This window comes from Eschrichtius robustus, chromosome 2 (assembly GCF_028021215.1).
Source record: "Eschrichtius robustus isolate mEscRob2 chromosome 2, mEscRob2.pri, whole genome shotgun sequence".
Lineage (NCBI taxonomy): Eukaryota > Metazoa > Chordata > Mammalia > Artiodactyla > Eschrichtiidae > Eschrichtius > Eschrichtius robustus.
In genome coordinates, this window is record NC_090825.1 from 110637648 (window position 1) to 110781826 (window position 144179).

At 38.0% G+C, this 144179-nt stretch overlaps 5 protein-coding genes across 10 annotated transcripts in view; 2 read left to right on the plus strand and 3 right to left on the minus strand.

Moving 5' to 3' along the window:
- Nucleotides 1–11415: 11415 nt before the first annotated feature.
- On the minus strand, nucleotides 11416–13934 carry GDF9 (growth differentiation factor 9). The gene is made up of 2 exons (XM_068534420.1): nucleotides 13538–13934; nucleotides 11416–12399 (listed from the first exon to the last, which is right to left on the minus strand). Exons 1-2 carry the CDS (start codon nucleotides 13932–13934, stop codon nucleotides 11438–11440), a joined length of 1359 nt encoding a protein of 452 aa, XP_068390521.1. The 3' UTR covers nucleotides 11416–11437.
- A 2323-nt stretch (nucleotides 13935–16257) lies between these two features.
- UQCRQ (ubiquinol-cytochrome c reductase complex III subunit VII) lies at nucleotides 16258–17500 on the plus strand. 2 transcript variants are annotated; one of them, XM_068534421.1, is made up of 3 exons: nucleotides 16258–16332; nucleotides 16499–16666; nucleotides 17304–17500. In XM_068534421.1, exons 2-3 carry the CDS (start codon nucleotides 16513–16515, stop codon nucleotides 17396–17398), a joined length of 249 nt encoding a protein of 82 aa, XP_068390522.1. In that variant the 5' UTR covers nucleotides 16258–16332; nucleotides 16499–16512; the 3' UTR covers nucleotides 17399–17500. The 2 variants fall into 2 exon arrangements, with proteins under 2 accessions (XP_068390522.1, XP_068390523.1); XM_068534422.1 differs by having other exon boundaries at nucleotides 16263–16341.
- Nucleotides 17501–22549: 5049 nt separating this feature from the next.
- Nucleotides 22550–23628, plus strand: LEAP2 (liver enriched antimicrobial peptide 2). The gene is made up of 3 exons (XM_068535870.1): nucleotides 22550–22697; nucleotides 22907–23046; nucleotides 23357–23628. Exons 1-3 carry the CDS (start codon nucleotides 22641–22643, stop codon nucleotides 23391–23393), a joined length of 234 nt encoding a protein of 77 aa, XP_068391971.1. The 5' UTR covers nucleotides 22550–22640; the 3' UTR covers nucleotides 23394–23628.
- A 623-nt stretch (nucleotides 23629–24251) lies between these two features.
- On the minus strand, nucleotides 24252–120172 carry AFF4 (ALF transcription elongation factor 4). 5 transcript variants are annotated; one of them, XM_068535868.1, is made up of 22 exons: nucleotides 119426–120172; nucleotides 88421–88512; nucleotides 87825–87970; nucleotides 84881–85675; nucleotides 82800–82844; nucleotides 78674–78760; nucleotides 60360–60396; nucleotides 58641–58689; nucleotides 56349–56403; nucleotides 55856–55893; nucleotides 55271–55433; nucleotides 53699–54616; nucleotides 50595–50683; nucleotides 49749–49989; nucleotides 45170–45264; nucleotides 44492–44555; nucleotides 44242–44378; nucleotides 43185–43256; nucleotides 35123–35216; nucleotides 34231–34274; nucleotides 32785–33005; nucleotides 24252–30075 (listed from the first exon to the last, which is right to left on the minus strand). In XM_068535868.1, the coding sequence occupies exons 3-22, from the start codon at nucleotides 87945–87947 to the stop codon at nucleotides 29948–29950; spliced, it is 3495 nt and encodes a 1164-aa protein (XP_068391969.1). In that variant the 5' UTR covers nucleotides 87948–87970; nucleotides 88421–88512; nucleotides 119426–120172; the 3' UTR covers nucleotides 24252–29947. The 5 variants fall into 5 exon arrangements, with proteins under 5 accessions (XP_068391969.1, XP_068391965.1, XP_068391968.1 ...); XM_068535864.1 differs by having other exon boundaries at nucleotides 87825–87951; nucleotides 119426–120171; XM_068535867.1 differs by lacking the exon at nucleotides 119426–120172 and adding an exon at nucleotides 105618–107188 and having other exon boundaries at nucleotides 87825–87951.
- Nucleotides 120173–140652: 20480 nt separating this feature from the next.
- The window catches only part of ZCCHC10 (zinc finger CCHC-type containing 10), a 19064-nt gene continuing 15537 nt past the window's right edge, over nucleotides 140653–144179 (minus strand). Inside the window, exons 3-4 of the mRNA XM_068535871.1 lie at nucleotides 142765–142806; nucleotides 140653–142111 (exon numbers count right to left, since the gene is read on the minus strand). Coding sequence (XP_068391972.1) covers nucleotides 141844–142111; nucleotides 142765–142806 — 310 coding nt within the window. The 3' untranslated portion in view covers nucleotides 140653–141843. The remainder of the gene's footprint in view (nucleotides 142112–142764; nucleotides 142807–144179) is intronic.

A 144179-nucleotide genomic window follows, 5' to 3' on the forward strand; every position in this document is an offset into this window, starting at 1 on the left:
TGTTTTACATTTTTTCATACTAAGTCTTTGAGATCTGGTGTGTATTTTACCTTCACAGCTCACCTCAGTTTTGATAAGCCACATTTTAAATGCTCAATAGCCACACGTAGCAAGGGACTACTGTATTGGACAGCACAGCTTCGGAGCATCTTAGTTATGGTGGTATTAATAAAAGCAGCACTTAGTGAGAATCTATTTGCATGACATTGTTCTAAGCCCTTTAGATGTATTAACTTAGTTAATCCACACGACAACCCTATGAAATAGGTACTATTTTTTCCCTGTTTTACAAGTGAGGAAACTGGGTTCACAGAGGTTAACTCACTTGCCTGAAGTTACAGCCAGGGTGGTTCCAGAACTCATGCTTTTAGTTACTCTGTTCCCTGGGGCGTGCCTACTATCCTCTCTGGAATATGATCTGATGAGTAGTAATAAACCAAGTACTGCTCTCTTGGGGATTCTTTTTACCTCATCTGCCTATAGTTTTGATGGAGAAGGAGCTGGATAAGATGAAGCCATGAATTCCAGGAAGTGCTCAATGTGTGACATCAACTCAGAAAATCCCCCGGATTCCTTAATCTCCACAACCCTGCTTTAGCCCTTTACAAATATTTCACAAACTGGTAATGGTCAAGGGTATGAACACAGCGAAAACTTATGATCCTGATTACTTTCTTCTCCAATCATGCAATGATTTGCAAGGTTTGAAGTACAAATTTTCCTGGCAAATGATGCAATGGAAGCTAGGCACATTCACCTTTATTTCAACTTTAATAAACTCTTAAGCTTGTTTTTCCGTTTTCTACAGGTACAATTGAACTCAGTTTTCCTACATTTAGACAAAACTTCAGATTATTTATTGGCAGGCAGTTAATACTAGTCCTGCTAGTCAATAGTATCTAATGAAGTACTTTTTATGTTAAATATGGTATGCATCCCAAATACTGGATGTTCTCCTGTTTAAGACATACTTCCACTTTCCTTAACCAAAACTGACTAGACCAGGATTAGATGGTGAAGTTTACAGAAACCACCAAATAGAGAACATGTGGAAAGTTCTTTTCAGGTCACAAAGGGATTACAATTTGCAATAGACTTTTTCTTACCCACTTTCTCTAAGCAGAGGTTTGAACAAGGACTTTACATGCTGCTTAAAGATGTACCCATTTTTGATTTGGAGAGCTGAGCACATGCACTGGTCTCTAGTCCCTCCCACTAACATTAGAAGTGATTATCAAATATACCCATAGGGCAAAGAACAGGTAAGGAGAGCACAGCAGGTGTGTGAAAAAAGTTTTGGAATGAAAATTGTCTGGAAGAGTGAGCAGAACTAATTAAAAAAGAAACCTAAACCTGCAGGGGGTGGGGATGTCATTGAGAAGCTAGGTGAGTCACAGCAGAGAATGCTGGGAAGCTCAGGAAATGAAGATGCCATGGGCTATGGAAGGCAGCCGTGCCAGATACAACTAAGTGGGTATTGCCCGAGTCTGTAGATGGAACAGTTGGACCCAGTGTGTACTCCCCCACCCCAAGCAGCTAGGGGATCACCTGCCACCCAGCAGGAGACTAGGGGTTGACTTTGTGGAAGAGTTGAATCAAAGATGCTTCTCCATACAGAAGAGTTGAAGCAAAGAGGCATGGTGGAGGTTGGGGGAAGAGATGCAATATTGGGATAAAAAGGGATTAGGTAAAATCTTATAGCCCTTTGCACTGCTGGGCTCTAAGAAGACCAGCAGCTAAGTGTACATCTTTGCCCCATCTTCCTCCCACAAGAAGACTGGATAATTCTTTTGTGGAAAAACTTAAAGAAACAGAGGAGCCTCAAACTAAAGAGCCCATTAATTAACACACCCCACCCTCTCATACAGAGCTTCCAACAGCTTTCTAAAGCCTTACACTTATAAATGGACAACAAAAGACACTTGAGAAAAGCCTCCAACATGAAAGGCAAAGACTGAACCAAACAGAAACAAAACAAAACTCAAGAAATAATGCAAGAACAAACAGAACAAAGAAAAGCTATAGTTAAGAGGCAGCTCATGTGGATGGGAATGTGAAGCCAGGGAATGGGATAAGTTTTATCCTCTGATTTCACCATAAGAACCTAAGTGTCTTCTCTTAGTAGAAGGTTGCCATCCTACAACCTTAGAGAAATAAGCCAAGTAACAAACGGAGAAGCCACAAAAATAAATTCCAAGTTTCTTCACGTCTCTGCATCCCCATCTCCACTGCCATACTCCAAGGCAGCATAATCTCCCCCCTGGACCATGATAATAGCCCCCTAAAACCCAGAAGTTCTCTCTGCTTCAGACTCATCTCTGCCAAACAGCACTACATAGAACACTGAGATGATATTTAAAAAAATGAACCTAACCATTTCAGATCCCCAATTAAACACTCTCAAGGGCTTCCTATTGAACCTAGCATAAAAATCCAATCCCCTTGTGCTGGCCAACAAGGTCTTGTATCATCTGGTCTGTCTGCTTCTTCAGTCTCATCTCCTCCCACTCCACTTGCCCTTCCACCCATTCTTTCTCCTTTCCCACTTGCAATCACGCGCAGTTCTTCCTGTTCTTTGAACACAAGTTTCTTCTCACATCCATTTGCTCTGCCTAGAGGTTCCTGTATATGGCTACTTGTGTTGTTTGTTTTGTCTGTCTCCTCCCCACTGTAATAGACGCTCCATGAGATCAAGTGCCACGACTATATTGTTTACCACTCTCATATCAGTATCTAGAAGAGTCCCTTACGTGTAGTATATGCCCAATAAATATTGAATAAATAAAATTGTAGTTTAAAATTCTCCAAGTTTCTGATGAATATAGACACAAAAATCTTCAACAAAATATTAGCAAACCAAATCCAGCTATACATTAAAAGGATCAAACATCATGATCAAGTGGGATCTATCCAGGGATGCAAGGATTTTTCAGTACCTGCAAATCAATGTGATACACCACATTAACAAATTGAATAAAAACCATATGATCGATTCTATACATAGAGTATCCTAAAGATGCTACCAGAAAACTACTGGAGCTAATCAATGAATTTGGTAAAGTAGCAGGGTACAAAATTAATACACAGGAATCTCTTGCATTCCTATACACTAATGATGAAAAATCTGAAAGAGAAATTAAGGAAACACTCCCATTTACCATTGCAACAAAAAGAATAAAATACCTAGGAATAAACCTGGCTAAGGAGGCAAAAGACTTGTACTCAGAAAACTATAAAACACTGATGTAAGAAATCAAAGATGACATAAACAGATGCAGGAATATACCATGTTCTTGGATTGGAAGAATCAATATTGTGAAAATGATTATACTACCCAAAGCAATCTACAGATTCAGTGCAGTCCCTATCAAACTACCAATGGCATTCTTCACAGAATTAGAACAAAAAATCTTACAATTCCTATGGAAACACAAAAGACCCTGAATAGCCAAAGCAATCTTGAGAAAGAAAAACGGAGTTGGAGGAATCAAGCTGCCCGACTTCAAACTATACCATAAAGCTACAGTAATCAAGACAGTATGGAACTGGCACAAAAACAGAAGTATAGATCAATGGTACAGGATAGAAAGCCCAGAGATAAACCCATGCACATATGGTCACCTAATTTACGACAAAGGAGGCAAGAACATATAATGGAGAAAAGACAGCCTCTTCAATAAGTGGTGCCGGGAAAACTGGACAGCTACATGTAAAAGAATGAAATTAGAACCCTCCCTAACACCATACACGAAAATAAACTCAAAACGGATTAAAGACCTAAATGTAAGGCCAGACACTATAAAACTCTTAGAGGAAAACATAGGCAAAACACTCTATGACATAAATCACAGCAAGATCTTTTTTGACCCATCTCCTAGAGAAATGGAAATAAAAACACAAATAAACAAATGGGACCTAATGAAACTTAAATACTTTTGCACAGCAAAGGAAACCATAAACAAGATGAAAAGACAACCCTCAGAATGGGAGAAAGTATTTGCAAATGAAGCAACTGACAAAGGATTAATCTTCAAAATTTACAAGCAGCTCATGCAGCTCAATATCAAAAAAACAAACAACCCAATCCAAAAATGGGCAGAAGACCTAAATAGACATTTCTCCAAAGAAGATATACAGACTGCCAACAAACACATGAAAGGATGGCTCAACATCACTAATCATTAGAGAAATGCAAATCAAAACTACAATGAGGTATCACCTCACACCCGTCAGAATGGCCATCATCAAAAAATCTACAAACAAAAAATGCTGGAGAGGGTATGGAGAAAAGGGAACCCTCTTGCACTGTTGGTGGGAATGTAAATTGATACAGCCACTATGGAGAACAGTATGGAGGTTCCTTAAAAAACTGAAAATTGAACTACCATACGGCCCAGCAATCCCACTACTGGGCATATACCCTGAGAGAATCATAATTCAAAAAGAGTCATGTACCACAATGTTCATTGCAGCTCTATTTACAATAGCCAGGACATGGAAGCAACCTAAGTCCATCTACAGATGAATGGATAAAGATGTGGCACATATATACAATGGAAAATTACTCAGCCATTAAAAGAAATGAAATTGAGTTGTCTGTAGTGAGGTGGATGGACCTAGAGTCTGTTATACAGAGTGAAGTAAGTCAGAAAGAGAAAAACAAATACCATATGCTAACACATATATATGGAATCTAAAAAAAAAAAATCGTTCTGAAGAACCTAGGGGCAGGACAGGAATAAAGATGCGGACGTAGAGAATGGACTTGAGGACACGGGGAGTGGGAAGGGTAAGCTGAGACGAAGTGAGAGAGTGGCATTGACATATATACGCTACCAAATGTAAAACAGATAGCTAGTGGGAAGCAGCTGCATAGCACAGGGAGATCAGCTTGGTGCTTTGTGACCACCTAGAAGGGTGGGACAGGGAGGGTGGGAGGGAGATGCAAGAGGTAGGGGATATAGGGATATATGCACGCGTATAGCTGATTCACTTTGTTATACAGCAGAAACTAACATAACAATGTAAAGCAATTATACCTCAATAAAGATGTTAAAAAAAACCCCATATGATCATCTCATTAAATGCAGGAAAAGCTTTTGACAAAACTCAGTATCCATTTATGATAAATAAAAAAAGCTCTCTAGAAAGTAGGTATAGAGAAACATACCTCAAAATATAATAAAGGCCATATATGACAAACCCAAAGCTACCATCATTCTCAACAGTGAAAAGCTGAAAGCATTTCCACTAAGATCAGGAACAAGACAAGGATGTCCAATCTCACCACTCTTATTGAACATAGTTTTGGAAGTCCTAGCCACAGCAATCAGAGAAGAAAAAGAAATAAAAGGAATCCAAATTGGAATGGAAGAAGTAAAACTGTCACTGTTTGCAGATGACATACATAGAAAATATACATACTATACATGGAAAGTAAACATACGATACATAGAAAATCCTAAAGATGCCACCAGAAAACTACTAGAGCTCATCCAAGAATTCAGTAAAGTTGCAGGACACAAAATTAATGCACAGAAATCCCTTGCATTCCTATACACTAACAACGAAAGATCAGAAAAGGAAATTAAGGGAACAATCCCATTTACCATTGCATCAAAAAGAGTAAAATACCTAGGGATAAACTTACCTAAGGAGGTAAAACATCTGTACTCAGAAAACCGTAAGACACAGATGAAAGAAATTGAAGACAACATAAACAGATGGAAATATGTACCATGTTCTTGGATTGGAAGAATTAATATTATTAAGATGACCATACTACCCAAGGCAATCTACAGATTTACTGCAATCCCTATTAAACTACCAATGGCATTTTTCACAGAACTAGAACAAATAATTTAAAAATTTGTGTGGAAACACAAAAGACCATGAATAGCCAATACAACCTTGATAAAGAAGGACAGAGCTGGAGCAATCACACTTCTTGACTTCAAACTATACTACAAAGCTACAGTAATCAAATCTTTGGAACAGAACAGAGAGCCCATAAATGAAACCACGCATGTATAGTCAATTAACCTATGACAAAGGAGGCAAGCATATACAATGGAGAGAAAACAGTCTCCTCAAAAAGTGGTGCTGGGAAAACTGGACAGCTACATGTAAAAGAATGAAATTAGAACATTCTCTAACACCATATACAAAAGTAAACTCAAAATGGATTAAAGACCTAAATGTAAGACCAGATACCATAAAATTCCAAGAGGCAAACATAGGCAGAACACTCTTTGCCATAAATCTTTGCAATATTTTTTTGGATCTGTCTCCTAAAGCAAAGGAAATAAAAGCAAAAATAAACAAATGGGACCTGATTAAACTTAAAAGCTTCTGCAGAGCAAAGGAAATCATTGAGAAAATAAAAAGACAACCTATGGAATGGGAAAAAATAATTGCAAATGATATGGCCAATAAGGAGTTAATATCCAAAACATATAAACAGCTCATACAACTCAAAGAAACAAACTCAATTAAAAAATGGGCAGAAGACTTGACTAGACATTTTTCAAAAGAGGACACACAGATGGCCAACTGGTACATGAAAAGATGCTCAACATCGCTAATCATCAGGGAAATGCAAATTAAAACCAAAATGACGTATCACCTCACACCTGTCAGAATGGCTATCATCAAAAAGAATACAAATAACAAATGTTGAGGATGTGGAGAAAAGAGAACCCTCATACACTGTTGGTGGGAATGTAAACTGGTGCAGCCACTGTGGAAAACAGTATGGAGGTTTTAAAAAAACTAAACATAGACTTACCATATGACCCAATGATTCTGCTCCTGGGTATATATCCACAAGAAACAAAAACACTAATTTGAAAAGATAAATGCACCCCAGTGTTCATAGCAGCATTATTTACAATTGCCAAGAAAGTAAAGTAAGTGCCCATCAACAGATGAGTGGATAAAGAAAATGTGGCATATATATATATATATATATATATATACACATGCATATATATACACACATACACACACAATGGAATACTACTCAGTCATAAAAAAAGAATGAAATTTTGCCATTTGCCATAACATGGATGAGCTTGGAGGGTATTATGCTAAGTGAAATAAGTCAGACAAAGACAAATACTGCATATCATTCACATGTGGAATCAAAAAATGCAACAAACTAGTGAATAAAAAAAAAAAAAAGAAACAGACTCACAGTTATAGAGAATAAACTAGTGGTTACCAGTGGGGAGAGGGAAATGGGGAGGGGCAAGATAGGGGTAGGGGATTAAGAGGTACAAACAAATATGTATAAAATAAGCTACAAGGATGTACTGTACAACACAGAATATAGCCAATATTTTATAGTAACTAGAAATGGAGTATAACTTAAAAACTGTAGCCTACTATATTGTACACCTGTAACTTACATAATATTGTACATCAACTATACTTCAATTAAAAAAAGCTCAAAGTTTCAAAGGTAGATATGAAATGGTGTAAGACAAAAAAATATCGAACCATTATTTCCACCCAGAGATATCAAAACTTTACTGATGTTAGGGTCAACATTTCTCTTGACCAAAGTAGGTTTCAAAGTGTGAAAAATTCTAACCTAGTGTATCAATGTCAATATCCTAGTTGTGACACTATGCTATAGTTTTGCAAGATGTTATTGAGGGATCTGGATAAAGGATACATGTGATCTCTCTATTATTTCTTACAATAACATGTGAATCTATAATTATCTTTAAAAAGTTTAATTAAAAAATTCTAAAGGTAAGATAATTTAGTATTCATTCAGCCTGCTTATGTAGTACCACCCCAAAATGTATTCGTCCACAGAACGTTCTGTGGTGCTGAACGCTCACTGATGGAACTTAGGGTAATAAAGGAAGTCTCCATTTCTGGTAGGTGATATATTTTTCCCGGAGCTGAGGACATCAGACTCTGTTCTTAAGCACACACAGCACCTGCCCATAGTCAGTGTTCAATAAATATTTATTCAGTGAGCTAATTATTTCTGAGAATGCCAAAATGACATCCAGGCACAGGCTATGAACTCCTAACACTGCCTGTCACAGCACTTCAATGTGGAAAGACACCAGCACCACAGACAAGTCTGTAAATGACTCTGAACTGTTCACAAAGCACTTATTCTTAATAAGATGTCCAAAATGTACAGCTGACTCTTATCCACATTTATCTAGTTACTCAATTCTTCCATACAAGTTGTATTACGTAGTAAGGTAGAACGAAGAAATTACTGTCAGGCCATCTATAAAATCCTATTCTTTAAATGGATATTGAAATAGTCCTAGTCTTACTGACAAATCAAGGCCCTTTCCAAAAATTGACTAGTATAAATGGAGTTTGGGAAGGACATCTCCATCAGGAAGTAATTAACCACATGAAGAGAACCTACTTGGCTTGTCAATTCTGGTAAAGGATGAAGTGTCTAAATCTCCAGGTTGTGTTTATTTTTCCATCTATTTAGAGAACAGTTAATGTATAAAATAGCATACTTTTCTACTCTATCATAATCCATTCAGCCAATCTCTATACTTAAGAAATGTTTTGGGGACTTACATCCTCTAAATATTCTAAAGAGTATTTTAAGTGTTTTAATTTCATTTCAATTATCATTTTATAAGTTACAATCTCTCCAAAGTTGCAAATTGAAATCAACTACTTAAAATTGATATAAACCAAGTTCTTCTGAGCATTTTTCTTTTATCACTTACGTAGTCAGGAATACTTCCTCCTTTACCTCGTGAAAGAGCAACTTAATTTTTCCCACAGGCTGTCTAAATTGAGTTCTAAACCAACTCGAGCAGCTGCTGCTCCTGAAGCTGATTAGTAAAACAAAGTATTCAGCGTAACACAGGAGTTGATTTAAACCGATAAAGAGCAGGAAACTCAGAGCTGAAGGAGAGCCCAGCTCCTGACATGGCCCATTGTTCCTTGGTACACTAAGGCACTCATCACGTTAGGTGACCCCGTATCTCATCTGGACTAAATACCAAAGCTGAATGCACCTATTTAAGGCAGATGAAGGCTCATCCTTGAATTTCCAGATCTAAATCACTGTGGTCCTTTCTTATTTATTTTCTAAATCGGCTGCTTTTATAAGAGTAACTGAAGAAACACAGGTTTCGTACGGAGGCGGCAGTTGGGAGACTAGTGTATCCTCCTCGATTGTGTAGAAGAGAATCTTTGAAGTTTAAATTTAGCAGATATAGAAGCCCTGCATATTAACGCTGTCCTCTGAATGAAATTGACTAGATTTACAAATAAAGCCGAAAGGGATGGGGGAAGCCAAGCTTACGGTTTTCAAGCTATCGTTACTCAGCTATAGCATCAAAACACTGTGCAAAAGTGTTTTAAGTCAGTCAATTTTAGAACTTACCTATACGGATGAACTATAATATTTATCTACTCCTAATTTTGGCATTGACCCTAATACTTAACTTCCATCAAAACTACCCCACCATTTTCTTCTTTTCAAAACCTCTGATTGCAGACCATATTCCATACTCAGCCACAGAACTAGGCCATGAAAAAAAAAAAACCACCCCAAAACAATAAAGCAAAACAAATTCCCCTTCTTAAGGGAAAAAAATGTCAGTTTAGGGCATTTGGGGAACTATGAGGAATCCTTAAAGTTGATGTGGATTTCATGTGGTCCATTTGAAAACAGCCATATTTAAGGGAGATTTACCTTTAAATAAGGTCAGTTGTACCTTGCCACCATCACTAGTGCCTTGGCCATTCCAAATATTTTTTTACTCCTAAGAATGACAGAGAATGATAGAAAACCCTGAAACACCATTTATCTCTTATATTTGCAGCTTCATTTCCCCAAGAGTGATGACTCCTTCAAGTTACAAAACAAGATGGCAAAGTTATTTGGAAACTAGGCCACCTAAAACTTTGCAGTCCTATTTTTTGGAAAAAACGTTTTTTAGAGGGAAAAAAATCGTGAGCAGATAAATAGAGCATTTAGGACAGTGTGTGCAGGTTTGTAAGGTGTATGCAAGATAGCACCAGGAAACAATTCAAAAATAAAGCTAAGAAAACAATTTAATTCCCAACAGCATCAAAAGAGAATACTTAGAAATAAATTTAACAATGTAAAGTGCAAAACATACTCGAAAACTACAAAGTATTTTCTAAAGAAATGAAAGATCTAAATAAATGGAAAAACTTCTCACACCTGTGGATTGGAAGACTTAACGTTAGGATGGCGGTACACCCCAAACTAATCTATAGATTCAACACAATCCCTATCAAAATCCCAGCTGACTTCTTTAGACACTAAGCACCAAGCAAAAATCATTGAAAGAATGAGAAGTACTTGCACCTTGGAGTTACTTTTGGTTTGTAGATGAGGGTTTTTACAAACTCTGAAACAAAAAATCACTGCATCAGCCCCGGACTCTGCGCCTCCAGGGCTTTCTCAAGGTAGGTTTACTGAAAACCCCCATAAAAGCCCTCATATGCAAACAAGGCCCGCTCTGTAATATAACCTAGTCACTGCCAGCTTAATTTAGTGCAAACAGTGCTATATCCACCTGGAAAAAAAAACCTGTGCGGGTGGAGTGATAGGAGCTGAGTGAAAGCAGCGTAAAACAAACCAACCAGCCAAGAAAAAACGCTTCTTGACCTCCTTGCAACGGGTCAGAGTTTTAAAATATATAAAGGAGAAAATACATTTTAAAAACCTTGAACTCTGCATTTTCTTGGGAAAATTTGCAAGGCTATTTCCTTTAAATGAATGGGACAAATGCTATTGTTGGACATGAGTCAACCAATCTATATAAGCCATCTAAGGAGCAGAGTTAGTACCAATCACTAATACAACAGAAATGGGTTATATTGCATACTCTCTAGTGTAATGACTCTCACTTCGTCAGGATGTGGAGTAGTCTCTCTCACTCCGAAAAAGGGATAGTAAGTGGAGCTGAGACTATCTTTTAGACCCATTTCCCTCTCCCTCTCAAATGACCATTTAAAAGCAAATCTTTAATTAAAACCACACACAGAAAATTTATGCCACTCACAGGAATTTATTGTTCCATTAAATAAGACTACAGCAATCTGAATTGTCTATTTAGAGCTGCAGTTCCATCCAAGGTTTATGCTAATTAAGCTTTTTTCTCTTACATCAAAAACAAGACTCCTGCAAAAGAAAAAAATAACCACTCAGGGGAAAAAAATTTAAAGCTTTCCAAAAGAAGTACATTTCATTTACATTTGGCAATGAGAAAGGCAGCTGTTATCCCTTTACCGTGACAGAGGCCACAGAATGTGCTCCTCTACCCAGGCTCCTCCTCACACAACACACTGCATTACATTTAGAGACTTGATACATGAAACTTGCTCCCAAAGGCACAGACAGGCGCACGGCGTTTACTTTGGCCAGGAGACTCACGGTTTTACTTGAGAGGAGCCTATGTTAACGACAGGTGCACTTAGTGGCTATCATATCTTCATATTCTTTATAAGCGATTGAGCCATCAGGCTCAATTGCCAAAACACTCAGAGGGCTGTACTTGGCAGGTACACAGGATGGTCTCGGCACTGAGGAGTCGAGCTTCTCATGGATGATGTTCTGCACCATGGTGTGAACCGGAGAGCCATACCGATGTCCGAGCGCCCTGGGACAGTCCCCTTTACAGTATCGAGGGTTGTATTTGCGTGGAGCCACAATCCAGTTGTCCCACTTCAGCTGACTAAAGCTAAGTCTGAAGTCATGGAGCTCACACTCATTTTGGGGAAAAAGAAACTGTTTGAAGTATTCACTCAGATTGAATGAAGCTGGAACCAGAGGCTTCTTCAATTCAGAGCCGACAGTTTCCTGATCTCTCCGGTGACGGGACACACCCTCAGCAGCCTCTTCTCCCATGGGATAGGCAGACAGCTCTCTCTTGTGGTCAGGACCCTGTGAAGGCCTCGTTTTATAGCGGAGGGAATACCACCTGTGATAAGCCTGAGCACTTGTGTCATTCAGATATAAAAGCAGTGAGGGGGCTGCCAGAAGAGTCACGTTAAGTGGACTGTCCTGCACTGAAGGATGCTGCAGCTGGTCTTTCACACACGTGACGCTTACAGACATGTGAATACTCCTCTTGTTGGAGGCCACTAGAGGCTGAAGGAGAGCCGTCACATCAATCTCAATCCATCTGTATTTCTTTCTAAGTTCAAACTGTGAGTGAAAGGTAAATGAGTATGGAACTCTTGGGAGAGTCTTGCTAGAAAACTCTGGCTCTTTTATCACCAGGTTGCACACACATTTAACAGGAGAGGGAAAAGAAACGGAGTTGTTGAAAGTGTATAGCAAGACTGACTTGAGTAAATGTTCAACAGCAGCAACACGATCCAGGTTAAACAGCAGGTCCACTGATGATGGAAGGGTACCTGAGGAGAAAAACAAGCCACCAGTAATGCTCAATACAAATCGAAAGCAACGTAAAGTCAGATCAAGGAATTAGTACCTCAGGATGTGCTTCCACCCTTCTTTTCCCACTTTCTCAAGTCTCAAAACAGAAGTTGGGGTGGGATGCGGGTTATAAAAAAAAAAAAAAAGCAGGTAACCAGTACCATGACTAAGTCCCAGCACTTACAGCTGGATACTTAATCACCAGCAATTCAGAACAGCTCTGGTGGTGAATTAAAACGGGGAATCACTACATTCTGAAGTTTCAGAATCTTAATAACTTGCTTCAAACATAGAGGAAGCTAAGAAGGAGAGCAGTATTTTTCTCTTGAAGAGTCTCTAAGGGGAAAAATATAATAAAGACACTTGCCAGGCTTGTTAAGAAAACATTCAAGTCCTTATGGACAGACTCAATAAAGAAAACATAATTGTCTAAGTTAATTTGGAACACTTGAGACCGACAGCAAATGGAGGCTCTAAACCCACTATAAACAAAACAGGACATCAAGGAAGGAGGAAAGGTTTTAAATAGCCACAAAGGACCTGCTGAGTTAGAAGGGTTTTCTGTAAGTTATGAGCTAGTGAATATAGATTCTGTTAATAGTGCTGCTTCCTTCTCTCACACACACAAGATTGTTGACTAATGCTTTGTTCTTATAAGGATCTACTGTTCCACATAGGTACTTAAGCTTTCCTCTCACAGAAAGCAACAAACATGGGGAAATATCCTGTTTAATAAAACACACCAACAGCTGAAAGAGATTCTTTAGGCACATATCCAGGCCAGAATTGGTAGCATGAGAAGAATATGCAACTGGAAGTCAAAATACCTCTTTTCCAGTCTTGATTTTGTGACCTTGGACAAGACGCTAACTTCCAGCAGCACTTTCCCAGCCTTTAGGGCCATTAAGTCTCTTCTATCATACCAGGCCAGCTTAACCCATGAGGGCATTAGGAAGAAACAGTAAGATCAAGTACCAGATTTGTTTGGAATTTGATATTGAGTATCATGCAAAGTAAAATGTAAGTCAAGGAGCAAGGGCCAGATCCTTTCTGTAACTGAAATGCAGAAGGTCTATCTTCTTCCCTCCACCCATTAACCAGTCTGCTCCTACACACCTGTCACCTGGTCCCCAGAAGCCTGCTTGTGCTGGGCACAGGGGGCGAAGAGCCGAACAGTGTTGTAGAGGTGACTTCTGTTGGATTTCGGGATCCCCTCCTTGGTAGCACAGGCCTTATAGAGCCTCTTCATGTAGTGCAAAGCTCTGTCATCTGGCTGCAGCCTGGGGGCCTCCGTTTGCCCGTCGTACAGAACCTTAAAGAGAGGGGAAAGGAGGCCAGGTCTGTGTCTCCCATCTAGAGGCTGCAGAAAGGACCGAGGCTTAGCCTCAGATTCCAGTGGAGCACTAGCTGCAATCTGAGCTTCTCCCCTAGAAGCCTGAGAACCAAGGCTAATAGGAAAACAGAGCCAGGCAAAGCAGCAAAAACAAAGGAAGAATTTGCTGGGAAGTGCCATGGCTTGGAAGAATTATCAAGAAACACGTTTCCCCATACCAGTCTTCTTCCTAAAAGCCAGGAAGAGCCTCTGTTGGTCTCTTAAATAAATTTTAGGTGTGTGCGTGGGCTAGGTTCACTTCCGTAATCAGACATCAAGGATGCCTAGCTGAAGGTAATTTTTATCAGCTGTATGTCAAACAGCTGATAACACCCTATTTATCCAATTTCTCCTAATTAGATACAGATTTACTTGGTTATGTAGCTTTCCTTTTCCTTTTCCCTGGCATTTATTTAAAATCTCTTAAGTTAATGGACTAGCTATGTAGCTGAAAGGCTAAGAGGAATTGAGGAATGATCTTAAAACAAAACCACCCATTTTTTGAGAGAGATTAGTATTCTTAAAGTGTTCCTTAGGTGCTTGCTGAAACTTCCAAGGGACATGGAAAGGCTAACTAATTATTCATGATGATACGCAGATCTGTTGGTATGCAACTTATGGTATTCAGGTTACTCCCCCTCTCCATCCTCATCACATCTCCCACTTCCAGGTGCTTAGAATATTTATTTACTGCATGTTGATTTGGAGGGTGAGAGAAAGTCACAATTGGCATTGAAATTCCAGAGAGCAGAGAACTATTAAGTTGCCTAGTTCTCTCAGGTAGCTTAGTAAGGATATGTACTTGGAATACTGCAATATGCTTTTAAAAAGGGGGACATCGCCTTTAATCCTGGCTCATTTTTAAATATAATTATCTTGATGCCTTTACTTTGGTCTGCACATTCATCTATACATACTTTAGTTGAAAGGTTTAGAGATGTTTTCAGGTGCTAGAAAATAAACGAAAGTTTTATTTTTTATTAATCACTCAAATGGTGGTAGAATTTGCTAGGATATTTTTGTTCTTAACTGTTGTAAGTATTTATGTTCTTGCCTCTGAGCTAAAATCAGGTTAGAGATGATGTGTTAGAAAAAATGAGACGGGTGCACAATGAAGAGCTGAATATACTCATGGTATAAGATACAGACCAGTCTATGCAGTACCCAGGCTGATAAAACCGAGGTATAGTTGTAAATATTTTTTAAATAAATGTATTTATTTATTGTTTATTTTTGGCTGCATTGGGTCTTCATTGCTGCACGCGAGCTTTCTCTAGTTGCCGCGAGCGGGGGCTGCTTTTCCTTGTGGTGCACTGGCTTCTCTTGTTACAGAGCACGGGCTCTAGGCGTGCTGGCTTCAGTAGTTGTGGCACGTGGGGTCAGTAGTTGTGGCTCGCGGGCTCTAGAGCGCAGGCTCAGTAGTTGTGGCACATGAGCTTAGTTGCTCTGTGGCATGTGGGATCTTCCTGGACCAGGGCTCGAACCCGTGTCCCCTGCATTGGCAGGTGGATTCTTAGCCACTGCGCCACCAGGGAAGTCCCTATTTGTAAATTTTAAGTTCACTGTCGGCCAAGCCTCCCTGGCCCGTGGCTGGTAAGCAGGGTTATAAAACACAGCCAAACTGTTGAACGAGAACTTAGTCCTAGATTACACATGGCCCGCAATTCCATGAACAAAACATTTACAGACGTGCTGCATCAAGTGGAAAAGTCAGTCAGCTGTACAGGACAGCGGCATCCTTAAGCAGACAGCACTTTTCCGAAAATGGAATCGCCTCCCTCCTGGGAAGTGGAGTGAACTGTGGGCAACGTGACATCCCGCCCCAGGCAGAACCCCGTCCGAGGGAAGCCGGCTGCTGTGGAGGTCGCCTCTTTCTTCCCTCCTACCACCACTAACAGCTGCTCATCAGTTGCTGGACTATTACTTGAGGACTCCTGTGGCTAAATTTGAGGAAACATTTTTATTCTCTCTTGGGAAAGTCTACACCCTGCCAGTGGATTCTAATCCGGTGGGTGCCAAGAGAAGTCCCAGATCCGTGTCCCTGATTCGGGGTCTGGGGTCGCTGAGGGCTTGAACATAACCGATTCCTGTTCCAGCTACTGGACAAGACCCTACAAAACCTCGCGTCGGCTGCCGGGCGCCGGCCTCAGGGGCGCTCTCCACCGCGGGAGAACACCCGACCCTAAGCGCGCGGCCAGCGCGGCCCTCGAGGTCGGCGGGCCCCCGGCTCTTCAACTCTTAGTCCGTGCGGCTCCCGGGAAAGGCGGGAACCGAGGAGAAGCCTGAGAGGCTCGCGGGGAAGCCGCCGTGCCCCAACGCCCACTCAGTCGCGCTTGGCCCGACCCCCAAGCAGGCACCGCCCACCTTACGTCACTCGACCGGGGCGCTCCTCCCCGGCCCAGGGGAGGATGGCGCCTTCCCCCGGAGACAGCCGGGAACTGATCCTCCCGGAAGTGACCTCACTGCCTCCTACCGCGGCGTCCGATCCTACCGGAAGTGGCAGACGGAGGCCGGTGGATTCTGCGCTGCGGAGGGCGAGGTGACCTCGGTGCGGGAGTGGGGTCCGGTAGTGCGGTCTCGGTGGCCCCGGGGGGGTGGGGGCGCCGTCTAGGCTGGAAGGAGTGAGGAGCGCCGGGGAGAGCCTCGGGTTGGGGGCGGCATGTACGAGGCCTGAGCCCAGCGCCTTTCCACCCTCCGTCCTGCAGGCGCCGCCGCGACCATGGGCCGCGAGTTTGGGCATCTGATGCGGATGCGGCATGTGATCACCTACAGCTTGTCACCCTTCGAGCAGCGCGCCTTCCCGCACTACTTCAGCAAGGGCATCCCCAACATGCTGCGCCGCACTCGGGCGCGCATCCTTCGCGTCGCGCCGCGTGAGTGCTCTGGCCGGGCGGGGGGCTGGACTCCCATCCACAGTGGGCACTGCGGGTCCCTCACTGAGCACTCCACAGCTCGCCATACACGTTTTCTCATTGAATAGTCCTGAATGCCGTTGAACTGGTCATATCCTCCCCATCTTATAGATGAGGGAGGTGAGTCACAGCTTAAATGACTGGCCCAAGGTCAGTTGTGTGACTCCAGCGTCTCCCTCTGAGGTCATCTTTACCCACTTCTTAGCGATGAACTGTCTTGTGTTAAAGGTGCAGCAGATAGTGATGATAGTTGCACAACATTGTGACTTTGCTAAAACCCACAGAAGTGTACGTTTCAAAATGGTTAAATGATGAAGCTTATGTGAATTTGATCTCAGTTATCTCATTAAAATACTTTAAAATGTGCAACAGGGGAGCAATAGGGAAGAGTTGGTCACAAATTTTCCTGGGTAAACCCCTTTCTTTTACACACCTGTAAAAATGGGTTTGTAATGTAACCTTTCTTGATCGTCTCGTTTAAGAGTGGTTTCTTAAAATCTAGAGACAGGAAGGCAGAATATGTTGAGTCAGAAAAGAGGACTGAGATCCATGTGTCTTGTAAGTGCTCACTGCTTATTTTCATTTATTATTTTTATAGCATTCGTAGTGTTTTATCTTGTCTACACATGGGGAACACAGGAGTTTGAGAAATCCAAGAGGAAGAATCCAGCTGCGTATGAAAATGACAAATGAGCAACTCATCTGGATAATAGTTTCTTGTCTCTGAAAGACCCTTCTCTGGGAGAGGAGTCTACATTTAGTGTCTTGAAGACACAATAAACTTATTATAGGCTGCACTGTTGTGATTTTGCGTTTTGTGTGAGCAGAGTCCTTGGATGTGACTGCTACTTTTCAAGTTCATGAATTCCCCTTCCCAGCATGAGTCCTGAACCGTTTTGGCTAGTTTGAGTTTGGTGAAGGATTGTAGCTCGCTCCTTGTTCTATAACCTACAAGAATGTAGCTGCAGCTACTCCTGTAGTTGAACAGTTGTGGATGGCGTCGACTGTGGGTAATGTTGGCTCCCTGCTTCCATGCTTCCACTGCTTCCATACGGACAATAAAATCTGGTAATTACAGTGTGTCAGGTACTCTTCTTAGCCCTTTACACAAATAAGTTCTTTTAAACCTCACAACTACCTTTGGTTTTTCGGGGTTTTTTCCTTCAAAACTACCTTTGAAGTATCACTATTACACTCATTTTGCAGATGAGGACACAGGCACAGAGAGGTCAAGTAATTTGCCTCAAATTATACAGCTAGTGAGTGGTAGAGCACTAAAGTTTGTGCTCTTAAAGCTGTGCTGTACCACATGATAGGAAGTCAGCTATGAAAGGAAAGAGTGAGATGACCCCTTTGCCTCTAGAGCTGGGGTCAGCAAGCTGGCTGTGTTTGTACCAGGTTGCTAACAGTGCTTTTTAGCCGTGTGTGGCCCATGAAGCCTAAAATATTTACTCTCTGACCCTTTATAGAAAATGTTTACCCCTGTCTTAGAGCCTCTGAATTATCTTTCTAGTGGAAAAGACCCTTTTCCCTTCACCAGGAGATGGTGCAGGTAGGTGTTGGCAGTTTTATGCTTCTGGTTCCCCTGCTCCATTTCTAGAAACTTCCTCTCTTCTAAGGAGATTTCCTGCTGGTCCAGAGCAGCAACTTTCACAGGGCAGCTCAGCATCTGGCCCAGGATGTGTCTTTCCTTCTTATTCTAATGATTGTTCCTGCCTTTCAGGAACCAAAACTACCTTAAAGCAAAACAAAAATCAGTAAGATGGCACTGATTGTGAGGCAGGAGAAGGAGGTACAGCTGAGACTGACAGACTTGGGCCCATATCCTTTAACTCTTGCTTCCTCAATGTGTGATAAAGGCAAGAAACCCTCATTCCTTAGCTGTGAGCTTCACATCCGTAAAATAGATGTATTAAGACAAAGCCATAGGCCTGAGGTAACAGTGAAATGAGTGGCATGTAAGAGTCTGGCAGGGTGGTACAGGCTTAACAAAGGACAGCGGTGTGATGAAAACTCTTGTCTCACCAAACATAGTCTAATTTTCCTGTTTGGCTTTTTGTCCAAGTTTATTCCCAGAGCTTGCTGCCTGATCTGCAACGTATATGGGTTATAGATTCCTTTGAGAATCTGGTGAAAGCTGTGGACCTGAAGAAGGTGTAAATGCATCCTTAACCTTCCATAGTTTGAACAGGTTCACCTGCCAGGGGAGGATCGATCACTGCCTTGACAGGCCATTGATATCTGTTTTTTTTTCCCTCCACTTTTAGCCCCAAGCTTCCTAGGGACTATGGCCACCCTTCCTTGTCCCATATCTTGGCTTCATGTTACCCTTAGACTTTTATTCTGGTTCTTTTGAGTCCTTTGGAGATACCAGCCCGAAATCAAACTGACCCTTTCTTAGCCCAGACCAGGCACTGAGCCTCTTGGTCTGAAACCTTTTATCCCAGGAGTGCTCTACTGAGAAGACTGTCCTATAAGCCCTTGCACGTGCTAAGCTTCTGCTTTTAGATAAAATTGGTAAAGGCTGCTTTAAGCCTGTCCCTCACCAAGGGGCTCCCCTCTCTACGCTTGGAGACCCAGAGCTCTGTGTAGCAGGGTCCTGTGGGGGGGTGGCATGGGGCTGGTGGATGGTGTGGAATGTGAGTTATAGCTCAGTGCTCCTGTACATGATATGGGATCTGGGATCATTTTATGGTTTATCTGTAGAAATCCATAAAGAAAAGGAAAATGGGTGAAGTCTCTTAAGAGGGATCACTGTTGTGGGCCTCTATGCCTATAACCCACCCACCTGGAGCCTCCAGCCAGGGTGTGGCTCCTTCACCTGCTGCTGGGGCACAATCACGTGTTCATTTGGCCCTTCTTTTCCCCGGCAGTGCACCTGCTCCCACAAGGACTTTTATCTCTGGTCTGCAGAATGCAGCAAAGGGGATTCTTCCGTCGGCCAATACAGTCCCAGAGATGCAGGCCCAGAAGTCCGTGCCAGTTCTAGCCAGCGATTGAGCAAATACACTTTGACCCTTCGTTGAAGTTTTACCTGGAAAAGTCTTTCCATTTCAGAGACTTTCATTTTTCATTAGGCATCTCCTGCTCAGGGACGGCAAAAAAGTTTCCAATTACTGTCAAGCCCTTCAAGATCTCCCCTCTACCTGTTTCAAATAGCTGCTCATGTAGCTACACACTCTGTCTCCCATTTCACCCTAGGCACTTACCTCAGAAACAGAAAATCCCTCAGAGTTGTATTCAGAGTTTCCAAGCTGTAAGCTATCAAACATGCTTCAGTCTCACTTTCTTCTTCTAAATTAATTATTTGAACCCCCAAATGTCAGTGCCTGAGGGGCCTCAGAGATATGCTCCCATCTCATTGACAGAACAAGAAACTAAAGCCCAAAGAGGGGCAGGGCTGGCATCTGGTCAGCTACCCTACCTGGGCCCCCGGCTCCTGCCTCCCAACCAAGCATTTCTCCTTATGGCCGCCTAGACCTTTCTGCTGGAGGAAGGAACATGTACTTTGGGTTGACTCATTCAGCAAAATACTTGATTGTAGAGAGCCCCTGGACTTTTACAATTTTTATTTTTTAATGTTAGGAATAGGCCTTCACAGCTACTCAAGGGATGTGGGATGGCTGTGGGCAACTTCTGTCACTTCAGTTTAATGCTGTTTGGATGCTGCTTTGCTTTTAAAAGTTTGATTTTGCTCCATATTTAAACAAAACAACTACAGAGTTTGTAGACACATGAAATACTCTCCCTCACAGTGATTCCTTCCACAGGCAGTAACTAATGGATCTTTTCTTTTGGGAGGAGGGATGGCATACAAGATAGAGGCTTAAGGGACTTCCCGGACGGTCCAGTCGTTGAGACTCTGCGCTTCCACCGCAGGGGGCGCGAGCTCCATCCCTGGTCGAGGAACTAAGATCCTGCAAACCTTGCGGTGAGGCCAAAAAAAAAAAAAAAAAAGAGAGAGAGAGAGAGAGGCTTGAGCTACAAAGGCTTCTGCAGTGTTGTCACACCCATGACGATGAATAGTCCTTCTTCTCCCCATGCACAGAGAGGGCCCAGAGCCTCAGGCCCTTATCCTTGGCTGTGGTATTGGCTTTATAAGTTAATACAAAAGGCTACTTTGATTTTCCTTGAAATACAGGAAGGCAGAAATGGAGGATTAGGAGAAAGTATCCATCTTTGGAATCAGCACTTTCCAAATCCCATTTGGCACATCAGTCTAGGCTCATTAACGGGAGGCTGGCACTCAGTCCACAGACCCAACTGGCTCTAGGATATCATGCTGTTCAGTCTTTCACTTACGTAATCAGATTTGTGTTCTTACCCAGTGTTCACTAGGTCACCACACAGCCTCTTCCCCACCCCACAAAAGTTCTAGTTAAGCCCCTACTTGGGGTCATTCTGTATCAAAGCTCAGGAGTAAAGGCAAGGAACAGCTAACTAGTCTCAAAATTGCAGGATTGCTTAGGTGAGTTTGGCATAGTTCTGCTTCTCCATGTTCCTTAAGTGCAAGCAGTGGTATCTCCCTCCAGGCCTTGCCTGGTCCTGAGAGGACTGGAACCAGGCAGACACATCTGTGGAGTCACACCCCGCCCAATCCCAGCTCTGAGGCCCACCATACCACCCTCTTCTCCCTTGGCAAGAGGATTCGTGACTGTCCTGTCCCACCTTCAGCTGTGCCACACCTCCTCCACTTTTCCTTGGGGAACAGGCAGGCCCTCACCACATATCCAACCTGTGAAGATGAGAAGGGCTTTGGGAAGAGGTATCAGCCAGGTGTTCAGGGAGACACAAGGCAGAAAAAAAAATCTTGTTGCATTTGTCTTCTTGGCTTTTCCTTCCAGGTTATAGGAAAATCTGAAGTCCTATATATCTCCTTACTCAGAATTCACACCTTTCCCCACAAATTTATTAAAATGTCTATGTCATTACGAGTACCCATAACTACTCATGGTTTAGGTACATGCTCTTTCTTGGTCTAGAAACTTGTGTCGGTTCCTACTTAAGGTGACAATGTTTTGGGCTTTGGAGAGATCTCAGCCCTGTGCCTGCTTCCCTGAGGCTGCTGGAAGGATGTGCTCTGTAAAAGGCCCAGTCAGCTACTGGCAAGAAAGCTAGTAATTCAAGGTTGACAATGTTTATCACCACCATCAAGCTCTCTCACTGATTTAGGGGCCCCTGCTATCTCCTCATTCACATTTTAAAAAAGGAAACAAAGTCAACCTATACTTATTCATTCAGTTCACCCATGACTGAAACACCACCAGTCAGTCCTGATCGCCCTTCCCCTGGGAGATGGCAGGTAGGCCAGACTTTGAACTTCCTGCAGCTGGGTTTCCATTCTTTACAGAGATGATGTGGAACAAATAATTAGGGTGATAGTCCATCTATACAAATGGGGATCTGGGGCACTTGTAGACCATGCTTGCTGAAGTATCCTCCCACAGAAGGGAGATAAGGGCCTTATCCAAGTGCCTGTAACAAAATAGATGAGTGCTTCTTTCCTAGACAAGGCTGAAAGGGGTCAACACTATTTCTGAAGACCTCATTATTAGAATTCTGTTTTGACTAGAGTGATCTCACTGAGCTATTTTGGAATCAAAACGTGGCCAGGTGCCTGGTCTCCCTCAATGGCTTCACGTGGCTATTCAAAGGGGAGGAGGTAGTGCTGACTTTTGGCAAAATGGGTGAAAAGGTCCATGCCAGCAACACGATCACTCAAAGTCCAGATGAGGGATCAGTAAATACTACGTGCCTGAAAGGCAGGCCTTGAGCACATTCCTCTCTGGTAGACATTAACTTATTAAATTGACCCTGACTGCAAATATAAACTTTGCCCCCATCTCACTTGGCAACCATAGAAGAGGCAGATCTATCTATAAAAGGAAGTGGGAACTGTCCCCAGCCTTCAGGATCCAATATCCCATCTACTGAGATGTGGCACCTCAAACTCTTTGCAGTACTCCTGGTCTGCCTGTTTCTGTTAGGCCAGGTAAGAAGAGAAGGATACATACGCGGGTAGCTGGGGATGGTAGTGGTGGTGGAAGAACTGTAAGCAGACCTTGAGCGCCAGCCTCAGTCCTGAGGAATGGGCCCTCTGCTCTGAGTCTACAGCATCTGGGGGAGGTGATCATTATTCCAAGTTGTACAGCAAGGTTTCAACTCTTCCGTACCTGAGGTGAATCTGTCTTTGTCCTACAGGTACATGACTCCCCAGTACCAGAACTGAGTTCAGCAAAGAGAAGGCTGAGGAGAATGACCCCATTTTGGAGAGGGGTTTCCCTCAGGCCCATTGGAGCCTCCTGTCGGGATGATTCTGAATGTATCACAAGGCTATGCAGGTACTCCACAAACCTGGGCCCAAGAGGCCTGGGAAGCTGCGCAAAGGAGAGATCAGCACATACACAGACCTGAAAATAAAGTTGGGGTGGAAGAGTGCCTGGGTTGAGGTGGGAGCTCCACGGGGGAGAATCCCTCAAGAGTTAAAAGAGCCAAGAACGGCTCCACACAGGTACCATGAAAAGAGTAGTGCCTTTCCTTTCTTTGCTCTACCCTGAGACTGGATATCAAGCAGAGGAAGGAAATGCAGTAGAGGTGGCTCTGGGCACTGCTAGACCTCTGTCTTAAAAATCACCTTTTCTTTTCCCTTAGAAAAAGACGCTGTTCCCTAAGTGTGGCCCAGGAATGATGTATACACCAGGGGAAAAGAGGACAGCACTTACCTACAACAATGCTCCGTTCTATGGAATATTGATTAACTGCATTTGGTTGGAGGCACTTAAGTGAAGCAATGTTGTGTTTTTAAATGTTTAAAGACAGGTGTATGCTTTAAATTGGTCTCCGTTTCTTCTTGGAATGTTGATATGCAGATAAGCATAACTAAACTTGTCAACTTAAGAGTTTATTTTTCTATGTATACTATTAAATGTCTCAAACTGAGATTCTGGCAGCCTGGAATTCATGCTTTTGAGGGGAAGAAGGATTTATTTTGTATACTATAGAAAACCCAGCATTGCCTAATAATAACGTGTTAACTTCTCAATCCGGAAAGCGCAGTGAGAGTTAACATTTCTTGAAGAAATAACACAATGGCAGGCTAAAGGCAAAAGTTTACTAATAGCTAGTGACTAACCTCGGCAAGTTCATAAACTATGGCCCTGGATCCTAACCCTTCACTCCATGTAAAGAACATTTCAGTGAGGTGTCAAAAGATAGGCGATATTGGCACTCAGTACCTGACGATGTGCCCTAGTTTGTCTATGAACAGAGAACTGGAAGAAAATGAAACGATAAAAGCCCAAGCCACCAAGAATAACAAAAAGGATGTGTATGAGATTTCTGCTGGAGCAGGGTGAATTCTGATCTATGCAGAAGGACCCATGGCCAGCCAGTTCAGAATTTCTATAATCAGAAATTAAGACCTGGACTGATGGGACCAGACTTTTAAAGAAGAGTAGCACTGGACCCTAAAATACGAAACAGAAGTTACACGGAAAGGGCAAAGTAGGAGTTGAAGAAGTGTAGAGAGCAGTGTTTATAAACTTTAATACGGAAAATCTATTTGATATTTATTAAACTTCGTTTCTCCAGCTATGGTTTGGCATTATACAAAGCATCTTAATGACACAGTAGAGTTAAAAAGATCTTTACAAATTGAAATGTGATACCCTTGTCTCCAAATATTTTAATTGCCATAAATTTGTTTAAAAATACACATTAAACGCATGTTTGACACTCTAAACTTTCTATAATCTCAATACCACAAAATACATATAATATACTATACAGATGTGGAAAAATCTAGTTAGTATATAATACTTTGCTCACCATTAACAGCTTTGTTATGTGAAATGCACATACTGACTTAGAAATCCTAGCTTTTGAGCCCCAAAGTACCTCTGAAATTTTATTACAACAAATAAAAATCACAGTATATAACTGAAATTTTGGTTGAAAATGTCAGATGCCTAAACTATTTTGGATAAAAGAAATGTAAAACAAAGATTTGGATCATGTACAAAACAAAGGCATTCTATCAGACACTAACAGTACCTTTCTGCAGAATCAACAAGGCTTTTATCAGCGGCATTACCTCCCCTCCAAAACCCTCCCCAAATATCAAACCATTATTCACCAAATAATTTTAATTTCAAATAAAAGAATTTTCAATAAATATATAAGTATTTCCATCCTCCATATACAAAATTTCCTAAAACCATTCAAAACGGAGGCTAGATAGAAATTTTCATAACTGTGCTTACCAACCCTACATCTGGTCTTCAAGGGTGATGCCTTTTTAGGCACTACCACCTGGGCCAGCTCTGTTGGTGAGCCCCGTCCCGCCCCACCCCGCCCCGACCCCAGTACTGCTGAATGCTCATGTCAATGATTTGCCAGGTGTGTGCATAAAGTTGTAAAATGGGGACACTTCTTGAACAGCAACAACAAACTCAACAGTATGGATAATCATGGCATTGATTTGAAAGGCAGCATTTCCAAATAGATATTTTCCAGAGAGGAACACAGCAGGTAGAAAATTCCAATGGATAAAAGCTGAAAAGAAACCCTATGTGGAAGCAGTAAGAGGTCAAAACTGAATATTACTAGAATTTCTGGGTGAGAGCTTTTTCCCCCATGCTCATTTAGAGAGCTTTTTAGCTGTTTCTTTTTAAAAATGGGAATTTATGCTTAGCTGAGCAATGGTGGCAAGGAGAGGTCCAAGCTGACATTCCTGAAAGTCAACTTCATTATATGACAATTACTTAGGTTGCTATTTTAGGTTGCTTAAAGATTATAAGACTTGGTTTAGACTTAACTCTAATGCCTTATTCTGTGACCAAATTCCATCAAACAGAAGAGACTGAGATATTCTTTCTATTCGCTTTTGTGGAGACTGTAAGTTCTTTTTAATTAACCATATGGTTCGAGTAAATAGAATCTGTATCCGCTTTACCAACTGTTAATAACTTACTTCCTATCACTTGCCGGCTTAGTTACAGGGTCTAGGGGTCTAAAATGAATTTCTCTATTAGTAAATATGTGAAAGATATGCTCACAAACATGAACAATTTGGCCTCTTGTCACTACGTATTCTAAGTCATTCAATACTTTTCTGTTTATTTTACTGAAGAGCAACCTTAGATGTGCAATATTATTTATTATTGGAAAAAAGTCTGCCTCTCCAACACATAGATACATGAAATTGAAATGAAATCTGTGTTCCACATAATTAGGGAATATGAGTTATAGGAATCTATATGGATTTGAAATGTTTTGCTTCCCAATTTATTTAGGAAAAATAAAAAATCATCACAATCTGCCTAAAACATCATTCCCAGTAGATGTTCGTGGGACCCAGAGGCAAACTTCTATAATTCAAAATACATTATGAGGCCCTTTTGTTCAATTAGCAACTGGAAAATTAAAATCCTTCCCACCCTGTAAGAGCCCTACTACACTACGGAAGGGCTCAAATATATTTTAAAAGTTAATTTACTACAAATCATAGTAATTAAGCTTTAACAATCTAAAAGGAATATACATTGCACCCTTGAACATTAATATTCAAGGTGTCAACAAGAAAGTGTCTTAGATCAATTTAATAAATAATGTGGAAATAGTTGCACTAAGCTAAAATACTAAACACACACATTTTTGACAAACTAACTTCATGTTTTCATACATACATACATACATATATATAAAGTGTGTACGTGTACATAATTTTAAAATCCAAAGTTGCATACCCTCACACTTACAAGAGTGCACAGCGTACCTCTCCCCTGCACAACTAGGCATCACTGGCTGGAGCGATCACGGGCTGTGCTGAAACTCCGCAGAGTGCTGCTGGCCTCCAGAGCCAGAAATTTCACTTAGAACAGGTGTGTTTTGCAGGCTCTTGCTTCACAATGCAAGCTTATTCAATAAGGTAATTTCTCGAGGTTACTGTCATTAAATATAAAAATGGTGCTGTCTGATCTAGCTGATTAAACCTTTCTTTAATGAAAAGAAACAAACAACGATTAAACAACAACAACAGCAGCGAACCTAATAAAGCCATAAGTGTGTCGTTCAAAGTGCAACCCAGATGCCTGTGGATCCACCAGCGTGAGAGCCCCACAGAGCACAGGCATGTGTGGGCACGTGCACACGTTACTCTAGACAGCTTTTACACTGGAGAGTTACACTAGTGATGCTCAACCTTCTCTACTCTTCAGCAACTACAGCTGTAAATTTATCTGAAGTACTTGTTGCTTATAAAGTCAATTCTTAACTACTTGCCCAGAAAAAGGTGGCACTGAGGCAAGAAATGGGCTGAATGCTCCCCAGCCAGACTGGACCTGGGCTGGACTGAGGAAGCTTGAATCACCTGGAGGGGAGTGCTCCCCACAGCCCAGCCTAGGCCGGGCAAGACTATACCATGTGACAACTTCATCCACCGTAATATGTTCGTTGGTTGCCTGTAAAGAGTCCAGTGGGGTAGGCTGCTGCCTCCTGGCATACAAGTGTGGTCTTAGAGCAGTCAACAGAGTAATTTTTTAAATAGCTGCTATTTTTATAATTAACTATATTAAATACAAGTCTCAGACTAAGTAAGTTTTTAGCTATTTGTCAAAATCAGTTGTAAATAGTTAGAGAACACTGAAGACACCTACTGAGGAAGAAGGAATGGTCGCCTGTGAAGGAGTGCAAAGTATGTGCTGGAACAGATGAAGACAGACAGAACTTCTGAGGAGATGGACACAGAGGAGAGGGAGTGGTGTTTCCAGAGACTATTACACTGAAAATTCAATTATTTAGAAAAGGATTTTGATCCACTGCCCATTACCACCTGGTGGGAAAAACCCTCAACAATGAAAAGCTTGTAAAAATTCATTTTCCAAGAATTAACACAGTTTTAGAGAGAGAGTACTTTAGCACAGCACCAAAAAACATGCAGGAAATTCTGCTTTAACAAATTATCACTGTGATCTGGGAAGTGCTCCTGCTACCTCTCAGGACCCACAAGAGACTAGAACACACTGGAACTCAGAAGTGCCCCACTGGCTGCTGTTGCTGGAAGTCTAAAAGCTCAGAGGATCCTTTATCCATTTCTAAGAAATCACGGAAAATTAAGGAATCAGAGTCAGAGAAATCAGAGAAGAACAGGACAAACATCTACTTGATTAACTGTGGCAAGTTTCTTACTGAATAACGATCACTGAGAAGCTGTCCTCTTAAGGAAAACTGTTCCTAAAACACACTAAGATTAAGTTAGCAAGGTATCAGAGGCAATTTCTCCAAGGGAAAATTGTTAAATTCAGCATAATTTGGAGATCTGAATCTTCAGTGATATGCAAAAACAACTTGAGGTACAAAACCATTAAGAAGCTCTATATGAGGCCACAGGACAATGAAAGTTCACTAGCTTCATAAATAAGTGTAGACTCAGACACAGAGGAGTCACTATACCACTGGGCTTGGAGATTTTCTATCCCTTCTTTCCCATTTCAAGCCTTAGCAATCATCTATAAATAGCAGGGCAATCCTTTTTTCTGATTGGATGGATTCATTTTTGGAACTGGGAGAAGGACAAACTATTTTTTAAAGCAGCATTACCCAATAGGTTAGACTAAGTCATGTACCAAAGCATTAGCTTTTCTGAAAGAATTAATCTTTATGTGACCCTAAAGGACGATTGAAAAGGAAAGAGAATTTAACATTATTACTACAGAATACCAACCATATGGGTGAGCTGCAACTAGTGTAAAACTTCATCTGTAAACAATCCATAGACTCTTCATTTAAAGGTAAGATTTAAGGCACACCAGACATGATAGGGGCACTAAAAACAAAAGATAGAAGGTATATTTCTCACTTTTGACTCCTATATGCACCTTATAGGGAAAGGTACTTTGATATACAACTCTTACAGAGCTGGCTTCTCAAGCTCTACCCCTGCTTCCCTCCCCTTCCCAAGAGAACTCATACTGAACCAAGTTAGGTACTTTTCTAGTGTGAATTTTCTGATCCCATCAGAAACATACATCATTGATGAGGGCCTTCATAATACAAAGGCAGTAAACACAAGACAGGTTTAAAAGGAGAAACTGATCATCTCTACATCAGGCATTAGAACTCTCAGTTGTATAGCAAGAGCACACACACCAAAGCTCCAGCCCATTCCTACATCAGTCACTGAATGCTCCTATCAGAGCATCACAATCTAGTGTGGGAAAAAAGTTTTAAGTTAGAATTCTGAAGAGAGATTTTACCCTACAAACATCATCAATGCAAGAGATATAGGCAGCAACGCTCAGGAGTTAGATCATCCTTTGTTCAACAGTAACTTATTCTGTTTCAGTTAAGTGTCAAATTATTAGTAACAAAAAACCCCAAAAAACAAAAAACATGGTTTTAATAAAATCCATAAGGTTCAAGATTGTCCTTTTATGAAACCCTTCACATGATATGCTTCTCCTAGAAAGTTTGCCTGCCCTCTTTTGTAATGCATTAAATGCAAGTTATAGTCACCTTGTGATTGCTATAGTGTTATTAACACATGTTCACAGTTCTTGAAATAATGCATACCAAATCAGACACATTTCATTTTACATCCATGTAGAACGCCATCTTCTCATAGTTAAGTGATTTTTCATGTGTAGAAGAATATCCTTAATACTAAGTATAAATTCTGCAATAATAAAATTGTACTTAAGATCTGAAGTAATATCAGGTAGTAGGTGTAGGAAGAACATGTCCACATTCTAGATGAACCAACTCTTACTCTTAGAAGAGTTACCACAAAAAGACATTATTTTTAGGTAACAAAGCTCCCAAAGTATATAAATAAAAATGCCTACATTAAATTTACACAAAATATTCAACAGAGTAAATTTATAGGCAGAAATAACTAAGTTTTAAACTAGCCCCAATCTGGGCACTTAAAAAAATTAAAATAAATAGAATTTCAACTGATTAGTTATGAATTGCAACCGAAACTTCAATCTTATTACAGATCATTGAAACCAGCTTATCAACGTGCTGCAGATTTAAAAGAATTTAAATAATTTTTCATATTGGGAATATTGAAGGGGTCAAACTACATGATGGCTTTGGGTTATAAAAAACAACACATGAACTAGGGAGGAGAAAACCATTCCTCATTCTTAGTGTCGACTAGGTGGTATGTTACGGCAGTTTTCCTTCGTGATGTGACACAGTGTTGTGGAGAAAATCAGAGGCAACAAGAATGTGTTCAGTTCAGGATATCAACTTGGCATCCTGGCGAAGCCAGTGCAGTCCCTGCCGGGTATAACGAACTAGGTCTGTCATGATGCTTGCGTTAAAGATGAGAGGACCCATTACTTTATCCAGTTCAGCAAAGAATTCTAGAAAACCAAAAACACTTATTAAATGATGCACACTCTTTTGAATCAGTGCTTTATAAAGTTTTTAGTCTAGACTGGAAAATACTATTCATATAAAGTAAAAAGCACTCCCTCCTGCACTAAAATAACTCTTCGTGTTTTAAAACAAATCATCCCATAGTCTCTCAAGTTATATTTTTTCCCTAAGTCACAAAACATTTTTAAAAGACCATATGGTCAGGAATTAAGAGTTATACATATAAACAAAATGTCACTGATGGAAATTGCTAGTATGCAGCAAACACTATTAAAATGGAGACCTAATTCTACAATGTACTATTACTCAAAACATTCTCTGTGTACTGTTTTTGTATAAGAAGCAAGTGGTACAAAAAAGGCGGATGTTATCTGCATGTTTCCCCATAAGAGCCACTGTGAGGTTAGACAACCTTTCTGCTATAATCACATGTCATGCAACTTTGATACATTAAATCTCATGTTTTAGACAGTAGTTTAAAAATGTAAGAGACTGAAATGAAAGGATTCTTCCTATGTGAACAAATACAGACTGATGTGCATGTAAGGCAGGGTACAGAGAGGAGGAAGGAATGATAATATCCTGACATTTGAACCCAAAGCAATTTTGGAAGAAGACGGATGTAGGACTCAGTAAGGAGAATTTTTACATGTGCAGTGATGACAAAGACCTCAGTATACTTAAACAAGATAAGAAGTAATCAAACAGTTGAGGAGAAAAGAATCTTCTTTATAGAATTCCAGTTAATAAGTTCCTGATGAATTTTCTGTTTCCTAATGGAATAGCACATGTAGGTGATGACCATCAATGGATGCTAAAAGCCTAAGTTAAAGTTTAATAGGGAATCTTACATCAAACTGAGTCAGGCCGACACCATCTGAATGAATCAATGGTCAAATCTTACTGACACTAAAAAAGGGATAACCATTAACATGCCTCGTAATATGATGTAATAGGAAATACAGAGTAACACCTATGAAAAGTTCTTATCTAAAATAATGAACTTGAATCTAATCAAGTCTCAAGATATAACTATCAGCATGAACGAAATGAGGGGGACAGAAGAGCAAGCTAAATGTACAATGAAGAAGTAATGAGCCAAATCTAGACTATGACACATTCTATGCTGCAGTTTCTCCTTGACATCAATGGCATGCCTGCCCCCCCACCCCCCAAAAAAAAAGAGGAGGAGAGGGAGATACTTGAGGCTGATTAATGAATGTTTGGATCCTGTTTGAAACAAACCCAACTGTTAAAAAAAAAAGGCATATTTGAGACAATAGGGAAATCTGATGGGAGACTATGTCTTAGATGACATAAAGGAGTTACTGTTAATTTTGGTGGCTGTGATAAAGGCATGGCGGTCATGTTTTTGAAAACTCCTTATCACCTAAGGATGCATACCAAAGTATGTTCAGGTGAAACGTCGTTATCTGATACATGCTTTAAAATACACCAGGTAAAGAAAAGTAGGACGAGGGGCGGTGGGGGGCAGTCGGGGGGAAAGATAAAACAGGATTAGCAAAACATGTTGAAGCTGAACTTGAGTAAAAGGTACATGGGGTTCATTATACCATTCTCTTTCCTTTAGTCAATGTTTGCAAACTGCCATACAATAGGTAGGTGGGCAGGCAGGCAGGCAGGCAAGTAAGTGTGTAAGCAAGGAGCTGGGGAGAGAAGAAAGGAAGTGAGGGGGGAAGGGATGGAGGGAGGGAGGGAAAGGAAAGGAAGAATGATGCTAGAAAACTGGCATCAGGGAGAAGAATGTAAAGTAGGGATGACTTAAGAAGAATTCCAGCCTTGTAACCTTTCCTGAGTAGCACTGACAATATTTAAAATTTTAGAAACAAATTAGGTTTTCAAAAACACAACTTTTTATTGCATGTTGGGGTTCCCCTTCTACATTTCTCCCACCATTATCCCTCTTTAGGGATAGGAGTTTTTCATTTTCATCTGATTACCTGTTCATGCTATAAGTATTTAAATATACTCTGTGACAAAAGGACACTTGATTGATTGGCTACTTCAAGTGTCTCTCTACAAAGGAACTGCCTGAATAGATGCTACACACACATATTTACTAAAAAAGCATCTATTAAAATAAGATGGTGTTTATCTTGTACTTTTCCCAAGATCTTAATACTTTCTAATTCTCAGTGTTCTTAGTTTTGGAGATAACAAACAGGGTGCAAGGCCTCAAATGACCTAATATTAAAGAATGCTATAAGTCTATTCATTTTGTAGTCTCTTTTATCATATAAGTTTCTTCCAATATACCTAAAAATCCAATATGAACATGCTTTCTTATATATTAAACATCTCACATGTACAAGATGTCTGGATGTAATCCTATGCCCATAGCCAAATTTACTGTTAACCATCCCAGAGTAGAATATACATTTTATTACTTTTACAGTATAAGCTGTAATTAAATTTGCCTGAACAAAGGCATATTTTGTCTTAGACCAAAAACTATTTTTTGTTTAGTTTGTGTCCCCACTATAGTGCAAGGTATTTTTTGACTGAATTCAGTATATTCACATGATTGATAAGCAATGGCAATCAGCAAACTGATTGTCATTAACTCTAGACTAGATAATAAACTAAATGCATACCAGAGACTTACTTAACTATATCATAAAAGCTCTTTTTAACAATTCCATCATTCAGAGTCTCTTCAGAGACCTCCCTACCTTTTTGCTCTTTGGAAAGCTGTTCAGCTTGGTCCCAAATTTCGGTGGCATAGAGGAAGTTGGATGTAACCTGAACATAGCTGGCTGCCATGTGGTGGATCCTCTGTGGAATGGTCACTGAAGAACCACTTGCTGAAGCACTACTGGCCCCAGAAGAATAATTTCCCGAATTGCCTGGTGACAGCTTTGGAGAAACAGGGGAAGGCATCCCAGCAGCTTTGCTACACACAGAGAAACAGGAAGTTTATTCATATGAATATGGTGAATGTGAGGAAATCGATGTACTACTGGCTCTTCCTACATGAAGACTTTTAAAATTTAAAGATTCTTTTAAACTAGAAGAGTTTCCAGAGAAGTGCAATTTCTTTTAAATAAATACTTAGCTCCCTGAAGACCACTGTGAATTATCATTTTATCTAGACTCTTTCCTTTAACAAACGGGAACAGAACAAAAGATGGGAAAGAAGTGAGGAAGTCATACACCTTAGTAGTAGCGGTTCCAAGACCTAGAAGCTACATCATCTCACTCCCAGCTCAACACACTTTCCACCTATTTGGGCAAATAATTAGGTACTTTCCAACTGTTTCATAGAAAGCTGGGTGTATTAACAATTAACACACAAAATATGTGGTAGTAGATGGAAACATCTTATTTTGAACTCCATAATTTCTGGTACTTTCCTAGTTTAACCAACTTATTCAGAGCTGACAAAGAAGAACAGCTTTCTCAATCAACTGCAATCATCTCAAGCTTCCTGTCAATTAAGCATTTCCTAGAAAACACATGTTGAAATCTGGCAGGTTCATTTCAGCAGTACTAAAATTTCTGAAAAAGCCCAAGACCATAAAAAAAGGAAAATCAAACAGTAGTTGAGGGGAGAAAAGCTATTTGTTAAGAATATTTTTATCTGCACTTTTAGCACTTTAAATGTGCTTAAGAAAATACATAAAGGCAAAAGGCAGACTGTCGATTAGCATAAACACAATAATTGAACAAATAAACTTAGAAAAAAAAAGATTTCATGGTGTTTTTCCTCCTTTTTGTGGGTGGGTGGGCTGGGAGTGATGTGGGAATGGAGGAGAAACCATAATCATGCCACTGTTATTAGATTTGTGTCAAAACATGAGTAAAGATAAGCTCAAGGTGATAAAAACCCAGCTAGCCATAGAAATCAAACTGTAAGAAGGGTTGAGGTGCTGTAAAAAACTTAGACTTCTGCAGGTGAAATGTCCCCTCTTTAATCTAAGATCATGTTCATGATATTTTCAACTTAAAAAAAAAAAACCAGAAAAAAATACTTTAAAAAATACATTATTAGACATGGCCTTAATTTTTTTTTAAAGTTGTCATCTTTCCATTTTTGGAAAGTGGCCAAACCCATTCCACTTTTACATAAAAATAAATAAACTTGTCATATAATATTTTATAGAATAAAATTTACCCACCTTCCCAAGCCTGGTGATGGTGCTTGAGAATTATTATAAGAATTCTGTGGAGAAAAGAGAATGTACTTAATAAAAAACAAAAACAAAAACACCCTACTTATGAAGTACTAAATATATTCAAAAGCATTGGGCTAGTAGTGATCTTAAGAAAGTTTACAAACTTAAGAAACCAAAACGTGTGTGTGTGTGTAAATGTGCAACAGAAGGAAGTTATTTAGATGGGAGCTGGGGTGTTCTGGAAGACTGAAAAGGAGAGACAAAGAAAGAGTAACATTCAGATGGATAAAGAACAGGGGAGAAGGCAAAGAGAGGTAAGTCATACTACGTACAAAGGCTGCAGAAAAGAGAATGTATATGACCCATATAGTTTATCTACCGCAAAGGTTTAGAAAAGGAACGAGAGAACGACACAGAGAGAGAGAGAGAGATCTTGAGGGCCTTGCAGGTCAGGGTAAGAATCTTTGACTTGACTTGACCCTGCAGGGAATGATAAGCTACGAAAGGTTTCCAAGTCATAATCAGGGCAGAATTTTAGGAAGACTTATGTAGTGCTATCATGAAAAAACGTAAGAAGATATTTTAGGAAACTAAGAGAATAGTTTAAGGAAGGATGGTAGTGAAAACAAAAGACCATTTAAAAAGTATAAATTAGGTTTTGTGATAAAAATAGGCTACATCTACTGAAATATTATTAAGAGTTACTGAATATGGCTACATAGGTTCTACAATCAGATAGGGGTGCAGTTTAAACATCAAACTATTTGAAAGTTCCCAAATAGTAGCTTCTCCCCTGCTCTGGTAGGGAAAACACGAGGGCACTTCTGGGGTGGAGATAGGAGACTTTATAAATTTTGTCCCCTGGGAAACAGATACTCCTCTTTTGCACACTTACCTTCAGGTGCTCTGTTAATGTCTTTGAATACTTCAGAGCAGTTTCTTTCTTCAGTTTGAATAGCCTCAGGTACAGCAAAGACTGGCATCGCAGGCTAGCCAATGGAAAAGGGCAGCTTATTTACCACCAGGACAACAGACTCTGGCCACATCTGTATAGACAACCTTTGCGTCGTGCCAGACTACATGACTGGCTCATGGAAGCAGACCATGGCATAAGGACAACACTAACTCTTAGGCAAAACCAAAAGATGTGATCTTCTTATGGTACATATGGTACCCTAGGGAGAGGAAGGAAGGGGAAGAGACCTAGGACTAGCCTCCTATTTGTTGACATTCAAAAATCAAAACCTCACCCACAGGACACCAACATGTTATTATAACATATGGACTAAAAAAATCCCTGCGGGGGAATTGCCTGGCAGCCCAGTGGTTAGGACTCAGTGCTTTCACGGCCACCGTCTGGGTTCAATCCCTGGTCAGGAAACTAAGATCACGCAGGCCACATGGCGTGGCAAAAAAAAAAAAAAAAATCTCTTCAGGGCAGAATCTCTACATCAAATTACAATATAAATAATGTAAAACAGTAAAACTAGGGACTCAACTATGAATATCACAATTCTTTCTTTTTTATACATCTTTATTGGAGTATAATTGCTTCATAATGATGTGTTAGCTTCTGTCGTACAACAAAGTGAATCAGCCATATGCATACATATATTCCCCATGTCCCCTCCCTCTTGAGCCTCCCTCCTACCCTCCCTATCCCACCCCTCTAGGTCCTCACAAAGCATCGAGCTGATCTCCCTGTGCTATGCTGCTGCTTCCCACTAGCTAAATATTTTATTCGGTACTGTATATATGGCAATGCTACTCTCACTTTGCCTCAGCTTCCCCTCTCCCCCGCCCCATGTCCTCAAGTCCATTCTCCTTGTCTGCCTCTTTATTCCTGCCCTGCCACTAGGCTCATCAGTACCATTTTTTTTAGATTCCATATATATGCATTAGCATACAGTGTTTGTTTTTCTCTGACTTACTTCACTCTGTGTGACAGACTCTAGGTCCATCCACCTCACTACAGATAACTCAATTTCATTTATTTTTATGGCGGAGTAATATTCCATTGTATATATGTGCCACATCTTTTTTATCCATTCACCTGTCGATGGACATTTAGGTTCCTTCCATGTCCTGGCTATTGTAAATAGTGCTGCAATGAACATTGGGATACATGTCTCTTTTTGAATTATGCTTTCCTCAGTGTACATGCCCAGTGGTCGGATTGCTGGGTCATATGGTAGTACTATTTTTAGTTTTTAAAGGAACCTCCATACTGTTCTCCATAGTGGCTGTATTAATTTACATTCCCACCACCAGTGCAGGAGGGTTCCCTCTTCGCCACACCCTCTCCAGCATTTACTGCTTCTAGATTTTTTGACAATGGTCATTCTGACCGGTGAGAGGTGATACATCATTGTAGTTTTGATTTACATTTCTCTAATAATTAGTGATGTTGAGCATCTTTTTATGTGCCTCTTGGCCATCCATCTTCTTTGGTAAAATGTCTGTTTGGGTCTTCTGCCCATTTTTTAATTGGGTTGTTTGTTCTTTTAATATTGGGCTACATGAGCTGTTTGTACATTTTGGAGATTAATCCTTTGTCCGTTGTTTTGTTTGCAAATACTTTCTCCCATTCTGAGGGTTGTCTTTTCGTCTTGTTTATGGTTTCCTTTGGTGTGCAAAAGCTTTTAAGTTTAATTAGGTCCCATTTGTTTATTTTTGTTTTTATTTTCATTACTATAGGAGGTGGGTCAAAAAAGATCTGTGGTTTATGTCAAAGAGTGTTTTTCCTGTAAGAGTTTTATAGTGTCTGGTCTTTCATTTAGGTCTTTAATCCATCTGGAGTTTATTTTTGTGTATGGTGTTAGGGAGTGTACTAATTTCATCCTTTTACATGTAGCTGTCCAGTTTTCCCAGCACCACTTATTGAAGAGGCTGTCTTTTCTCCATTATACGTTCTTGCCTCCTTTGTCGTAAATTAGGTGACCATATGTGCGTCGGTTTATCTCTGGGCTTTCTATCCTGTACCATTGATCTATACTTCTGTTTTTGTGCCAGTACCATACTGTCTTGATTACTGTAGCTTTATGGTATAGTTTGAAGTCGGGGAGCCTGATTCCTCCAGCTCCGTTTTTCTTTCTCAAGACTGCTTTGGCTATTCAGGGTCTTTTGTGTTTCCATAGGAATTGTAAGATTTTTTGTTCTAATTCTGTGAAGAATGCCATTGGTAGTTTGATAGGGACTGCACTAAATCGTAGATTGCTTTGGGTAGTATAATCATTTTCACAATATTGATTCTTCCAATCCAAGAACATGGTATATTCCTGCATCTGCTTATGTCATCTTTGATATCTTACATCAGTGTTTTATAGTTTTCTGAGTACAAGTCTTTTGCCTCCTTAGCCAGGTTTATTCCTAGGTATTTTATTCTTTTTGTTGCAATGGTAAATGGGAGTGTTTCCTTAATTTCTCTGATTTTTCGTTGTTGGTGTATAGGAATGCCAGAGATTTCTGTGCATTAATTTTGTATCCTGCAACCTTACCAAAGTCACTGAATAGTTCTAGTAGTTTTCTGGTGGCATCTTTAGGATTTTCTATGTATAGTATCTGCAAACAGTGACAGTTTTACTTCCTTTCCAATTTGTATTCTTTTTATTTCTTTTTCTTCTGATTTCCGTGGCTAGAACTTCCAAAACTATATTGAATAAGAGTGGCGAGAGTGGACACCCTTGTCTTCTTCCTGATCTTAGTGGAAATGCTTTCAGTTTTTCACCATTGAGTATGATGTTTGCTATGGGTTTGTCATATATGGCCTTTATTATGTTGAGGTAGGTTCCCTCTATGCCCACTTTCAGGAGAGTTTTTATCATAAATGGGCGTTGAATTTTGTCAAAAGCTTTTTCTGCATCTATTGAGATGATCATATGGTTTTTATTCTTCAGTTTGTTAATATGGTGTATCACATTGATTGATTTGCGTATATTGAAGAATCCTTGCATTCCTGGGATACATCCCACTTGATCATGGTGTATGATCCTTTTAATATGTTGTTGGATTCTGTTTGCTAGTATTTTGTTCAGGGTTTTTGTATCTATGTTCATCAGTGATATTGGTCTATCATTTTCTTTTCTTGTGATATCTTTTTCTGGTTTTGGTATCAGGGTGATGGTGGCTTCATAGAACGAATTTGGGAGTGTTCCTCCCTCTGCAATTTTTTGGAAGAGTTTGAGAAGGATCGACGTTAGCTCTTCTCTAAATGTTTGATACAACTCGCCTGTGAAGCCATCTGGTCCTGGACTTTTGTTTGTTGGAAGATTTTTAATTTCAGTTTCAATTTCATTACTTGTGATAGGTCTGTTTATATTTTCTAATTCTTCCTAGTTCAGTCTTGGAAAATAGTACCTTTCCAAGAATTTGTCCATTTCTTCGTGGTTGTCCATTTTTATTGGCATATAGTTGTTTGTAGTAGTCTCTTATAATCCTTTGTATTTCTGCAGTGTCAGTTGTGACTTCTTTCTCATTTCTAATTTTATTGATTTGCATCCTCTCCCTTTTTTTCTTGATGAGTCTGGCTAAGGGTTTATCAATTTTGTTTATCTTCTCAAAGAACCAACTTTTAAGTTTTGTTTATTTGTTTATTTATTTATGGGCTGCATTGGGTCTTTGTTGCTGTGTGCAGGCTTTCTTTAGTTGTGGTGAGCGGGGGCTACTCTTCATTGTGGTATGTGGGCTTCTCATCGTGGTGGCTTCTCCTGTTGCGGAGCATGGGCTCTAGGTGCGTGGGCTCTGTAGTTGTAGCTCGCAGGCTCTAGAGCATAGGCTCAGTAGTTGTGGCGCACAGGGCTTAGTTGCTCCACAGCACATGGGATCTTCCTGGATCAGGGATCAAACCCATGTCTCCTGCATTGGCAGGCGGATTCTTAACCACCGCGCCACCAGGGAAGTCCCCAACTTCTAGTTTTACTGATCTTTGCTACTGTTTTCTTCATTTCTATTTCACTTATTTCTGCTCTGATCTTTATGATTTCTTTCCTTCTACTGACTTTGGGTTTTCTTTGTTCTTCTTTCTCCAGTTGCTTTAGGTATAGAGTTAGATTGTTTATTTGAGATTCTTCTTGTTACTTGAGGTGAGACTGAATTGCTATAAACTTCCCTCTTAGAACTGCTTTTGCTGAGTCCCATAGGTTTTGGGTTGTCACGTTTTCATTGTTATTTGTTTCCATGTATTTTTTTATTTCTTATTTGATTTCTTCAGTGATCTCTCGGTTACTGAGTAGCACACTGTTTACCCTCCATGTATTTGTGTTTTTTACAGTTTTTTTTCCTGTAACTGACTTCCAATCTCATAGCATTGTGGTCAGAAAAATGCTTGATATGATTGCAATTTTCTTAAATTTTCCCAGGCTTGATTTGTGACCCAAGATGTGATCTATCCTGGAGAATGTTCCATATCCACTTGAGAAGAAAGTGTATTCTGCCACTTTAGGGTGGAATGTTCTATAAATATCAATCAAACCTATCTGGTCTATTGTGTCATTTAAAGCTTGTGTTTCCTTATTTATTTTGTTTCCTTATTTATTTTCTGTTTGGATGAGCTGTCCATTGATGTAAGTGGGGTGTTAAAGTCCCCTACAATTATTGTGTTACTGTTGATTTCCCCTTTCATGGTTGTTAGCATTTGCCTTATGTATTGAGGTGCTCCTATGTTGGGTACATAAACATTTATAATTGTTGTATCTTCTTCTTGGATTGATCCCTTGATCATCATGTAGTGTCCTTCCTTATCTCTTGTAACAGTCTTTATTTTAAAGTCTATTTTATCTGATATGAGTATTGCTACTCCAGTTTTCTTTTGATTTCCATTTGCATGGAATATCTTTTTCCATCCCTTCACTTTGTCTGTATGTGTCCCTAGGTCTGAAGTGGGTCTCTTGTAGACAGCATACATATGGGTCTTGTTTTTGTATCCATTCAGCCAGTCTGTGTCTTTTGGTTGGAGCATTTAATCCATTTACATTCAAGGTTATTATTGATATGTATGTTCCTATTACCATTTTCTTAATTGTTTTGGGTTTGTTTTTGTGGGTCTTTTTCTTCTCTGTGTTTCCCACTTAGAGAAGTTCCTTTACCATTTGTTGTAAAGCTGGTTTGGTGGTGCTGAATTCTCTTAGCTTTTGCTTGTCTGAAAAGCTTTTGATTTCTCCGTTGAATCTGAATGAGACCCTTGGTAGGTAGAGTAATCTTGGTTGTAAGTTATTCTCTTTCATCACTTAAGTATATCCTGCCACTCCCTTCTGGCCTGCAGAGTTTCTGCTGAAAAATCAGCTGATAACCTTATGGGGATTCCTTTGTATGTTATTTTTTGCTTTTCCATTGCTGTTTTTAGTATTTTTTCTTTGAATTTAATTTTTCTTAGTTTGATTAATATGTGTCTTGGTGTGTTTCTCCTAGGGTCTATCCTGTATGGGACTCTCTGTGCTCCCTGAACTTGGGTTACTATTTCCTTTCCCATGTTAGGGAAGTTTTCCACTATAATCTCTTCAAATATTTTCTCAGACTCTTTCTTTTTCTCTTCTGCTTCTGGGATCCCTATAATTCAAATGTTGGTGCATTTAGTGTTGTCCCAGAGGTCTCTGAGATTGTCTTCAATTCTTTTCATTCTTTTTTCTTTATTCTGCTCCTTGGCAGTTACTTTCACCATTCTGTCTTCCAGCTCACTTATTTGTTCTTCTGCCTCAACTATTCTGTTATTGATTCTGTATTTTTCATTTCAGTTATTGTGGTGTTCATCTCTGTTTGTTTGTTCTTTAGGTCTTCTAGATCTTTGTTGAACATTTCTTGTATTTTCTCAATCTGTGCCTCCATTCTATTTCCGAGATTCTGGATCATCTTTACCATCATTACTCTGAATTCTTTTTCAGGTAGATTGCCTATTTCCTCTTCATTTATTTGGTCTTGTAGGTTTTTACCTTGCTCCTTCATCTGTGACATATTTTTTTTGCTGTCTCTCTCTTTTTTTTTTTTCTTTTGATGGTTGGGATTGTTTTCCTGTCTACTGGTTGTTTGGCCTGAGGCTTCCAGCACTGGAGTTTGTAGGCTGTTGGGTAGATCTGGGTCTTGGTGCTGAGATGAGGACCTTTGGGAGACCTCACTCTGATGAATATTCCCTGGGGTCTGAGGTTCTCTGTTAGTCCAGTGGTTTGGACTCGGAGCTCCCACAGTAGGAGCTTTGGCCCAATCCCCAGCTCGTGAACCAAGATCCTGCAAGCCGTGCAGGGTGGCAAAAAAAGAAAAAGAAAAAGAAAAAGAAAAAGAAAAAGAAAAAAATAGCAGAGCAATAACAAAGAGTGAAAAATAAAATTAGACTAGGAAACTAACAGATATGTTAGAAAGAATATAAAAATAAAAATATAGATGAAACCACAATTGGAAAGTAAAACAGAACCACAATAGTAAAAAAGAGAAGGGGAAAAAAAAAAGGAGAAAAGGCCTTGGCTGTGTGGGTGGGGCTTAGGCAGGGGTGGGGTTTTTAGGCTGTGGGCAGGGCCTATGTTTAGGACCCACAGGGCTGGAAAAGGCCCTGGGGGGCGGGGGTCAGGCCTAGGCTCAACAAAACAGAAGGGGCCCAGGCGTGCCTCTGGTTTGCCCCGAGTGGGCGGGGCAAATGCCCTCCTCACCTCTCCTGCTCCTCAGGTCCTGGAAGGTCCCTCCCACTTGCCTCTCCTGTTCTCCCCCACCCTCCCTCCTACGCCCCCAGGACCAACACAGCCCAGAGCGGGCCTCTGAGGGCATAGGACCTGGCCTGAGAGCTGGGCAGGCTTCCTGGGCCAACTGGGCAGGGGAAACGCTAGGTGCACTCCCCCTTGATCCGAGCCCCCGAGGGTCCCTCCGGGCTTGGGAACCCCTCCCCCATCCCAGCCACCCCTCAGCGGCACAGTCCTGTCCTGCCTCCACTTCTGCTCTCCCCTCAGTCCCCCCACGTCCTACCCGGTCGCTTGGGGGTTCCTCCCGTCTCCTTGGGCGTCAAGGTCTCCCGCCAGCGTCCGGCAGGCGCCCTAGTTGTGGGGAGACGCTAACTCCGCGTCTTCCCATGCCGCCATCTTGACTCCTGGCTCTGAATATTACAATTCTGATGTAACATATATAAACCCAAAGCGGCTTACAAAGGCCCTGCATGATCATCACTGCCTACCTCTCCAGTTACTTTCACTTACTTCTCCCTGTCTTTTAGTTCCTTGACAGAAAGTTTCCAGTTTCTTTCCACTATCCAGCTGTGTACATGTTTCCTCTACCTAAGGATTAAGTATCCCTACATTTTACCCTTATAGTTACATAAACTTTTCCTTCAAAGTACTTAATTCATATACTTGTGTGGTTATTTGATTACTTTCCGTTTTTTCACACTAGACACTAGACTCCATGACAAATAGGACCATGTCAGTTTTTCCCAAGACTGCACTCCCAGTTGTTAAACATGTGCCAGGTAAAGTATATACCCACAACAAATAAACTATCTCTCTGGGAACAAGCAAACCAACCATATTCTTTATCCTGAGCAAGCTAGATGTTTGCTCCCTAAGGTAAGGTATATGTATATGTAAATGGAGAGAGAGGCTACCAAAAGAAGAGCCTGGATTTTTTATAGTGTCCACCTTTACTTCAATACATAACAGAAGTCTGAGAGTAATAAAAATAAACTATAGTTAAATATAAAAAAAACCCCAAAAAACCAGAGCCTGAAAAAGTGACCACTTAAGACAACAGAAAGTTCTAATATCAGTCCCCCTCTACCAAGGCTTTTGCCAAGAGGGCAATGGATCAGACTCACAACAACTTAAATATTTCTGTAGGAATTCTGAGTTATTTTCTACTTTACCCATCAAGAACAGATTTATGACTGAGTTATGGAAGGAAGATTCAAGGATAACTTTCAGAAGAACATAGCACAATTCATTATGAAACTGCTTTGTCATCTAGCAGAGGCTAAAACACACAACACTTACCAAAGTACTGTGAGTCTTTTATCTGCAGCTGTAGCATCTGGTGCCAAGTAATTCTTTAGCTTCATGGTGTATCTGTGAGATAATATAAGAAACAAATGACACAAAATGTAATACTTCATCTGTCTTATGACCTCTTTAGTCCTCTAAACATTAGAATCAAACCTAAATAAAGGCAAAGATACCCACTAAAGCAGAGGTCCCCAACCCCCGGGCCACGGACTGGTACTGATCTGTGGCCTGTTAGGAAATGGGCAGCACAGCAGGAGGTGAGCAGTGGGCGAGCGAGCGAAGCTTCATCTGTATTTACAGCTGCTCCCCATAATTCGCATTACCACCTGAGCTCCTCCTCCTGTCAGATCAGCAGCGGCATTAGATTCTCATAGGATCATGAACCCTACTGTGAACTACGCATATGCGGGATCTAGGTTGTGTGCTCCTTATGAGAATCTAATGCCTAATGATCTGAGGTAGAGCTGAGGCGGTGATGCTAGCGCTGGGGAGTGGCTGGAAATACAGATTTTCATTAGCAGAGAGGTTTGACTGCACAGAGACCATAATAAATCAATTGCTTGCATACTCATATCAAAACCCTATCAGTGAGTGGCAAGTGACAATTAAGCTGTATCTTACAGAGTAGACTGGACATAAGCAACACACTTTGGGTGTCACTGTCTCCCATCACCCCCAGATGGGACCATCTAGTTGCAGGAAAACAAGCTCAGGGCTCCCACTGATTCTGCATTATGATGAGTTCCATAATTATTTCATTATACATTACAATGTAATAATAATAAAGTACACAATAAATGTAATGCGCTTGAATCATCCCAAAACCATCTCCCACCCCCGGTCTGTGGAAAAATTGTCTTCCACAAAACCAGTCCTTGGTGCCAAAAAGGTTGGAGACTGCTGCACTGAAGTGTCTAGTTCTCCTTATCCAAGGACAATAAAGGACTAAGGATCCTCTTTAGCTTTACTGTATATAATTATATTAGTCTTTTCCTAGAAGGACCAGAGAAATATTATCGCCAGTGATGTGGCAAGTCTTCCCACTTACTTGATGAGCTCCACCGTCTCTGAATACATAAGGAATGGGGATTTGGATTCCTGAGCATTTTTCTCTAATGCATTCCCACATTCAATGAAAGATACCACAGCATCAAGATAGTATACAGCTTTCTCAAACCTATCAGACTGAAGAAAGGAGAATAAAGGTAAATGAGAGCCACACTGATGTACTATGAGAACAAATGAAGATTTAAGTTAATTTGATTAAATATACAAATGTGAGAAGAATATTTACATACCAATGCATCTGCATTGTGCTTTAGCTTTTTTGCTTCTTGTAAATAATGGTCTGCTGAATAATTTCTGCAATGTAAATTTTTATTATAAGTAAAATGGTAAATATTTTCATAATACTAGTTCACTTTAGTCTCTAATATTCCTCAGTTTTCATGTCCTCAAGTAAAGAAAATGAACTATTACTAAACATTCAATTCAGTTTTTTCTGATGAATGTTTATATTGGGTTAAGAGCATAAATCATTTTGGCCAACTTGGCAAATTTTCTACTAGGAAAACAGAAATCAAACTCCCTAGTATTAAATGCTAACTTACCCAAGTTGTTTGAAAGATTGAGAGTAAACAAAATGTGGGTATGAAAAATAACCTTTTATCAAAATGGAGGGGAAAAAAACCAACATTGCTCTTACTTATTTAAGAAAGCCCTTATTTTAAACAGTAAAGTCAGCAGCAGTAAGATTCTACTGGAAGGTACATTATTCACATTCCCCGTGAGAATCATGGAGTTAATAAGTTAAAGGAGCAATACTTGGACTACTAGGTGCCTTTCAAATTAAAATCTGAATATTCTGTGATCACAACACAATCAATTCTTCTGGTTACTGACAGAAATTAAAATGAGTTTTTTATATGCTGACTGGAATGATTTCTTGAATGCATAAAAAATCATATTTATCTCACCTGTCGTCAAAGGCAAGCTTCGTTCTCCGAGGCTTAGAAGCATCAGGAGTTGGTGTAGATGGAGGACAGTTAGAAGAGCTATTTGGAGCCTTTTCCTGACCAAAAAAATATATATAACTATGTTGAAAATTGTGAGATTAAAATTAAACTAAAAGTATTTGAGCCAGTGGTTAAAAAGCAAACAAAATTCCATTGTCTTTGGTAATTAATTTCCTTGTTATAAAATATTAAAATTTCAGAATGTAAATGTCCTTTTTATGGAATGAGCCCATTTTATATAACCAAAAATATTCTTTCTAATATCAGGGGTCTACTATGTGCCAGGCACTGACCCTGGCACTTGTAAAAACATAAGGAAGACACAAACCTATTATCAATATAGCAGTACTACTTAAGACAAAATTTACTGGTAATAACTGGTCGATGAAAACAACAATAATATCTAACATCTACTATGCGCCTACTACTTACTAGGCACTCAGTTAACCAAGTACTTAGCACAATCTTTAATCCTTCAACAACCCTATGAAATAGGTACTGCTATTAGGATAGAATAAAAAGTAGTCTCAAGGAGGCTAAGTAACTCGTCCAAGTTCAAACAGCTTTCAAGCAGTATTCCTGGAAATTGGGCTTTAAGTCCAGATCTGTCAGATTTCAAAAGCCTGGACAGGGACTTCCCTGGTGGTCCAGTGGCTAAGACTCCATGCTCCCAATGCAGGGGGCCCGGGTTTGATCCCTGGTCAGGGAACTAAGATCCCACATTCTGCAACTACTGAGCTCGAGTGCTGCGACGAAGACCCAGCGCAGCCAAAAAAAGAGCCTGGACACTTTCTTAAATTTTATTCTGCCTCCTATCAACATGTCCATCCTGTCTCCTATCAACACAGACCTCTATGCAATGGCTATGACCCTGTCCTCCCAACTGCTTCCCCATCCAGCCCTATGACACAGTAATATATATTTTATTACTTCTGCTTAAAATCTATTTTAAAAAAACCATGTAACCACTTTTTTTTTCTTTTCTTGTAAAAGAGTCCTTCAGTTCCACCCATTACAGCTTCCTTCATTGGATGAATGGATAAAGAAGATGTGGCACATATATACAATGGAATATTACTCAGCCATAAAAAGAAATGAAATGGAGGTATTTGTAGTGAGGTGGATGGAGTTAGAGTCTGTCATACAGAGTGAAGTAAGTCAGAAAGAGAAAAACAAATACAGTATGCTAACACATATATATGGAATCTAAGGGAAAATAAAGGTCATGAAGAACCTAGTGGCAAGACGGGAATAAAGACACAGACCTACTAGAGAATGGACTTGAGGATATGGGGAGGGGGAGGGGTAAGATGTGACAGGGTGAGAGAGTGGCATAGACATATATACACTACCAAATGTAAAATAGATAGCTAGTGGGAAGCAGCCGCATAGCACAGGGAGATCAGCTCGGTGCTTTGTGACCACCTAGAGGGGTGGGATAGGGAGGGTGGGAGGGAGGGAGATGCAAGAGGGAAGAGATATGGGAACATATGTATATGTATAACTGATTCACTTTGTTATAAAGCAGAAACTAACACACCATTGTAAAGCAATTCTACTCCAATAAAGATGTTTAAAAAAAAAAAAAAAAAGAATGAAAATAAAAGCCCTGAGATTTGAGAAAATGCTAAGCTCTTTATGCAGTCTGCATGTTTATGAAATGGCTTCCTAAATACTGTTGCAATCTAACATTACTTGGACAGCTTTCCCTCTGTGTTTTATAAACAGATCTACAAGTGCCTAAGTTTAAGTTTTGATGGAAAACTGAAGTTTCTGAAAATAAAAAAAAATTACCACGTGTGGTAAGAGATGCTAACTAGTCTTACTGCGGTGACTGTTTTGCAATATATACATATACGTAATCATCATGTTGTACACCTGAAACTAATATAATGTTATATATCAACTATATCTCAATTTAAAAAAAACTGGAAGAACTTCTCTCAGTGAGCAATAGGACAAACTGACAAAATATCAGTCAGCATACAGAAGGTGTGAAAACATGATTAATCTAACTGAATTATATAGCTCCCTGTCCCCAATTCATGTGGAAGACACGGTCTTTTCAAACAAATATAGAACATTACAAAAATCTACCATATACTATGCTCTTTTATAAAGCAACTCTTAACAAATATCAAAAGATTGCTACACGGAGATCACTTTCCAGCCCCACTGCAACTAAGGTAGAAGTACTAACCAAAAGACAACTAGAAAATCTCTATGTTTGGAAAGTGAGTAACACGTTTAAATAACTCTTGGATCCAAGATGAAATCAGAAAGGAAATTAAAATCACTTTTAAACTGAGTTATAAAAATATTATATACCAAATCTTGAAGATGCAGCTAAAGCAGTATTTAGAGGAAAATATATAGTCTAACTGCTTATATTAAAATATTAGAGAAAAAGGACTTAAAATTAATTTAAAAAAACTTGAGCTAGGTATCAATCTTTAAAAGTTAATAAACAGGGCTTCCCTGGTGGCGCAGTGGTTAAGAATCCGCCTGCCAATGCAGGGGACACAGGTTCGAGCCCTGGTCTGGGAAGATCCCACATGCCGCGGAGCAACTAAGCCCGTGAGCCACAACTACTGAGCTTGCGCGTCTGGAGCCTGTGCTCCGCAACAAAAGAGGCCGCGACAGTGATAGGCCCGCGCACCGCGATGAAGAGTGGCCCCTGCTCGCCGCAACTGGAGAAAGCCCTCACACAGAAACAAAGACCCAACACAGCCAAAAATAAATAAATAAATAAATTTATTTAAAAAAAAAAAAAAAAGTTAATAAACAGAGCAGCAAAACAAAAAGAAATTAAAAGGAAATTATAAAGCGTGTAAGTTAATGAAACAGAAAACAAAAATAAACTACAGAGAATAAAGACAAAGACAGGTTGTTTTTTTGAAAAGACAAGTAAAAGTGATAAGGCTCTAATGAGACTGATCAAGGAAAAGAGAAAGATGGCACAGAAAACTAATACTAAAAATGAAAGAGGATCATAAGTAGCAATATTATAGATATTAAAAACATAAGAGACTATAATGAACAAAATTTATGCCAACATATTTCAAAAATTTGATATCAGCAAACATCTAGAAAAACCGAAAATAAAAATTATATGTAATTTTGGTTTTTCACGTTATCTAATTTTTCTTTAGTTGATATGGGAAAGAGCATATTTTCTAAGTTAGTTATAGAATTTTCTTTAATAAACCCATATATAATTGCCTAAACTGGAACTGCCAAGACTAACATTAACAATTTTAACAACTGCTAAGTGCCACAAGATCTTGAAATCAAAGGGGTCAGGGCCAATACATTTTATATTTTGTTGATAACAACAAAATACCAAATAACTACATCTGATCCAAATGTTTCCTCATTATCCAGTAAGTTAAGCACTGGATAAAACACAAAACAAGTAAGATACAAATCCCTGCTTTCAAGAACCTGACAAACCAATAAGGAGGAGACACAGAGAGTGTTACCTATGAGCTGACAGAAGCCAAATGAGCAGGTGAGCTCACTTAATGAGTGCACTTAAAGAGAGAGAGAGAGAGAGAGACAGAGACAGAGAGAGAGAGAGAGAGAAGAGATTTAAAGAAAGAAGCACACAGGCCTGAAATCCTACAGTTCCAGGATGGGAAATGGAGAAAGAGCCAGTCAGGAGGTGGACAGAGAACTGGGACAGTGAAAGAGGCCAACAGAACAGGTTCCTCGAGGGCACTAGGACTAACTCTCGGGGGTCCAGCAGGAGAAAAAGTCTTCTGTATATCTCAATTGAGATGTTCACAATTTAAATTACCTCAAAATTTAAAAGATTTAATTACCACATTTAATAAGCACAACTAACTGCCTTTAACAGTCAATTTTTTTCAACTCTGAAGTCTTTGTTTATTTAAGTCACAAATAATTCAGTAAATTATATACTTAAAAATCTAGGTATTTTCTTAATTTTGTCAGGTAGTTTGCTCCTGATCAGAACACTTTAGAAAGCAATACAAATAACCTGGTAAACAAATTCAGGGTGAGAGCCTAAAGTATAGCCTTGAAAAAGCTTCTTTGATCTAATTACACACCCACAAACATTAACAGTATTCCCCTACATTATGATCATGCTCTAGAAATAATTCCAGTGGTAGCTCAGCTAAAGAAATATTTTCTTCTTCAAGAAGCCAAATGGTTGCTTTATCACTTTATAAGCAGTATAACTTGCAAAGTCCATTTAAAACCATAGATAAGAACCCAATCAGAACAACTGGAGCTATTTATAAATTTGATCATAATCAATTGTTTTTCCATAACCAACTTTTCCAATTATGGGTTTCTGTCCTAACTAATATGCATCTGGCCAGATGACTTCATTCCATTCATGGTCTCAGATCACTGCACAAGTTTATTAACAAGATTATGACATTTTGAGAGTAAAAATGCACAGGTCTATAAAATTAAGATGTTTACAAAATTTTCAAAGCACAGTGTCACCTTGGAGAAGTCACATGGCAAGGAGATTTTTTTCAAAAGGCTCAAGCCCCCGGTGCCTTACCTTGACCTCCTTAGAGCTACTGGAAGTCTTCCCTTCAGTCCTCTTCTGCTTTGACGTGGAGCAACTGTTTTTGCTGCTGCCGCTATTTTCCTTGTTGCTATTATTACTTGACTTTAAGGAAGAAGACTGACTAATAGTCCTCTTCCGAGAGCCATGCTCTGTTTTTGGATCTTTTGAAGGAACAGGCCCAGCAGGAGAAGGCAACAAATCTTTTTCTTTAGCAGCACTCTGTTTAGATGACCTGCCAAACCAAACAAATGCCCTCATTTCTCCACACGGTCATACAGGAGTGATGGATTTTTTCCACTTGACTTTGCCTGCTTTCAAGACAAATTTGTTTTTCCCTATTTGATTACTAGAACACATGATTTCTGCAAAACAAAATAAAACTGTAAATTTCATGAGGGCAGACATCTTGTCTGGTGTTTCCCCCCATCATGGTTGTATACCCAGTGCCTAAACCTTGGCCTGCCACACAAGTATTCAATAAATAGTGGTTGAATAAATTAACAAAAAGATGAATGGTGAATGATGATATTAATGCTCATAAGCATCCTGCAAGTTATACCTAAGCTTGTCACCGAGCCTGAAAGTGGTAAAGCTTTACTTTCTTATCCTATAAATACCTCCTATTCCACTAAAAACAGGAGAGAGGAAGATGTGACTGAATCTTAATTGCTTTTCATCCCAATTAGCTAAAAGCAAAACCTCCCACTATTTGGTATATGACTGTGTATAGATGTGTATGACATACACTTACTAAAAGGAACATTCTAAGAGCATGTTAGAAAGTACCCAATAGCAAATAACAGATTGACACACATGTAACATGTTTTGCAAACGTACTCTTTGTTGCTGGATGGCTTGTGGCCTGCCGAATTCTTGTCTTCCGTTTTGGGTTTCTTGCTCTCATTGGCTCTGTTATCATCTTCATTCTGCATGAAAAATAGAAAAAAAGCAGCTAGGTTTGATTTCTATTCATCAAATTTCAGTTTCCAGTACTAGTTACCCTCAAACAGTTTATCTCTGATAAACTTCAGAAAGAAGATAAATGTGAAGTGAAAGAATTCATTTAAACGATGCTCAATAAATTAGGTTTTAAGTCTGAGAAGGAGCCTCCTATTTTAGATAAGAAGAGCTGAAATGCTCCAAAAGTCTTTTAGTGGCATCTTGCTAATGATTTGGGGAGGGCTGGGGATGAGATTGTAATTAAGATATAATTCACATACCATAAAATTCCCTTTAAAAGTATACAATTCAATGGCTTTTAGCATATTCACAAAGTTGTACAACCATCACCACAATCAATTTTACGATATTTTCATTATCTCAAAAAGCACCCTGTTCTCCATTGGCAGTCACTCCCCATTCCTTCCACCCCCAGATCTGGCAATCACTAATTTACACATTTTGTCTTTATGGATTTGCCTATTCTACACATTTCATAAAGTGTAATCATACAATATGTGTGGCCTTTGTGTCTGGCTCCCTTCACTTAGCATAATATTTTTAAGGTTCATCTACGTTGTAAGATTTGTCAGTACTTTATTTCTTTTTATGGCTGAATATATGGTGGTATGCATATACCACATTTTATTTATCCATTCATCAACTGAGTTGTTTCTACTTTTCAAGTACAGGTTTTTGTATGGACATGTTTTCACTGTTCTTGGGTATATACCTATGAGTGCAATTGCTGGGTCATAAGGTAATACTACATATTTACTTTGTGAGGAACTGCTAAGCTATGTTCCAAAGTTGCTACATCATTTTACATTCCCACCAGCACTGCAGTTCTCCATATCTTCATCAATACTCGTTACTGTCCATCTTTTCGCTTATAGTCAAGCCTAATGATTTTTGAAAAACTTTTTTGGTGAAACAAAAGCTATGGGCCTGTCTATAATCCCCAAGCTACTTGCTTGATGAATTTAAGATTTCCTATTGACTTAAATATCAGGGCACGAATATTGCAAACTTTCTGCCATAACAAAAGAATTTGTTCCCATACACAAATGATTGAAGTTGGACATGTGAAAACATGAGAAAAAGGAACCCACATTCTTCATTATCCTTGGCTGGGTCTCTTCTCAGTACTATCTGCTTTACCTTCAGGAACTGCCCCTGACACTTAATTTTACCGAAGCAGCAAATCTCAAAAATCATCACTGGGAATTCCCTGGCAGTCTAGTGGTTAGGACTCGGCGCTTTTACTGACGGGGCCCGGGTTCAATCCCTGGTCAGGGAACTAAGATCCCACAAGATGCGGGATCATCACCCAGTTTCCTGGTGATTTACATACATTTTATAAAATCAAAATTTGACTTACAGTTATTAATATAAAAAACCTGTGAGGAATATATGCCAGTGAGATGGGGAGGGAAGGAGATATGGGCCACTTCTTTTAGAGGAAGGGGATTTTTTATTGTAAGTTACATATATTGTAAAATTTTAAACAAAAGAGTAAAAAAGACTCACTTTCTATATTATATTTTAAATGTTTGAAAATTTTACAAGAACATGTAGTGTCTTTTAAAGATAAAAGGACCATTTTTTTTATTCCATAAGAAACACCTTAGTTTTTTAAAGAGCAGAACTATCATATATAAGCTCTTATTCATGTAATTCTATTAATTAAATCCCATAACCAAGTCCAGCAATCTGAGGCTGCGGGCTCTAGAGTCTAGCAGCTCTAAACAGCTTACTAGTTGAATAAAACATCCCTTTACTAAAATAATGGAAGCTCATTAGCTATAGCACTGAAAGTAGTAAGCTTCAGTTTTCTAGAAATTCAAATTTTAAAAAATCTTCAACTTCTGAAGGTGCAAATAAAAAAGAAGTATTATTCTCGTTTGTCCAAATACACATCAGCAGCAGCACACAGTACTGTGGTTTTAAGAAAAAAAGAGAGGACAAACCTCTGGCTCACTTCATTTTAAGAAAATGCTATATTCTTCCTATCCTCCTACATGAGATTCTCAAGGTCAACTGGGATTGGAGTTTTGTTCTGAGTCCACCTGGCACAGCCATTCTGGTATCTATTCTGTCCACCTGCTCATGTTTTCAGTCTTCTACAATCATATTCACACATATATATCAGGGGAAATTATATTATTCTTCAATACAGATTATTAAAATATACTCTCCTGTAAACATGTCTCACTAGAGCTGAAAGATCAAGCTGTTTTTTCCAAAGAATCTCTATCTATATAGGTAAGTTTTTCAGCTCTTTTCATTATGTGTCTATTATCCTCCAATCACAGATATCCATGAGTTTTCACATTTCCTGGGTCTAAAAAAAGCTGACCTTAAAATATATACCAAGCTTTGTCTCTAAACCCAAATTATCTTGGAAGCATTTAGGGATGAGAGCTGGCAATGTGTCAGCAGATGTTTTTAGTTCTGAACTTGCAGAAATGGGCGTTTGAAAGGTAAAAAAGCTACGGCATAGCTATGTACAATGGACTGGTGAAATTCTTAAGGACATGTTAAAATTGGTGAGTCAATTCGCTAGCTGGAATTAGTAATTTAAAAAGTGTGACTTGGTCTGGGTATACGAGAGAAAAAAGTGTTCGGGACTGTGACAACCTGAAGAGTAAATAATCCCAACTAAAGACATTGAAAACCAAAATTTTAAGAATGTTGTGAAGGCCAGTTTGCAATCTCTGCTTCACTCTCACCTCTATACTGGCCAGCACACATCATGAACAGAAGCACTGGCTCATTTCTTATTTGATTAGAAACTATAATTCTTTACTAAAGGAGACAGGAAGAGGCACAGTGGTCTTCAAGAGACTCTTGTGTCTGTAGCTTCTTTGAGGCTTTAGGCTCATCTCTATTTTCCCTCATAGCTGACTCAACTAGCTATTTTTTGGCTTACTGAGATTTCCATTGCATTCTAGATGCTGATGTTCAAAAAACAACAACAACAACAAAAACCCTTTACAAACCTTATGTTTCCTTTTGCCTTTGTTGGAAACTTTTTCTGAGGCTTGTTTCTGAGCCTCTCTTGTGTGCTTTTCTGGAACATTTTTCTTTTCCCCCTTGGGTGTGTCTGTTTCTTTGTAAGGCTTTCCTGGTATTCTAGTCAAGAGATTCAGGTCAATCTTCACAATAAGTGGATACCTGTCATCAGGCTCACTGAGGGGTGAAAGAAGTTCCTTCTCTTCCATAGGAGAGAACATTCGTTGCCGAAAAAAGCTATCTTCTTCCTCCACTGAGGAGGGCTTAACGGGAGTCCTATTACTCTCAGGGTACTTAGGAGTTTGTGAGGAAGGAGGAAGGCTCTCGCTTTCATCTGAGTCTGAGGATGAGGTATCTGTTTCTATGATTTCCCTTGATTTCTGGGAAGATTTACTTGTTGACTTGTATTTCTTTTTCTCTGCTGAAGGTCGAGGGGAAGATTTGGACTCCTTTTTTATATTGGGTTTCCTTGAGCCTTTGGTAGCTGCTTTGTGTCTGCTGGAGGGCATGCTGGTAGCCATGTCTACAGGGGTTTCACTCTCTATCTTCAGGCCTCCGCGGGGCTCTTCAGCAGCTGCCTTCTCAGTCTTTTTGGGTTGTTTTTTGCCTACAGTTCTCCTCTGTGCTGTGCTGTCACTCTGTGCAGGAGACTTCTGCCTCCCACGCCCACTCTCTGATCCCTTTTGGACAGTTTTGGAGTCTCGTCCAGGAGTAGCAGAACTTGTTTCTTTAGGACCACCTGGATCAGTATAGCTATTCCCTGTGCCCTGTTCTCGGCCTTCCTTTTTATAGCCTTGAGACGATGGGATATTACTGTCCACAGAAGAAGCTGGTGACACTTTATGTGGGTTCACTTTATTCAGCCAATTATCAAGTTGCCATTTGTTTGTGGGAGGTGGTTCAGGCTGAAAAACAGAGAAAGAAGTATGCTTTTTCAGTACTGAAACTTTCTCCTTCCTTTAAAATCTCAAGGAAGAGGGAAAAACATAATGCCTAATGCCACAAAGGCATTTGTTTTTCATTGTTCTGACTGAACCAAAGCAAAAGGCTAAAAATATTAATAGCTTTAATCACTTGAATGAGAAGATAAGCTTAATGTTATATATAGCCTTTAATTACTGAATATCCCTGTCAGGAATCCAAATGACCATACAGTACATTTAATTCCAGAAAGTAAACAAATGATGTAGGTACCACAGAGATTTTTAACAACATTTTATCAACCTACAGTGAATTTATACTATTTAAGACTTTTTTTTCACCATAACTAAATAACATGAATTACCAAGTTGAAACAAAAATAAAACCCAAAGTAAATAAATCCAATATTTTAGTGATCTGAAATATGACCGCAAATGTTCCCTAATCTAGACTAAATATGTTCCCATAACAAGGACACTGAAGTATCTAAATTTCCTCCAAGATACACAGTTCAGTTTCTTTTTGTCAGAATATGTAATCTTCTTTTCTTCAGTTTTATATTTGAAACTAGTCTTAACTGGCCATCACCAGGGGCCTTCAGAGGGCCTATGGAAGGCATCCCCTTGCCCCCTTCTCACCTCAGGAGATGCACTCTGGGATGGCTCATTTGCCTCACTGTCACTGGAACTACTTTCACTCTCTGAGTCAGATCCAGAGCTGCTTTCAGATCCACTGTGGCTGCTAGAATCATCCCTGGAGTTATCTGCCCCTTCACTATTATGGTGTGAAGGTTCAGAGTTACTAAAAGAGATAAAACATATAAATGACCAAAAGCTTTTTTTTTTAAGAGGGACAACAGGTAAGCATTCAAATCTGACAATGAACTTTATTTAAAATGTTTACTATTTGTTAAGCTCTTACAATTCTATGAATCTAGAACTTCATTATAAATGAAATAAATACTTCCTTAAAAAATATCTGAAATGCGGCTCAGCCATTAGTACTTACCTTTAAAAACCAGTTTTACTGTGGTGTAAATTACACACCATAAAATTCACCCATTTTAAGTATACAATCCAATGATTTTTAGTTAATTTACAGAGTTGTAAAACCACCATCACAATCGATAATATTTACTTTATAAGGTCAATTACTCTATCACTACACTGTTATCAGATTGACCCTTCCACTCTAAATAAAACAAGAAATAAAAGGATGCCTACCTTCCAGGTGTACTCCTTGGCACTGTCTTATCACAATCCTAAAATTAAAACATGAGAGGAAATCTGTGAATGAATAAATAGTACTCTATCTGCTTGATGTGAACAATATCTGAAATCTTAATAGAAAAACTGGCTTCTCTAATGTATGCATCAATGGTCACTTAACACTTACAAAAATACTGTTTTTTACCTAAAGAATAATTGCCAGGATAAGATTAAAAGCTGTGTTACTAGTTCTTCTTGTCAACAATCTCATGCTTCACGAGTATATTCTGATATATGATAAGTATTAAGAAAAAGCCAGTTTTTTTTAAATAAGAAAAAAATGGAGGTTTAAAAACAAAGCGGAAAACTATAACATTCTAGTGTCAGACAGCAGGAAGGAACTTATTTTAAATAACTGAATCATAAATGTATTATTCAATTATAATTCTTATAAAATACAATGAAAACACTATATGAAACTGGCAAAATTATATAGTAGTAGACATACCTGTTCCCCATCACTGTCTTCACTGCTGCTTAGTTTTAAGTCATCTTTTAACATACTAAAAGGAAAAGGCAGAAAGGATTATTATTTTTGGAACTTCATCATGGCATACCAGAGTATTAAATATCTACCAATAATTCTAGGAATAATCACTGTGGTAGCCAAAGATTTACTTGAAAAATAAAGAAAACAACAAGTAAGTCTTACTCTATCTGGTTTGGTGCACATCTAGAGTAAAAAATTAAGAAAGGTGGAATTTAACAGTTTTGGAAGCTCACTTTTCCATAAGTACAATATTCATCTTTCTTTTCTAATTAAACAAAAGCTACCTTCCACAAACTCTTATACTCACTTCTGTTATCTCTAGCTTTTCTCTAATTGCATACACACAAACTCTTTCATTATTAAAACAAATGACCATACGCATACCCAACAGTCCACTAGAGAAATATAACTCCTAAAAGGAAGGAAGATAAAATGAAAGCATCAGCAATTCTCTTTCAGTGTCCCCAGTGTTTCATGAAGAGATATGTACACTTGGGCGACTGTGAAAACCAGAACACACAGTCAAAGTTCTAGTTCATAAATGCCTTGCTATGAAAGACGACTGATCCTTGCAGATGTAACAATTTTGGGTAAGAACCTTGGTTATACAAGAGAAATAACCATGTATAAATTAAAAATAAACTCCAGTCTCCAAATCTTCCTTGATCAAAAAAACACAAATAAATACTATTAAGTTGATAGTTTCTGGAATTAGTGTTTGAAAGTAAAATTACAGATTTAAATTTTCCTTAAGGCCATAAAATCAAAATCAAAATTAAAAACTGAGTAATGAACCACAAAACACTCCTTGCCTTTTTACAAGAAAGGAAAAATTAATACAAAGCTTAGGAAGAACTACAACTAGAAAATGTTTAATTTCTCATTACCACTAGCTCCATTTACCTTTCTTCTTAAAATTTCACGACAGTCTCCAATCAGTGGAAAGGAAATCTTCTTTCACTCCAACAACTACTTATACTCTCCCTTCAAAGCTTAACCTGAGTTTCTAAATCTGATCCCAAATTCAGAGTATCACATAAAAGATCACCTTGAAACAAAGTAACCACATGATTACACGAAAAGTGTTCTAAGGATGACCAATTAAGTGGGACAGAGAAAAAGAGTTTTTTCTTTTGGAAAAGGGCTTAGTGCATCTTTATGACTGATTTCCTGTAAAGAAATGTACTCACTCTGAATTCTCTCAGCCCTTACGCTTTAATAATGGCAGCTCAATGAACCTGTTTACACATGTGAATATGTCAAAGCTTTTACCAGACCGCTCAAGGTCCTTCATGCTTTTTTTCTGTCAGCAACCAAAGTGATATGCACATACATGGTAAGCTCCCATCAGTTTTCTGCCCATGAATAAATACGATAAATAGGAACTTACATAATTTGAATTCTTCAGCAGTGAGGCTAAACTCCTTGCATTCATATATTTTCATTCTCAGTTCCCACTATGTTTAGCTGAAGAGGCTGAGGTTATCAGTATAGACTGTGGTTATGGTATAAAGCTAGCACTGTGGCCAGTTTCTTTAGAATTTTGTTTTAATCACTGGGTTAACTTGTGGTCTCAGGAATTCAGTAGTTAGTTCATTCTTTAAGCTCGGAATTTATTATCATCCAATATACCACCCTATCATATTTTGATTTATTGGGTTGGCCAAAAAGTTCATTCAGGTTTTTCATAAGATGTTATGGAAAAACCCGAATGAACTTTTTGGCCAACCCAATATATTCCTGGGTCTACCTACAAAATAAAAGTAGGAAAACTTAGACAGTATGAACTATGTTGCTTTCATATTCTACACTTAGTGGTCAAATGGAGGGCTTACTAAGAAGAATCCTATATTTTTTCATGTGTTTTTTTTTTTTTATTAAAAACGAACTATCAACACACACACTTCTGAAAGATGAGAAAAAAGTGTAATTGCAGAGCAGGGGTAGGCAAACTATGGTCCACAAGCGAAATCTAGACCTATTTTGTAAAGAAAGTTTTATTGGAACATAGCCACACCCATAGTCTATGGCTGCTTTCATGCTACAACTGCAGAACTGAGTAGTTGAGACAGAAACCATTTGGCCCCTAAAGCCTAAACTATTTCACTATCTGGCCCTTTACATAAAAGTTTGCCTACCCCGCCTTAAAAGATTAAGTACATATTTCTAAGTGTTGTTCTAAATATCGATACCACAGTTAGACTTTTAGCAAAAAAGACAAACATTAAACTTACTAAGCAATAAACTTACGATTTAGACTGGTGCCCATTGGAAGTTTTAGAAGAAGGATTATATCTTTCTGGAACAAAAAGGAATGCAGAAATCAGCAACTATAGTATGGCTACTTATATTTTAAAATATCTATCAATATAACCTCAAAGAAATATAAATCAAAAAACTGGGATAAAATTCTTCATCCATCAAGTTGGTAACACCTTAAAATGCAATAATATGAAATACTGGTGGAAATAGGCATATTCATATGTTATTTGTAGGGCTATAAACTCATATAATCTTTCTGGAGGGCAATCTGATAATATTATCTTACCAATACTGTAAATGCACATATCCACTGACCTAGCAATTATAAGGAAAGGAATTTACCTTACAGGTGTATCTAGAGGAATACATAAACACACAGACACACACAGTTTATTATAGTATGGTTTGCAACAGCAAAAACTGGAAACCAGTGTCCATCTACAGGGGACTAGATAAACAAATTACGATACTTTCAACAATATAACACAATTTTGTTTTTAAAAATAATGAACTAGAGCTTTATACTGATATAAAAACAGTTCTAAAATAAATTAAGTGAAAAATACAGGTAATAAAGAGTAGGTGCAGCTTATGAGCCCGGTTGCCAATAGGGAGCTTCGGGGAGGGAGAATGGGGGAAGGGGAGAAGTAAGGATGAGACATTCTTAAAAGATTTTAAGAGAAAATGTACACTTTCTGGCCTACAGCTAGCTATTTACTGCATTATCAACTATGTTGGGTCCTTTTTTTCCTGTAACTGCAGCTTTAAGGCAGAACGAAGAAATAGATACATAAAAAGTTTGTTAACCTTAAAATGGATATTCTTCTAGTTTTGTCTCTGCTTTAAGATCACTAAAGACAACTAAGGATTAAAATGCTCCACATATTAATCTCCCAAAATAGCTTATTACCAGAGTAAATCTATCTGAAAAGTTAATGCTCTTGGCAAAAGAACATTTGTTTTGTTAGAGAGCTATATGGTGAAGCCCAGATATTTGCAAGGTTCCTGACCTTACCACTACCAATTCACACAGCCACCAACTCTTTAAATCACACTTGAATTCCCCAAGGCTATCTTCCCCTCAAGTTCTTTTGAGAGGCCAAGAGAGTGGAGGTGGAGGAGAGTTGTGTAGCAGACAGCAGACTTTCTTCCCAGCCAAAAACACCCAGGAAGAATAGATAAATATAGATACAGGAAGAGAAGAGCCATGGTAAGCTACAATGACCCCTTCTTGCCTGGAGTTTTACCATAATAGAACCCAGTATCTTCATGAAGGAGATGGAAAGACAGAAGTATGGCTCTTGGGGTTATGAGGTGCCCATCAAATTGAATTCATGAACTCTGAGCTATTAGTTCAAATACTTAGTAAAAATCGTTAATTTTCATCTCCAATGATCTTTAATTCTTCATCTTTCAAGCCAAGATTCAGTTCAATCCATTACTGATCATCAGATCATAAATATTGGGATACGGGACTTCCCTGGTGGTCCAGTGATTAAGACTCCACGCTCCCACTTCAGGGGATGCAGGTTCAATCACTGGTCGGGGAACTAAGATCCTACATGCCATGCGGTGTGGCCAAAAAAATTTTTTAAATTGAGGTAAGACATACAAAAGAATTATTAAAGAAATACATGATGTGACCATGAGAAATGAATGCGCAACAAACAGCTTAATTTGAAAACCAAGAAGAAAAGAAATACTCACTTTGTTCTCCAGGGCCAAAATTGGACTGCTGAGACTCCTAAGAAAAAGGGACATAAAATTATATAGTGACATTAAGAGAAAAAGGTTCATTAGAGAAAAATGCTTCAAATTAAACTATTCAATTCCAGCTAATTCAATGAAAGATCCTGTTGAGTTCCTAAGAATGCATAAAAGAAAAAAACACCAAAAGAATTTAATGATTCCATCTGATCAGCCTCAGCAATTTTGTGGTCAGTAACAGAGTTTCCCAGAGCTTAATACAAAAAGCATGAAGCTATGTAAGTCTTTCTTTATCATTCACTTCTATTCAGCAGCATCCATGGTACTCATATCCTAATTTAATTCTTGGTCTTAAGAAAATGTTATTTTTAAAAAAGTAATACTAATAACCATATACTAGAGTGAAAATAGCTGTGCAAATTATATAGACTCAAAATATACCACTTTTATGAACTAGCAACTCCTACTATGTTATTCCCATGTCATTTTACTTCCTCTCCCTGCTCCCAATATCTTACAGTTAGCAAACTGAGGAAGAGATTTTCCATACTCGTTTTATATACTTCTTTGTAAGCCCTATACTAGCACAGTGCCTGGCATTCAGGAAGCATCCGTAAAAAGAAAGCCAAAAAGAAAAGAAAAGAAAACCAAAATGTCACTGTCCATGAAAGAAACATGACTTTCCAAACTCAACTTTCAAGATCAGAACAGCTGTTTCACAAGTGCAAATTGTGCATTTTCCTAGGTTAAGTCTGTGGTACACAATGTAGTACTAAGATTACACAAACATCCCTAACATCCTTAACAGCTTACTTAAAAATAAGCACAATCTTCCTTTCATGACAGAATTATCTGTGAAAGAGAAATCCAAACAGTAGCTAAGCTAAAATATAGTTTTGGTGTTAAAAAAAACTGTAAACCTACATCAATTGTCAACTGATTTTCAACAAGGGTGTGAAGACCATCCAACAGGGAAAGAATTCTCTTTTCAACAAAAGGTTCTGGGACAAGTGAACAGCCATATGCAAAAGAATGAAGTCGGATGCTTACCACAGACAATATTAAAAAAAATTAACTTGAAATGGATCAAAGACCTAAATGTAAGAGATAAGAGATAAAACTACAAAACTCTTAGAAGAAAATGTAGTGCCCAAATCTTAATGACCTTGGATTTGGCAAAGAATTCCTACATGACACCAAAAGCACAACACACAAAAGAAACAAACAGGTAAATTGGATTTCATCAATATTAAGAACTTTTGTGCTTCAAAGGACACCATCAAGAAAGTGAAAAGACACTACCATAAAATAATAATAATGCCAATAAAAACAAAAATATTCTAAGAAAAAAAAGTGAAAAGACAACACACAAATTGGGAGAAAATATTTGCAAATCATATATCTGATAAGAGACTGGTATCTACAATATATAAAGAGCTCTTACAACTCAATGATAAAAGTCAAGTAAACCAATGAAAAAGTGGGCAAAGGATCTGACTATACATTTCTCCAAGAAAGATATACAAATGGCCAGAAAGCACATGAAAAGATGTTCAACATCATTTGTCACTGGGGGGAAATACAAATCAAACCCACAATGAGATAACCACTTCACACTCACTAGGATGACTAGAATCAAAAAGACAGATAATCACAAGCGTTGACAAGAATGTGGAGGAATTGAAAGCCTAATGGGAAATACAAAATGGTGCGGCTAGCTGCTTTGGAAAACTTTCTGGCAGTTCCTCAGATGATTAAACATAGAGTTACCATATGACCCAGCAATTCTGCCCCCAGGTGTATAACTAAGTGAGACAAAAACATATGTCCACACAAAAACTTGCGTACAAAGGTTTACAGAAGTATTATTCATAGTAGCCAAAAGCTCAAAACAATCCAAATGTCCATCAGCTGATGAATTCAGAAACAAAATGATATACATCTATACAATGGAATATTATTTGGCCATAAAAAAGAATGAAGGAACTGATACATACTACAACTTGGAAGAACCTTGAACATTATGCCAAGTGAAAGAATCCAGTTGTAAAAGACCATATATGATATGATTCCATTTACATGAAATGTCCAGAAAAGGGAAATCTATAGAGAGAACAGATTAGTGGTTGGGTAGCACTGGGAGGGGAACAGAGGGGAAAAGGTTGATAGCTAAACAGTAGGGAGTTTCCTTTTGAGGTGATTATGTTCTAAAAAATTATTTATTTGTTTGTTTATTTTTGGCTGTGTCATGAAGCTTGTGGGATCTTAGTTCCCCGACCAGGGACTGAACCCAAGCCCTTGGCAGTGAAAGCGCAGAGTCCTAACCACTGGACCACCACGAATTTCCCAAAATGTTCTAAAATTGACTGTTGTAATGGTTGCATATGTCTATAAATATACTCAAAACCATTTAATTGTACACTCTGAATGGATAATTTGCGTGGTATGCGAATTATATCTCAATAAAGCTATTCTAAAAAACTCTTTAAATATAGCAGTGGCCAAGAGGTCACTCCTGTGATTCTTATTAAAAATGAAAAGAATTCTCCACCCCCCCTTGAAAGGCTAATTGTCTTATACTCATTTACCTAGTAAATGGCCTAAAAGTTGAATAGCCCAAGCTTTTAAGTAATCTCTGACTCTGTCCCCTCACCTCTGACAATAGTCAGTCAGCTAGTTACCAATGTGACTGGATTCTGTCTCCAGACCATCTACTACATGCAACACCTTCTCCTCTCCATCTACACTGCAAAGACTTTAGGTCCTCACCTTTCTTCATCTACGATGGCCATCTAATGGATCTTCCTGGCTCTAGTCTCTCTCTCCTTCACTCAGCTATAGCCTCTAGTTGACCTTTCTAAAGCCCAAGTCTTAGTATATGTCATCATTACTCTTATTTTTCACAGAGCCTCCAATGGCTCTTTGTTTTTCCTAGGGATGAAACCCAAACTCCTTGATAAAACATTCATTCACATATCTAAGTACTGGAAAAACAGAATTAAGCAAAAACTGACATGGGCCTTGTCCTCATGGAGCTTAATGTCAATGAATATCTTTGCAACTACTCATGCAAATCAAGGTAAAATAGCAATTGTGTTAAGTACAATGAAGGGCAAATGCTTACACAGCATTATAAAAGAGCTTACAATTGTGTGTGTGTGTGCACGCGAAACAGACACATACAGATACATACATACATGCACAAACACAAACAAACACACACACACACACCCCTGATCGGGAAAATGAACAAAGGCTTCCCTGAGTAGGTACTGTTCAGTATGAAATTTGACGGTTATGTAGGAAGTAAACTGGGAAATGAAGGGAAAGGTAAGTGTTTAGGGTAGAGAGAAAAGCATGTGTAAAGGCAAGAAAGAACAGGAGCACAGCTAGTATAAAGAACTTAAAGGCAGCCCATGGGAGGAAAAAGTACAGAAGGAAGAGGGTTAAGAAATTAGACTCAGGACCAGAGAGGCTAGATCACATAGTTTATAGACCATATTAAAGATTTGTGTGTGTGTGCAATTTACTAAGCAGAAGAATTATAAAAGCACATCTGCATATTGTGATGATTACCTTGGCTATTAAGTAGAGAACAGCTTTGAGAAATCTAGAATGGAAGTAAAGATATTTGTTAGGAGATAACTGCAGTGGTACAAATAGGAGATGACAACAGCTTAAACAAACTGGTCGCCACGCTTTTTTGATCATGTACCCCCCACCACTAAGAAATTTTTGCATTTGTATCTCCCAAATACGTATATTGTATGCATTATTATATAACTAGTATATATTATGTAAAACCAAAATATTGAAATTTTAAAGGGCTCAGATAAAATAATATTCTAGAGTAATTTAAAAATTATATTTATCAATGACAACAACACTTTTCTTACACACACAAAAAAATATATAGTGCTTCAAAGGTCTGACACTAAAACTGGCTTGATATTTGGTTTCATTGGACATCACAAAGACACAGCTATACAAATGGAAGTGCTATACTTACTAAATCATGATACCAAAATTTCAATCTTATACCTTAATTATGCAAAGGTTTCTGTTGAAATTGAGCTAATAGATTTCCAATGTTCAATGATACAAAACAGGTTTTCAAGAAAATAAATTAAAAGGTTGTGGTTTAATATTTTTAGGAAATAGGTTCAAATCCCCCTGAAGTTAGAAAATTCTGTTTCTAAGTCTTTAAAGTTTGCACATATGACAATCATCATAGTTTCTGTCAACAATAAAAAATACATAGTAATGACATTATTTTTAAAATCTTGTTTTCCTAGCTTGAGGCAGTTACTTTTTCATTCATTAAGACATCACTTTTATTCTAAGAAGAGGGTTTAATTTATTATTATTATTTTAAATATGTTATGAAAAGATCTAATGTATTTGGGACTTGTGTGTGAAAGAGAGGGGAGAGGGGAGAGGGAGAAAGGAGTGAGGGAGGGAGGGAGGAAGGAGAGAAGAGGGAGGGAGAGAAAGGAAGGGAAGGAGGTGTCTAATTCATTTTTTTTTAGCTTGAATTATGCATTTATATAATTCAAGATAGAGAGGTACAGATACTACATTTATTTTTGATGTGATTATTTTAAAATACTAACATTGTAGTGGTTTGGGGGACTAGGTCAGAGCCAGATATTCTTCAGAATCATTATGGATTAAGCACTGCCTTTCGATGAATTATTTTCTTTTTTTTTTTTTTATAAGTGAGCTAACTTCTTATGTCATTAAACAAATAATCAGTGAGCTTCTGCGTTAGTATAAAAGGTATATGGGAGTGCCACACAGGTTCTCCATGAAGGAAGGAGGAGGAAAAATTATTTATACTTTAGGATTTAACTTCTGTTATATCTTTCTTTGAGTGGTACACACACAAAAAAATTGCTTTTCAAGTATTTTATAACTGAAAAAGAATCTAACAATATCTTAAACTGATACTACCAGAAGCACCTGCACTTTCATCAATCTATATATAGCTAACTTTGTGCAATGCACGATTTATTCTAATATTTGTTTCCTGAATCTTTAGCTTTGCTTTCTAAGCCTGTTTCAATAGTGTTTCCTGACAAAGGAATGCATTTTAGTATGTTTTCTCTGTGTTCTCTCTGTACTGGATTTCAGTCATTTTCATTGGAGTAAAAAGACCGAGTTTTTAAACAAAGGTTATAGAACACTGGGAGAAACATCAAAAGAAGTTTTTAATAAAATTTTATTAGGCCTGATTTATGTTTAAGGACTGAACTGAATACCACATAATTCAAAATATCACTAAGTATAAATTATGATGCTTTCAGTTTCATCAGTTCCTATCTCAAGGCACTTGCTATATACACTAAAAGCAAGGTTAATGATAAACATGCATGCTCAAACTACTGTTGATAATCTGGACTTTTTTTTTCTTTTTTCTGCTTATGGCATCTTTGTTGCTACTTTCTAGTGGCAGATGAAGAGCTCATAATACGAGAAGGACAATCTCAACTCTGCCATTTTCTTGTTTGGTCAGAAATGCATTTTAGTGTTATTTTCATTCAGTAGTTTCACTGCAGGTATGTCTTTTAAGCCATTTGTGCATTAGTGAAGATTAGTTGAATTAAAACCAGTTAATACAATCTGTAAATCATCTTAACCAAGCACACTTAAAACTGTAATATGACACAGCTAGGAAGAACAAATGAATGAAAACAACTCTATCAATTTTCCATATTGAAAAGACCTAAACTTCTCTTGGGATACCTCACATACCAGACATAAAATGTGACCATCTGCCATTCGGATCAAGAGACAGCAAAATGTACATATTTGATTTTTCTTTTAAAATTAAAAAGCAAATAAATTGGGATTTTTAGAACTAAAAAATAAGAATAAACTTTTCATCCCCCACCCCCCATTCTCCAATGCACACAACACTGGGGTATATGTTCTCCACTCTGGAGACCACTGACTTACCACAGCAGTAACAATAAAGATGGAGAAAAATGAATGAAATTGAAATGCATTAAAGGAATTAAAATCATTAGGACTTGGTGACAGTCTATGAGGTGTGATGAAGAGGAAAGTGCCAAACATAACTCCTATAGGGTTTTCTAGCTTCACTAAGATATGGAACAGTAGAAGAGAACCATGCTTGTTTTTCTCTTTGCTTTTTGATTGGGAGAATCATGACTTCTCCTCATGTTTAACTGTGCATCCAGTTAAACACTAACATGTAATTCTTTTTTCTTTCTTTTGTATTATTTCATTTCTACAACCAAATGTTTGACACCCTGGCAGAACACATTTCTTCTTTTGTATTCTCTTATAGTACTCAACACAATGCCCAGAAAACTTACTTTTAATGGTAGAGGGAGAGATAGAAGAGAAAAATGAGCAACTGAAGAAACAAAGTAAATCTGGATGAGCAGTGTATAGTGGGAGACAAGGAAGAAATAGGTTAAACAACATTCAGTGCTCATGAGAAGCTCAACGAAGATACAAAATGAAAAACATTAATTGGAGTTGCCAAAATGGGCCCCTGGTGATCTTAATGGTTTTGGTGAGACACTGAGAGTGAAAGCAAGATCAGCTTGGACTGAGGATTAAATGGAGGAAAGTATACAGACAGCAAATATGAACCACTCTTGAATAAGATTAACTCTGAAGTGGAGGAGTAGCTGGAGAACGACATGGAACAGACTGGATTTTTTTGTTGTTGTTGTGTTGTTTTTAAATGGGACAGATAAAGAATGGTTAAGCAAATGATAGTGATTCACTAATAAACTAGCTCTCCAAATATGTTCTTAAACTCAACTTCTCACCCATGACTATGAACTGCTCTTTCAGATCTGTTAATGGGTAGGAAATCCTCTCTGTTGTGCTCCTCATCTTCCCACGTGCTTCTGGCACTCCTATACGTCCCCTTCTAATCCCAGTTGTTGTCATCTTCTCTAGGATGCCATCTCCAAACTCCCTGAGTATCAAAACTTTGTCCCTTCTCTGTCCGCTCATTAGACTTAGTCCATATGGTTAGTGCACAAGGAGAATAAATACCTATTAAAGCTTCATATAAAGCTTTAAGCTACATTATACGTGAAGCTGTATTCACTGAAAATTCACAGCATGAGACAAGCTATAAAAAGCAAAACCCTGTAAAAGCAACCCAACCAAAGCAATAATCATTAAGCAGCTAACTGAGCGGTTGCATAAATATCAAAAATCTAAACACAGTTACCTGAGTATATATACCCAAATTCAGTCAATAAACATTTACTGAATAGCTATTATGTGCCAGGAACTATTCTACACATTGACATCATCTAAATGGTTCAGTGCTGTATATACAGCACCTAGAACACTGCCAGGGATTGTTCAGAACATACAGTGAATCTGAGTAAAGGCAGTCAAAAGCTTTAGTTTGCTTGAAACTATCACTGGAAAATCTACCAACCTATCTCTAACTACACCCATTCACTCTGCTTTCCCTCCTGTGAAAAAGAATGACCTAATTGTGCTCTATTCTAAGGCCAATCTTCTCTACTTGGGCATGAACGTCAATCCCTCTTGTGGAGATTTCCTAAGGTTACCTTCTCTCTTTCCCATATATCACTTGTTTTTCCCTTTTTACAAAATCATTTTCATCAGCATATAAATACGATAAAATGTCCTCATCTTATAAAAAATACCCCCCTGGTAATATCACCATACCCTTTTGGCACCACCACATTTCTCTGCTCCCTTTTACAGACAATGCCTCAAAAGAAAATCTCCATTTATATAATCATTGTCTCCAATACTTTTTGAGCCCACTGCAATCATTCTTTTGCCCTCACCATTCTAACTAAAAGTGTCACCAATAAAGAATACATTGTCAGGGACTTGCTGGTGGTCCAGTGGTTAAAAATCTGCCTTCCACTGCAGGGGACGCAGGTTCGATCCCAGGTTGGGGAACTAAGATCCTACATGCCGTGGAGCAACTAAGCCTGCGTGCCACAACTACTGAGCCCTTGCGCTCTAGAGCCCGTGTGCCACAACTAGAGAGAAGCCTGTGTGCCACAACAAAGAGCCCGCACATCACAATGAAAGATTCCACATGCCGCTACGAAGATCCCACGTGCCACAGCTAAGACCCAATGTAGCCAAATAAATAAATAAATATTTTTTAAAAAAGAATACACTGTCAAATATCACTTGTATATGGAATCTAAAATATGACAAAAATGAACTTACCTATGAAACAGAAACAGACTCACAGACATAAAGAACAGCCTTGTGGTTGCCAAGGAGGAGGGGGTGGGAGAGGGATGGATTGGGAGTTTGGGATTAGCAGATGTAAACTATTATATACAGAATGGATAAACAACAAGGTCCTACTGTACAGCACAGGGAACTATATTCAATATCCCATGATAAACCATAATGGAAAAGAATATGAAAAAGAATGTATATGTATGTATAACTGAATCACTGCTATACAGCAGAAATTAACACAACATTGTAAATCAATTATACTTCAATAAAATTAAAAAAAATTTTTTTTAAAGCTGGAAAGAAAGAAAAAGCATTGCAATAAAAAATACATTCTTGGGAATTCCCTGGTCATCCAAGTGGTTAGGACTCCACACTCTCACTGCAGAGGGCTCAGGTTCAGTCCCTGGTCTTGGAAATAAGATCCCACTAGCCCTATGGTGTGACCAAAAAGACTGTAAATAAATAAAAATTTTTTAAAAATACACTGTCAAATTTAGTATCTGAAACATAGTAAGAACTTAGTATCTGTTTGATAAAACACACAAACATATCAGGTTTACAGAGATGAAAACTAAAATATCTGAGATTAAAAATATGTCAAACTGGATTAATAGCAAACTAGACAATGCAGAACAAAAGTTTACTGAACCTGAAGATACAGCAATAGAAACAACTCAAAATGAAACAACAAAAGATAAAAGATTGAGAAAAATGAAGAGCACATTACTACACTGTTGAACAACTTCAAGAGGCCCACTGTACATGTAATTGGAGTCTCTAAAGAAGAGGGAAAAGGAAATAAGTGAGTACAGAAAAATATTTTGAGGTAGTAATAGCAAAATTTTCCCAAATATGATGAAAACTATGAACCCAAAGTTCCAAGAAGCTAAAAACAAACAAACCCAAGCACAAGAAAGATGAAGAGAATCACACCAAGACACATCATAAATGAACAACTTAAAATCAGTTGCAACCAGAATACTCTTAAAAGCAGCCAGAAAAAACAAAAGACACATTATACACAGATGAAGAAAGAGCAACAATAAATTACTTATCAGAAACAATGCAAGCCAGAAGACAATGGATCAACATCTTCAACCTAGAGATCTATATTTAGTGACTGTACCTTAAAAACAAAAAAGAAAAGGTGAAATAAAAATTTATTTCAGACATACAAAAGCTAAAAGCGTTTATCACCAGCAAATAAGCACTATAAAGAAAAGTTAAAGAAGTCCTCCAGGTAGGAGGAAAATGATACCAGAGAGGAATCTGGATTAACACAAAGGAAGAAAGAGCAAATGAAATGGTAACTATATGGGGAAATACAAAAGCCTTTTTTTCCTATTATTTAAATCTCTTTAAAAAATAATAGACTTTTGGGGCTTCCCTGGTGGTGCAGTGGTTGAGAATCCGCCTGCCAATGCAGGGGACACGGGTTCGAGCCCTGGTCTGGGAAGATTCCACATGCCACGGAGCAACTGGGCCCGTGAGCCACAACTACTGAGCCTGCGCGTCTGGAGCCTGTGCTCCGCAACAGGAGAGGCCGTGATAGTGAGAGGCCTGCGCACCACGATGAAGAGTGGCCCCCGCTCGCCACAACTAGAGAAAGCCCTCGCACAGAAACGAAGACCCAACACAGCCAAAAGTAAATTAATTAATTAATTAATTAAAAAAAATAGACTTTTAAAATGATTAACAATTTTGTGGGGTTTATAACTTACATGAAAAGTAAATGTATGCAACAACAGGATACAGAGAAGTGAAAAACGCAAGCATAGTGTTGAGAAATTTTTATATAATAGAAAAGAATGGCTTAGTATTACTTGAGATAGATTTCAGTAAGTTAAAGATACATTCTACAAACCCTGAAGTAAACATTCAATAACCCAAGAATTACAGCTAATAAGCCAAAAATGAAATGTAATAATAAAAAATACTCAATCCAAAAAGAAGGCAAAAAAGACCAGATGGGGCAGGTAGATATCAAAAAGCAAGATGGCAGAGATAAACCCACCCATGTCAATAATCACATTAAATATAAATGGACTAAATACCCCCCAAAAAGAGGAGAGTGTCAGACTGAATACAAAAAAGCTCTAGACAAAATTATGCTACCTGTAAGAAATGCATTTTAAATGTAAGAACACAGGTTAAATGTAAAGGGTGGAAAAAGGTATACAACTTAACATTAATCAAAAGAAAGCTAAGTGGTTATATTAATATCAGGCAAAGTAAATTTTATAGCAAAGAATAATATCAGGATTACAGGGAGGTCATTTCATAACGATAAGGGGCCAATTCATCTAGAGCTAATAACAATCCCAAATGTTCAAGCACCTAAAAGCAGAACTTGAAAAAGTAGGAATGAATAAGTAAGGACAAAGAGACAAATTCAAAGTATAGTTGGAGATTAACTATAAATTAATAATTGGTAGAACGAGAATTAAAAAGAATAAAAACACAGAAAACTTGAATAACACCATAACTAACTTGATCTAATTGACATTTACAGGACACTCCACTTGACAACGGTACACTCTTTTCAAGGGTACACAAAACATTTACCAGAAGAGACAATATTCTGGGCCATAAAATAGTCTTAACAAATGTAAAAGGATTCAAGTCACACAAAATATGTTCTCTGACCACAACAGAATTAAACCACAAATCAATAACAGAAGATATATGAAAAAAATCTCCAAATATTTGGAAACTAAATGACACTTCAGAATAACCCACAGAACAAAGAAGAAATCAAAGAAATCAGAAGTTTATGTTGAGGGAATTCCCTGGCAGTCCAGTGGTTAGGACTCCGTGCTTCCACTGCAGGGGGCACAAGTTGGATCCCTAGTCAGGGAACTAAGATCTGGAATGCCATGCATGATGTGGCCAAAACAAAACAAAACACAACAACAACAACAAAAAAGTTATGTTGAACTGAATAAAAATGAAAACATAAAATATCAAAATCTCTGGGATGTAAACGAAACATTACTTAGAGGGTAATTTATAGCATTAAAATCCTATATTAGAAAGTGAGAAAGATCTCAAATCAACAACCTTAGCTTCCAGTTTAAGAATTTTTTTAAAAGAAGAGCAAAATAAAGCAAAACAAAGTAGAACAAAAAAGTAATAAAGATCAGTGTAGAAATCAATGCAACAAAATTGAAAACAATGGAGAGAGGGAAAAAAATCGTTTTTTTAAAAATAAGATCAATAAAACTTACAAACCTCTAGACAGATGAAAAAGAGAGAGAAGAAACACATTACCAGTAATAGGAATAAGAGAAGTGGCATCACAACAGATTTTTAAAAGTATAATAAAAGAAAATTATCAAAAACTTTACATCAATAGATTTGACAACATTTGATAATGAGTAGGTAAAATGGACAAATCCCTTGAAAGACACAACTGCCAAAGCAGACACAAGGAGAAATAGATAACATGATTATATAAATTCAATTTTTACAAAACTGTCCTACAAAGGAAACTCAATACTCACAGGGCTTCACTGGTTAATTCTAGCAAACATTTAGGAAGAAATAATACCAATTCTACACAAACTATTCTAGAAAATGGAGAAGAAGGAATTATGTGCCAACTCATTCTATGAGGTCAGCATTACTCTGATACCAAAGCCAGACAAAGACAACAAGAAAATTACAGACCAGTATCCCTCAGAATCACAGGTGCAAAAATTCTGAAAAAAAATATTTTTGAAAATCAAATTCAACACTATATAAAGCAGATAATACATAATGACTAAGTGGAGTTTTTACCAGGAAATGTAATGCTGATTTAAAAATTTAAAATTAACCAATGTAGTCACCATTTTACAGACAAAAAAAAGGAAAATCCTCTGACTATATCAATAAATTGAAAGAACACATTCAAAAAATCCAAAATTCATTCCTGATAAGAACTCTCAGGTAAATAAAAATAGAAGGGAACTTCCTCAACTTAATAAATGACAGCAGGTTTCCCTGGTGGCGCAGTGGTTAATGCAGGGGACACGGGTTCGATCCCTGGAATCTGCCTGCCAATGCAGGGGACATGGGTTCGATCCCTGGTCTGGGAAGATCCCACATGCTGCTGAGCAACTAAGCCCGTACACCACAACTACTGAGCCTGCGCTCTAGAGCCCGCGAGCCACAACTACTGAGCCTGCATGCCACAACTACCAGAGCCCACGTGTGTAGAGCCCATGCTCCGCAACAAGAGAAGCCACCGCAATGAGAAGCCTGCGCATCGCAACGAAGAGCAGCTCCCGCTTGCCGCAACCAGAGAAAGCCTGTGTGCGGGAACGAAGACCCAATGCAGCCAAAAAAACAAAAAACAAGAAGATCCAGTCACAAAGGACCACATGTTGCATGACTCTATTTATATGAAATGTCCAGAATAGGCAAATCTACAGAGATATAATGTAAGATCAGTGGTTGCCTAGAGGCTGGGGGGTGGGGAGTGGGGTTGGAGGAAATGGGAAGGTGACTGCTAAAGGGTACAAGGTTTCTTTCTGGGGTGATGAAAATGTTCTAAAATAACTGCGGCGATGGTTACACAACTCTAAATATACTAAAACCCAGTGAATTGTACATTTTAAATGGATGAACTGTATGGTATGTATATTACATCTCAATGAAATAGTTACCAAAAAAAAGGAAAAGTAGCTATTAGCCAGAATTATGAACTTATATCCAAAGTCTTCGGATAAACTCAAGCTTTAACTTACAATTAAAAAAGAGGTATACCTATTAAATAAGAGACAGAATATTAAAAAATAATTATTTAACCCAAAAGGATCTCAAGAAAGGGAACAAAGAAAGAAAGAGCTGATGGGACAAATAGAAAACAAGTAGCAAATGGAACACTTAAACCCTACAACACTAATGATTACATTAAAGGGAAATCTTTTGAATGTGCCAAGATTACACACTACATGGGCAGAGTAAATAAAAAATCAAGACCCAATTATATGCCACCTATAAGAAATTCACTTTAAATATAAAGGCACAAAAAGATTAAAAATAAAAGAATAGAAAATGTTAAACCATGTTAACCATAAATTCTTAAAAAGCTGGAGTGGCTTTTATATGAATATCAGACAAAGGAGAGTTGATTGTCAAACGAAATAGCACAGCAAAAGGAACCATAAACAAAACGAAAAGACAACCTACAGAATGGGAGAAAATATTGCAAACAATGCGACCAACAAGGGCTTAATTTCCAAAATATACAAACAGCTCATATAACTCAATAACAAAAAAAAACAACCCAATCAAAACATGGACAGAAGACCTAAATAGGCATTTCTCCAAAGAAGACATACAGATGGCCAACAGGCACATGAAAAGATGCTCAACATTGCTAATTATTAGAGAAATGCAAATCAAAACTACAATGAGGTACCACCACACCCTGGTCAAAATGGCCATCATTAAAAAGTCTACAAGTAGGGACTTCCCTGGTGGCACAGTGGTTAAGAATCCGCCTGCCAATGCAGGGGACACGGGGTTGAGCCCTGGTCTTGGGAAGATCCCACATGCCGCGGAGCAACTAAGCCCGTGCGCCACAACTACTGAGCCTGTGCTCTAGAGCCCGTGAGCCACATCTACTGAACCCGCATGCCACAACTACTGCAGCCCGTGTGCCTAGAGCCTGTGCTCTGCAACAAAGAGAAGTCACCGCAATGAGAAGCCCGCACACCACAACAAAGAGTAGCCCCCGCTTGCCGCAACCAGAGAAAGCCCATACACAGCAACGAAGACGCAACACAGCCAAAAAATAAATAAATTAATTAATTAATTAATTAATTTTAAAAAAGTCTGCAAATAACAAATGCTGTAGAGGGTGGGGAGAAAAGGGAACCTTCCTATACTGCTGGTGGGAATGTAAGTTGGTACAGCCACTATGAAAAACAGTGTGGAGGTTACTCAGAAAACTAAAAATAGAATTATCATATGATCAAACAAAATAAACTTCAGAACAAGCATTAACACCAGATACATAGAGGGAAATCTTATAATGAAAAAAAAAGAGATCAATTCATCAGAAAGACACAGAAATCCTAAATGTATATGTACCTAAGGACAAAGCTCCAAAATACATGAGCCCAAAATGGACAAAACTGAAAGGAAACATACAGAACCACGAATACAGATGCAGGTGTCAACACTCTCCTTTCAGTAACTGAGAGGACAAGTTGATAGAAAGTCAGTAAAAATATAGATGACTTAAACACTCTCAACCAACCATATCTAATTGACACATATAGAACATATTGTGTCTGGTGCACATGGAAGAGTCACCAAGAGAGATCATTTACTAGGCCTGAAAACATGTGAATAAATTTAAAAGGACTGAAATTCTACAGCATATATTCTCTGACAAGAATATAAATAAATTAGAAATCAGTAACAGAATAATATCTGGAAAATCTTCAAATACTTGAAAATAAAACTACATACTTCTAAATAAAACAAAGAAGTCACACAGGGAATTAGGAAATATTCTACACAGAATGATAATAAAAACACAATATATCACCATTTGTGAGGTACATTTAAAACAGGGCTTAGAGGGAAATTGATAGTTTTATATACTTAAAACAAGAAATGTTTACAATCTATGATCTAAGCTTCCAACTTAAGAAATCAGGAGAAAAGCAAATGAAACCCAAAGTAAGTAGAAAGGGACTTCCCTGGTGGCACAGTGGTTAAGAATCTGCCTGCCAAGGCAGGGGACACGGGTTCGAGCCCTGGTCCGGGAAGATCCCACATGCCGCGGAGCAACTAAGCCCGTGCGCCCCAACTACTGAGCCTGCGCTCTAGAGCCTGCGAGCCACAACTACTGAGCCCATGCACGTACAGCCTGTGCTCCGCAACAAAAGAAGCCACTGCAATTAGAAGCCCACGCACTGCAGTGAAGAGTACCCCCGGTCACTACAACTAGGGAAAGCCCACGTGCAGCAACGAAGACCCAATGCAGCCAAAAATAAATAAATAAATAAAAATTTTAAAAAAAAAGAATCTTCAAAATAAGTAGAAAGAAGAAGATAATCACAGTAAAAGCAAAAATCAAAGAAACAGAAAACTGAAAAAAACTAAAAGATGGTTCTTGGAAATGACCAACAAAACAGATAAACGTCTAGCTAGACAAATCAAGGAAAACAAAAAGAGACTACAAATCACCAATAGCAGGGAAAAAAGGACTTCACTATAGATCTTACAGACATTAAAGAGTAAGTATAGATTATAAATAACTGTGCCAATAAATTTGACTGAAACGAACAAAATTACTAAAACTGACATAAGAAGAAATAGAAAATCTGAATAGCTCTATATTTAATAAAGAAATTTAATTTGTAATTTAAAACCTTCCAATATAGAATACTAGGGGTACAGATAGCTTCACTGATGAATTATATTAAACATACAGGGAAGAATTAATACTAATATTTCACAAACTATTTCAGAAAATAGAGATGAAGGGAACATTTCTTTGCTCCTTTTAAGAAGCTAGCACTATCCTGATATCAAACCAAAGACATTATTAGAAAAAAACAAAACAAAACTACAATCATCACCCACCCAACTCTGGCATCACCACCACCACGACACACACACACGACAAAGGCCAAAGTTTGAACTGATATTTCAAAGAGAAGGCAAAGGCAAATATTTGAACTGATATTTCAAAGAGAAGAATGGCCAATAAGCTCATAAAGAGGTTCAACATCATTAGTCATAAGGGAAATACAAATTAAAATCAATATGAGATACCTCTACATGCCCACTAAAATGGCTAAAACTAAACAGAATGACAATAGAAAATGTAGGCAAGGATGTAGAACAAATGAAACTATCATACACTGCTGGGAAATGGGAGTGGGATAAGGTAGGAGTGTGATACAATCAATTTAACACACACTTAACACATGACCCAGCAATTCTACTTTTTTCCATATGACTCAGTATTTACCCATAAGAAAAGAAAATATAAACACACAAATGACTGTTAGTGAATGTTTATAAATACTTAATTCTTAATAGCCCAAATCTAGAAACAACCCAAATGTTCATCAACAGGTGAATGGATAAATAAATTTTGGTATTTTCATCCAACAGAAATAAAAATGAACTATGAATAAAAAGGAAAAAATTACTGATATATTCAAGAACATGGAAGAATTCCAGAAGTATATACTGAGCAAAAGAATGCAAATATATATGCCAAAAAAGTATACACTGTATGGAGTACATTTATATGAAATTCTAGAAAAAGCAAAACTTACCTATAGTAACATAAAACAGGTCAGCAATTGTGTGGGGCCAGTGGTGGGGGTGAGGGGGACTGGAAAGGAACTTGAGGGAACTTTGTGGGGTGACAGAAATGTTCCAATTCTTGATTAATGTGGTGGTTACACAGGTGCATATGTCTATCAAAACTGAGGCTGTACATTAAATATATGTGCATTTTTAATGTGTAAACAAAGTTGACTTAAAAAAGTAAAAGAGTGGTATGGCACACATATAGGCAGATGTGAGTGATATACCTCACATCACTCACAAAAATAAACTGGGCTAAATATAAACAAAGAAAACAATCACAAAAAACTGCAATCACATTAAACGAAAAATAAGAAGATATGTTTATGATCCTGGAGAAGGAAAAGCTTTCTTTAACAAGACATTAAAAAGCAAAAGCTTTATAGAAGAAAAAGATAAATTTATTCATCAAAATTAAAATCTTCTAGACCATAAAACTTAAAAGGGCTCTAACTGGGAGAAACATTTGCAGTATGTGGAATAAATTACTTGAATCCAGAATTCAAACAACACAAAACAAAAAAAGAAATTCTCTCCTGAAACTTATTCAGTGAAAGATGTAGCCCAAAAGGCAGAGGAAATAGGCCAATTCATCCACATAGAAGTTAAATGGACTAAAGATGATGAACCTTACTAGCAATCTAGGAAATGGAATGCCATTTCCCACTCAAAAGACTGGTACTTAAAATAACAAATAGTGGTGTGCATGTAAGGAATAATAGAGAATACAAGTGGGAGTACTGACTAGTATAATCACTATGGAGGGGATTTGAGAGAATATATTAACTATATACTCTCAATATCCAACAATTATACTTCTTGCTCTTTACACAAAAGAAACTCATATGCACACAAGAAGGCATGAACAAAGTTATCCACTATAGCAATGTTTACAATTTAACTTGGCAACAAGTTAAATACCAACGGGAAATGGCTAAATAAAGTTAAGATATACTTATAAAATGGATGCAGTTAAAAGAACTGAAATACCTCTATATGTAATATATTATCTATATATAATCTCTCTCTATATAGATATATATAAAATAACATGAAAAAGTCTCTAAGATCTATTGCTGACTGATGAAAAATACAGTAGAATGTATCTGTACAGAAATTAAACATATGAGAAAATGCATGTATGTAACAATTACATTACATGTGTATGTAAATGCATATGAAAAGACTTGTAAACGTATGTATGAAGTAGCTCTGGTGAGAGGTAGGAGACAGAATATGGGGAAGACTATTATTAGGGGTCCTGCCCAAACTTTCACAAGGAGAATATATTTTTGCATTATTTGTATAAGTATAAATTGATGTAAAAAAACCAAATCTGCTGATTTTAGACGAGCTTGGAACTGCTGTCTGAGGAACCTTTACCATATGACATAAGTATGGTTGTTGTGTCCTCTGGAAAGGAGTTCCTCATACAAACAGTTTGGGAAGCCCTTATCGTCTGTGGCCTAGACTATCATAATAGTTTGCAACAAACATTGATGACTTCTAAGTCTCTTTCCCATGTTGCCTTCAAAGATTTTCCAAGTATCTCTCAATCCAAGTTAATCTCGATTCTATGTGCTAGTTTTATTTTCTTCATAGTAATATCACTATCCAAACTTACCTATTTATTCACTTATTTATTATCTATCTCCCACTAGAATGGGAATGGCAAGATAATTCTGAATTCACATGATTTTAGTCAAGCCATTTAGAGTTTTCTTACAGTATAAAGACACACTTCATTTACTTACCTTAGTTGGAAAAGGAAATTTGGAAGGTTCGGTTTTGCATGGTGTATGAATAGCCGTTAGAGGGGGAGGCCATGAATGCGTCATCTCCTGAAATGTAATTATTACAGTTTGTTTTCAAGCAGGTCAAGGATAAAAATCACACAGCTAAAAACCAGATTCGTATTATAAATGCTGGTTTCGTGATTGCTCCTCCAAAAGTACACATATTTAATCAATCAATATTAATTAAGCACAGTGTGTGCAAGGCACTATGGGGTAGGTAATAGGAAGATAAATAGTTTACACTCTCTGGCTTCAAGGAGCTTAGAGTTAAGATGGTAAGACCTGTGAACAGTTATAGAAATCAGCCTGTAATCAAATACAAGGCTAGTAAAATGCTACTGAGGAAGAGCTTGCTGTGGGAGTGGGAGGAAGGGAATAACAGTAAGAAAAGCAGCCAGCATTTACTGCGTACCTTTAATGGGCCAGATACTGTTATTTTACATGTTTGTTACTCAACTGGTCGTCATAATGACATTATGAAGTAGATACCGTTATTATCCTGACTCTATGTAGGACAAAACTGAAGCACAGAGATTAAGTTATTTACTCCAGGTCACACACTTAGTAAGTAACGGACACAGAATTTGATCCTAGGTAGTCTGGCTACAGAGCCCATTCACTGATAGGAAATTTTGGTCAGGTGGAGGAAATAAGAAGAGAGCTATCAAAAGCACACAAGGAGGAAGACAGACAAGAAAGGCCATAGGTCTGATTTCATTCAATGCCTTCTGTCTAATCATATGCCAAGTATGTCCAAGTAGAGGTTTGGATACAATCACAATGTATATGTTAGAGAAGCAGGAGAGAGAGAGGTATCAGAATAAGGAGGGAGTGTTTTATCTCTGGCATTTAGTTCAAAGTAAGTCATCAAGTAGTCTGAGAAAATACAATAAATTAAAGGTGATATAACTTTTAGGAATTTACCCTATAGCTATACCCACACAGTTATGTAAAGATACATATTCAAGGGGTTCACGCTTTTAAAAAATGAGAACAACCTAAATATCCAACAACAAAGGATCAGATTACCAGACATTCATACAATGGAACACCAAGCAGACAGAAAAATGAGAAAGTTACCTACTGAAATAAAATGATATCCACAGTTACTGTTAAGTGGCAAATACAAATCATAGTGTATATCCTCGTAAATGCTTATCGGTGAAAAAATCTCTGGAAGACATTTAACAATGGCTACCTCTGGACAACAGAATGACTGAAGGAGGAAGAGACAAGGGCACTTGATGCAGCTTCTCCCACTTGAATCTCCTGAAACAGCCACCTGCACTAAACTTGCTCTTTATCCTCTTACAAGGCTTTATTTTTTAATAGCATTTCACTTTCTGAAGTAATTGTATATAATTGATTATTTCCTACATCCTGCTCGAGAATGTCAGCTCAAAGGGTGCAACACTATCACTATTATCACCATTATGTCCCTAGTGCTTGACACACAGTAGGTACTCAGTTAGCAAGCTTTGAATTAATACATCATTTTTTACAATAAACATATACTACTTTTAGATTAAAAAAACTTTTTTTCCTTTAAGTTCGTGATGGGGTTCCCAGAAACAATATGACTACAAATATCAAGAAAACACGAAGAGGGATTTCCCTGGTGGCACAGTGGTTAAGAATCCACCTGTCAATGCAGGGGACACGGGTTTGATCCCTGGTCTGGGAAGATCCCACATGCCGCGGAGCAACTAAGCCCGTGCACCACAACTACTGAGCCTGCGCTCTAGAGCCCATGCACTCTAGGGCCTGCGTGCTGCAACTACTGAAGCCTGAGCACCTAGAGCCTGTGCTCCGCAACAAGAGAAGCCACCACAATGAAAAGCCCGTGCACCACAACGAAGAGTAGCCCCTGCTCGCCACAACTAGAGAAAGCCTGCGTACAGCAACAAAGACCCAACATAGCCAAAAAAAAAAAGAAGAAAAAAAAAGAAAACACGAAGGGAATGTGAACCTGAACTTCCTTGCACGCTGTACATAGGGAAGGGAAAAGAAACAGAAACTCATATGCCCCAGGTTTTCAATGTTGGCATTTTTACACCTCAAATACCAAAATACTCTCAATAGAAAATCTATTTAACTCCCTACCATCAAATGACTGAGCACCTATTACACCCAAGGCTATGTGCCAAGTCCTGCATATACATAAAATGTAGAATAAATGGTCAGTAACATCAAAGATACAATTAAATATAAGAAAATCTAAGATTTCTTCCAGGTATTAAAGTGCCATGCGTTTCTGAGGATTTAGGAGTAAAGATATATGCTCCCTTAAACTTGTACATGGCAACTGAAAAATGAATGCAATATGAGTTATCACTGTGGTCTGATGTCCTGACACAGGGGGAATAAGGATTTCAGTGGGATTCTAAGAAAAAACAGAATCTATGTATAACTGAAGAGGAAGGAGAAACACATTCCAGTTTGGCAAAAGTGGTCAATCAATAGTGCGAGAGGGTGAAACTGGCCTGTGGACAGCCTAACATTTAAAATGTTAAATTTGCACACTATTCTTTCTAGGGGCCTTAGAGAGCCACTGAAAACTTCTAAGAAGGATATCACTTTATGAAGACAAAGGATTAAAGCAAAGAATCTGGCAGCAATACAGAAGACAGATGAGCAGGGAGACTCTGGAGACAGAAAGGCAGAGTGAGGACTGTATATTACAATTACTGAAGCTCAAAGCGGCAGAAATGGAAATAAAGGAATGAACATTTTCAAGGAATTTTCAAAGTCTACATGAAGTTTTTGTGATTAAATAAAACATGAGAGAAAGAAGTGGAAAAAAACTAGGATTCTACACTTATAAGCAAGGGAGAATGGTGATACTACTAACAGAAGTTAACTCTGATAAATACGGCTTTAGACATGTTGAGTCTGAAGAAGCAGGGAGAAATCCAAATGGAGACCCGGCTAAGAAGCAATTAAGAGACACAAAGCAAAACCCAAAGGAGGCCAAAGCAGGAAAGACTGAATAGTTGTCTAACAGATAAATCCCAAAGGATGGAGGAAAATCACATCAAAGAGGAGAAAGAAAAGAGGAGAGGCTAGACAATGCACCCGTATTTAAGAGATAAGAGAAGACACAAGTGTTGCCAAAGGACAGAGAATGTGACACAAGAAAGGTGTGCGGAAAATAAAAACAGTGAAGCATAACAACAGTCAAGGAAGAAAGAATGATGTTTTCTGAAGAAAAAAATAAAAATTCTTTAAAACAGCAGAAAGAACTCAAATGAAGCCTCTGATGACATGGAAGATAATGACCTTGGAGAAACAAGTTCAGCAGAATGGTAGAAGTAAAAGAGATTTTAGCAGGCTAAAGGAAGGAAGGAGAAAATAAAGTGGAAGGCAGCCAATGCAAGTAGTCTTTCAAAAGTATCCATAGCGAAATACAAGTACAGACACAAAAATTCAAGAGTGTACACAAAAAATACAATTAATATGTGACTGATGGTTTTTGTCTATTGAGCCAAAAGCAGTCGTTGTCACTCACTTCACTGGACTTTCTCTTTTTCCAAAGGACAACGTTTTCTTTTCCCAACAGAAGAATGTACTCTTTGGTCATGTGTCAAGTTTAAACATATTCCATTAAACACTCAAAATGTGTAGTATTCAGAGAAGATCTTTCATCGTAGGATTTGACCAGTATATACAGATGAACTACAAAGCAAGCTATTTTCAACACAATGGTCTGACTGATAACTACTGAGATTTTTAGTACTTCAAATTATTAACCGATAAACCTAAGAAGGTACAGTTTATATTTGGTTTCTTCCTCTTTTCAAAGCAAGCTGTTAAGACTAGAGTTTGTTTTTACTTATAAAACAAAAAAACAAACAAAAAAACCCCAGCTTTTTGAGGGCAAATAGTAAACAAACCAAGTGATTTAGAACTTAAGTATGAACATAAGTAGAACAGAGTCAGTTATTTTTGATGGCCATAATCAGGTTACGCATGTAAGCAATCTGCTGCAGTTTCAGATACTTTGTGAAACACAAGGGGAAGGAGGGTAAGAGGGTAGCAAAGCATCATAATTCAAGAGACTAAAACTATTTTTTAAAAAACTTACTTTAAGAATTTCATCCACACAGCTCACATCACCAGAAGCAGATGCCTAAAGAAAGAGGAAAAGAAACACACATTAGATCTGGAGTCATTTCTTATTAGATTTTTATCATTTGTTGCACGGCTTTAACATTATTAGAAATGAGATTAAAATTAAAGGCATATTTAGTATCCCACTACTATAAGTCAGAACACTAATTGGAATCTTTGGACTAATTTCCTTAAATATAGATTTTCAAGCACTAAAAAAATTTTAATCACCAAGCTGTACATGACTGGAAGAACTTTATATTTAAAAAAATTTTTTTTAATTAATTAATTTATCTTTGGCTGTGTTGGGTCTTCGCTGCTGAGCGCAGGCTTTCTCTAGTTGTGGCGAGCGGGGGCTGCTCTTCATTGCGGTGTGCAGGCTTCTCATTGTCGTGGCTTCTCTTGTTGCAGAGCACGGGCTTGAGGCACGCAGGCTTCAGTAGTTGTGGCAGGTGGGCTCAGTAGCTGTGGCACACGTGCTCTAGAGCGCAGGCTCAATAGTTGTGGCACACGGGCTTAGTTGCTCCGTGGCATGTGGGATCTTCCCAAGACCAGGGCTCGACCCGTGTCCCCTGCATTGGCAGGCGGATTCTTAACCATTGCGCCACCAGGAAAGTCCCAAGATAAGATTTCTTAAAAAAAAATTTTAAGGACTTCCCTGGTGGCGCAGTGGTTAAGAGTCCGCCTGACAATGCAGGGGACATGGGTTCGAGCCCTGGTCCGGGAAGATCCCACATGCCGCAGAGCAACTAAGCCCGTGCGCCACAACTATTGAGCCTGCGCTCTAGAGCCCGTGTGCCACAACTACTGAGTCTACACGCCTAGAGCTCACGCTCCAAAACAAGAGAAGCCACCACAATGAGAAGCCCGTGCACCGCAACGAAGAGTAGTCCCGGCTTGCAGCAACAAAGACCCAACGCAGCCAAAAAAAGAAAAAGAAATCTTATCTTTCATACACTTGGATTAGAAATAATTTTTAAAATGTACTTTTTTCAGGTGAACAATTTGTCAAAAATTTAAAAGTTGGTTTATATACAAAATATACCATTGTACTGAGATCATCATTTTACATAAATAACAAACAGAATAAAACCAGTATTATTGAAAGATTAGTTGTCTAGAACATGCTGGACATTTTACATAGTATTTCTTAAATCTCGAAAGTTAATTTTATTCTGAAGTACAAACAGGAACTGGAGAGCTACAGTGAAGTCTAACTCTAAGGATCATGTTATATAGTTTGAAGAAAGAACAAAGTTACCACTTTACTGTTCCCTTGAGAGGAGTAATTAGACGACAAATGCTACAAACAATGAGTTTCCCAAGGCCACAAGAAAGATTTTAAAATGTCCTTAAGACAGCATTTTACCTGTTCCTGATCCCTTCCCCCACCGTTTTAAGCTATGATTTTCAGCTACTGATATTACTTAAAATATTTTTTATTGCAAAAACTAGATTAAAAGATAAAATTTCAGCTATTTCACAACAAATGCTCACTTCTTTGGTTATTCTGAATAGCATGTTTTGGTACATAGTTATAAATACTGTAAATTTCAAAACACCACTATGCCTGGAGCAGCTGCCTCAAACCTTTAAGTGTAACCAGAGATAAGGATCGTGGCATCCAAACCATAAAACATTACCATCTTCACGTACCCAAAAAAGTTCCAACATTCACCCCAACGAACCATGCCCACATCTCATTGATGAGTATCACAATGAGAACAGAAGTAATTTTTTTAAAACAAAAGAACACAAGATGTATTATTCCATAAAATCAAAACGAGGAAACCTAAGGTATTGATAGACCATGTTTTAATTCTATAACTGACTTGTCATTTTAATATTTGAGAACAATGAATGACATTTTCTCTACTGCTCAAGAGGGGTAGCTAAGAGCTCTATGGATACACCTGGGAGTCAATCACAAGTCTTTCCTTAAACTTTTACATTCCTTACTATTAAGACAAAGAGACAGTTCAACTTCAAACATAATTTCAGGGTGAACTGCTTCATATAGTTACAATGTTAAAAAGCTCTAAATGTGTGACTTACATCCAATGGTTGGGAAGGTATTTTCAGCTTGGTGAGATGAGCTTTGCTGCTGGGCTTTAGTTCAGTCATACTGTTGCCATGAGATTGGCTGCTGTAGTGTTCAGAGGACAGTTTTGGTTCCATGGATTCCTGTCCATCCATAGGCCGCACATAGGCAGTGGGTTTCTGTAACATTGAACTGGACTTTGACATCAATGAAGGTGGGAAAGACTGATTTGAGTGCTGCCCACTTGAAAACGGTACACGGGAAGGAGAATCCCAGTTTGCATCAGGGTCCCGAGGTGATTTGGAACGCTGATGTTCCTTGCTATGGTGATCATTCCCATGAGACCTGGAATGACTGGAGCTTAATGAAGAAACAGCCTGGGGTTTTCCAGGGCTGGAAGAGCGTGATTTGGAGTGTTCTGATCCATGCTGGCCTTTTTTCCGGCTACTGCTCCCACCACTGCTGTATGAGTCACGGTCATGCCTCTGGCCACTGCTATTAGCGCCACTACTGGCACCTGCACTGGCCCGCTGGCTACTGTGTCCACTCTGTAAGCCTGAGGACCGTTTCTGAGACTGAGAAGTGCTGGGTGCAGGTCCTACTGGAGTCCATTTGCTACTCTGATGAGAGCTCCCATGTCTCTGTTCAAAGAAATTTGGGTTAGATTTTTCATCTGCTGTCGGCGGTACTGTAGGCTTGGGAATTGCAACAAGCTTTGGTATAGATCTGTCTCCTATGAAATCCTTCATTTCATCGTAGTTTCCAAGCATACTCTGAATACGACTTGAGAGCTTATCTTCTTTGCTAGTCTACAAAAAAAATTGTAAAATAAAATTATAAAATTAGCAAAACTAGAAATAAAAGATGCTTCTAAACTAACTTTACAAACTTCAAATGAAACGGGACTTTTCAAAAGGAAGTCTCATCTCATAAGGTTAAAATCTCAAAACAAACTCCAAATATATATATTTTTTATAGTGAAAAAAATGAACTGAAAGTGAAAAACCTTCATGTTAAAACACAAATATCCTAGAGGACACTGAGGAATATACACAACAGACTACAGGAGATTTTTTAAAAATCCGAATTTCACCAATAAATATATTGGAACAGTAGTAAAATCTTTTGAAGAGCAGGAAAATTATGCCTTTATGTAATTAAGTTCCAAGTCACAGATTAGTCAATATGCATATTTTGGCAGTCTAGGAAAACATCATATTCCTTATAATTCAATGTTATAGTTAGAGGCAGAAATAAAAACTTAGTTAAACAAGTTATACGCAAATGACTCTTTAGAATTCCTTCTGTTACTGTGACTCAACAAGTTAATAAAAATCAACAACAAATTAAGCATGGAAAATCCAGTAATAAAGTTTTAAATCTTGGCTATTAATTCTGACCATCAAATGCTCCAACTTTTGAAGTCAATAATACATACTTTAAGTTTCAAGAATTATTCTTGAATAATCAGGTCCAAGATGTCTACAAGCTTTAGGACTCTTGTATTCATATACATGAAAGAAAAAAAGTTGACTGATTACATTAAAAGGGAAATCAAGACTTTGAAACAAACAGAAAAGCCTGAACCACCACTATTTATTTTGAGGTGGGCAGGAATCAGTAATGACTTTAGATTATTTGAAAATCAGTCTGAGAGGTAAATCTACAGCAATTTATTGACAACATCAAGATCAGAAATCAAATCCAATTCATTACAATGTAATTACAAAATAAATTGTAGTATGATTCAAAGATTCTGGACCAAACTCGTTATTTTTCAAAATGTCTTTAATCCCAAAGTTTTGTGTTACACTCATAAATGATGTCAGTGTAACTGCCCTTCATTGGACAATCCTTAAAAGCTCTGAATAAATGGTTTTTTATAGAGCTTCCAAACGGTTTCTACAAACACCAAATGTTATAAGGGTAAACCCAGGATATGTCGTTACATTCGTATTTCATCAGAAAAAAGTCTAACACACTCTCAATCTCATACTATAAAGCCAACAATGGTCACTAGTGCTGCAATACATAGTATTACAACTATTATACACAGTACAAGCCTTTAAATTATAATAATACTTCCAAAGAAATCCAAAGCCAAATCAAGTATTAGAGAGACATTTGTGGCCACTACAGTTACAATAGTCATCAGATTCAGTGGTTTATGTAATCCCAAATCAAGTACAATGATAGTTAAAAAAAAAAAAAAAAAAGCAATTAGTTTAATTTATTGAACAGTCCGATAACATGCTTTAATCTAAATTTGATATTGTTAATTAAGCATTAAACATATAGAAAATCAGAGAATTTAGTACATGATAACAGAAAAAGAATCAGATTGATGCTGAGGACACATTTATTCAAACTTACTAATAATCACTGAAACTTAGTAAACTAAGTAAGCAAATGGCAAGAAATAGGGAGAAACAAAAGAATCTATGAAATATTTGTCTTTGATGTTATACCCAAATAGCCAAGGAAACAGCAGACAATGCATAGTGATTCACAAACTTTTAATTTAATTCAAGGCTCAGAAAGGTGAAATGCCTGCTCAGGGTTAGCGGTAGAGCCAGGAATACAGATATGAATGTTTGAGCTACTCCAGACCATATTTCAAGAGTAGAGGGTAGCAATGGGGGTGGGGGGTGGGGGGTTGTGAGGATGACTTTAGGGCACTAGTAATGCTGTAGTTCTTGATTTGGGTACTAATTATGTGAGGTTGCTCATGTGGTGAAAATTCTTTCATTTGTAACACTTACTTTGTGTACTTTTCTATATGTATGTTATACTGCAATGAAAAGTTTACACCAAAAAAGTATATTCTATTATAAGAAAAGGAAAAACTGTTAAAAGATGTAACATAATAACTCTTTCTAATATAAAAACTCAAGTTTAAAAATTTTAAAAGCAAAAAATGTTATGTTACGGGGAAAAAACATTCAACGGACAACTTACAACTTTGTATGGCTCAGCAAAGAGAGGAGAGCTAGGTGGGAAGGCGTCGTCCCCCTGCTGAATTTCTTGATTCCGCCTTTCCCGTTCTTTCATACGCAGCACATTCCGGTCTTCACGGTTCATGTTGCTATGAAGAGAAACACAACCTTTACATCACAAAAAGAAAAGGAAAAATTAAATGTTCTGTACTCATTTTGTCAGTTTAACGCTTCAATCGGAGATTCCCTTTCAACTTTCAAGTAACAACAGGCATTAGTACTGAAGTTGGGTTTTGGCAACGGTTTTATCAACTAAACCGACAGTGTCTTCCACAACTATCCAGACAGGAAACACTAGCCCAGAATATTAGGATCCACCCCACTGAAATACTTAACCTTATGAATTTTTAAGTGTTCTGCTAGCTAAAAGTCAACTGAAACTTCTATATTCAGAGGGAAAGTAGTACTTAAACCCATAATTCTTAATATTTCCTATAAGCATTCTGTGGTTTCCTCTTCAGAAATCTAGCTATTCTTTGCCATTAGAGGCATACAACCCACTCCCACCTACCACCCTCTCCCCCCAGGGTCCAGTGCTTTTCTCTACTTTGCATCTACCTTATCTTGATTTCTTTTTGTCCCAAACACAGCTTCCTTGGTGTCCATCCTTATGGCAGTTTGACCTCAGCTTTGCTGTTGCTCTAGATTCCCTAAAAAACGACATTTCTGCTCTAAATACATTAATATTTCAATTAGCACCTCAATAAATGGCAAAACTGAGGCTTTCAGCAATAGAATCTAAAATTAACTTGGGTTAGTAACAGTAGTCGAAATTGTATGGAAAAAGAAAAAGTCTTTTGGGAGAAAGGGTAAATGAGGGTGTCATTTCTATAATCATGACAGTATGTTGTCATACTGTTGTCACTAAGAACAAACCAAGGAAAATAGTTTATTTATAGCAGCGGGAATTTTGGTTAAATAGATAATGAAAAATCTTGTCAACACACTCTTCCCAGGAGATAGATTTAATCATCTGTCCTGGTTATATTTTGTTTTGTTTTGAAAGTCCTGTTGGAGGCCAAAGGGAAAAACCAGGTTATACTGTAGAGTATTTCCAGCCTTATGATTCATAAATCAAATCAAATCAGAAAATTAAAGTCAATCAAGACTGGGGGAAACTATAATCATAAAATGAGAATGGACAGCAAAACCAATATATTCTTGAGGACTTTTATAAGTACAAATAAACATTCAAAGATAAAACATCCTGATTTGCACAGTTTAATATCATACAAATAAAGCAATTTAGTGTTTAAAAAAATGTTCTAAGTGTCCAAATGTGTATTCAAGTTCTTTCTTATATGCACAATTTTCTAATAAATTTATAAAAGAATATAAACTATTTTGAGGTTATGGAAATAGTGTGTGCTTGCTTTGGTCTCCCATCAGAACCACAAAAAGTATTTGATTCTTTCTTTAATAAATACCATAAAACATCTACACTTTGGTACTCAAAAATAAAAACAAAGAACATTTATTATCCTCCAGCACACCTGAACCAACTAATAACTGTATATCACCAACAATCAAGTTTCAAATAGACCTCTAGAGCTATGGTGCTGCAACATACAAACTTATCTGTATCTGTTAGGGTCTATGTTAATGACCAATTTCCTTATGTTTCCCTAAATTTAATTCTTGAAAGATCAGAAAACAACAGAAATGCCTTATTTAAACTACGATTTAATTTTATGTATTCAACAGCACTAAAATAATCATGCAAGAAACACGTGAACATTTACTTCAAAAACGGATGATTCCCACAATAAAATTCCTCCTATAATTCAGTGATAAAAAATCTTTTCTTAAACAATAAGTCATCACACTGAATATTTCCTCTTTTAAACAAGGCTGCCAAGAAGCTTATAATGAAATTAAATGATTGCTTATAAGAACTAATATTCCAGTTGTAGCTCTTATTCTCTAATTTTTTTCTGATTTGACTTATTTTCACATCTAATACGTCAGTTCTATTTTTTTCTCCTGTGTCTTTCAACATCAGTATCTCTGCCTAAAATAAAGTTTTCCCCAAAGCAGTAATTCCAGTAATTCCACTTGAGCTGCCCTAAAATTATTATGAAATTTAAGTATGACTCAATTTGAAGTATATCTCTGTTTGTAGAGGCAAAACTATATTCCTCAGGACAACTGCAACTGTACTGAAACAGGACTCAGTAAAAACTAACAAATTGCTGTATCACAACAAAATCTGACTACTAGATAAAATAATTTCTAAAAGAAAATTAGCAAGTAGAAAGGAGGCTCTCCATCTAAGATTTTTAATTACTTAAGGTAAATTGTTTAAGTACCCATCCGGTACTTATTTTAAGTTGATATATTAATAACAAATTTTTTCTTCCAGTTTTACTGAGATATAATTAATACACAGCACTGTACAAGTTTAAGGTGTACAGTATAATAATTTGATACGTCATGAAGTGATCATAACAGTAAGTCTAGTGAACATCCATCATCTCATATAGATACAGAATTAAAGAAATAGAAAAAAATTATTTTTCTTGTGATAACTAATGATTTACTCTCAACTTTCATATAAAACATACAGCACTGTTAATTTTATTAATAATGTTGTACAGTACCTCCCTAGTACTTATTTATAACTGGAAGTTTGTACCTTTTGACTGCCTTCATCCAATTCCCCGGACCCCGACCCCAACCCCCCCAATCTCTGGTAACCACAAATCAGATCTCTTTTTCTGAGTTTGTTTTTGAAGTATAATTGACCTACAACACTATGCTAGTTCCTGTTACACAACATAGTGATTTGATATTTCTATACATTTGAAACTGATCACCACAATGAATCTAAGATATGTCACCATACAAAGATATTACATAGTTATGATCATATTCTCCACACTGTATATTTCAAACCCTTGACTCATTTACTTTGCAGCTGGAGTTTGTACCTCTTAATCTCCCTCACCTGTTTCTTTCCTTCCCCCCCAATCCCTTCCCTCTGGCAACCACCTGTTTGTTCTCCGTATCTAAAACTCTGTTTCTGTTTTGTTGTTTGTTTAAGATTCCACATATAAGTGAAATCATACAGTATTTGTCTTTCTCTAATTTATTTCACTTAGCATAATACCTTCTAGGTCCATCCATATTGTTGCAAATGGCACAATTTCATTCTTTGTTATGGCTGAGTAATTTTCCACTATAAATATTTATAGATCACATCTTCTTTATCCATTCATCTACTGATGGGAACTTCAGTTGCTTCCATATCTTGGCTATTGTAAATAATGCTGCAATGAACATAAGGGTGCACATATCTCAAGTGTTTTTATTTTCTTCAGGTAAATACCCAGGAGTGGAATTGCTGGATCATATGGTAGTTCTATTTTTAATTTTTTGAGGAATCTCCATATTGTTTTCCTTAGTGGCTGCACCAATTTACAATGCCACCAACAGTGCACAAGGGTTCTCTTTCCTCTACATCCTCCCCAACACTTTTTATTTGTTGTCTTTTGATAATGGCTATTATGTGTGAGGTGACATCTCATTGTGGTTTTGATGTGCATTTCCCCGATGATTTAACGATGCTGAGCATCTCTCCTGTGCCTCTTGGCCATCTATATGTCTTCCTTGGAAAAATGTCTACAGATCCTCTGGCCATTTTTCAATTGGGCTGTTTGTGTTTTTATGTTGAGCTGTATGAGTTCTTTTACATTTTGGATATTTGGATATTTATTAATAATGTTGTACAGTACCTCCCTAGTACTTATTTATAATTGGAAGTTTGTACCTTTTGACTGCCTTCACTTATCTGACAGAGCATTTGGAAATATCTTCTCCCACTCAGTAGGCGGCCTTTTCATTTTGTTGATCATTTCCTTCACTGTGCAAAAGCTTTCTAGTTTGACACAGTCCCATTCATTTATTTTTGCTTTTGTTTCCCTTGCCTGAGGGAATATATCAAAAAATATTACTAAGACCAATGTCAAAGAGCATACTATGGGGCTTCCCTGGTGGCGCAGTGGTTGAGAATCTGCCTGCTAATGCAGGGGACACAGGTTCGAGCCCTGGTCTGGGAAGATCCCACGTGCTGCGGAGCAACTGGGCCCGTGAGCCACAACTACTGAGCCTGTGCGTCTGGAGCCTGTGCTCCGCAACAAGAGAGGCCGCGATAGTGAGAGGCCCGCGCACCGCGATGAAGAGTGGTCCCCGCTTGCCGCAACTAGAGGAAGTCCTCGCACAGAAACGAAGACCCAACACAGCCAAAATAAATAAATAAATAATAATTTAAAAAAAAAAAAAAAAGAGCATACTATGTTTTCTTCTAGGAGTTTTATGGTTTCAGGTCTTACATTTAAGTCTTTAATTCATTTTGAATTTATTTTTGTACATGGTGTTAGAGAGTAGTACAGTTTGACTCTTTTGCATATAGCTGTCCAGTTTTCTCAACACCATTTACTGAAGAGGCTGTATTTCCCTCATTGTATATTCTTGTCTCCTTTGTCATAGATTAATTGCTCATGTACGTATGAGTTCATTTCTGAGCTCTCTGTTCTGTTCCACTGATCTACGTGTCTGTTTTTGTGCCAGTACCATACTGTTTTGATAGCTGTAGATTTGCAGTATGGTTTGAAATCGGGGGACATGATACCTACAGCTTTGTTCTTCTTTCTCAAGACTGTTTTGGCCATTCAAGGTCTTTTCTATTTCCATACAAATTTTAAAATTATTTGTTCTAGTTCTGTGAAAAGTGCCACTTGTATTTTGATAGAGATTGCATTGAATCTGTACATTGCCTTGGGTGGTATGGTCATTTTAATAACATTAATTCTTTTAATTCATGAACACGTTATCTCTTTCCATCTATTTGTATCATCTTCAATTTCTTTCATCAGTGTCTTATAGTTTTCCAAATACAGATCCTTTACCTCCTTAGTTTACACCTAGGTATTTTATTCTTTTCGATGCAATTGTAAATAGGATTATTTTCATAGTTCATTGTTAGTGTATAGAAATGCAACAGATTTCTGTATAATAATTTTTTATCCTGCACCTTTACCGAATTCACTGATGAGCTCTAGTAGTTTTTTGGTGATGTCTTTAGAATTTTCTATTTATAGTATCATGTCACCTGCAAACAGTGACAGTTTTTACTTCTTCTTTTCCAATTTGGATTCATTTCTTTTTCTTACCTGTTTGCTGTGGCTAGAACTTCCAATACTATGATGAATAAAAATGGCAAAAGTAGACATCCTTATCTTGTTCCTGATCTTAGAGGAAATGCTTTCAGCTTTTCACCATTATGTTGTTAGCTGCAGGCTTATCATATACGGCCTTTATTATGTTGAGGTATGTTCCCTCTAAACCCACTTTGTGGAGAGCTTTTTATCATAAATGGACATTGAATTCTGTCTGAGGCTTTTTCTACATCTATTGAAATGATCATATAATTTTTATTCTTCAATTTGTTAATGTGTATAACATTGATTGATTTGCAGATGTGGAACCACCCCCTTGAACCTCTGATATAAATCCCACTTGATCATGGTGTATTATTCTTTTAATGTATTATTGAATTCAGTTTGCTAACATTTTGTTGAAGATTTTTGTATCTACATTCATCAGTGATACTGGTCTGTAATTTTCTTTTTTTGTGTTGTCTGTGTCTGTATCAAGGTAATGCTGGCCTCAAAGAATGAGTTTAGAAATACTCCTTCCTTTGCAATCTTTTGGAAAGGTTTGAGAATGATAGGTGTTAACTCTTCTCTAAATGTTTGGTAGGATTCTCCTGTGAAGCCATTTGGTCCTACACTTTTGTTCGTTGGGACTTTTTAAATTATTGATACAACTTCATTACTGGTAATTGGTCTGCTCATATTTTCTATTTCTTCCCAATTCAGTAAAATTCAAAACAGTTTTAAATGAAATCCTAGGGACAAAAAGAAATGCAAAGAAATATCTGCAACTTTAGTTAGGCTGGTTGCTGGTAAAGATAATGGTGTAGCAATTTTATTGCTACAAGACTGAACAAATAAGTAAATGTAAACATCCTGAAACTTTTAGGGAACCAAGGACCTTACTATGAGAAAACAGATACAAATATAGAGTGGAATAAGGAGAAAAAGAAACTTTGGGGATTAGGAAGTAGTACTATGAACTCATACTTATATTAAAAATAAAATAAATTATATCTAAGTATACATACACACATATACATATATACACACACACACACATATGGTGTCTCTAGTTCCATCCACTGTAAGAGTCTAGAAGCAGTGACAATCTGGTAGAAAGAAGCACCCTCAGCAACCAAATTTTGTTTTCTAATATCATTCCCTGCTAAAATGGAACAGGACTTCTTGGGGAAATAGCTAATTCCACAGCTATAGCAAGGAAGGTAAAAAGTTAGCCTAAAATATCTTGTTGTAACAGTAAGAAAATGCTCAAAAACAGATGGAGATATATCAAAAGGACACGAGAACCAGCTTGAAGGGGCTCTCACTGGTCAAATTTTAAAACATGAGCTTCACAATGAACAAGCAATGGAATATAACAAATTGAATAAAAAAAGAATCCCTGAGAACTATACCCAATATCTTGTAAAAACCTATAATGGAATATAATCCTCAAAAAAGCCAGAATCACTATGCTGTACACCTGAAACTAACACAATATTGTAAATCAACTATACTTAAAAACAAAAGAAAAATCCCTGAATCCGCAGCAATAATAGCAAAGAATAAAATTAAAAGACAAATAAATCAGGGAGCAAATGTACTTCTTCATAGAAGAATGCCAACTAATAAATGTAGAAGAAATGAAAGAATTAAAAAATCGCTTTTCTGCAGCCACTAAAGTAATAATTGAGGCAAAAAACATCAATGGATGCTAAAACCATTGGGTAAAAATTTGGGAGGCAATGGAATATTCAGTATCACCCCCACAGAATATCAAGTATAAAGAAAAAAATCTTTGAAGTAGAGAAGTAAACACTACCCATAATCAAGTGATCAGACTTAACATATCAATAATGGGGCAAACTGACATCATGTGCCTTCCAATGTGATGCCCGAAAGACATATCACCACCTCAGTATTCCACCTGCTAAAAATATTTAACCTGAATCTAATCACAAGTAAGCATACAAACCTAAACTGAGATACATTCTTCAAAACTGGCCTGGACTCTTCAAACAATGTCAGAGAACAAAAGGAGAGACGAACAGACAGGGGCAGGCACTGGAGATTATGTCTATATTCTACATTCAAGATGACACAACAGGACTTCCCTGGTGGCACAGTGCTTAAGAATCCGCCTGCCAATGCAGGGACACGGGTTCAATTCCTGGTCCAGGAAGATCCCACATGCCGTGGAGCAACTAAGCCCATGAGCCACAACTACTGAGCCCACGTGCCACAACTACTGAAGCCTGTGCACCTAGAGCCCGTGCTCTGCAACAAGAGAAGCCACCACAATGAGAAGCCTACACACTGCAACAAAGAGTAGCCCCCGCTCACCACAACTAGAGAAAGCCCGCACGCAGCAACGAAGACCCAACGCAGCCATAAATAAATAAGAAAGAAAGAAAGAGGACACAACTAAATGCAATGCATGATCCTTCATACCCCAGACCCTGGATCTGAGGAGGAAAAAACGGTTGTGAAGGTCATTAATGGGAAACTTGGGAAAATTTCCACATGAATGGTATTTCAGATAATCATAGCAATGTGATAACTGTATTTGTTTATGCAGGAGAAAATCTTTGATTCTTACTTAGGACATACACAACACACAGGCGAAATGTCATCATATTTGCCAACTCTCAAATGGTTCAATGACCACTGGAATATATATTTATTATGTATAGATAGCACGTATATAGATAGTATGTGTGCGGAGGGTGGGAGAGACAGAGAGAGAGAGAGGGATGGATAAAGGAAGGAGGGAAAGACAGAGGGTGAGGGAGGGAAAAAGTCAGGAAGAGGAGAAGGAAGAGTAGCAGCAGCAGCAATTAAATGTTCGCAGTAAAAATATTAACAATCTAGGTGAAGGATATACAGATGTATATTATACTTTTCTTATAGGTGTGAGATTTTTCAAAATAAAAGATGGAAGGATTGGGACTTCCCTGGTGGCACAGTGGTTAAGAATCCGCCTGCCAATGCAGGGGACACGGGTTTGAGCCCTGGTCTGGGAAGATCCCATATGCCATGGTGCAACTAAGTCTGTGTGCCACAACTACTGAGCCTGTGCTCTACAGCCCGCAAGCCACAACTACTGAGCCTGCGTGCCACAACTACTGAAGCCCACGTGTCTAGAGCCCGTGCTCCCCAACAAGAGAAGCCACCGCAATGAGAAGCCTGCGCACTGCAACGAAGAGCAGCCCCCGCTCGCCACAACTAGAGAAAGCCTGTGTGCAGCAATGAAGACCCAATGCAGCCAAAAATAAATAAATAAATTAATTAAAAAAAAAATTGACCAAACTGTTGTATACCAAATATACAGAACATTGCACTCAACAACTACACACAGAACATTTACCAAAATTGACCTATGCTGAGCTATAAAGAATTTCAACAAATTTCAAATGAATTAAATCCTACAGAATACGGTTTATGACCATAACAGTATTAAACTATTAATTAAAAGCTTAAAAAAAAAAGAGATAAAAATAGAAAATTTAAAAAAAAAAAGATGGAAGGATAAGAGTGATAAAATTTACACATTAGAGCACTATGGGCACTTTCCAACATTTTTCAGCCTTGGGATTTACCATCAAACTGTCTCTCCTCTAGGGCTTAAAGTATTTCTCTCATGACTAAGGTGCACCCCTGTCTCCAAATTCACTCCGATATCCAATTTTCCTCAACTCCTCCTCTGTGTCACAATTTATTACATGTCAGAAAGAAATTACATTTATTACACTGCTAGGAGGGGACAACATCCACATGCCAAGCTCAGCTCCCTAAAGTAAATGGGCATCCAAACTTTATCTAAAGCAAGATTTAATGATTATTATTAAGTGTACTATTAACTTAATATGCAACAAGCATCTATTAAGTATTTAGCATTGGGGAGAGAACAAGAAGAATTGGCCACACTAGATTAAAACTTACTATAAGCCATCACCATTATCAAAATAGCACGGTAGTGCACAGAAATGAACAAACTGATCAGTAAAACAGAGGGACGAAATAAACCCAAAGATATATGGGATTTTAATAGTTAACAAACCCAATTCAGTAATAAAATGTTTTGGGACTTCCCTGGTGGTCCAGTGGGTAAGACTCCTCGCTCCCAATGCAGGGGGTCAGGGTTCAATCCCTGGTCAGAGAACTAGATCCCACATAAATGCCGCAACTAAGAGCCAGCATGCTGCAACTAAAAGATCCTGCATGCCACAACTAAGACCCGGCCCAGCCTAAATAAATAAATAAATAAATAATTTTAAATAAATAAATAAATAAAAATTTTAAATAAATGTTTTATTTAATAACAACAGTTAAAAACCACGTACTTTTCTAAGATGACAGTTATAAAATGGTGAAGACATTTCAAACTCAGCCAGAAAAAAGACAAATCCTTCAGCCCAGTAACCTCACTCGTGGGACTACATTCCACAGAATTAAAAGCACAGCCATAAGCTATGAAGATGTTTACTGCAGCACTGTTTTTATTGGTAAAACAATTTAAAATAACTGAATGCCCAAGAACAAAGAAATGCTTAAATAAACCATTGTTTATTAAAACAAATGAGGTAGATCACTGCCAGTTACCTTGGAGGAATTTCCATAAATGCTGTTTTGTGAGGAAAAGTAGATGCAACACAATGTATGCCATATGACTGATGACCTCATTATTTCTTTAGGGTAAACTCAGAAGTAGAATTGTTAGGTGTTGAGTATACAGAAAGAATGAGATACAACTAACTCAACTAATAGCAAAATATGCCAACTACTATTCTCATAAGCTAAACACAAGAAAACTGAAATCTGAATATCCAGTTTTCACACATAATATGAAGGATGTCTCTCTATTTAGGTAAATCTTCTTTCTTGTCCCTAGTAAATATTTTGGCTGTTCCTGTAAATGTTAATAAGGAACAGTCTTCCTCTCCTTTTGTATTTTCCAACAGAGATAAACCTTTCTAAAAAAATTTTTTATTGAAATATAGTTATTTACAACATTGTGTTAGTTTCAGGTATACAGCAAAGGGATTCAGTTATACACATATATATGTATATATTCAGATTCCTTTCCATTATGGGTTACTACAAGATACTGAGTATACTTCCCTGTGCTATACAGTGGGTCCTTGCTGGTTACCTATTTTATATTATAGTAGTGTGTATATTTTAAACCCAAACTCCTAATTTATCCCTCCCCCCTTTCCCCTCTGGTAACCACAAGTTTGTTTCTATGTCTGTGAGTCTATTTCTGTTTTGTAAATAAATTCATTTGCATCATTTTTTTTTTTAATTTATTTATTTTTGGCTGTGTTGGGTCTTCGTTTCTGTGTGAGGGCTTTCTCTAGTTGCGGCGAGCGGGGGCCACTCTTCATTGCGGTGCGCGGGCCTCTCACTATCGCAGCCTCTCTTGTTGCAGAGCACAGGCTCCAGACGCGCAGGCTCAGTAGTTGTGGCTCACGGGCCTAGTTGCTCCGCGGCATGTGGGATCTTCCCAGACCAGGGCTCGAACCCGTGTCCCCTGCTTTGGCAGGCAGATTCTCAACCACTGCGCCACCAGGGAAGCCCTGCATCATTTTTTTAGATTCCACATATAAGCAATATCATATGGTATTTGTCTTTCTCTGATGACTTACTTTACTTAGTATGATAATCTCTAGGTCCATCCATGTTGCTGCAAATGGCATTATTTCATTCTTTCTGATGGCTGAGTAATAATTTCATTGTGTATATATACCACATCATCTTTATCCATTCATCTGTTGATGGACACTTAGGTTGCTTTCATGTCCTGGCTATTGTAAATAGCGCTGCTATGAACACTGGGGTGTATGTATCTTTTTGAATTATAATTTTCTCCAGATATATGCCTAGGAGTGGGATCGCTGGATCATATAGTAACTCTATTTTTAGTTTTTTTAAGGAAACTCCATACTGTTCTTCATAGTGGCTACACCAATTTACGTTCCCACCAACAGTGTAGAGGGTTCCTTTTTTAAAAGAGATAAACCTTGATGGGTCTGTTTTTCCAATTACACAAGTAATACTCGCTCTTTGCTCAAAAACTCTAATATGATTAACATAAAGTAGAAAGTAGAAGTCACCAATAGTTTCAGGGAAGTGAAACTTCCCTTTAATATTGCAAAGAGTCACACATTAGTCGTGTAGAAAACTGTTACACATACAGTTCTTATTTAATAAGTAATGAACATAGTTCCATACCAATACATACGAATTTTCATTCTTTGATTGACTGCATAGTATTCATTTAACCAGAAAGCCCCTGATAGTTAGGTTGTATCCGGAATTTAGTATGATAAACATTATAATGATTGTGTGTGTGTATGCACGTGCGCGCCCGCACACTATTTCAGTTTCAGATAAATTTCTCCACGTGAAATTGCTGAGTCAAAGGATATATGCTATACCATTTTAGCGTATATCACTAAACTGCTTTTCGAAAAGATTGTGCTAATTGACAGCGCCCCAATGGAGTATGAAACTGCCCTTTAACCATGCCATTTTCAATCCCAGGCATTATGAGTCTTTTTTAATCGTGCCACCAATCTAAGAAGTAAAAAAAAAATTATTCCAACGTTATTTGTTTATTTCATTCATTCAACAAATACATGAGCCTGTCTACTATTTCTAGGTACCGTCCTAGGAACCAGAGATAAAACGGAGAATGACTCACGGTCTTTGACCTTATAAAGCTCATAGTCAACTGCTTTCTAGTCAATTTCTCCGATAGTTAAACCACATATCTTTTTCATGTCCTACTTAGCCATTCATATTTCTTCTCTTCTGAACTGTCTATTTACATCTTTTGCCCATTTTTCTATTAAAGTGATAGTCTTTCGATTATGTAATAACTATGCTTTCCCAACCTGCCCTATATCTTAGCTGAGGAATATAAGGTTAGGATTAAATCTTACGCTAAACTGCATCCTAATTCTACTGACCACCTCCTTCAAGTCGTCTGCCTCCTCTTTCAGGACCACTCCCAAACTACGGGAAGGCCATGCCTAAACTCTCCTCAATCTAAGATGCAAACTTCACACGTGGTTTTCAATACTCTCAAAGTTTGTCAATACTCTCTCCAAGTCTCTTGATTCGTTTCTGGCTGTTTTTTTTTTTTTGTTTTTTTTTAAATTTGTTTGGCTACACCTGGGTCTTAGTTGCGGCATGCGGGATGTTCAGTTGCGGTATGTGGGATCTAGCTCCCTGACCAGGGATCAAACTCAGGCCCCCTGCATTGAGACCATGGAGTCTTAGCCACTGGACCACGAGGGAAGTCCCTTTGGCTGCCTTTTTGAATTTCACCTTGATCTGCATCTGTTTAGCCTCTCTGGAGTTTTCCATTCTTTATTTCTGTGGTGTAACTAAAATCAATCTAAATAAATAACTTTAAATGTCTATACTACAGATAATGTGCTATCTGTATCTTTACTTCTCAGTTACCTAGTATCTGAAGAGACTAAAAGTGAATTATACTATGGACTACATGGGATTGAGGTACTAAAGGAAGGAAAGGGCTGGCTTTGATAGGCAGCCTCTGCTACCCATTGCAGTTATTCTAAGTCTTATCCACCCGCTACTAGCAACTCTGTCAAAGTGAAACTGCATTTATAGCGGAACTGGACAAATTTGAAAGAGGTTATTTCTCAGTCATTTATTTTTCTCTGAAGATCCTTAGGACCTCCTGGGGAGAAAACAGAAGGAAATGAGAGAGAGGTTAAGAATACCAATCTCAGGGAATTCCCTGGCAGTCCAGTGGTTAGCACTCGGCACTTTCACTGCCGGGGTCCAGGCTCAATCCCTGATCCGGGAAGACCCCACAAGCCATGTGGCGAAGCCAAAAAAGAAAAGAAAAAAAGAGAATAGCAATCTCAGAAGAGCATCAAAAATACCTCAGAGCATATGGTACATGTGCAGTAACTATCTACTGGAAGAATATTTGGGGGAAAAAGGGATGTCCTCCCTTATTTCTCCATAATCAATATCAAAAAGGCTAAGGTATTAATTTGCAAGATGACCCTCTATTTCCTAATACACAGTTCTTCAAATCGTAGTGATTCAGGTGGTTTAGTTATAAGCAAAGACGATTGGATAATCTTGATGTAGAGTGGTATTCTTGCTAATAAAAACTCTCAAACATAAAACATCTAGTAATCAAAAACCAATACAGACAATTACCTCTTTATTAACTTCTTAAATACCTTAACAAAGTAACGTAACTTCCAGACTTCAATTGAGCTGTAAACAGCTGAGGCACCATGATTTTATAAATGGGACAATTAGGGATACCTGATGTTTAGTTGTGATTATATAACATACTAGACATACGATTTAGGCAAATAATCTCCCTAAACCTCAGTTTTCTCTTTTATAAAATGTCCATACTAATCTGATGGTAAGGATTAGATGAGAGAACTATTTGAATGTACTTGAGTATTCAACACTATACAAGAAAAAAGGGGGGACCTTCCCTGGTGGCACAGTGGTTAAGAATCTGCCTGCCAATGCAGGGGACACGGGTTCGATCCCTGGTCCAGGAAGATCCCACATGCCACAGAACAAATAAATGAAATGAAATGAAATAAAATAAAATGAATAAAGGGGCGGTCCAGTGGTTAGGAATGGGCGCTCTCACTGCCGGGGCCCCAGGTTCGATCCTTGGTCAGGGAACAAAGATCCCACAAGCCACGTGGTGCACCCACCCCTGCCGCCATAAAAAGAGTAAAGGGTAAAACAAAGAATGAAGAGTGACTGTAAATGGACACAACAGATCTTTTTAGGGTGATGAAAATGTTCTGCAATTACATTGTGGTGATAGTTGCACACTCATAAACTGATTAAAAATCAATGAATTGTACACTTAAAAACAAGTGAATTTTATGGAATGCAAATTATTCCTCAATAAAGCTGTTTTTGAAAAGAGAATAAAGAAACCTTATCTTTGTCAACTTTTCCTTTATCTTCATGACCTTATTAATGGGCTTCAGACTAGTGCATTCCTTTAAATAATTCAGGCTCCCAACCTTCTGCTTAAACTGCCTGTATCCCTATCAGAAACGACTGAGGTCTCATATCATTAAAACAATCTGGTGTTATTCAAGAGATAAAGGATATGAGTAGAACAAATATTACAGTCTCTCAGGTTTTGATACACTAAATTGAACAACACTGTAATAATTCAACTAGATCTAACAGATACAGAACAGTCAACAAAAGCAGAATACACATTCTTCTCAAGTGCACACGGAACATTCTCCAGGATAGACTGTATGTAAGGCCGTAAAACAAGTCTAAATAAACCTAAAAGGACTGAAATCACACCAAGTATGTTTTTGGATCATAATGGGATGAAATTAGAAATCATAACAGAAGGAAAATTGAGAAATTCACAAATATACAGAAGTTAAACAATACACTCCTAAATAACCAGTTGGTCAAAGAAGGAATCACAAGAGGAAGGAAACCCTCTAAGATAATAAAAACAAAACCCCATACCAAAACTTATGAGATGCAGCTAAAGCTGTGCTTAAAGGGAAATGTATAACTACAAACACTGTTATTAAGCAAGGAGAAAGATCTCAAATCAGTCTTAAGAAACTAAAAAAATTAAAAGTCAACTAAACCAAATGCGAGCAGAAGGGAGGAAATAAATGAAGATTAGAGTAGAAATAAAATAGAAAAATAATACAGAAAACCAGCAAAGCCAAAAATTGGTTCTTTGAAAAGATTAAGAAAATTGAAAAACCTTTAGTTACAATGACCAAAAAAAAAAAAAAAAGAGAGAGAACTCAAATTACTAAAAGCAAGAATGAAGAGGGAACAATATTACCAACCTTACAGAAATAAAAAGGATTATAAGGGAATATGATGAAAAACTGTATGCAAAGTAGATAACCTAGATGGAATGGACAAAATTCCTTAAAAAACACCAAATTACATAATTCAAGAAGTAACAGGGGGACTTCCCTGGTGGTGCAGTGGTTAAGAATCCGCCAGCAGGGGACACGGGTTCAAACCCCGGTCCGGGAAGATCCCACACGCCGCGGAGCAACTAAGCCCATGTGCCACAACTACTGAAGCCTGCGTGCCTAGAGCCTATGCTTCGCAACAAGAGAAGCCACCACAATGACGTGCACTGCAACAAAGAACAGCCCCTGCTCACCGCAACTAGAGAGAGCCCACGCGCAGCAACGAAGACCCAATCCAGCCATAAATGAGTAAATAAATAATAGATTTATTTAGGGAAAAAAAAAAGAAGTAACAGGAAGCCTGAATAGACCCATAACAAGTGAAGAGACTGAATTAGTAGTCCAAAAACTGCCTATAAATAAAAGCTCAGAACTGCATGGCTTCATTGCTGAATTCTAACAAACGTTTAAAGAAGAATTAACACTAATCCTTCACAAACTCTTCCCAAACAATGGAAAGGAGGAAACTCCTTCCAATTCATTTTGTAAGGGCAATAGTACCCTGATATGAAAACCAGACAGACATTACAAGAAAAAAACCTACAGATCAATAAAAAGCTTATTATATATACATAAAAATCCTCAACAAAATATTAACAAACCAAATCCAGCAATATTACAAAGGATTATACACCATGACTAAGTGAGGAATGCAAGATTGGCTTAACATCCAAAAATCAATTAAAGTAATACACCATAACAATAGAATATAGGACAAAAACCAAATGACCATCTCAACGGATGGAGAAAATGCATCTGACAAGTTGCGACATCCCTTCTTGACAAAAACACTCAACAAACTATGAATAAAAGAGAAGGGAATTTCCTCAAGCTAATAAAGTGAATCTACAAGGAAAACACAGCTATCATATTTAATGGTGAGAGACTGAATACTTTTCCCCTAAGATCAAGAACAAGACAAGGATGTCCTTTCACCACTTCTATTCAATACTGTATGGAGGTTCTAGTCAGTCAATTAGGCAAGAAATAGAAATAAAAGGCATCTGAGCTGGAAAGGAAAAGTAAAATGATGATGTTGTACATAGAAAACCATGAAGAATCCACTGAAAATCTGTTAGAGCTAATAAACGAGTTCAACAAGGTTGCAGGATACAAGATCGATACACACACAAAAAAGGATTGTATTTCTGTACAGTAGCAATAAACAAACCAAAAATGAAATTAAGAAAACAATTCCATTTACAATATCTTCAAAAGGAATAAAATACTTAGAAAAAAATTTAACAGAAGAACAGCAAAACTTACACTCTGAAAACTACATAACATTACTGAAAGAAATTAAAGACCTAAATAAATGGAAACAATCCTATTCATGGAATGGAAAATTTATTAAGATGAAAATACTCCCTTAATTTATCTACAGTTTCTACAGAATCCCTAACAATATCCCAGCTGACTTCTTCACAGAAATTGACAAGTTGATACTAAAATTCACATGGAAATTCAAAGGATCCAGAACAGTCAAAACAACCTTGCAAAAGAACAAAGCTGGAAGACACACACTTCCCAATTTCAAAATTTACTACAAACCTATAGATCAAGAAAAGAGAACTAGGAGTCCGGAAATATACCTCACTGTTTTTTTTTTTTCTGGCCACATCACGCCTCATGCGGCATTGTAGTTCCCTGACCAGGGGTCAAACCCACACCCCCTGCAGTGGAAGCAGAGTCTTAACCACTAGACCACCAGGGAAGTCCCTATACCTCACATTTGTAACAGATTTTCCACAAGAATACCAAGACAAACAACTCAGTCAAAAAATGGGAAAAGGATTTGAATAAGTTTTTCTCCAAGGAAAATATACAAATGGCCGATAAACACATGAAAAGATGCTCAACATCATTAGTCATTAGGGAAATGCAAATCAAAACTAAGAGATACAACATCACACCCATCAGGATGGCTATTATCAACAAATTAAAATTTAAAAAAACAAACAAAAAACAAGTGTTGGCAAGAATATGGAGAAATTAGAACCCTTGTGCAGTGCTGGTAAAAATGTAAAATGGTGCAGCTGCTGTGGAAAACAGTTTGATGGTCACTCTAAGAGTATAACATAGAATTACCATATGACCCAGCTATTATACTCTTATGTATATATGACCAATGAAAGCAGGAACTCAAACAGGTAGTTGTACACACCATGTTCACAGCACCATTATCCACAACAGTCAAGAGGTGGAAGCAACTCAAGTGTTCACCAACAGATGAATGGACAAACAAAATGTGGTATACACATAAAAGAAATATAATTCAGCCTTTAAAAGGAATGAAATTCTGACACATGCTACCATGGATGAAGCAGTCACTTACAAGAGGTATGCAGAAAAGGCAAATTGACAGAGATAGAAAGTAGAATGGTGGTTGCAAGGGTCTGGGCATAAGAGGGAATAGGGAATTATCGTTTAATGGGTATGGAACTTCTGTTTAGGATGATGAAAAAGTTCCGGAAATAGACAATGGTGATGGTGGCACAACACTGTGAATGTAAATAATGCCACTGAACTGTACATTTAAAATGACTGAAATGATAAATTTTGTTATGCATATATTACAATAAAAAAAATTACAGTACTCACAGTTCAAAAAAAAGTGTGCATTCCCAATGAACCAGAAATTCATCTCCTATAATCCTTTTAATAAAAACATGTATTAGTTTTATAACCTTTTAAAATTTAAAACTTCAAAAATAGTTTAAAGAGTAAAATGTGACCTTTAACTTGCCCCTTTCAAGTGTTCAGAACCTGTTACAATGGTTTTTTTTCAGTTAGTATCTTAGAACTATCCTACTGAAAAATGAAGCCATTCAGCTACCAGATTATTAAATGATTTACACTCCAAAAGTCAAAATGAGACTTAAGCTAAGATTTCAATTATTTTAGAATCCAGTTTATTACAACTGCTATTAAACTGTAACTTTAAAATACACTATCTTAAAGCAAAAAGCCTTATAGGTAGAGAAATCCCTCTTGGCCTCATTTGGCAGGATTTCTCTACCCATGAGAGTCTGAAGAGGTCAGTTCCTACAAGGTAGGCAAACAGAGGTTGTACACCTGGAGATCAAAGCCAACAATAACAAAACATCAGGTCCCAAAATGGTACTTTGCATAAAAGGACCTTTCACCCAAAGTTAGTCATGAGATTTCTATAGCCTTCAGGTTTAAAATAACATAGTAAAGGGATTTCCCTGGCAGTCCAGCGGTTAGGGCTCTGTGCTTCCAGTGGCGGTGGTGGGGGGGGGTGTGATCCCGGTTGGGGAACTAAGATCCCACGTGCTGTGTTGAGTGACCAAGAAAAAAAAAAGGTAGTAAAAAACATGAAAGCAAAGATAATTCCCTACCGTTTTTGCTTTCTTCATCATATCTTTATACATTATCTAATTTCTCATAATCATGTTTCATGAATCACTTTCAACTAGGCCCTCAAAGTTTCCCAGAAATTTACTATCCTTCTCTGACGAATGCTCTTTCCTATTCCTCACAAGTATTTTCATGGAGTTCTATGACTCTTCCTCCTAGCTTCCATTCCACAAACGACCTTATCTTATTGGACAAAGATTACAAAGATTAAAAACCAGAGAGAAATCAACTATCAACTTTCAAACTATTAACATTGCATCCATTCTCTTCTTTCCTCTGGCTAAAAAAGAAAAAGTATCTCTCTATCAAAGAACAATTATGCCCATTTTGCTATCTTCTCCTAGACCTTTATCAGTTACTGCCTTCTCTCCAGCAACTTTAACTTTTCTCTCTTTAATGAATCCCTCCCATCATCATTCAAACATATTCTTCTTTAAAAAAAAAAAAAGTCTTCCCTGATCCCATAGATCTCTCCAGTTATCCCTCTATCTCTCCTCTATTCTCCTTCACAGCCAAAAGGACTCTTGGTGATTCCCCACTTTCTCTGCAACCATTTGTTTGATAAAGTGACCCAAAAAGGTGTAAGGAGCAATATAGTAAACACTTGTGTTACCCATGAACCGCCTTGGGAAATAAAGCATTGCCAATATAGTGGAAGGCTACTGTGTACCCCTCCTGGATCACACCTCCTGTGCTCCCTTCCCCTACAAGAGATAGCCACTATTCTGATTTTGGTGTTAATCATTCTCATAAATTTCTTTATACTTTTACTATATATGTATGTATCCCTAAATAAGACATTGAATTGTTCTGCATATTTTTCAACCTTTAAAAAGGGTACACTTTAAAGACTGTGAGCCTTTTAAATTCTCAGCATTATGTTGAGGTTAATCCATCATGATACATGTTGCTGTAGTTCATTTATTTTCACTACTGTGTATCCACACAATTTACTTATCCACTCTCCAGATGATGGATATTTAGGTAGTTTCCCCTTTCTCTGCCATTACAAACAATGCTGTAATGATTTTTTAAAATAAATTTATTTATTTATTTATTTAATTTATTTATGGCTGCATTGGGTCTTTGTTGCTGTGCGCGGGCTTTCTCTAGTTGTGGAGAGCGGGGGCTACTCTTCATTGCAGTGCATGGGCTTCTCATTATGGTGGCTTCTCTTGTTGCAGAGCATGGGCTCTAGGCATGTGGGCTTCAGTAGTTGTGGCACATGGGCTCAGTAGTTGTGGCTTCTGGGCTCTAGAGCGCAGACTCAGTAGTTGTGGTGCACGGGCTTAGTTGCTCCACAGCATGTGGGATCTTCCCCAACCAGGGCTCGAACCCGTGTCCCCTGCATTGGCAGGCGGATTCTTAACCACTACGCCACCAGGGAAGTCCCTGTAATGATCATTTTCATACACTTCTCTTTGTACCAGTGAGTGAGAGTTTTCCTGGAAGAGACACCTACAAGCGGAATTGCTAGGTTGCAGGGAATGAGCATCTTCAATTTTAATTGATATACACAAACTGCTTTCCAAAATATATCCAATCACTATTCCACATTGTTTCCAACCTTCCAACATTGTTTCCAACTTCCCACACTCCACTCCTTTGCCAAGATCACACTGATTTGCAAGTTGCTAAATTCAACAGACACTATCATTTTAGTTGACCTACTGTTCAACATATTTAGCCACTAATGGCTCCTTAATATACTTTTGGCTTCTATAACCCCAGCCCTCCCAGTTTTCCTAGCACCTCTGGCTTCTCCCATTCTATCTACCAGACTTCTTAAAAACTGGTGCTCCTCTGGACTCAGCTGTGGGTCTTATTCAGACTCCGATTAAGTCTTTATTCAGACTCTGATTAAGTCTACATTCTTCCCCTACATTCTCATGGCTTAAAATACCATCTATATGTCTATACTACAAATACCAAAATATACTCCACATCAAGCCTGTTTGATGTCCTTTGACTGAGGAATATCAATCTTAATACATCCAAAATTGATTTCTTGATCTCTTTTCCCTACCGCCAACAACTTCTGCTCCAGTGATCCTCATCCTACCAACCACCTGCTCTTGCTGAACCCTCCCTTCAACCTCTCTCCACATCCACTCCATAACCATGGCCTCTAAAATATATTTTGAATTTATCAGTTCATTTCCTTCTCCACTGACACTGTTCAAAACAAGCCGTCATTTTACCTCAGACTTGGACAAATGCTACAGCCTTCGAATTGGGACTCCTAGTTCCCCTCATCTCTCTCTAATCCATATTTCATACAGCAGCTAAAGTGATCTTTTTTTAAAAAAATTAATTTATTTTATTTATTTATTTATTTTTGGCTGCGTTGGGTCTTCGTTGCTGCGCGTGGGCTTTCTCTAGTTGTGGCAAGCGGGGGCTACTCTTCGTTGTGGTGCGCAGGCTTCTCACTGCGGTGGCTTCTCTGGTTGCAGAGCACGGGCTCTAGGCGCATGGGCTTCAGTAGTTGTGGTGCATGGGCTTAGTTGCTCCGCGGCATGTGGGATCTTCCCGGATCAGGGCTCGAACCCGTGTCCCCTGCATTGGCAGGCGGATTCTTAACCACTACACCACCAGGGAAGCCCTAAAGTGATTTTTTTTTTTTTAAGTGATCTTTTTAAAACACAAACCAGATCATTTCACTCAACCCCTGCTTTAAAAATTTTAGTAAGCTTTCCACTTGCCTTAGGATAAACTTTAAGGTACTTAACATGGCCTACAAAGCCAGGATTTGACTTTCTACTGATGTGACTCCTGCCTATCTCATCAGATTCATTTTATATCTCACTGCCCTCCCCTCCCAGCTCCCACCAAGGGCCTATTTTAGGCTTCTTGAACTGTGGCGCTCTTCCCAGCTTAAGAAAATTCATGTAGACAATTCCTGTTTCCTTCAGAGTACCTGATCACAATTAAGTATATACTTATTTTGATGTTCATTAATATTTCCTCTCCCACTAGACAATAATCAGGGAATGTGCTTGTTTTTCAGCATTGCATACCTAGAACATAACCTAGTAGACAATCACTTAAGTAAACTAATGAACTTCACAACTTGGTTAGAAAGTAGAGGGTCTCTCATTTACTAGGGGTTATCTCATTTACTATCTCATTTCCTGCATTCAATATATTATCAACCCAATAAAGCATTAATATGGATACTAAATGAATTCGGTTGTTTTTAAAGCAATTTCTCTAAAAGAGTTTATCTAAAAGAAAAAAAACAACATATGTACAAGAAAAAAAAAACACTTGTACAGAAATGATCAATTTCTATTTTTACTTAAAACCTACACTCTCAAATGTTCACCAAATACAAGTGCTAGACTGTAAAATCTCATAATCATACTTGGCAAACTGAGATGGTATAAAAACTGAGTGTTTCAGTAACAACACCCAGAAAGAAATGATCTGTTCAAAAGAGTACTGCAAGACTGCTTTCATTTATAGTACCTGAGGAAGCCAAGAGAAAATAACACACATCAAAAAGGCAAAATAAAGGCAATTTTATTACTTAAAAATGCATATAGCAAATTAAACAAAAGTTAAAAAGCATTACTCAGCAAAGGTTCTTTAGAGTTTACACTAAAAAGGAATTATTTCTGATTAATTTCATCTTCATCTGCATATGTGGAAGACAAGTGATAATAAAGTATCTGGGTTTCCTAAAATATATTTAGTGTCTTAGAATATTACAAAAAAGGTTAAGAGAGAAAACGCTAACGTACTGAATGAAGAAGGCATATACTCAAGGCTTGTGAACTTAAATCAGCCCCTATCCTAATTACCCTAACTTCTTATTAATAAGGTCCTATTAAAATGTAAATAAGAATATTGCTTTAAAAGGTAGTTAAGGTCATTTAAGGCTATTGCTCTTTAATCACGGAATACAAATTTATATATTAAATGAGTTATTATGGCAGAGAGAATATTTACTTTGAAAAATCAATTTATAAAGTGATAAGAGTAAACCTATTGTCAAAATATTTTCTACTTCAGACTTGTAACATATTTAAACAGAACTCAGAAGGAATTCTGAAGGCTTTATAACTCTGATTTTAAAATCTGTCTCTTCAATATAGACCAATATTATATATACGGTACAATGTTAATACTGTAGTTAACCAGGGCATATGTTGTGTCACACACTGCACTAAGGCTAAGGATATAAAAATAAAAATTACCCATCATCTCCAAGATTTGGTTGCAGCTAGACCAACTACAGAAAGGTGGCAGGAGGATAGGAGGAGGGAAGGGAAGGAAGAAGAGGAAGGGAGGGAAGTTAGTTCTGAGCAGAAAGAATACCATGTGGAACAGCCCTGAAGAGAGAACATAGCATACACCCAGAGGGAATAGAGATAGATCAAGAGTAGTTGGAAAATAGGGTTGGGGAAGTACAAGATGAAAGGTAAGGCTGGAGAAATACATGGGATCAGACTAGACCTGTGGGTTTGTTTCTGAAATCTGAAAGACATAAGGATACATTTTCAGAGAAAATTAATATCTCCCAGATCTTGAGTGATGACTTCTTAAAAATTATAATATTAAGAATCTGGTATGGATATAAAATTAGGTATGAACTCATTATGTTATATAGCTCTTATGTAACCATAACACTAAAACAACTTTAAAAATTAAATACAAAACAAAAATTTAAATAACACTAATGTGGGACTTCCCTGGCGGTCCAGTGGTTGAGACTCCATGCTTCCACTGCAGGGGGCACGGGTTCGATCCCTGGTCAGGGAACTAGGATCCTGCATTCCACGCAGTGCAGCCAAAAAAAATAAATAAAAAAAAAAAATGCTAATGTAACAGATTATGCTGTTTTACATAAACTATACCAATGATGTATTCAATCCTGGAAATATGTAGCCTTAGGTCTAGTTTTATACACACACACACACTTTTTTTTTTTTCAGCTGTGCCACATGGCTTGTGGGATCTTAGTTCATCGACAAGGGATTGAACTCGGGCCCTTGTCAGTGAGAGCGCAGAGTCCTAACCACTGGACCACCAGGGAATTCTCATAGTTCTATATTTTTAAACCACTTCTGTAATTTGACTTCAATAACACTAGTGCATAAAATGCTTATAAATATGTAAAACTAAACAGATTTAATAACTGCAAGTGTTTATTTGCTAATTTAGGGAAATACAACCTTATATATACTACCATACCAGCTAGCGGTCCTTAAATGTCAGTTTTAAAGAGGCCCACTTGTTAATTCTGGCAATCTTTCTTGTTCATTTGTGGTTCAGTACCTTAATGAAAACTACATTAAATGTGTATCTAGTATAATCACTGCTGAAGTTTGGAATAAAACACTCACACTGCAAACAAACTGTTTCACGTTGATTAATTACAAGACGGGATCTACCAGATACATCTCACAGTGAAAATATGATACTAACTACTAAGCCGGGGTTTGGCCTGCCTATACTAACATATACCATGACACGATCCAATTTAACTCACCATCTTTCCCTGTCTGAGCATCATCAGTACAATGCTTTATAACTTGGCACAAACACAATAATAAACAAAATCTAAACACAGCAACAAACTCCCAAGGGATTACTTGGCTATAACGCAGTCCTTTAGAAGTTACATAAAACTCATTAATGTACAAGAATGCCCAGTTAGAAAAATACTACAGAAAATACAACATTACTAAGGAGTTCTAAGAGAAATGAATTCACAGTTTAGAGGGAAAAAAAAAAAATCACTTTGGTACAGGATGAAGTAGATTATAAGGAAACAAATGAGATAACTGTTGCAGTAACCCAGGTAAGAAATGAAAGCCTGGATTAAGGCAGTAATAGTAGGAGTGTTGATAATGTAGATAAAGGGTTTGGATTCAAAGATGTTAAGGAGGTAGAATCTTGGGGCCAGACAGATGTGAGATGTAAAATGGAGGAATCAAGGACAACTTGCAGGTTTCTAGAAAAAACAATGATAGTGATACATCCTCCAAGGCAAGGAAAATAGCAGAATTTAGGGGTGAGGGGATTGAGAAGTAGTAGAATAGTTAATTTGAACATGATCAACACTTATAGGGACTATCTGATCAGCTTCTAGGTTCACCTCACTCACCCCCAGCTTTTCTCAAAATTCTCTCCCCCATTCACATAGCTGTACTAAGAGCAACCATGTTACAATGTAACCTATAGTGTGATCCTACCTCCAGGGTACAGTTGACAGATAAAGTCTGAATCCTTAACTAAAGCTAGGCCAATATGCAGACCCCACCTGTTTTATTTATATCTCTATATGTATATGTAAATGGGTATCTACACACACACATATGTATATACACATATATGTATACCCACATTTATACATACATACACACACACACACACACATACAATCAAACAAAAAATCCCCTAACAACCACCACAGTAAATAGGACCTTGCAACTAACTGCTCAACCCTAAGGCAATCCTCAGACTCAAATATCCACTAAGGGCCATTTGATCTGCTAAGACAAAAGTTGACAAACTTTTTTAAAGCCACACAGTAAATATTTTAGGCTTCACAGGCCATAAAGTTAGGACTACTCAACTCTGCCACTGTATCAGCAAAAGCACCTACATACAATACATAAACAAATGGGTGTGTTGTCTGTGCTCCAATAAAACTTTATTCATGGACACTGAATTTTGAGCTTCCTATAATTCTCACATACCACAAAATATTTTTTTGACTTTTTCCCACCATTTAAAAAAAATGTAAAAACCATTCTTAGCTCTCAGGCCATACAAAAGCAGGCAGCATCGGGCCTACTAACCGTAGTGTGTCAACCCTTGTGCTAAGGCAACACAGAACTGCCCTCTCCTATTTCAAATGTCCTCTAAGTGTCAGAAAAGCAAAATCTTTCTAGTGGACAGAATTGAAAATCTTCATTTGGCTGCCAAAGAACTCACTCCATTTGCAAGGAAGTAAGTCAACAAATGAAGGCCCATGCAATTTGCCGGTTCTATCATTTACCTTCTACTGTACCTGTCCAGCAAGATACGGTGTTAAGTTTCGGAACAATGATACCTTCCTCTCCCCTCCCCTCATGAGAGTTTTAGCTATTTTTTTTTTCTACCACTGTGTATCAGTTATGCTGGGGATGGTTAAATTCAGTATTTAGTCCACAATTTTCAAACATGTGACAAAGTATATCTAGGCCTGATTAACAAAGAGTATCACCTTTAGAATCTGGACTCAGAGAACAATGACCTCTGGATGTGGTAAGTAGATATGAATTTGGGCTGTTTCCACAGAAGAGATGAGAGTGTTTGCTGGTATATAGAGATAGTGAGATTATGTTAAAGAAAATATTTAATATATATAAGAAAAGTAGGACTCTTTGTGTGTGTGCTAAATAGCCATGGAATGAATGAACTGGACAACTATGTTTTAGAGTGTCCTTTACTCCTCTTCTCTCTGGGATGTAGCCCACTAGCCACAGCTGTGGTCCAGAGCTGGACATATAACCTAACAAGTCCCTTTCCTGAGATTTGAGACTGAGAATCAGGTCAGTCTCTCTGATGGCAGAAGCTATAAGATTTAAAACTCAAAAGATATTAGTAAGTGTTAAAAACTGACCTGCAGCAAGAAAGAACTAACTGAACACACAAAGAGTATCTTGTGTGAAAAAAAAAAAAAGAGTATCTTGTGAGACATAAAGAGATACTCTTGACCACATATGGAGCCCCTGGATCTAGCTGTTCCTGAGTTCTAGCTGTCCTCCTATGGCTTGATTGCCTTTCTGAGAATTCATGGATACCCGTGTGTTTCCAAAAAATTCTTCTTTTTGCTTCAGTTAGGTATGTGTCGCTCTCCTAACTAAAACAAAGTACCTATTGGACAATCTAAACAGGGATATTCAGTTGGATCAAAGAGTTCTGGTGAGTTTAAAACACTTAAAGATGGTAGCTACAACAACAAAAATGGAAAAAATCACCAGGAAGAGTGAAAAGAGAAGGTCAAGGTGGAAATTCATAAATATCAATATGATTAGCAGAGAATTAAGAGTCTGCAAAGAATCAGCTAGTAGTAAGAAAGGCAGGAAAGGGACAGAGTCATAAAAGTCAAGGAAAAAAAAAACAGTATCAAGGAGACAATGGTTAACGATGTCAAGTATAGAAAGAGGTAAAGGAGTAAGCAATGATTATACAATTTGTCAATGCAGAAGTCACAGGTGGCCCTGATAAGAGCAATTTCACTGGCATGCTAGGATGAGAAGCCAGGCTGAGGGTTTAAGAATACACAGGAAGTACACAACTCTACCTATGAAGTATTCTTCCCATTGGAAAAAAAAAAAAAATCCAAGCCTGAATCGGAGCAAGCTTCTAGATGTAATTACCAATTTACAGGAAAAACAGTGGACAGAAGAACATATTACATGAAACCACAGGGATGCAATCAGCAAAATCCAGACTGTGAGAAATCTCATAGGGCAAAGGCTTGGTTTCTTTAACAAACCAATTGTATAGGAACAAGAACAAAAAGACAGAAAGAAAAGAGGGTTGAGACACACATCAACACAATATAATGTATGAACCTTATTTGGATCCTAATTCAGACAAACTGTTAAAACAAAACAAAAACTGTAATTGGGGAAATTTCAACACCAAGTAGAATATGTGATGATATTAAGGAATTACTGTTAATTTTTTTAGTAAAATCTTAAATTGGATTATTGTTTTATTTCTTAGAGATATACAATAAAATAGTATAACACAGTCTTTATTCTACTAGTGAGTCTTCACTGATTGTCCTCAAAGTCATCCAGCCTGCTATAGTCCCATAGTTAGCTGCATAACAAATATTAAGAGAGATACAAAGCGATACAGGGATTCAAAGGAGATAAGTCACTACTGGGGTAGGGAATCAAGCAAAACTTAAGGCAATGGTATTTGCATTGTGCCTTAAAAGATGATGAAATGTTAAGAGATAGGGAACAAGACTGGAAAAGTGATATTCCAGATAGAAGAAATGATAGCAATTGGAAAGAGGTGGGAAGGCCTATCTATGAAGAGTACTGACTCTACTCACCTTTCCATTAAACTGTCCCTACCCTAGTGATGACAAGAAAAGGAAAAGTCAAAGTGAAATGTCATAACCCACTAGGCAGCTCCAAGCTGACAAAATCATGGGAGACCCATTCAGGCCCAAAGCAGACCGAGGAAGCCCAGTCTCAGGACAGATCACGACAGTATCTGGGTAGCCAAACCATACTGGCTTTCCAGAGCAATTCATTCATGTCAATCTCTGGGTGTGGGGCGTTACTGCAAGTAGGGGTGCTCTCCTTAAACCAAAGGGAAAAGTAGCAAGGTAACAGGTCAGGTTAGCTTTAAGCAATTTTTAGTCACTGACTACACCTTATTTCACAATTAACTGAGACTGGCAAACACCCTCCCAGAAATCAATATAATTGTTCCAACTTTTCAGAGGAAATAAAAAACGAAATAGGAAAACCATAATGAAGACTGGGGGTTCAAAAGCTGGAAATCCTTTACATTATACAGGACAGTTTTTATAGTAACTTATCCGTAGAATAGAGCTGGAAATCCTTTACATTATACAGGAAAGTTTTTATAGTAAGTTATCTGTAGAATAGAGCTGAAATAAAAAATAAAATCTACCATATGACCCAGCAATCCCACTCTTGGGCATATATCCCAAACTATAATTCAAAAAGATACATGCACCCCCTATGTTCATAGCAGCACTATTCACAATAGCCAAGACATGGAAACAATCTAAATGTCCATTGACAGATGAATGGATAAAGAAGATGTGGTACATATATACAATGGAATACTACTCAGCCATAAAAAAGAACAAAATAATGCCGTTTGCAGCAACATGGATGCAACTAGAGATTATCATTCTAAGTAAAGTAAGTCAGAAGGAGAAAGGCAAATACCATATGATATCACTTATATATGGAATCTAAAATATGGCACAAATGAACCTATCTACAAAACAGAAACAGACTCAAAAGACATAGAGAACAGACATGGAGGCAGGGGATGGACTGGGAGTTTGGGGTTAGTAGATGCAAACTATTACATACAGAATGGATAAACAACAAGGTCCCACTGCATAGCACAGGGAACTATATTCAATATCCTGGGATAAACCATAATGGAAAAGAATATAAAAAAGAATGCATATATGTATATAACTGAGTCGCTTTGTTATACAGCAGAAATTAACACAACACTGTAAATCAACTATCCTTCAATAAAAAATAAATTTAAAAAATAGTAAAATAAAATCAAATCTAAGTTATCCATTTTTATAATACACACTGCACTTCTGGGTCACCGTCCAGGTGTGCCTTCAATATTTAAGACTACCTCTTTGGGGACTTCCCTGGTGGCACAGTGGTTAAGAATCTGCCTGCCAATGCACGGGACACGGGTTCGAGCCCTGGCCCAGGACTATCCCACATGCCGTGAAGCAACTAAGCCCGTGCGCCACAACTACTGAGCCTGCGCTCTAGAGCCCGCGAGCCACAGCTACTGAGCCCGCGTGCCACAACTACTGAAACCTGCGCGCCTAGAGCTGCAAGAGAAGCCACGGCAATGAGAAGCCTGGTACCACAACAAAGGGTAGCCCCCGCTAGCAGCAACTAGAGAAAGCCCGCACACAGCAACGAAGACCCAACACAGACATACGTAAATAAATAAATAAATAAATAAATAAATTTATATTAAAAAAAAGACTACCTCTTTGATTTTTATGAAAAATACTGTGAAGAGAAGGCCTCATACATTTTGGACTCCATTCTAAACCAGTAGATGGCCACAAAAGAAGAAATACCTGTTTTCTTTGTTCCTCTCAGGTACACATAAAACCATGACATTTACCTTAACTCTTAAAAAAATGTAAGATACATAATTTTAGAAGGCTTCACCTTCTGTCATCTTCTGTAGCTGATAGCTACTTCTTCCCCTACAAATAAATACTGATCACTTGCTCATCCAGCTTTTTTTTTTTAAGAGTACCCTTTTGTGAAATCTTGGGTTGGATATCACATTCAAATTCAACCTAGTAATTGTATAAAATATTGGGGAGGACACAAAGAGGTATAAATATAGTTCTTGCTCTAAAGACATGACAGATCTATAAAAAAATTACAATACAAAGCAGAATGCATCAACTGTCACAAAGGGGGTACAGTATCTCAAGAGCACAGAGAAGGGAATGTACATCATCTGACAAGCAGAAACTGAATCTGAATGAAAATATGCTATCTTTAAGAATGCTTAATTACACAGCTTCAAAGCACTGTAGAATCACCTTTACACCTCAAAACTGTAGACCATTTTCCAATAATCACAGCTAAGCTCTTTTTTTTAAAATCAAACAGTAAAAGTTTGGTCACTCACAAACATCCTATCTTGCCTCCACTTGACACAGAATTTTATTGAAAGCAAAATCTGCCTACTGTTCCTGTAGAGCTAACAAAAACCAAAGCCATCAGCCTGCAAGCCACCACAAACTGAATGAAAATGCTGGTGTTAAAAAAAAAAATTTTCTTTTTATTGCCTCAGGTAAGTTAACGCTAAAAGATAATTTAAAATAACTTCTTAAGATTTTTTTTTTTAATGTTTGGAGACTGAAGGAGGCATTGATGAATAAGTAAAATAAACCTGAGCAATTTAAAGAAGCCAGCTTTGTTAAAAACCAGATGGCCACTTGCCAACACTTCTTCATGCACGTAAAACCAAAGATGATTCTAGGCAAGATTCACAGGCCACAGAGGCTCTTTATTAAATGTCAAATTAAGAAAGTTCTCATATTTCAATTTTGATAAGTTAAAGGACAGTTAAATAAAAGGAGCACTTTACAAAGCTTTGCAGAATCAATATGGAAACAAAGCTTTGCGCTTTTAACATTTGAACCCTCAAAAACAAGACATTTTAAACGTCACATTTACAAACATCCTATTCACAAGGAACTATAGCCTAGATTCTGTAAGGAAAAACAGTGGTAACTGGAAAAGGGACTGGCCTTAGTTTAAAATCTCCAACAGGCCAGCAGAAAAGAAATCGCACAATTCTTAATTGCAAGTGACTATGAGAACCCTAAATCGAACTCTTCGTCTTAGTTTAACTCCGTACAAAAGCATTTCAGATTTGTATCTTTGTACAAATTTGCACCTTTGTATCATTCCTACAAATGATACCGTTTGTGAAAGAAAAGGCAATAAGGATACTCCTCAAACTCCTATATCCCATGATCCATCCTCAAAGAGTGGAAGGAACAGCAAAGTGGAAGGAACAAAGCACTGACGTCAATTACGAGATTAACCCCGGGCACAGGCAGCTGGAGGAAAGGCCTACACATCAATATCCAAATGCAAGCTATCGGGGTAACTAGCTAACCGATTCAGAAGTTATGGGGGGGTATTCAAGTATTACACCCCCACATTCCCATTTTTAGTCAGCCCCCTTCGCCAGTCGAAGGCGGAAATTTTTTTTCCTTTTTTTTTTTTTTTGCGGGGGGGGGGCGGGGAGGAGGAGGAGGAGGGGGGGAGGAGGAGGAGGAGGGGGGGGGGAGGAGGAGGAGGAGGTGGAGGAGGTGGAGGAGGACGTACGCAGGATCGCGAGAAGGAAAGCGAGAACTAGTTGGGTAATGATAGCCAGAACCTAGGCCTATTTTCTCTTTAACTAGAAATAACTTGAAATTGAGAAGGGTATTAAAAAGTAACAGATCAGTCGATGGAATTTCTGAGGGAAGGAATGGATTAATGGACGAAAGGGGAAAGGAGAAACAGTGAAAAGATTGATTTCTGGGAATTTTTGTTAGGACTGGGTTAGCCTTTTTAATTAATTTATATTTTTGAGGGTCGGGGGTGGAACGCGAAGACGAGGGAAGCCGGATCGAGCAGCCCTAGCCCGGAGGGTCTCTCCGAGCCCCCAAACGGACCCTGTCCTCCCCTCCCCCCAGCCCCTCCCCGCGGCCGGGCCCGGCCCTCAGTCCGTCTGTCTGCTCTTCTCACCTCCAGTCCCGGCTCCGCTAGGCCCGAACCATTTCCCGGCTGCGGCAGAGGCGGCGCCGGGCCTGCACCTTCACCGGACGCGCATTCGAACCCGCTCGGGGGGCGGCGACAGACTGCCAAGGGCGAGGAGCTCCGGGCGACGGCGGGGGTTCGGCAGGTCTCGAAAAGCGCAGGCGGCGGCGGTGGCGACGCACCTCACACAGCACAGGCGGAGTTTCCGCCCCGCTCCATGATTGTCGAGCCCAGATCGGGACGGCTGGCTGAGGAGGCAGGGGCGGGCTGACGAGGACCTGGCACCGGGATCCCCCGCCCCATCCGCTGGCGGCGGCAGCGACGGCGCTCGACTCCCGCAACCAGGACAGTGACTGACGCAGCGGCCACGCCACCCATGTGACCAGGGCAGGGCGGGGACGAGGCGTCACGTGGCGACGCCGCGCCCCTCCCCGTCAGAAAAGCGGAGGCTGCGGATCCTACAGCGCCGGGAGGTGACGCTGGAGGGGGTGACGAGCGCGGCGGTCGGGTCCGACGACGACGGGCTGGCCGGGTACTGGCCCAGGTGGCCTAGGTCCGAGCCCCTGAGCCCGGCGGCCGCGTCTGACAGGGCGGGACAGGCGGGATCGGGCCTCCACACTTCGCGCGCGCACACTTCGGCGCGCACACCATCCAGCGCGTAGCCGCTAGCGAGGTTCAGAAGGGCGGGGCCGGGTGGAGCCGGATCTACTGGTTCTGGGGCTCAGGAGGTCAGGCAGTCCGCCCCTCCTGAGGGTGTGGCCGAAGCCCCCAGGCCCGTGGTGCGGAGCTGCTGTCGAAGCCCGGAGCCAGTGCGGCGGCCCTCGACAGGTCCGGCCGGAAAAGGAAGTCTGCTGGGAATTTCTCTGCAGGAGGCCGTCTAGAACCTCGCTTGAACTTCTCAGACGAAGCCAAGCCAGCCCTTTTTCTTGGTCATCTAAACAGCTTCTGCTGTTAATACTTTTTTTCAAGATATCATTCCGAACACTTTTCTTCAGTTCTTAACATCCTGCCAGTCAGGGCAAGCTATAATTTAATTGAGAGTAAAGCCATAGTTATAGATTAGACAGGATTTTCAAAGGGTCTCATAGAACCCAGTACGGTAACTGTCCAGAGAAACTACTTTGGGTTCATTATTTTGGAAAACACTTTATAATTTCCTGCTTCTTATCTGTTTTCTTTCCATGAAGGAGCCTCATGAAGGTGTTTTTTTCACTCTCTACTAATTTTGAAGCAAGCATTTTAAAGATTTTTAAAAATAAAATTCAAGGATTTTGAGGAGCTTTATGATAAACTATAAAGAGTGTGCATATGAAAATGTTTTTATTAGGCTTAAAAGCTGGTAATTCATCAGCAATAGTAGTATAATGTTTTTCTTTTTAAAATTCTGAAGTGACCACATATTCTTTTAAGCTAAACTCTTTATATAGATTTTATCTATCTATATAAATTAGGAAATGATTTCATGCAAAACTCAAAATGAACTGTGACAAAATATAGTGAAAAATAATTGGCAGTCCCATCCCTGCCCTTCAACTACTCCAGTTCCGGAGGCAATCACTTAGCATTTTCTAATGTAGCCTTCCCAAGATATGTTGTAAATATATATTAAAATACACTTATATGTACCTCTTTTATGCAAAAGATAACGTACTATATACACTGTTAAGTTCCTTCCTTTTTTCACTTAAAATATCCTGGATATCTTTCCATATCACTGTGTAAAGAAGTGTCTCATTCTTCCTAGGAGCAGTGTAATATTCCACTGTATGCAAATATCAATTTATTTTAACTAATCTCCTACAGGTGGACATTTAGGTTGTTGCCAAGCCATTACTAAATTACAAACTAAGCTGCAACTAATAGTCTCATAAAATGGATAATTATACCAATAACTCATTAGACCGCAATCTTTAAATCAAAAGGTATTTTCAGTTTGGATAGAGATTGCCAAATTGTCCTCCATAGATGTAGTGCCAATTTCACGTGTTTTCTTTTGTATTCTGCCTTGGAAGATTTACAAGCCTGTATAGGAAGGGAGTGAAGATGGAGACTGACAACAAGAAAGATCATCATTTTACACAATTAAAGAAGTATTAAAACATTGAATATATGTCATGAACTTTACAAGAAGATTCCTTTACTTATTTTGGTGTAAATGTTACTTGGCTAACCAAAAGATAATATGTTTTTTGTTCCATAAATTATCACGATAATTTTTCAATATAAATGAGACCTTACGTAAAAACCAAAAGAGGGGACTTCCCTGGTGGCACAGTGGTTAAAAATCCGCCTGCCAGTGCAGGGGACACGGGTTCGATCCCTGGTCTGGGAAAATCCCACATGCGGAGCAAATAAGCCCGTGTGCCACAACTCCTGAGCCTGCGCTCTAGAGCCCACGAGCCACAACTACTAAAGCCCGTGCGCCTAGAGCCTGTGCTCCACGGCTAGAGAAGCCACCGCATTGAGAAGCCCACGCACCGCAACTACTGAGTGCCTGTGCGCATCAACAAAGGCCCAACACAGACAAAAAAAAACCAAAAAACAAACAAAAGGGGAGGCTGGGGTGGAAAAAATAGACTTTCCTTTGGAATTATTCTGCAAATCGGAATTTCTTTCCCTTTTAACAATGAGAGAAAAAATTCCTAATTATATATTTCTCAACTCGTAACATTTTAATACTGTCATTTTATTTAATCAGATGCATCCATTTTAACAAAGTGAATTTTCTGTCTCTAACTTCATGTTCTAGAACAATGTAAGTCAACTGCACGGTTTGGTGTAATATCAGAAAATACCAACCATAGAACTTTAAGAGAAAAAAAATCTCAAAGAAAAATATGACTTTTATTAACAGGCAATATTTGAACAAAGTATTCAGTATATATTGTTACAGCAGCAATTCTCAGTAGAGTTCTGGGGTGTTTTTTTTTGTTTGTTTTTAAAATTTTTACCTATTTATTTATTTATTTATTTATGGCTGTGTTGTGTCTTCGTTTCTGTGCGAGGGCTTTCTCTAGTTGCAGCAAGTGGGGGCCACTCTTCATCGCGGTGCGCGGGCCTCTCATTATCGCGGCCTCTCTTGTTGCCGAGCACAGGCTCCAGACGCGCAGGCTCAGTAATTGTGGCTCACGGGCTTAGTCGCTCCGCAGCATGTGGGATCTTCCCAGACCAGGGCTCGAACCCGTGCCCCCTGCATTGGCAGGCAGATTCTCAACCACTGCGCCACCAGGGAAGCCCCTGGGGTGTTTTTAAGTCAGATTTTTGTGGAGGTATAATTTACATACAGAGAATATATATATATATATATATAAAACTGAGTCACTTTGCTGTACACCAGAAACTAACACAACATTGTAAATCCACTATAGTTCAAAAAAAAATTAAAAAGTAATAAAATTTACATACAGTAAAATTTATCCTTTTCAATGTATGGTTCTATGAGTTGTGACAAATGCATACAGCTACGTGACCACCACCCCAATCAAAATATAGAACATTTCCTTTACCCCCAAACATTCCCTCTTGCTCCTTTGTAATGAATGCCTCACCTCAACCCCAGTTCCTGGCAACCACTGATGTGCTTTCTGTCCCTATACTTTTACCTTTTCCAGAATATCACATGAATAGAATCATACAGTATGTAACCTTTTAAGTCTGCCTTTATTCACTTAGCATAATGCCTTTGAGATCCATCTATCGTTGTTGCATGTCTCAGTAATTTATCTCTTCTTATTGCTGAGTAGTATTCTATTACTATAACATAGCCTGTTTAGGCATTCATCAGTTGAAGGACATTTGGGTTGCTTCCAGTTTTTAATGATTATGAATAAAACATATAAACATCCACGTACAAGGTTTCACTCAGGCTTTAAAATGATTTTCTGAAAGTCACTTCTAGACATAGGAATTACTAAGTCATAAATATATCTACATAAATATTATTCCTTGTTATTTTAGAAACTCAGATAATTTATTCATTATGTATCAAATGTTTATTAAACATCTACTATATAGCAGGTACTGTTCTAGGCATATGGATAAAACGATGGTCAAATGCTGGCACCAAAAAAAATAGCACCAAAATGGTGTGTTCCGGTCAGAATGGCCATCATCAAAAAATCTAGAAACAATAAATGCTGGAGAGGGTGTGGAGGAAAGGGAACACTCTTGCACTGTTGGTGGGAATGTAAATTGATACAGCCACTATGGAGAACAGTATGGAGGTTCCTGAAAAAACTACAAATAGAACTACCATATGACCCAGCAATCCCAATACTGGGCATATACCCTGAGAAAACCATAGGTCAAAAAGAGTCATGTACCAGAATGTTCATTGCAGCTCTATTTACAATAGCCAAGACATGGAAGCAACCTAAATGTCCATCGACAGATGAATGGATAAAGAAGATGTGGCACATATATACAATGGAATATTACTCAGCCATAAAAAGAAATGAAATGGAGGTATTTGTAATGAGGTGGATGGAGTTAGAGTCTGTCATACAGAGTGAAGTAAGTCAGAAAGAGAAAAACAAATACAGTATGCTAACACATATATACGGAATCTAAGGAAAAAAAAAAAAAAAAAAGGCCATGAAGAACCTAGCGGCAAGACGGGAATAAAGACACAGACCTACTAGAGAATGGACTTGAGGATATGGGGAGGGGGTGGGGTGAGATGTGACAGGGTAAGAGAGTGTCATGGACATATATACACTACCAAATGTAAAATAGATAACTAGTGGGAAGCAGCCGCATAGCACAGGGAGATCAGCTCGGTGCTTTGTGACCACCTAGAGGGGTGGGATGGGGAGGGTAGGAGGGAGGGAGATGCAAGAGGGAAGAGAAATGGGAACATATTGTATATGTATAACTGATTCACTTTGTTATAAAGCAGAAGCTAACACACTATTGTAAGGCAATTATACTTCAATAAAGATGTTTAAAAAAAAATAAAAAAAAATAAAGAAATGCTAACGAAAAAAAAAAAAAAAAACAAAACAAAAAATGGTGTGTTGATAAGGCAAAGCTGAGTTTATTACTTACTGATAAAAGAGACCGGTGCCTTGATGTTTTCAGTAGCATTTCCAAGGGGAAATTGGAACACTTATAAGGTTTTGGGGTCTGTTCTAAGGGGGTTTTTCAGTTTAGGGGGCTTGATTAGGATTGGATAAGAATCATGGTATAATAGGTTAGGATTAGCACACACAGCAAGGTAAAGGTTTTAAAGCGTCTTGAGAGTGTATTAGTTTTTATTGCCGCTTTAACAAATTACCACAAACTTAGAGGCCTAAAATAACACAAATTTATCATCTTACAATTTTATAAATCAGAAGTCTGACACAGGTCTCCCTATGTTAATATCAGAGTGTTGGCAAGACTGCTCCTTTCCAGAGGTTCTTTACCAGGGGCTCTTTTCCATCTTCTAGAGGCTGCCCACATTCCTTGGCTTGTGACCCCTTCATCCATCTTCACAGTCAGCAAGGGCTGGTTGACTCCTTCTTAAATCACATCACTCTGACCTTCTGTTCTGCCTTCCTCTTCTACTTTTGAGACCCCTTGTGATTACTGTGAACCAACTCAAATAATTTAGGATAATCTCTCTATATTAAGGTCAGCTGAATTAGTAACCTTAATTCCATCTGCCACCTTAATTCCATTTTGCATGTAACATAGCATATTCAAAGGTTCCAGGGATTAGTACATAAACACCTTTGAAGGACCATTATTCTGCCCACCACACAGTGTAAACTGTCATTTAAAGTCATCTATTGAATGGGGAAGGGATGGGTTGGGAGTTTGGGGTTAGCAGATGCAAACTGTTGTCTATAGAATGGATAAACAACAAGGTCCTACTATATAGCACAGGGAGCTACATTCAGTGTCACACAATAAACCATAATGGAAAAGAATATGAAAAAGAACATATACAAGTATATATATATAACTGAATCATTTTGCTGTGCAGGAGAAACTACACAACAATGTAAATCAACTATACCTCAATAAAAATAAATAAATAGGGAATTCCCTGGCAGTCCAGTGGTTAGGACTCTGGTCTCCCACTGCGGGAGACCTGGGGTTCGATCCCTGGTTAGTTGGGGAACTAAGATTCTGCAAGCCGCGTGGTGCAGCCAAATAAATAAGTAAAATTAAGTCATCTATTGAAAAGTGGAGTAGTTTTGTGTTCATTTAAATGAGACTTTGAGAAGTTTCTGAAATGAAAAGTTGCAATTTTTCTGTTCCTGGTCAAATGTTCCTGGAATAGTAGTAATGTTGAAGATGACAATGAAATAATAAAATTATGTTAATGTTGACAGTAATCCATGTAGATATTTAATGTTGACAGTAATCCATGTGGATATAGACAGTTTCAATTCTCAGTGTCTGACTTTGCAGCCATTTTTCAGCATGAGTTGGAGAACATTAACATCTAGAGCCATGATCAGTCCAAATCTTCACTGTTACATGAGGTGTCATGATTACGAATCAAATTTCTGGGGGATGGTTGTTTCAAATTGCACAAGTACCAGGTCTTTCCATTCGTAATCCTTCTGGGGAACACTGGAGAACACATATCTCAGTTACCACATCTGAGGGGCAAGGAAGCTGGAGTATTTTTTTAATTATTATTTATTTACTTATTCATTTATTTGTCTGCACTGGGTCTTAGCTGCAGCACGCGGGATCTTCCTTGCCGTGTGAGGGATCTTCCTTGCCATGTGCAGCATCTTCGTTGAGGCACGCGGGATCTTTTAGTTGCTGCATGCGGGCTGTTAGTTGCGGTATGCGGGATCTAGTTCCCTGACCAGGGATTGAACCCGGGCCCCCTGCACTGGGACTCCGGAGTCTTAACCACTGGACCACCAGGGAAGTCCCTGGAGTATTTATATAACTACTCCTGTTGATCACTGTTGAGGGCTTTCTAGCAACTCTGGCCTGTTGCATGTAAGCAGAGCAAACTACAGCAGCCAGAGACGTTTTTCAGGCAAATAAAATCAGGAACATCTGCATAATTCAAAGTTACACTGATATTCCTGAAATGGTAGAGGTGAGGGACATGGGCGAGCAACATCCATGTCTGCTTCAATGATAATTACTGTACATACTATGTGCCAGGCACAAAGCTAAACATTTTCAGGTGCATTATTTAATTTTTTTAACCTTTTCCTCTCTATCTTTTCCGCTACCACCATGCCACTGAAACTACTCACCAAGATCACCATCAGTTCCCACACTGTCAAATCCAAAAGTTGAGTCTTTGTATTTACCTTACTAGTGTTTAACACAGTTAACCATTTTCTCTTGTTTGAGACACTTTCTTCTCTTGGTTTTTGAGATGCCACACTCTCCAAGTTTCCCTCCTGGCTGCTGCTTTTCAGTCTCATTTGCAGGAGATCCTTTACCTTTCCCTGACTTCTGAATAGAGGTGTCTCAAGATTTGATCTTTAGCTCTTTTCTCTCTCTTTCTTTCTGGGATTGGCACTTTTTCTGTAAAGGCCAGATAGTAAATATTTTAGGCTTTACAGGCCAAGTGGCAAAAATCAAGGATTTCGTGTAGGTACATAATAGATTAAAATTTTTTTCTGTCAATTTTTCATTAAATTCAAAATGTAGTAATTAAGCTTTGTAATTCAAGTCTACTAATGAGAATAATAATTTTTCTTTTAATTTTACTTGGGATTCAAAGTTAATATTTCCTATCATCAAATGTGATTTCAGATATTCTTCTGTTAATGCTTATCTGTTGTAAAGTTTTATGTATTTCATTTTGAAAACATCTTTTCACACAGATAGGTACTGCCAAATACTGATATCAATCCACTGGCATGTGATATTAGTTAAGAATATTCATTGCTGGGAATTCCCTGGTGGTCCAGTGGTTAGGACTCCATGCTTTCACTGCCGCAAAGTCCAGAAACCTCCATAGGCACTGTAGTTCAAGCTTAGAAAAGATATATGCTGCAAATCTGTATGGTAATAGACATTTTACTTGTAACTTTGGACAGCACAGGAAGTATACAAAACAACTTGATATTGTGATTCAAAAAAAGTTGTTGCTGAAATGACTTGTCTGCAGTAAAATTTCACATATAAACAGTTTGCCTTGTAACTTAGGTTGAACTTGTTAATAAGCATTATTGAGTCTTCAGTTAAAGCTAATTTCCAAGCCATATAGTGTTCAACAGTGGTTGAGGGCACTTATTCACAAAAACTTCCATCTGACAACATTATTCCCAATAGCCAAAAGGTGGAAGCAACCCAAGTGTCCATTGATGGATGAATGAATAAGCAAAATGTGGTATATTCATTAACAAAATATTATTCAACCTTTAAAAAGGAAGAAAAATTTGCACATGCTACAACATGAATGAACCTTGAGGATATTATGCTAGGTGAAATAAGCCAGTCACAAAAAGACAAACACTGTATGATTCCACTTATAAGAGATACCAAGAGTAGTTAAATTCATAGAGACAGATAGGAGAATGCAGTTGTCAGGGGCTGGGGTGGAGGAAATGCGGAATTATTGTTTAATGGGTATAGAGTTTCAGTTTTGCAAGATGAAACAAGTTTTGGAGATGGATAGTGGTGATGGTTGCACAATAATGTGCATGTGCTTAATACCACTGAACTGTACATTAAAAATTGGTTAAGACGTTAAATTTTATGTTATATGTATTCTACCACAATTTTAAAAATTTCTATCTCAGTCCAGAGCTCAAATAATCACAATAATACTTTACCATTACTAAGCCATCAAACTGCTGCGTGGTACAGCAAGTCAGGATATTCAGGTTTATTTCTAAAAAAATTCCTGGAACACATGGTGGTTAAGTCCAGAAGAGCAAATGAAATTCACTGTTGATACTGTTGGTTTGATGACAGACACATGATAAATTCAAATATTTGCAACAGGCTTTAAACACCTTACATTTTCAAAAGCTTTGTAAATCTGTCCAACTAAGCTTTTTCTCCTCCACACTTATTGGTACCACCATCAATTATAACACATCTTATTCAGCTCAACTGCAGGTTATACTGAATTAGGGTTTCCTCAACTTCTTTGAAAATATTCTCATGTGTAGTTGTCCCACACAGACTACTCTTAGTGGTAATTCTTCAAACTCAACATTGATTCCTTGAATAAACAACTGACTGGTATCAGTAACTTCTGTGTACTCATCAAGAGTCAAGTACATATATATGAATAGAATAGGATTGAAAGTCTAGACGTAAGTCCTCATATTTATGGTCAGCTGATTTTCAACAAGGATTCTAAGACAATTCAATGGGGAAACAATAGTCTTTTCAACAAATCGTGCTGGGACAACTGGATACCCATATGCAAAAGAATGACATTGGACTCCTACTTCACAACATACAAAAATCAGCTCAAAATGAATCCAAGCCCTAATTGTAAAAGCTAAAACTATAAAACTCTTAAAAGAAAACATAGGCATAAATCTTCAATGGTTTATTACATTAGATATGACACCAAAAGTACAAGCAACAAAAGAAAAACATAAACTGGACTTCAACAAAATTAAAAAGTTTTGTGCTTCAAAGGACAGCATCAATAAAGTGGAAAGACAAACACCCGGTTTTTGAAAAATGCACAGAGGTTTTGTTTTGTGTTTTTTTGGCTTTCCTCAAAAGGTTAAGCATAAAATTACCATATAACCCAGAGTCTTAAGAATACACCCAAGAGAATTTTAAAAAGTCCTCAGAAAACTTGCACATGAATGTCCATGGCAACATTATTCATAATAGCCAAAAGATGGAAAACAACATCAATGTCCAACTAATGAATGGATAAACAATGTGGCATGTCCATACAATAGAATATTATTTGGCAATAAAAAGAAATGAAATACTGATATATGCTACACTATAGATGAACCTTGAAAACTTTATGCTGACTGAAAGAAGTCAGCACAAAGGACAATACACAGTATGCTTCCATTTATATGAAATGTTCATAATAGGCAAATCTACAGAGACCGAAACAGGTTAGTGTTTACCTAAGGCTGGGTGCTTGGGGGCGAAATGGGTAACGACTGCTAATGGGTACAAGGTCTCTTTTGAGGGTGATAAAAATGTTCAAAAATTGATTCTGGTGTTGGTTGTACAACTCTGAATTGTATGGCATGTTCTTTATATCTCAAGAAGCTATTACAAAAAAGTTAAAGAGTCAAGGAAAACCAGTCGATATGACTTACCTTGTGTCTTAATTGACTATTGATGTTGCTCTCAATGTCTTCAGCTCTGAGTAACTGTTCTCACAGAAAGGCTAATAATCTTAGACAAGTTTATTTTCTCTGGATATATTTCTTTGGCTGCTACAATCAAACAGGATTTAATGCACCTGCCATCAGTAAATGGCTTTCCTTGCTTGCATAATGAGTCACTCAGAAACTTTGGTTAAAGCCTCTTTTTCATTTTTTAAATTGTTTGAAGAAATTCAGTTGTAATGAGATATTCCATTTAAAATTTCCAATGTCTTTTATGATCAGAAGTCCCATTCATTTCTGCAATATTCTATTGGTTGCACAAGTCAGCCTTATCCAGTGTGAGAGGGGACTGTACAAGGACATGAATACCAGGACTCAGAAGTCATTGGGAGCCATTTTAGAGGCTACCTACCACAATGCCTTGTTAAGAAAAGGGAATCAACAAAAAATGTTGCTGTAAAAATGATCCTAATGCAAACATTAAGAAAAGTAGTTAGTACAAATTCACACATAGCTCATAGTCTCTATACATATCTGCATCCTCGAAATAAAATCCAAGTATACTATTAAGGCAAATGAGAATATTAATGATTTTGTTATTATTAATTTATTCATTCTTTCAACAATTATTGGTAGAGTGCCTATGATATACCAGGTAGCATTCTAAGCACTCTCGGTCTTAGGGGCAGTAGTGAACAAATAGTCCTTGTTCTCATGGGGCTTCCATTTTAGTGGAGAAGAAAGACACACACACACACACACACCTCTAAATTTCTGGGTATAAATGTAAAGAAGAAAAAGCAGAGCAAAGGATAGAATGAGTTCAGGGGTTATTTCAGCTAGGTTGTCTAGGAAAAACTTCTCAAAGGAGATGAGCAGAAGCTTGAATGTGGTCTTTGAATAAATGTTTACTTTAAAACATATGAGCATTAGGTTTTTAAAATTATTGCATAACAGATTGCTCAAAACTTAGTGGCTTAACACAACAATAACCATTTATTATCTCTCACAATTTCTGTTGGTCAGGAATTCAGGTGTGGCTTTGCTAGACAGTTCTGGCTTGGGTCTCTTAAGAGGCTGTAGTCATATGAAGACTTAACTCCGGATGGAGGACCTCCTTCCCAGGTGGCTCCTGGATGTGACTGGCAGGTTGCTGCTGGTTGTTGCCTGGAGGACTCAGTTCCTCTCCATACGGGTCTTTCTACAAGGTTGCTTGAGTATCCTCATACCACAGAGGCTGGTTCATCCTAGAGTGAATGTTTCAAGAGACAAGGCAGAAACTGTAATGCCTTTTATGACCTAGCCTCTGAAGTCACACACTGTCACTTTTGTACTGTTCTACTGGTCACAGAGGTTAGCCCTTACTCTTTTTTTTTTTTTGGTTAGCCTTTATTCGGTGGGGGAAGGGACTATACAAGGGCATAAACAACAGGAAATAGGATCTTTGGGAACCATCTAGAAGGGTAGTTATACCAATCCAAACCATAGTTTTCCTTCATATGATTTCAAGCAATTTACACAGGAAAAAAAACTCACTAATGAACAGTAAAGTCTACATTTTTTTTTATATTGGTTCAATTTCATTTCCAGTCCTTATCCACATGCATAACCTGTGTACATTAACACTTACAGAAGACTCCACCCAACAATAGCAGAATATACATTCTTTTCATAGCGCACTCAGAACATTTACTAAAGTGTATTTACTAAGGTAGTCCATATTCCAGATCGTAAAACAAGTCTCAATAAAGGTAAAAGGATTCAAGTCATACAAGATATTTCCAGGTATTGTATCTGACCACAGTGGAATTAAACTAGAAATCAATAACAGAAACATCTCTGGAAAATCCCCCAATATATGGACACTGAATAATACACTCTATATAACCTATGGGTCAAAGAAGAATTCCAAAGGAAAAATTAGACAATATTTTCTACTTCATTTATAAATTTAAATGTTTATAAAAGTACAAAATCACATTTTTGAAAATGTGAGTTCTCTTTGTGGGAAGATTTTTAACTAAAAATTCAATTCCTTTATAAATACAAGTAAATACAAGTATTTAGGTCATCTGCTTATTCTTGAGTGAAACTTGTTCGGGTTTCAAGGAACTTTTCCATTTTACCTAATTTATTAAATGAGTAAAGTCTTACTATTCCCTTAGTGTCTTTTCAATATATGTGGAATCTGTAGTGATAGCATCTCCCTCATTTCTGATATTGGTAATTTGCCTCTTCTCTCTTTTTGTTCTGAGCTGTCTGGCTAGAGATTTATTGATTTTATTAATCTTCTCTTAGAACTACCTTTTATTTTATTTCATTTTATTTATTTGTTTATTTATTTATTTATTGGCCACACCGAGGGGCTTGTGGGATCTTATTTCCCTGACTAGGGATCGAACCCAGGCCCTCGGCAGTGAGAGCGAGGAGTCCTAACCACTGGACTACCAGGGAATTCCCATAGAACTACCTTTTAGATTCATTGACTTTCTCTATAGTTTGTTTTCTATTTCATTGATCTCTGCTCTTGATCTTTATTATTTCCTTTCTTCTGTTTGTTTCGGGATTTATTTGCTCTTCTTTTTCTAGTTTCTTAAGGTGCAAGCTGAAGTCGTTGTTTTGAGAACTTTCTTTTTCTCTAATATTTAGTGCTATTAATTTTCCCTAAGTATGCATCAGAAGCATCCCACAAATGTTCTGCTTTCATCTTTGGTCAGTTAAAAGTATTTTGTGGGGAAAAAAAAAAAAGTATTTGGGGGACTTCCCTGGTGGTCCAGTGGTTAAGACTCTGTGCTTTCACTGCTGAGGTCCCAGGTTCGATCACTGGTTGGGGAACTAGTATCCCACAAGCTGTGCGGTGTGGCCAAAATATATATATATATATATATATATATATATATATATTTTTTTTTTTTTTTGTAATATTCCTTTTGAGTTCATGAGTTCATTTTTTTAAAAATTAATTAATTTATTATTTATTTTTGGTTGCATTGGGTCTTCGTTGCTGCACACGGACTTTCTCTAGTTGCGGCGAGCGGGGGCTGCTCTTCATTGCGGTGCATTAGCTTAATGGCGGTGCGCGGGCTTCTCTTTGTGGTACGCAGGCTTCTCATTGCGGTGGCTTCTCTTGTGGCGGAGCACGGGCTCTAGGCACTTGGGCTTCAGTAGTTGCGGCACGAGGGCTCAGTAGTCGTGGCTTGTGGGCTCTAGAGCACAGGCTTAGTAGCTGTGGCGCACGGGCTTAGCTGCTCGGCAGCATGTGGGATCTTCCCAGACCAGGGGTCGAACCCGTGTGCCCTGCATTGGCAGGCGGATTCTTAACCACTGTGCCACCAGGGAAGTACGAATGAGTTCATTTTTGATCCGTGAGTTATATAGAAGTGTTGTTATTCAGTTTCCATATATTGGGGAATTTTCCAGAGATGTTTCTGATATTGATTTCTAGTTTAATTCCACTGTGGTCAGATATACCTTGTCTGTACTGTAAACAAAGAAAAACAAAAGAGCATTTTTGCTCACCGCCCAATTCTACAGGGATTAACCTGCTGCAGACACTCACAGACAGTGCAGTCCGTGCTTCAGACAGAGGAAATGACGATATCAGGATGCTCTGCGCTTTTGACAAGGAGGCCCCTTAGATGTTTATCTCAGGAAGAATTTTAATGAACTCAGATTCTTGCATCTTCCCACACATAGGAAAGCACTAAAATCATATAGATATCATGAGATATCTATTCTTTGTGACTAGCAGTAATCTTTTACCAAGATGTATACTTGAGTGCCAAAAATATCACATATAAACTGGCTTCTCTCCCACCTCTTCGGAGCAGTTTACTCAGAGCTACTGGGCTATAGTCTGCTGGGCTATAGTCCTCAGTAAGACCTTGAATAACACTCACAACTCTGACTCACTTTACTGTACAGCAGAAACTAACACAACATTGTAAATCAACTATACCCCAATAAAAGTTAATTAAAAAAAATTTCTTTCAGGGACCTCCCTGGTGGTCCAGGGGTTAAGAATCCACCTTCCAATGCAGGGAACGTGGGTTCGATCTCTTGTCAGGGAACTAGGATCCCACATGCCGTGGGGCAACTAAGCTCAAGAGCTCTAGAGAGCAGCAACTGGAGAGCCCTCATGCCGCAACGAAAGATCCCACATGCCACAGCAAAGATGCCACGTGCTGCAACTAAGACCCGACGCAGCCAAATAAATAAATATTCAAAAAAAATTCTTTCAGTTGACTTGAATCCTTTTAGCTTTATTGAGACTTGTTTTACTATCTGGAATATGGGCTACCTTGGTAAATATACCTTAGTAAATATTCTGGATGCACTTTCAAAAGAATGTGTATTCTGCTATTGTTGGGTGGAGTGTTCTATAAATGTTAATTATGTCAAACTGGTTGGTTGAATTGCTCAAGTCTTCTATACCCTTAGTGATTTTCTGTCTACTTGTTCTGCCAGTTACTGAGTATGGGTATTGAAATCTTTGACTATACTTGTGGATTTGTCTATTTCTCATTTTATTATTTCCATCAGTTTTACTTCACATATTTTAAAAATCTGTTATTATGTATAAATGTTTAGGATCATTATGTCCTCCTGATGAATTGACCACATTGTCATACACAGTGACTTTCTTTGGCCCTGGTAATATTCTTTCTTCTGAAATCTACTGGTCTGATATTAATATAGTCTCTCTAGTTTTCCTTTTATTAGTGTTAGTATACCTATGTGTGTGTTTATATTTAAGGTGCATTTCTGGTTGGCAGCGTGTCTTGCTCTTTTATCCAATCCGATAATCCCTAACTTTTAATTGGAGTGCTTAGATCATTTATATATAATGCGATTACAGACATGATTAGGTTTAAATCTGTCACGTTGATATTTATTGTCTATTTGTCCCATTTGAGTTTTTCTTTTCCTCTTTTACTTTCTTTTTTTTTGAATTCCATTTATTTCCTTTGTTGGGTTATTAGCTATAGTGCTTCCTTTTGTTATTTTATTGGTTTATAGGGTTCAGAGTATATTTAATCATTCGCCACTAGGACTTTCCCGGAGAGAAATGAAAGCATATATCCACACAAAGACTTATACATGAATGTTCATAGCAGCTTTATTTGTAATAGCCAAAAACCGGAAACAGTCTAAATGTCCATCAATACATGAATGGATAAACAAATTTGGTATATCCATACAGTGGAATACTACTATCAATAAAAAGGAATGAACTGTTGACAGCCATAAGAACAAGAATGATTCCCAAAATAATTATGCTGAGAGAAAGAAGGCAGACCAAAAAAGTACATACTATATAATTCTATTTATATAAATACAAAAAATGCAAACTATTCTATAGTTAAATAAACTATATTTGTAGTTGTCTGGGGATCAGTGGGGGATAGGGTAAGCAAAGAGGAATGGGTGGGAAGGATTCCAAAAAGGCACATGGACGCTTTGTGGGGCAAGGTTTAATTATCTCGCTTGTGGTGATGATTTCATGAGTGTATACATATGTCAAAATCCATCAAATTATACACTTTAAATATGTGCAGATTATTGTAGGTCAAGTGCATCTCATAAAGTTTTAAAAAGAAAATTGGAGGGAATTTCCTGGCGGTCCAGTGGTTAGGACTCGGCACTTTCACTGCCATGACCAGGGTTCAGTCCCTCTTTGGGGATCTGCAAGCCACAAGGCAAGAAAGAAAGAGAGAGAAGGAAGGAAGGAAAGAAAGAAAGAAAGAAAGAAAGAAAGAAAGAAAGAAAGAAAGAAAGAAAGAAAGAAAGAAAGAAAGAAAGAAAGAAAGAAAGAAAGGAAGGAAGGAAGGAAGGAAGAAAGAAAGAAGGAAAGGAAGAAGGAAGGAAGGAAAGAAGGAAGGAAGGAAGGAAAGAAAGAAAAGAAAATTGGAAAGTAAGGAAATAAAAAGTGTAATTTATAATCTTACCACCCAAATATGATAACTATTAGCAATTTGGTCACTATCAAACTCTATAGACACATTTTCAGATACCCAAGTGGTATCTGAAAATTTTCACAAACTGTAGTATTCCATTATGTTAAAAATAGTTTGACATTTCTCCCATTGCTAGCGTCAGTTTATATTTGCCAAGGTAGTAGTTGCTATTATTGTTATAATTATACTGAAATGAATACTTTTATTACCCAGTCATCCAAACAACAGATCTTGAAACCTTCCTAGGTATACCTCTCTTACCACCAAAATCAACCGATCACTAAATTCTGTCATTTCTACCTTCTCAATAGCTCTCATATCTGTCACCTCCTTTGCACTCTCATCTTTAATGTGTTAAGTTAGTATAATTGTGTTGGGCTTGCATAAATTACAAACAAGAACACAAAAATCATACAACAGAGACTCTACTGTAAGGGGATGTGTTCCCTCTGGCCTTGCAGAGAGTGATGGGGATGAGTAGCTGTATCAAGGCTCTGAGGACCAACGTCCCCAGGAGTGACCCTCATTTTTCTTCTGAAAAATTGAAATAATATCTCTCATTCCTTTATCTTAATGCTAAAGATATTAAACCAATAAATCTAGTAAAATGTGAAAAAAAATTTTCCTTGGACATTTAAATGTTGATTACAAGCTGATCAATTAATTAAATAACTATATTTTATATATCTGAGTATTAATCACACATATATATTTGCATGGGCTCAACAACTCTTTCTCAGCCAAATACACCTCCCTTGAAAGGCTTTACCAAACTCTCCCTGCAATTGTCTACTCTAAGCTCTCTAGTGACTTAAGCTTGCACCACTTAAGACACGTCTATAAGTGTTTATTAATAGCCTATGAATCCTCAGAGGACAAAGACAGGTACTTAATACTAGCTGTTAAATTTTATGTGAATGAGTGTTTTCTCCTTTGTCCACATACTCACTGATTCCCCTCAAGGCAGCTAACTAGTTAGGAATGATTTTCTTTGTGCAAGTATCTAGTTGTATTGGCTTATATGTTTAGTGATCCTATGGATTTGCCTAGTACAGAACCAATCTTTTCAGAGTACCCTCAGGACTTCTTAAGGAAGGGAATTGTTTTATCAAGTGTATACCACAATGTCCATGTAAAAATGTTACCCAATAGTTCCATGGTATTTCATTCTTGATTTTGTCCAGAATTTTGGGGAGAGTAAGATCCAGTGCTGGGGATTTATCAATGAGGTTTAATAGCATTTATTATCTATAACCCAAGTGGCTTGTAGCATATGGCAACTTGTATAAATTAACATAGTATTCATTAATCATAGCAGGTTGAACCCAGGTGTATACTACTGTTAACTCACAATATGTCACATTCAAGTAATAAAAAATAATAATAATAAAAATAAACCCACTGAAACAGCACAAACAGGAGAGGAGTACACAGGGGCGCAGTTTCTTACATAAACTTAGCACCACTCTTTCTGTCTTCGAGCCCTCCCTGCACCTTGGCTGACGAGTGTATGGTACCATCAAGTTTGGAGCCTTTGCAAAGTTCTGTGGCACAAATTGGTTTGCTTCCTGTTGACTTTCCATCACTGTAGACTTATAATTTGGCCTTGTTTTGTTGTTTAAGTTGGCATTCAGGATTCTATCAACTTTCCAGCTTCCAAAAGAGTTGCAATTTCTCATGTTTCATCTCCTCTCCTTTTCTCTTTGCCTTATGGGTTTATGCTCTTTGTTTCTTTTCTACCATTTTAGTTAGGTGTGGGGAGGAATGGTAATAAACATGGGTTCAATTTGCTATGTTTCAGTGAAAGTCTTCTTTCCATTGTTCTCAATGTTTTTGTGTGTGTCTCCCCAACGGATAGTGAACTCCAAGGAAATCACTGTTGAAGTGTTATTTATACATCATGGTACAGTACCTTCCAAATAGGAGTTATACTACTGTTTGTGTTTATTACTGATTACCTTGAATAGCATGCACAAGTGCCTTTGGGGGTACACAAAAGACTTTTCAAGGACATTGGCAATTTCCAGGTCCTCAACTTCCATCTGTAACCTCTCCTAAAATTCATCTGAGAATGTCTGCAACCCAGGTATTGTACTGGCTTTCCTTTCTCTCTTCCTCTCTCACACTGCCTTTCTCCCTTCCTCTCTCACACTGCCTTTCTCCCTCTTTCACACACACCACCACCACCACCACCAAGACCACCCCTACATCTTTTTATTTATTTATTTATGGCTGCCTTGGGTTTTCGCTGCTGCGCGCAGGCTTTCTCCACTTGCGGAGAGTGGGGGCTACTCTTCGTTGCTGTGCGCGGGTTTCTCATTGAAATGGCTTCTCCTGTTGCGGAGCACGGGCTCTAGATGCGTGGGCTTCAGTAGTTGTGGCATGTGGGCTCAGTAGTTGTGGCTCGCGGGCTCTAGAGTGCGGGCTCAGTAGTTGTGGCGCATGGGCTTAGTTGCTCCGCGGCACGTGGGAATCTTCCCAGACCAGGGATCAAACCCGTGTCCCCTGCACTGGCATGCGGATTCTTAACCACTACGCCACCAGGGAAGTCCCCACACCTAAATCTTTTTATGGCACAATTTTCCCAGGATGTATAAACCCACAGGACAGCATATAAAAATACAATTTGAAATATTACTTTGGGCCAATTTCTTTCAATTAAGGCACCATAACCCAAGGTCTGAATATGGATATATATTTGGCCTGTGTCTCAATTTAGATATACTGCAGAGTGGGGGATGGGAGGAAGTAATGACAATTTTTTTTTTTTTTTTTGACTGCACGGCGCAGCATGTGGGATTTTAGTTCCCCGACCAGGGATCGAAACCTCGTCCTCTGTCCTCTGCATTGGTACCACAGAGTCTTAACCACTGGACCACCAGGGAAGTCTCTAACGGCAATTTTTAATTAAAGACTTTGTCTCTTCCACCTGTTGTCAAAGAGCTTTGCTGCTGAGGAAGAGTCCTGTGAAAGTAAAAAAAGCTAAGCTGAGAAATGTTGAATTAACTAATTTCTTCCTGCTAATGGCAGGTCTCCATGTCTTAACTACCTACCTTAGAACACTATTATACAAAATGTATGAGAAACCTACTAAGACAGCACCCAGATCATGGATTCTAAACACCATTCTCCAATTAAAAATCAGGGTAGGCCCCTTGGAGAAGTGGTTGCTTCCAAAGATGGGGCAAGGAGTCCACAAGATGAACCCGGAACATCTTGTGGTCCCAGAAAGTAAGGAAGTCCTAACAAAAAGATGAGGATTTGTTGAAAGAACGAAGGAGCCTACCTGAAGGAACTCTTCTAATAATAGCCAAAGGTGGAAGAATTTGAGCAACAAAGCAACACTATTATTGAATTTTAACCCACAGAACAAAATAAACATCCAGGAGTCCACAGTACCATTTATTAAATGAATGGGGGAGAAGAGGCAGCTCTTCCTTAAGAGTATAATTCCAATTAGTGTAGAAGTAAAGAAGGAAATGGAAAATCACCATTTGCAAAACATCACAGTAATAATTGTTCGAGACAAGATCCACTAAAAGTAGTGGCTGACTGTAAGGACAAACAATTTGCAAAGTCTCAAAGTATCTCCTCCAAGATATCTATCAACTAAAAGGGGAAAAACAGTAACTTTGCAATGGAGAAACCTGATGAAGCCACCTTCACCAAGTAATCAAGGTCAACATCACCAATAATAAATGACTTATCGACATTGGGAATTCTTCATTTCTGTGATATTCTTCCAAAAAGCATAACATCAGTTCAGTCATGAGAAAACACTAGGCAAACCCAAATTGAGGGACATTAGACAAAATAACTGATCAATACACTTCAAAAGTGACAAGGGCATGAAAGACAAGGAAAGACTAAGGAACTTAGCCTCAGACTTAGAAGTAACTAAATGTACTTTCTGGGTAATGTAATGGAACAGAAATAGAACATTACTGGGAAGGGTGATGAAATATGAGTAAGGCTTTTGATTTAATTAACAGTAGTTTATCAAATATTAATTTCTTGGTTCTGATCATTGTACTATGGTTATATAAGATGCTAACATTAGGGGACGCTAGGTGAGGTATACACGGAAATTGTAATATTTTTATAAATTTTCTGTAAATCTACAGTCAGTTCAAAATAGCAAGTTAAAAAAGTAAATAAAACCATGACTATAAAGTACACCTTCTCTGTACTTTTTTCCATTTCCAGTGCTAACTTGGCCTAATGCCGTTATTTTGATACCAAGACAAATTTACTATAATATATAGTCATACTAACAAATGTTTGTGGAGTGAAAACCTATGATCTAATTATGTCTCCTTTTGATATGTTTGTGGTTGTGGTTGAGAAATAATACATTTATTACATTTGCCAGGGATTCAACATCCAGAGTTCTGCTTTTAGGCAGGATGGGGAGAAACTCTTTGGAAGTGACTCTCCACTTTGCCATTGATTCTGCTTTTTTGAGTAAACTGTGACTAGAATAAATTTCCTGTCCTCTGTACTTTTCCAGGTATACCTTTTAACATGTGTAATAGTAAAAATAATTAGAATTTAAATGCTCTTACCATGTAAATGGATAAGAAATGGCATTAAGTAAAACAGCAAAGAGATAAAAGCAGCTTATTAATAAGCTCGTCAGCACAAACTGAGCTTTATTTAATTGCAAGTGATGTAACCTATGTACACATTTGTTTCTCTTCCAAGTTTAACTGCTAAAATTGCCCTTACAGAGATTACATTGTAAATTGTATTTCATTAGTAATTTATTAAATTTGCCTGTCAATTAACACATTCTGTATGGAGCCTTAAAATGATGTTTTGAGAGTTTATTTACAATCATTGAAAGCCAACGGTTCTGTAAAACAGGTAATTACATCTCTTTAAACTCACAACATACATATATTTAAACATTTAAATAGAAGTCCATTCTCTTCAAAAGTAATTTTCTACTGCTTTTTCATAAAAATATAAAAAAGACAACATCTGTAGTTTTAAAAACCTATATTTAACCCAAATCAAGATTTTTCTACAAATGATACCTCTTTCCAAAAAGTTTAAAAGACATCACAAAATAATGTGATGTTAAACCAAATAATTTCACCATGGCCTGGTACTTTACTTTTAAGAAATACTGTGCAGTATTTCTTTTTAAACTTTCATGCTAGATTTCAACTGTGTATATGCTATGTCAACACACCAGATTAATCCAAGTCATTCATATTTATGCAGTAGACTGTCATATACGACCAGATACCATATAAACTGTCATACCACAATTGCAAAATGGTAAAAGGCAATCTTTATGAAAACTTAAGAATATTTTAGTAAAAGGCAACCAACATCACTCTAATTTTCTGTAAAAATTACCTCTCTTCCTTCTACCATTTTTTCCCCCTTTGAATGGTACCTTTTATAGCATATCAACACACAAAGGTATTTATATCACTTTTACTTAAGTTAGCTTTTTAAATGACTGTTTTCTTTTCTGATACACTGAATTTATCAAAAGGCACCAAGATTAGAGTCCTATGTAGTTTCAGAATTTTGTTCCTTTTTAAGTTCCTCTAGAATAATTTTTGTCATAAAAGGGTAACTCTAAGAACCAGAAGAAAATGAATGATACAACACAGTAACTTGAAACTTGTACCATCCAAAAGGTATAAATTTATTAATAGATTCCTTGAACTTTTCACTTAGGACAAGAAGTCAGAACAACTTTCTGAACATAAACATAAAAACAGAGCACACTTATTAACAGTAGGAAAACTCTAAGCTTATAGAGGTATTAAATCTTACATAATAACATACAGCCAAAAGCATTAGAAATTCACTGCCAGACAGATATTCTGATGCATTATCCTGAAAACATGTCTGATACATAGCACTAACATATAACAAAGTATGGCATTTATTTCACAGGGAGAAAAGATAGGTTTCATCACAAAAAGATTTACTAGATTTCAGCTTTGATTAATTTTAGAGATATATTTTAAAGGTAAAAAAAAAACAAGATTCACCCCTAAAATAAAAAAGTCTTTATATATATAATCCATTATTAATACTCTTTATGCTCTTACAATGTAAAACATTTAGAAACTTTTGAACTCTAAAAATTTTGATCAGTTAACCTATTTGGTCTTAACACATTCTAAATTCCCTTCTGAGAATCGCATTAATGTTTTTAGTCCATCAGTCCAACATGGATGGAACAATTCTATTTCTTTTTCTTCTTCTTTGGTGGTTCATCCTCAGAGCTACTATTTGTGCTGCTGCTGCTGCTACTGGAAGAGCTGGAATCTGAGTCTGAATCAGAGGATGAGGAAGAGCTTGTGGAGGAGGCTGAAGATGATGAACTGGAGGAGCTTTCATCAGAGTCACTGTCCTCTGAGGAGGATGAGGTAGAGGTCTCTTCACTCTCTGATGAAGAATCACTGGCTGAACTGTCACTGCTGTTGCTACTGGAACTGGTTACACTCTTAGACCTATTAGACAATTATATGCATGAGAAGCTGACATTAAATAGAATGTTTAAAAGCAATTTCACTTGAGTATTATGTATATATATATACTGAAGCTTTGCTAGCATGTTATCTCTAGATTTGATGTTTCGAGGATTGCTTAACTGTAATAACCCCACTGTGCCCACCCTCTCCCCCCAACCACAAGGTCTTTTACTACAGCAATTTAACTCTCTTGGATGGAGTCTGAGATAAGTGTACCTACTATACTATGCTCCAGAGTGAATGATGTTAGAATAAAGTTGCAGTTTAACAACTGGGTTTATTTAAACCTCATGTAGAGTGGTAAATGCTTCTTAACCTTAACTACTTTATACCAGATACAGCTGGTCAATAATTTCTTACCACTCTAATAACATTTCCTAATCTAAGACAAGAGAAATTACTTACTATTTCCAGGTACAAGGACTCTAGAAAGTTGGAGAAAAAGGATAAATGAAGGAAGAAACTCCAGATAGGTAAACAGAGGAACATATCAGAAAACAGGATGATATTTAATCATGAATTGCAAACAAGAGACTTCAGATCCAAATCTTTAACTATTATTTTAAAATCACACACCCCATTCCTCCAACTAGTATTATATATTATTTATATAATACTAAAGCCACACATACCTTTTTTTCTTGGTCTTTCTTTCTACATTAGTTTCTCCAATGCTGACAAATGTGAAGGGGGGAGAAAGCTCCTGTTAATACAGTGATTATAAACAGCTCAGACAAACGCTTCTGCTATCCCCAAAACTTTTTTCATTGGAGAAACACTTTGTCTTTTATCACATGTACTGAGAGTCCAGTGTTTATTGCTATAATCAAGAGGAAAGTTTCCTGTTGCAGGTGTATATGGTACACGCAGTCAACTTAACCAGCACTTAAGCAAGACAAATGTTATCAACTGTACTTTAGAAGCCAGGTAAGTTAGTAGTTAAGATGACCAAACACACCAATTTGATTGTTTTTTAGTTTTTTCCCAACTCATCTATTTTATTTATTCATTCTTGGCTGCACTGGGTCTCCGTTGCTGTGCACAGGCCCTCTCCAGTTGCAGCGAGCAGAGGCCACTCTTCTTTGTGGAGTGCAGGCCCCTCACCATGGTGGCCTCTCCTGTTGCGGAGCACGGGCTCTAGGTGCGTGGGCCCCAGCAGCCATAGCACACAGGCCCAGTAGTTGTGGCTCACGGGCTCCAGAGCGCAGGCTCAGCAGCTGTGGCGCACAGGCCCAGCTGCTCCGCGGCATGTGGGATCCTCCCAGACCAGGGCTCGAACCAGTGCCCCCTGCATTGGCAGGTGGACTTCCAACCACTGTGCCACCAGGGAAGCCCCTCTTTTTTAGTTTTGAACTTAGGTTGACATGGCTAAATCGACTATTTAGTGAACAACAGAACAAAGCAAGTAATAGCACAACAGCTGTAATTTATAATTTGGGTTTCTAGAATGGTATTATAAATGGCCATTTCATATAAAAAGAAAAGCAACCTTTAATTTAAAAAAACATTTCTTAATTGATTCACTTTGCTGTACACCTGAAAAGAACACAACATTGTAAATCAACTATACTCCAATAAAAATAAAAAGTAAAAATAAAACAAAAAAAAAACTATTTCTTGTGACTTCCTTGGCAGTCTAGTAGTTAAGACTCTGTGCTTCCACTGCAGGGAGCCCGGGTTCGATCCCTGGTCTGGGAACTAAGATCCTGCATGACGCGAGGAATGGCCAAAAAAATTTAAAAAACAAAAACAAACAAAATATTTCTTTTTCTGCATGTCCCCCAAACGTTCAGTTATTTACTGCTTAAGAACCAGAGACTTAATACTTCAAGACTGTGTTCCCTCACATTATTTATAAAGAACAAAGTCTGGAGATTTCTGAGTGAAATACACAAATGGCTTGCTGCTATACAGCTGCCAAACAACATGCATACTAAATCAGGCTTTAAAATTACAGATTTACTTCTATTACTATAAACTGTCCTGCAAATTTAACATTTGTATATTCTGAACTTCTCTATATTACCTAGATAACATTATATCCTTA

What these genes read in the sequence shown, in the direction of transcription:
- GDF9 (XM_068534420.1), bottom strand. Translation starts at nt 13,934, where the DNA reads ATGGCACTTCCCAGCAAATTCTTCCTTTGTTTTTGCTGCTTTGCCTGG. An exon ending in TTCTGGGGACCAGGTGACAG is followed by an intron (nt 12,400 to 13,537) that starts GTGTGTAGGAGC and finishes TTTTCTCCTCAG; the next exon opens with GTACCCTTCCATCATCAGTG.
- UQCRQ (XM_068534421.1), top strand. Translation starts at nt 16,513, where the DNA reads ATGGGCCGCGAGTTTGGGCATCTGATGCGGATGCGGCATGTGATCACC. An exon ending in CATCCTTCGCGTCGCGCCGC is followed by an intron (nt 16,667 to 17,303) that starts GTGAGTGCTCTG and finishes TTATTTTTATAG; the next exon opens with CATTCGTAGTGTTTTATCTT.
- LEAP2 (XM_068535870.1), top strand. Translation starts at nt 22,641, where the DNA reads ATGTGGCACCTCAAACTCTTTGCAGTACTCCTGGTCTGCCTGTTTCTG. An exon ending in GCCTGTTTCTGTTAGGCCAG is followed by an intron (nt 22,698 to 22,906) that starts GTAAGAAGAGAA and finishes TTTGTCCTACAG; the next exon opens with GTACATGACTCCCCAGTACC. An exon ending in TGTATCACAAGGCTATGCAG is followed by an intron (nt 23,047 to 23,356) that starts GTACTCCACAAA and finishes CTTTTCCCTTAG; the next exon opens with AAAAAGACGCTGTTCCCTAA.
- AFF4 (XM_068535869.1), bottom strand. Translation starts at nt 87,947, where the DNA reads ATGAACCGTGAAGACCGGAATGTGCTGCGTATGAAAGAACGGGAAAGG. An exon ending in AATTTCCTTTTCCAACTAAG is followed by an intron (nt 60,397 to 78,673) that starts GTAAGTAAATGA and finishes CCTTTTTCTTAG; the next exon opens with GAGTCTCAGCAGTCCAATTT. An exon ending in AAGACAGTGATGGGGAACAG is followed by an intron (nt 55,894 to 56,348) that starts GTATGTCTACTA and finishes TTTTAATTTTAG; the next exon opens with GATTGTGATAAGACAGTGCC.